A 144,179-nucleotide genomic window follows, 5' to 3' on the forward strand; every position below is an offset into this window, starting at 1 on the left:
ATGCTAGATACCATTTGTTAGAGAGTTTGATCCATTCTTCACTCCAGTGGTGCTCAACTTGCTTTACCACGGGGCTGTTATTGCAAACTGATGGGCGATCAGGTTCCAGTCAATAAACAGCCAATGACATGTATGAGAAAAACATGAAGAGACCCATAACCCTCAGATTTTCTATTTATATTCAAAGCAGCAGTAGTAAAGGAGCATTATGTGTTCTAGTGTTAGGTTTTTGATTAAAATTCATCAGATTGTGGTTATTCTTTGTGTCGTATGGCCTTTGTCGTGTGTCTTTCGTTGCTTGGCTGCCTGTCTGTCCAGATGTGTTTCGCCTCATTAAGCCGTACACACTCCACGCTTCCTTACAGACGCACACGCAGACAGCTGTGGACACCGCAGTCACGTAGTTGCTATTAGGCCCGTGTTATACTTTCCACATCTGCGAGTCCACCAGGGTGATGGGAATTTTGTCGCCTCCTTTAATCTGCGAGAAACCACACGGACCCCTGTGGATGCAGGACAGGACTCATGATAACACTACTAATGCATGTACGAGGTGTGTCAGAAAAGTTCCAGGACTGGTGTCACAAAAAATCTATTTCAAATACAAACTACAACTTTTCCCCTTCCAAGTAATCCTCCTGGAGTCTAACACACTGTCCCAGCCTTCTCTGCCACGCCGCCATGGACTCCTGGAAGGATTCTCAGCAGCTCCGTCGTCACAGCCATCTTGATGTCATCCACGTCTTCAAAACAGGTCCCCTTGATGACCCCCTTGAGCTTGGGGAAGAGGAACAAATCCCACGGAGCCAGGTGGGGTGAGTAGGGAGGTTGCTCCAGCACGGTGATGTTCTTCTCAGCCAGGAACTGTGGGATGCTCAGGACATTGTGAACCCTTCCCGCACACTGAACGAAGCAAACAGGATCTCTTTGTAGACGTGCTGGTTGATCGTCTGAAGGGAAACACTTGTAGTTTGGGTTTGAAATATATCTTTTGTGACACCAGTCCTGGAACTTCTCTGACACACCTCATATGCACGGATTTGACCATACACATGTATGAGTCCTGCCAGCAGACTCCACGGGACTAGAATGTAATATAATAGAAACTATTGTGCATCTGTGGTGTCTGCAGTAAAGTAAAGACCTGAAACTATATGCACAGACAGAATGTTAGCATTCTTGCAGACCTGGGAAGATGACAAAAGTTCTGTGCCACAAACCCTTACATAGTCATGGAAAGCACAACACTGGTCTCCTCTTCCCTTCTCGTGTATTCAACCTGTGTGTCCCCTTCTCTCATTTGTCAGTCTGTTTACCTCCATCCTTCCCTGTCTCACGTCTCTTGCGTCGTCCCCTGTGGTACTGCTTTTCCTGTTTTGGTTCCCCTTTTGGCTTTTTTTCTTGTTTTTCTCCTTAGGACTTGGTTTTATTGGGCTTTTGTTGGACTCTCCCTGCCTGGACTCTGCAGCTGTTTTGTGTTCCAGTTTGCTTCCCTGCCAGTGTTTGTTCTCCTGCAGTAATTTTTATTGCTTTTGTTTATGCACCCTGTCTGAGTTTGTGGTGTCCTGTGTTTGGGTCCTCTTCCCTGAACATTTAATATATACATGACAAACCAACAAAAACAAAAATCCCAGTGTGGATATCTTTATCTTCACTGTGAATTAGAAAATGTTGTATCGGGCCTCGTTTGACCCACGGGCCACAATTTGAGCATCAATACTTTTGCTCTAAAAAAACCCAAAATACTACTCTCCAAACTCCAACACGCAAAGAAATCCAAAACTTGACAATCAAGCCTTCCTTGTTTGCTTTGCTACGATTGGACAATATCTTGGAGGAGGCGGGACTTTAGCTAATTTCCAGTCGATACACTCTTCTAATCCTCCGCAAGCAGCAAAATTTCAACATACAGAATTGCAACGATAAACATGTAAATATTTCCTTCGCATTAACTTTCCTCACCTCATCTAGATATGTGCCGTCCCATCGTTTGAATGTTATTTCAGCTTAGAAATCTCATTAGGAGCGTGTTGCTACATGCTACACAAACAAAGTGAACCGTGAAAAAGTAACCAGGAAATCCATCTCTGCCCGTCTAAGATCACGCCGCTATCTATTTGTTTATCCGTCGGAATGCATCAGCAAACCAAATTAAAACTCATATCTTTGTGCTCCAGGCTTCCCAATATTATTGCCAATCAGCGAGAGAATTATCCAGCAATGTGCAACTAGCGATCTGTTATTTGTAATCGGTGAGGCTGCATTACTAACATGATGAGGGGACAGTCAGGACAAGATTAACTATTAATTGCGTAGTTATTTATATTGCATATTCATGTGTGTATATCACCTGCAGCCTGTGCCTGGAAAGAGCATTTATTTGAGTGTAAAAAAAAATGTCAGCAATGAGAATATTTAGCAGTCAGAACAGATGATCATTTTTAAAGTTTGTTAAAGTTTTACAGTCATCTTAAAAAGTGAACGTTAGAAGCAACAATATGTCATGATGTTGTCATTTACACGGGGTTTGAAAGAGCTGCCTGTTGCATGTGCTGATTAGTGCAGATGAAATGGGTCCAATCTCATTTCAAGTTGCCCTTTTGAATTGTTCTGTATTACCCCAGATCACAGAGAAATTATGAACTGACCTGGAGACTTAGAGCAGAGTTACAACGATGTCAGTGTGGTTACCTTGAGGTCATGTCTTTTTCGAACAATTCATGTTCTAATATGACCCACATATTACACGTGTTGTTGTTTTTTTAAGGATGCTTCTATTTATTTCAGACTACAGTTCTTAGAAATGTTTAAATTTACATGGTCGTGTAACATCATCAAATGCCAAGTCAAGTCACTTAAGAATATCACTTTGCTTTTTGTTTGTTTGTTTTTTTACATGTAATTTTACCCCATATAGTCTTGACACACACTCTCGCTGACTGTAGCCCCATAAAATACGTTTTAGAAGATCTTTAGAGATTAACACATGGATTGTGGCTGACATGGCGCGCTGTTTAAACTCCATCCCATAGCATCACATCACCATGTGGGCCAACTGTCATGAAATTTACCAAGAATATAACTTAAAAGATGGATGAACTAAAAAGAAAAGTCAAAATCAAAATCATGTCAACAAATTCTAAATCCTTATGACGACACTTAAACTATTTCACTCACTGCGGATTCATCTGCAATCAGATTAATGGAAGAATAATAGCCAATGTTATATAACAGATATATATTTTATATTTTGTTGCTTCTTTAAGCCTGCATAAAAGATTTTTTTTTTTTTTTGCCACTTGAAAAATTCAGTGAATTAGTTCCTAATAATGATGACACAGTGTTGATCTTTTAGGGGAAACAGTCACACATCATGTTTTTATGCCACTATTTAGCTCCTTTATGGTCTGATTGAACTCTTGGCTCCCAGCCTACTGAATGCTGCGAAATGGACGAGATTCTAACTACATGTTCAGTGTTTGGTGCTGGTAAAGAAGCATTAGTGATTCTGTGTGTCTATTAAATTCCTTCATTCTACCACAAGGATTTTATTATTACTTCAAACAACCTGCAATTATAGTGATATACGTAACACAGTCACTTGGTGATATATATGAAAGATGGACATAGCCAATGTGACATGGGTTTGTGAAAGCCTCAAGTTTAGAGTTTGCACATTAACGTGTGTGTGTGTGTGTGTGTGTGTGTGTGTGTGTGTGTGTGTGTTTTATACCAAATGCAACAAATGAGGATTTAAGGAGAAGAAGAAGATTTATTATCATCCTACAAGAAATACAACAAAATTTTGTTTGTCATCATCTTTGCAGCAGCTAATATGGCCACAAGAAAAAAGTTAAAAGGTGATATAAATAATAAAATAGTAATAAAATATAAAACATAAAATTAATATTAAAAGTGCAAAAGAGCATTTGTTAGAATGAGTCCGTAAACTGGGAGTTTTTAGATTTGATGGAGATCGCAAATATCAAGCACAAGGTAGCCAAGCCAAAAAGCATGCCTGCTTTATTATCTATAAATGGGATCATAATTTCCAAAAACGTACATCATGCTGCATTGAAGGAGACTTGAAACTAGTAATTAAGACCATAAACGTATTAATAAAATGTTAACGGAAGGAATAAATCAAGTTTGAAGTAGGGTGATGTTCTCATAGACTCCTATGTAATCCTTATTCTTTTCTCAGCCGGAGGAGTCGCCCCCTGCAGGTGTAGGGGCACTTCTACATTGGTTTTAATTTCCCAACCCGTAGGCTTCGTGCATTCTTTATATGCAGTCCATGTTGATGACTGATATTTAATGCACTGGTTACGTTTGGTGTTCAAACCAGAGAAGTAAAAAATCGAAAAGAATTCTCACCTGCTATTTACTGTTTAATAACCGTACACTTTAGGGGGTCAGGACTCTAATGAGACTGTTTTTAACCAATGACCAGCTACTGAGACGTTTTCCTATCAGCGGTAAGAGGTGTCAGTGTCAGTCTAAAACAGACGAGGCTGATGTGTGCTGCTTCAAATTAACTCTGACACTTTATAATTATTTCCAATTTTTTCGTCTCGCGCTCATTTTTCGGCGCCTTTCGGAGTTGGAAGGTCTCTTTTCATCTGCAAATGCCAGCGTGAAGCGTATTGTCACCAGCCGTTCTTTTTCGATGTGCTTTTCCTTTCACGTCTCTCTCCCTGCCTCTTCACCGCGCCGCTTCGACAGGCAGCCGAGCCAGAATTATACACCAGGTCAGCACTAATGAGCGCGTTTGGAACATTTTCTCATATTTATCAAGATGAACCCGCTGATCTCCTGCTTCCTCAACCTTCTCTCTTATTCAGTTTGTTGTCTCAAGTTTTTATTTTTTTTCAGAGGGACGCTTGCTCTCGCTCCAAACCGCCTCGGACCCGAAGCTCGGACTTTTAATCTCGCAGGAAATTTTAGAAGGTTATACGTAGAAGCAGGAAATACGGCTGATCAAAGACACCCAATACATCCTGAGCTCAGCCTCGACCTTTAGTGACACTTTTTTTTGTTACAATAATAATTCTTTCCTTCTGCAATATGACAAGAGTTTAGAAAGGAATACTGCCAAGTGATGAAAAAATAAATATCAATTTCAAGCTTCTCAGCCCACTTTTTCCTCTCTGCCCCACTTAGCGAAAACCTACAAACCCCCTTTTTTTTTCTCCCATCAAATGAGTCACACGATTGTCTTTTACCAGCAGTCTTGTGGAAGAGACATCATTGACTTTCAATTACTAAATATGGGGTGTAACTGGCCTAATATGGAAATCTTGTAAAACGTTTCACTGGGGCAGCGAAATGGGATTTGTGCTAGATGTGAACATTGGTTCTTGCAATTGTAAGGTAATGGAGGATATATCCTTGCACATCTCAGGCAGACAAAGGGATTTGCTTTCACTGAAAATCTTTCCGACCTTGTTCCAAACCCATTTGGAGGTGTAAATTCACCACGCTTCCCTCTCTGAAGTCAAATTTACCCCAACTCCCTTGATAATTTCTTCCGATCCATTACCCAGCATGCTGATGTGTTGTGCTGTTTGTAGCTACCGTGCAGCTGCGTCTGCTGCAAAACATACAATCAACCGGAGGCAGACCTAACAGACACAGAAGAATTTATTTGGTAAACAGGGGTTTTTATTTGATTTCCTGTTGTGCTGCAGCATACAGTACTGGGGAACGGTATTGTGTTCATTAGTTTATGTGCATTAGCGGAGGAATCTAATGGTTTATGCATACGAGGCCAACAGCGGAGGGCTCGGATGATTTAGGATGATGCTCATTTTATGGAAATCAAAGCAAAAAATAAGAATAGTTCTCGTAAGGCACAGACGCCTCCTCTGCTTCTAATTTTCTGTCTCGCAGTCGTCTCTGTCAAGACAATGCTGCGCCTTCCTCGCCCTCTTTCTCCCCCCGAACCTCCTTCACCTTCCCTCCATCCCATTCTCTTGTTGCTGTCAGAATGCATTAGGACGCTGCTAACGAGTGACTTAAATTAGGATCCCCCGCAGTCCTATCCAGGTGTGGGTAATGAGGTGGGAAGACAGGAGAATGGGGCTCCTCCTCCACTCTTTCACTCGCTTAACAACAGAAAAGAAAAAAAAAGATCTTTCGCCGTGTTCCAGCAACACACCAAAAAAATTCCCAAGCGTCCCTTCATGCACAGCAAGGTTACAAGCAGGTAATATGACAGATGAAACAAGCTTAAGTGAGTGAGAGACGCACGGTTTTGGACATAAACCTATAAACAACGCAAGCACTGACACTGTCGAATTTGTGACAACAGCTATTTGTTATGTATCGCTGCGGATTTATGGAAACCAGCACCAAAATGCTCCGACGCAGACAAGCTTAATGATATGGAAATTGAAGTCGTAAGTTCGTGAAATGCAGTCATGAGTTCTCTTCTCAAGGCCATCAGTTAGATCTGAGCTCCGGTGGCTGATGGGCTGTGATCTGTTATCGTCCCTGTGGCCTGGCCTCTCACAGACAGGCTAAATAGGTGGTCTCCCTCCACTGGAGGTGGAAATGAATATGGCCTCAGATCCCCACTCCTTTCTGCTCCCTCTAACACCCTGCTTGTCTCCCCGTCTACCTATCTAGGCCATCTCACTTTGTTTGACGTGATGGGTGCAAACAGCCGATGTGTGTGTGTTCATGTGTGAACCTGTGAGCCCGATCCACAACTTTCCAAAACTACAGAATGATCAACTGCATTTTATTGAATCCAATTACCTTCAATTCTTTCTCGGGCTGATCTGATGCTCTTGAAGCAGCAGAGTCAGCTAAACAGTCAAGGTCTTGCATTTCTCCTGCTCTTCATCACTGTCCATCAAGCCGCCGTGACTTATCAGGAACAACAGAGGCCTTGACAGAGTGACACAGTCACAAATGATGGCCATGATCTGCCTTGCATGAAAGTTTTGAGAAAAACTAATCTTATTACCATCTCTCCTCGCTGCCTCAGCATGTTTCTGGTCCAGGAGCTTTTACTTCTTCCAGTTACAATCGAAGAAGTAGAGACATGGATCTGGACTTTCCATATATACATGTAATAAGGTTCACTGGTTGCCTTGTCTGTCTGCCAGGTTGTTAAAGCTGTCACTCCAGACATATACACAGCTTCGCCTCTCAGCCTCTGCACTCTTATTAAACCTTTTGCAGGAGGATTGCTGTGTGAGGATAATAATGTTAAGTCAACTCGGTGGGCATGCCTCACAATGATGCAGATGTCAAAGCAGCGAACAAACCCAGGATCTGAAACAAGCGGGCCAAACTTAGAATTAGGCAGAGAATAGGCGGGAACTGCCAGTCAAATGCATGCATTTACATGGAGCTAGTTAACCTGCATTTATGGCTGTCTCCCTGTAATTCCAGTGAAACAGAAGAAACCCCGATTCGCTTTAGGGTTATTAAATTCTACTGTAAATATGCTGTAGCGGTTTTGATATATCGGATCATCTGTGATCAGCTAGTCGGTATAATCTGTAGCTTGAGCCAGGAGATATTATTAATCTAAATCTAACAGGACATTGCGTAACATATGAATCAATTTGTCATAAATCCAAAAGTGAAGGATTGGGCCATGTCCATACCAACATGGCCATTCTCAAAAAAACACAAGAGCCTGCCAAACCAACAGGTGTCGATATCATCCTAACCCTAAAGCCATGCTGGCTACCAACAATCATGCATTAGGAAGAAGGAAATCTCATATAACAAATAAATCTCACATATCTCGTGTAACTATACATTTATGAGTAAACACGTAAAAGACCTGTTAGCAAGGTTAGCATCAGCATTGAGGTGGCCATGTCCGCCATCGCATGAAATCACCTCATGTAAGGGAAGGAGAAAACCGTGCACACTTTGACCCTCACTAGCCTCAAAGCTCCGATTTTAGTGACCTAAAACCGTGTTAGCATGTGGACACAATGCCAACATGTAAAACGGTAACAGTGCTTGTTTGGACAAGGCCTAAGTGGCTCACACTGTTCTGTCTCAGTAGCTAAATGTTGTCTGTGAAACACTGCAAGTTAATGCAAGACAGACCCGAAGAAGGCTGTTGATGTGTCTTCTGTGTGCTCGATTTATTGAAATGTTACAGTGATCTGTACAGACTGGATGCATTTCCCACTGCTAATCTGATCATAGTCCAAGATACTGGACGTAGGCTAGTGAGCTGTTGCGCTTAAATGCATGTTGATCTTTAACAGTTCTTTGACTGTGTGATGACTGTAGCTAACCAGCTATATGACTGATCAGTATACGTAGTCATGGCAGCAGCATCACTAGTGGTGGGAGAAGTATTTAGGTCCCTTGTTTCAGTAATAGCACAACTACAGCAAGGTAAAAATACTCCATTTCAAATTAAAAGCAATAGAAAGTACAGGTACTGGTTTGATCCCTCTGACTAATACATTATCACATATGACATCATTAGATTATTAATAATGAATCATCAGTGTTACTGTAGCTGCTGCAGGTGGAGCCAGTTTGAACTATTTATATACAGTTTTCTGTACAGGAACAGCAGATAAATGTGAGGGTTCATTATAAAAAATAGTAGGCAATGAAAAAGAAAAAAGTTCTGATACACAAATGTGTTCTTCTCTTTTTCTCTTTCTCTGATGTTTGGGTGAGATTTTAGATCATTTGAACGTTTATTGAAATGAAACAATATGACACGTTTAGACGGAAAAAATAACTATGTAATGGAGCCGTTAACAAGCCAAAGAGATCTGAAATGTGTGCAGGACTACACACTGCTTTTAGCAAAATATCAGAAGCCAAAAATGTCAGAAACCACAGGTTTTTATTTTTAACAATGTGTTGCATTTTAAAAGCTTGTTATTTTATTTATTGGGTAGAATCTTCATATTCAGAATAACTAAAGTTGTCAGATAAATGTAGCAGAGTAGAAATACAATATGTTCTTATGTAATGTACTGAAGAGGAAATATAAAGCAGCATTAAGTCGAAATACTCAAATTAAGCGTAAGGGTCTTGAAAAGCGAACATAAGTGCAATACTTGAGTAAATCTACGTAGTTACTTTCCACCACTGGCCAACACTCCTTCAACATAACACAACGAAGGGTCAAGGGCGTGTTTCACCCTATTCAGGACTTTCATGTTGCCATACATAGAAGGTCTTTTGGGGTCCATTGGACCCCAAGAAAGAATATGTGCAAAATATTTGTTGGTGTTCATTATAGACTTTTATAATATGTTAAATAAACTTTATGATACGATGTAACTTGGTTCCAAATGCATGACAAATGTCCCTCTTTTTATATTTAAAAAAAAAACCTTCAAAAAACAATACCTGTCATCTAAACCAAATGGCCTGGGGTCCAAAAGACCCCCAAATAGGGTTAATTCATCAGCTACAGAGGTAACTGCTAAGGCTAAACTGCAGGAAGTTACATGATTTCTTGCAAACAGCTTGTTTTTGTTTTTTGTTTTTAATCATTTGGAAGAGCCAGGCTACCTGTTCCCTCTGCATTCAGTGTTTGTGCTAAGCTACGCTAATCGTCTCCTCGGCTCCAACCCGGTTCTTCACACGAAGACACAGGACGTGTATTAATATCTTTCACCTCCATAGAAAAGTGTGTTTCCCAAGATAATTCTCATTATTATTATGATATTAGCTGTCATTAAAACCTTAATGATAGACTTTAATGTCTCACAGGAAATGAGGCTATAAAAGATACTTGCCTCTACAAACAGAGCACCGTTAGGATTAACATTCGCTAATAAAAGACAAATTGGATTTTTGGAGCTTTGGGAACATCTAAAATATAACCGCTTTTGTCCATATATCTGTGATCTCGACAATTAAACGCAGAATTTGAAAATGTGACTAAATAAATGTGACAAACTACAACGGGACACGTCGCACATTACAGGGGGAGCTGTCTTGCCAGAGTCTCCTTGGAAGCTGATTGGACAGATTGGACGGGCTCCAGCGTGTTGTTGTGGAGCAGATTGGTCCCCGGTAGCACCTGGTGCTTTGTCTCCACTTTAAACGGCTTCCGTCTTCGTAGCTGGCTCCCTTCCTGACACAAACCTCCCCTGTGGAAAAGAGAGAAGTGAATTGGTGTCTGCCTCCCTCTCAGGTACATCCTTCATCCCCCCTACCTCCACCTCCACCACCACCGCCTCCTCCTCCTCCTCCTCCTCCTCCACTCTCCTGCAATCCGCTGCCCACTCAAGCAGCTGTCAAGGTGAGGCGGTTTTACATGGTGAGGCTCCAATGCCCTTGTCCAATTTCACTTTAGAGTGAAGCTGGGCTGAACATGCCAATCCTGATATTACCAAACAAATTAAATCACGCGGTTGGGCGCAGAGGAGAGGGGAGAGTGCTGAGGATGCTGGGATGAATGAGGTGGAGGAGAGGGGAGAGGAGAAGGGGGCAGTTGTCAACCAAGCTGGGCTGCTCTCTGCCTGGTCTGATCAGGACATCCTGGGAGAGGAATCGCTAATTGGCTCAGGATGGAGGGGAGCGCCGGTGGGAGACTGCATGGTTGCTGCCGGCCGTGTCTGTGACAAAACCTCGATGGACGACAATTAAGGGCCTTATCAGAGATGAAGCAGCTGCGGGAGGTGCAGGTGAACTAAGAACCCCACTAGTCACGCTGAAAGAAAAACATCTACCTGATTTAGATCATACAACTTTGAATTTCTTTGCATAATTTGGAATTTAATGGTTTATTCTTACTCTTCCCACGGATTAGATTGTGGGTGACTCAACACAGGGCTCCACGCTGGGACCAAAACCACTTCTGAGTTTGACGAAGTTGTCTTTTTCCTTGTGATTGCGTGGTGATCATTAGGCCGTTCTGCCCCTCTGTGTTAGACATAGTGGTGCAAAGTCCTACTTTGTCTTTTCAGTCCGTTTAGATGTTGCTTGTGCCGATATTTAAGCAGTCTACGGCTGATAATTAAGAAAAAGAAAGAAAGAAGAGAGAGTTGGTTATAAAAAAAAAAGGGAAAATGTTGAAAGGAATAATGGTAATAAAGTTATTTTCCTGGTGAAGTGTGGAGGATTAATTTAGTCATCTCACACTGAATCACATTCTTATGGTGTTTTTTTTTAGGCATATTCTTTCAGTTGCAAGCCTGAAGGGGTGAAATGGTTTTGGGAGCAAGTCAAGAACAAATTCAAAAACATTATCATTAAACCAGCAAGGAGGCTTACTGCTAAGGTTTTACTGTTTTAATTAGTTTCTGTTTTAGGATTGTATTGCTACACAAAGACATATAAAACAATGAAATGGCTTTGAAATCACTTGCAGCTCTAAAAGCTCTCAACTTCTCCTCTCACTATCTGTTCATACTATGTGGGAATGATGATAACTTTTTCCAAGAGGAGTGATTGGCCAGTAGATGGTATTTATACGTGTTGATGTGTTGAACAGAACCTAGTTCGGAGCAGGTTCAGCATAAATTACATTGATGACGCCAATAAGAAGTGAACCAATATTATAGTCCTACAAACCCAGAGTTAAACCTGAAGTGACCCCGACAATCTCAAATCCTGCTTTGTAGGGAATGTTTACCAGCCTCATCATCACAGTTTTGTGTGTTTGCAAGGTAGCATTAGCCACTTGACCTCAGCACAAAGTACATCTAAGAGTTAAGAAGTATTTGGTCACAACCAGCTAACCAACTGGAAAGTTACACCCAATGACGGTGGCGGAAAAGTGATGGAGATGAGACACTCATGCTATTCCATGAACCGGGGCTACAAAAGCAACCTAGCATCCAGCATCTTCAGCTGGACCTGAATATTTTATAATTTTATGGCAGTATATCCATAATTTGTTTACACTTTTAAGGTAAAACCAAAAAAGTTGGAATAGACAGGAAGGCGTCGGAAGACAAGTCAAAGGATCACCAGAGTTAGTTGGACTCATCCACTGGGGAGCATGAATGTTTTTAAAAAACTTAATTGGTGATCTATTCAATGGATTTTAAGATTCTTCAGTCTGGAATGGGGGGTCACCCTCCTCTGAGCCACAAGCAACGTGACAAATAAAAGGAAAACCTGAAACCTCCACAGGCTCTGTTATGTTGTGGGAACATTTTGGGAAGGAAGGAAACAATGCAAAGTAGTAGGTCTGAGTGATCACCTTTATCCGTTGATGAAATATCTCTATCATGATGGTCTCATGACTCCATCCACCGGACACGAGGGGTCACTGAATGCTTTGACGGGTATGAAATTAACTCATATGCTATGGCCTTCACAGTCACCAGATCTACACTTAATCGAACATCTACGGGAGATTTTGAAACACCGAATGAGAGATTATCTTTTGAAATAATGGTGTTCATCCCTTCAGTAGAGTTCCAGAGACTCTGAGAATCAATGCCAAGGTGCATTAACACTGTTCTAGGGCCACGTGGTGTCCTAGTATCTTATTAAGACACTTTATATTGCTTTTTTCCTTTACTTTGTCACCCATCCGTACATTAAATCCATCAATGGCACAAGACAGGTTTTAGCATCACAGCCCTATACTCACATCCACCCAGAAATCCATTAAGAAACAGAGCTGTCAATTTCCCCACCAACAGCCTCAATCGACTGGAGCAGGGCTTCCTGACTCCTGTCCTGCTGCTTTTCATTTGACATGTCTAATAAGGAACGATTTAAACCAGGGACACCAGGCGAATGCAGCAACTTGTTAGAGGGCTGAAGCTAGAAAACATGCAGTGATAGCTAAAACGGGCTGCATTTTCAATAACAAGTTCAACTTACTTTTTCTCAAGTGACAAATTTGCTCTTTTGCTCTCACTACCTGCCAGCATTTGGTATTGCTTTTGCCGTCTCACATAGGACGTATAAAACTGCTGAACGGAACAACCTCGAGTATGGTGGGGTTGTTGTTGAAAGTGATTCCGGAGAAGGTGGCAAATCTCTAACTTGAGGCAGATAAGACAGGTTGAGGGAAAAGTATATTACAACACTTCATCACGAAATAACTCCTCGAATGGATTGATCATAACAGCGAGTATCAGGGGGTGGAATTTTCTTCAAATAAAAGTGGTTGGCTGACTTATTCCTGCTGGCATATATTATATATTCGCTGTATTGCTTTTTCTACTTATCTCAAAAAGCTATGAAATTTATCTCATCACCAGGGGTACCTGACTAATTTTTAAAGTTGGTGCCAGAGAATCTGTAAAGGACTCACCGGGTAAAGTTTAAATTTTATTACAACACGGCTCATTGCCATAAAAGATAACAAGAAGCTGTAGACTCTTAGCCCTTTGCGAATAATCTAATGTTAATGTGGAATGGTATGGAGCACAAAGAGAGTTCGTAGAAGTCGGTGGATAATACAAATTGCTTTATGTTATCTTTATTTGCACAACGTGGGTATAATTGTCCTCATTTACAGCATCATGATTTCTTTGTGCAATAATAGTGAAAATCATCATGTAGTAAAACCGAATGAGCACATTGTGGTCCTAAAGTGTATACAGTCAAAGTCATTCTAATTGGAACTGGACTACTTCTAGACACTTGCAGAACCACATGTCTTCATAATGTTCTCCGGAGTCAGTTCAGTCTGATTCCGTCAATCATATTTCCGTCAGTGGAACGTGAAGGTTGGAGAACCTTCTTGCAACCTTTAAGGAGGACTGCCAGTGACCAGCACATTTCTAGCTTTGTAGCACTGAATCGATGTGTGCAGCCGGAGCAGAGCACCGAGCCCTACCTCCCGCCAATTGATTTCTGAGGCAGTGTGATGTGCCAAATAGTGTTCGACATCAGGAATCGTGTGAACACCACTCAGCCAGCCACTCGTGTGATTAGAACTGTGTTTGATATAAGCAGGAAATAGCTTTCTAATCATGGAAATTAACCCCTCAACTTCCACCCCACTGTGGGTGCAGCACCTGGTGTTTCTGCAAGTACGTGTCCCCCAGTGACACAAAAGGCAAGAAACTAAAGTTTTACTCTGTAAGCACTCTTATAACAAAGTTACCCTGATCTCCTCCTGCTGTTGTACTAAAGTGTTGTTCAAACTATCCGGCTCAACCGCTCCACCTGCTTCTTCAGCATGCTCTCCGTTACAAATCAGGCCAAATTCCCACACATAAGGAAGAATGCTGCTGCAGTAAAAGGTCTCAGCACACCTAGCTGTTCAGAGCACAACTGTAATGCAGTCACACAATAGACTGTTTGTAAAAGATGTATGTGTTCCCAGTGCAGAAATGTGCCTAAACTGAACTCTTTTCTTCTTGTAGCTCTCAAATGTGAGCTCTACCAGTTGGTCTACAATCCAACTGTCACTTAGGGTCATGACTTCTGGCAAGTGCCCAAGGAATGACTTTCCTTTTGTGGCTCAGTGCTGCCTTAGAGATAGGTTAAGGAGCTTGAACATCCGAAGGGAGCTCAGAGTAGGGTTCCTGCTTCAGCGAAAAGAGTTAGCTGTGGTGGTTAGGGTTACAGATTACGATCCCTCATAGTCACCTACATTTGGAGGTTTTCTGGGCACATGCAGCTGGGAGGAGACCCTGGGCTATTCCCACAACTTGCTGGAGAAATTCCAAATCTCATCTGGCCGAGGAACGTGGAAAATGTAAGCTGGAGACACCTTGAATGATCCATTCAGCCTGCTGCTGCCGTGACCCAACTCTGGATGAGTGGAAGAAAATGAAAGGATGACTGCAATCTTGCCAATAGCCAGCAGGAGGCGACTCCTCTGGTTGCAAAAGAAGTCTGATTGTATTGAAGTCTGTGAGAAAGTTGTCCTTCAGTAAACATTTTCCAAAGTAGTTTATGATCCTATTCGCTAGTTTCAGGCATACGTCAATATGGTATGATGTTTGTTTTGTAAATTATGGTCCCATTTAGAGTGAGATAAGGAATAAAGCAGGGTGCGTTTTAGGATGGGGCTACCTTGTGAATAACATGTTGCTACCATATCGCCACCTGTGGTGTCCTCAAGTTCTTCGCCAGATCCATCCCTCACTCGTTCAACCACTACTACTTGCATTGCACCAACCATAACAAAGGACATCACACCTCTACTTCACTTCACTGCCGTCTGGGTGAAGGTATAAGACCCTGATGTACAGAGAGGCGTACTTTGGCAAAAATCTGGCACCAGTAATCCAAGCTGCCCTAAACAGTGTAACCCACTGAGGAAATGATTCACCTAGCTTTCATGTTGTTGTGCCTGTTGTTAGTGTTGTGTGGCGCTGTATGTCTAGCTGTCCTGCATTTTTGTGCGATGATGTGCGATGATGCGATGCACAGCGCAGTGAAAAAGAATTCCCCCCGAGGAACAATAAATTTGACCTAAGTGAGAAAGTGCTGCTGCTGCTATTGCTTCGGTATTGGTATTTTAAAATGGTTTATGCTGTTTGAATCATGAGGCTTTGAGCTTTTAAACGATGACTCAGAATGGGTCGATGCCCTTTAAAATGTAACTGCAGAATTTTTTACTTGCGCTGCGTACAGATTGGTGAGTCTGTCTCTAGTGCTTTATTAAATCTCCAAAAACTCATCTCTGTTCATTGAAGTTTCATATTGAGAATCCCCATTTACCACTCGCTGCAGCTCAGCACACCAGCTCACCTACAACTCTGATCAAACACTGTAAAATCATTCTACGCTCTACGAGTAATTCAACCATAATTACTTTGAACCAGAAATTGTTGAGAGGATCAGTTCTAGGTTTGTTACATATAAAACCCTGGTTGTCAGCGGTACACTGCAGTTTCAAAGTGGAAATTCTCGGCCATGATGTTTACTCATTATCTGTCTGCCAGCATATAAAAACCCCATATGGACACATTAACAAGGTATAAAACTTGATTTTCACTAGAGGGGGTCTTTAAAAGGTTAAAGGAACGCTTGTTAAGAGGAACGGCAATTGGATAATGTTACACAAAGTACATTCAAATGATCAAGTTGTAGCTTAGCACTGTTACAAGCCAGCCAGTAAAACAGAATCGAGGTCATTCATATTTTATGTATTCTTGCTGGTGTGTTAGTTCGCTTTAATGCTGCTCTGCTCCAAAGCTGGACTTTCTCTGACCACCTGCAACCTACTTAACCATATGTTGCACTGTGAGAAAGCCAAAGCAAATCATTTGTCACAGGTCTCATATTACCTAAATAAAGAATCACAGTAGAAGCTGCATAGGAAATATTTTTTTTTACAGCTTGTACAAGTATGTGAGCAACAAAAACACACATGCAGTCAAAAAAATTGTGCTTGCAAAACCATGCACTGAGTAGGTCAGCGTGAAATACCCTTAAAATCAACCCTTCATTCACACTTAGACTAAGACCCCTTCAGTGTGGTACCGAACGCCAAGTGTACTCCATAATTAATTATGCTCTCCTGCTCTACAGTGCAGGTAATGCTGCCAACATCAGTGGCAATAAATAAAGAAGAAGGATGCTTCATCTTTAGTTTAGTTTGAGTGTGTGATGACATACTCAGCCCAAGGTGTTTTTGACTATTCCGTGCTTCAGTTTTTTTTTCTCCAGCTATATTCTAAAAGTAACCTAACACAGAATCATGAGTCCCCTGCATAACATAACAATCCCAACTCCTCATATTATGATCACATGAGTTCTGAACCGTAGAGCAGATTTGAGGTTTGCGAGGTAACTTTGGGTTTAACTCTGGGTTTTCTGGACTGAGACGGTGGTTCACTTAAGTTATGCTGCACCCCTAACCTGCTCCGGAGCAGGTTATTTTCAAGCAAACAAATCGGCATGAATAAAAAAAAAACTGCCTACTGACCACTCAGTTCTCTTGGAAAATAGCGTCACTATTCCTGGAAAGTTGCTAGATACTGAGAGGTAAAAGTAAGATTTTTTTGACCTGCGAGCCATTTCATTGTTCTATATTCCTTTGTAGAGAGATATAACCCTAAAACAGAATCTGATTAAAACACTAAAGCCTTGTAGCCTGTTTGTTCACCTTATAAGATTTGCCGTAAGCCTACCTATTGGTTTGAATTACATTTTTATATTTGTTCTTTGCTCGCTCCCCAAACCGTTGAACATCCCCAGGGTTGCAGCTGATGGGATGAAAGCTAAAATTGTCTTACATACCAAAAGAATGAGATTGAATGTGAGATTACTGGATTCATCATGATTTAACTGCTGGAACTGCTGTAGTTTTGTTTGTTTGTTTGTTTCAAAATAAATGTTATAATCAAACACATTTGTGATTTCTATGACCTATGGGTAACTTTTGGGATTTTTAATGCTGTATCAGAGACTCTGGAGTTGTTGCTGTACACTTTTCCATTCATTAAATTGCAACACCTAATATGGTGCAGGTTTGCCTGATACCACCAAAACACCTCTAAGCCATGGGGCATGGGCCGGGATGGTGCAGTGGATGTTCTGGTGGTTTGTGTATTGGGGCCTTTGTGGATTGGGCTTGTTCTGCCACATCACATGGATGCTTGATGGGACTGGGATCGTTTGAAGGCTGGGTCAACACCTTGGGCTCTTTGTCATGTTCCTCAAGCTGGTCACCTTGTCCGGCTGGGGGAGGCCACAGCCTTGGGGAGTGTACTTGGTGTGCACCAATGTGTAGATGGGTGGCCCATGTCAAAGTAGCATCCACATAAATGCCAAGGTTTCCCAGCAGAGTATTGCATTTTAACTAGATGATCAATGTTGTCATTCATGTTGTGGCTGATCTGGTCTATGGCAACGGGACAAAGTAATTGTTGTGCTTCTATATACACCATGTCGTTACTAATGTTGGCCACCAGCCTTATGAACACCCAGTACGGTAAACAATGTTTTTTCTCAAACCAGTAAAAGTTTGGGAGCCTTAATCCATTGTCACATGCAAACAAACACGAGTTTGAGCTTCAGGGGTGTTAATAGACAATTTTGGTACTTTGAGGCAGCGCCAGCCAGACTAGCTGTTTATACTAGCTAAGCCAACCAGCTGCTGCCCGAAACTACAGAATCTCTGCCAGAAAGCAGACAGGCATTTTCTTTTGTTCAGTAAAAATGGTTGTGTCACTTAAGGCCCTTCACTCTGAAGCCCTTTGCTGTCCTTCTACACAAAGTATATCAGAACAAGTTTAATTCAGCAAGTGAGTTGTTGATGGGCTGCTGCATCACTGTCACCCAAACAAAGACAGTGACTTTGATTGCATACCACGCTGCTGTGTGTACAGCTTGGGCAATTAAAATCATAATGGCAGATTTTAGACACACAACTAATGAGCTCAACTCCTCTGAGTGGAAATGCCATTAGAAGTCCTAATGGGGCTCATTCTCTGAGTAACAAAACAAATCCTCAGCTGTTAGATATGAGCTGCGCTGCTTCCCTGGCTAGAGATCAACACACAATCGTTTTTTGATTAATACTGTTTGTTTACATGAAGATACAAAGAAGTTTCTCCCCCTACTGCGCTACAAAGCCTGATACAATGTGATATATAATTGAATGCTGGCTGTGAAAAGAAGCGTCGGTGCCATCCCGATCTTGGAATGATGAATTGTGAAGAGAGCAGAGAAGTGGATTAAAGTACTTTTTCACCTCTGTCCTCTTTACACTCACAACAGCTTCGCCGAGACTCAACGTCTACTGTACATTTTCATTACGCCGTATCCAAATGCGCCTCCTGAGAAATATTATGACAGTTTAGTTGCCACGTTGTTGAAAAATTCTCCCCTCTTCCACTCCTCCCTTAAGCTCTTCCTCCTCCTCTGCCCCCTCAGCCATCCTCCACGGGGATGGGGATCATTGGAGGGGGAAGATTTCATCATCTGGTCCTGCCAGGATCTATTTCTGCTTTGGTGTGTCCTCTGAGATCTCTGCTCTGTGCCAGCGCTGATGATGATCCAGGCTCTACACCTCCACTCCCACAGGAGCACATCAATCACCTCCACTCCTCTCACACTCCCGGCACAGAGAGGGAGGTGTTGAGGTGGTGGTGGGGGGGGAAGTGGTGGTGAAGCCTTCGCCTCCTCTTCACTCATATGAGGCAGAGGGAGAAAAAAAAGGGAAATAAAGGCAGAGACGGAGGTGTGGTTGCTGCAGCCGTAACCTCTGCCCCCGTGATGTCTGTCTGCGGTCATAGGATGCCAAGAGTCGACCCCAGAAGGTGGGATGTGACACATCTGTGGGGGGGTGACATGTGTGTGGGTGGGTGTTTTTGCTCTGCTGTTGTGGATTTCATATTTCACATAATCTCTCCCAAATCGGAGCAGACACCTGAGGCGTGAAATAGATGCCTGTCCCAACAGAAGGCACCCAGGACTTCAAACACCGTTGTTCAAAAGGACTCTGAACAAAACCAACTGAATGTGAGTCTGCTTCTGCCTCTGTTCACTGAGAAACTAAACCTCTGTCAAGGTTTGGGACCCAAGACTTGAAGAGGATGTTGTTTTTTCTTTGTATTGCTTTAAGGTCATGGAGTCAGCCTTGTAACTGTGACACACTAAAATCAAGCAGTTAACGTTCATGTTGTGCCCCTTCCTAATGTTGTAAGATGTTAAAAACTAAAAATGCAGTTTGTTTTTTTCAGACCTCAAACCTCTTCAAATCTTCCATCCATTCTCTGCTGCTTATCCAGAATAGGAGTCACAACAAAAGCAGGTTAAGCAGGCTTCCACAGAGTTCAGGGTCTACCCTGGGGTCTTGCACAAACCCTGAAAACCTCCAAAAAAACGTCCAAGAGGCCTTCTTAATCAGATACCCAAAGCACCTCAGTTGGCTCCACCTTCACGGGGTTGAGGGGTGTGCGTGTCCCTGTGGGAACTATGTTGTCATGGGCAATAGCCCCTGGTAGAACAAATTGGTCCTATGGGAAGGGCCAGACCATGAGCATTTCACAAACTCCGATAATTTGGCCCAAAAGGAGCTGCAGCACCTCACCCAGAAAAGGACGGGCCCTTGGGAGGGGAGCTCGCTGGTAGCAGAGTCTTGACCCATGGGGTTTGGCGGGGTCCAGCTCTAAAATACAACATGGAGCCACTCTGTGGGCCTCCCACCCACAGGGATAGGCATTGGAGCCTTTGGCGGCAGACAAATATTTCGACGTTTGGATTCACTAACATGTTATCTCCATTCATTTCAAATAACCTGGACGTCAGATCCGCATCCTATCAATTTTAAAGCCAGCTGAGACATAAGGCAACAAAAATGGAAAGTATCTGCACACTGAATAGCAAAATATCAAAACTTGACAAGACAAGATAAAACCTTTTTCACCTTAGTACCTCAACCCCAGCAGAGTCAACCCTTCCCCCTAATTTTCATCTGTCAGTCCACCACTGTGGGCCAGACTGGCATGCCTAATGAGTGCAGTAACATTTTCAAAAAGTCACGATCCCCAGAGGATGAATCCTGTGCACACTGATCATCCTCGAACGTATCCTCTACTGCACCAGCAAGGTGGTCCTCACATATCCAGTGAACCAACATTTTGTCCAGACTGTGACGGAGCGACGCCGTCACGAGCGGAGGTTAGCGGGCCGGCGCACGCTGACGCGGCGCGCGCGCACACACACACACACACACACACACACAGGACACACATACGCACATCCACTTACAAACTGTACAACAACCTGCACTCACACCTCATTCCATTTCACTTCTGCTGTTAAGTCTCGTGACCAAGGGTGCACACTTGCAGCGATACTTTCTCTCTCTCATCCATACACGCACACACACACTCACACACACTCACCGTCCGTTGCAGTGGAAGGCAGCTGGCTGGACTGCTTGGTGGGCAAACCCGGGCCATACCATCAGCCGGCTTAAGATGGTATGGGCCCGCGCAGTTGCCGGTCACGTGATGCGCAACATTTTATTATTTTCCCTGTGAACAGTGTTCTTTGCATTGACGATGGGTTATGGTGAGAAACCCTACCCCTGTCCCCTGACTGAGAATTCTGTGGTTCCCATCACAGGGGTGAAGTGGGGGGAAACTGTGTAGAAAATGATGTTTGTATCATTTTAGTATTTTTACCTGTAAAAGGTACGCCCAGTGGGAGGGGCCTGGGCTTTAAAACCAAGGGCTCTGGGCCTTTGTGGGAGTAGTTGGAGTCTAGAGTTGGAGACGGAGACAGTGATTGTGACAGAGTTGGTCTGAGTTTTCGAAGGTGGAGTTAAAGGAGAGCTGGTGTGTAAATAGATCTGTATATAGAGTTTTTCTTTTCCTTTCCTTTCCTTTGCTTATTTTTCCGATTGGGTTTTTGCACTTTTTTTTTTGTTTTGTTGTAAATATTCTAGTCACTGTCGCACTTTGGAGAGGCCTGAAATAAATTTAAAAACCACAGCTGACGTCTACACCATCGTTTTCTCCCAGTTTGGGAAAGTTGCTGGTTGAACCCTGCGACACAGACATTCATGGTTCCCAGATGATGCGTCCTAATAAAACCTCAACAATTACATAAAGAAAATGCTGTGAAATTTGTTGTTCCCACATGATGCATCCTCCTTCATCCATCCTTCATCTGGTAACCCCCCCTGGGCCAACTTTCTCATTCTGTAATTAGCTTTTGTGGTGTGGTGAGGTGCATTGGCCTAATAGGGGGGCTGCTGTAGTTGAGGTAATCCGTTACCATGAGGGGGTGTGCTTGGTCTGCAATAGTGTTTAGGTTGGAAGTAAATGTCAAGATAACATCCACACAAATGCCAGGACCCGAGGTTTCCCAGCAGAATATTGCACAGTAACAAGATGATCAATGTTATACCAGCAAGTTCTTTTCATTTTTTGGCTGATCAGTGTTTCGCAACAGGAATCACTGCATATACAGATGTAGTCCTTTGTCATGTTGGCCATTAATTAACCTGATGAACACAGTACAGCGAATACTGTCTTTGTTTGGGAGTTCTATTCTACGGGGGACATGTTCCACATTTTTCTTTTAAGTTTTGTACATGCCTCTTAGAACCAAGCTGTCCAAACACGAAAAACAGACACAGATGTTGTAAACGATTCACTTCATCAGGAGACCAAACAACTTGAAATTAACCTTTCTGCAGACATTTCCACGAGTATTTTGAAATTCAGAGCAAAGCCAGACGGAAAAAAAAACAACAATCTGTCAGGCATTTGTACAAACTATCACAGGTACTCTCTGTATGTACACAGGTAAGCGCCTCACCAAAACACCGCAGCCTCTCGGAAACACAAGCAAAGATGCTTAGCGAAATGGTAAATAGAAAGAAGGAGGAAATTCACGGGGAACGTCGGAAAGTACCAGCTGCTGAGACTCACAGACCAAACAGTGTTTCCTTTCTTGTGTGGATCAGAGAGGAAGAGAAATGTTGGAGGCAGTGTGTAAACATGTTGAGAGGCAGACACTGTGTGTGGATTGTACGGAGGCAAACAGAGATATAACCTTTGTTTATGAGTGCAGGCGGGCTGGTTGACAGTGTGTATAAGTCAAGCGAGGCCAGCCCACTCGGAGATCTACTGGCACGCATTAATCAAGCACCGGGGGCTTCAACACCCCTCTACAGGGCTTTCTAAGCAGAGGGAGGGGATGACCACAAGGTTATTGTACCTCCACGAGGCAGAGGCGCACTTTGCTTCGACACTGCTGCGCTGAAATGCCTCTCCATAAACGTCTACTAACTGTGAACCGCAAGGATGGCGGCAATAGACTTTTTAACGTCAGAGAATGGCTCGTGCGGAGTCATTTCACAGCGTGAGTTATTACCGCAATAATATCCAAGAGTGCGTCCTTCAGGGTGATTATGGCTGTGACAGTGATGCAGTAGATGTGAGTCGCAGATGGGGATTACTGGCTATTACTGCTGTTTAACAACTGCTAAAAAAGAAAAAAAAAAAAAAACAATGCAGGAAGAAAACTAATTGTGAGTTTTGCTTTATGGTAATTGTGAACACAGTTGAATCTCATTTTTGAGATTCATTGGTTTCTTTACAGTGTAAAGAAAGACCACAGGAGATTACAAGAAAAACAGCAAACACAGCTTCTGCTTTTAAAAAAAAGGAGCATTTTATTACAACAAAATGCTTATTTACAAGGCAAGAGACAATACTTCTGTTGGAAAAGGCGTAATACCTTTACAAAAAAAAAAAAAAAAAAAAAGGGGAGTATGCAATACACAGCCAGCTTAGGAATGACATATGTGCATTACAGCTGTCACAGCTTATTACAGCGTTGGTTCGACAAGTTTGATAGAAAGACCAAACAAATGCAAAGCAAAATGGCTTTTGGAATAGAAATACTCAGACATATTATTACAGTTCAAGCAGTACACGGAACACAAATTAAACAGCATCATCTGTTATTCACAGGACAACAACATTCCTCATTTGGTTGGGAGACCCAACAAGCTACAGATTTTTCAGTTGAAGTAAAAGTACAAACATTTAGGGAGGGTGGGGGAACAGTGGAAAAGCTCTTGCTGCACATGAACGATGACAGACAGCTAAAGCAAACAACGGAGGAATTTTCCATCTCTTAAATAAAAAAAAAACTCCCATAAGCTTGAATGATTGGCTCATTGTGATAACTACAAAAAATGATTTCATATTAAAGACGGGGTGACCGGCATCACACACACGTTCGCTGTCATTCCATTAGAAAAATAAATAGAAGCTGAAGGACAAATTGAGATTTCATTAAAAAAATCTGTCCAGATGTAAATATTAAGTATACTGGCGAGCTCAGGGCCTTTGTTTTAACTCGAATCGAACGTGTCCATCAGGCTTCGGCTACAGTGAAGAACAACAAACATGTAACAACCCTTGTCTGCTTTTGTCGGATAAAAGTAAAAAATACATCATTGCTCTGCATCTCATGAGCGCCGCTGCGTCTCTTCGTCTCTCTCTCTCTCTGTCCTCTGGTGTCTCAGAGCCAGGGGTGCCAGGCAGGATCCATGCGACACAGATTGTCCAGGCTGTTTGCCGCAGCCACCAGGGTGTTCACCTTACTCTCCCCTCCCTCGAACTGAGCCAGGTTGTGCAGTCGAGTCATAATGGCTGTGACGGCCTTCTGGACCAGTGAGACCAGCTGCTGGGAGTCCATGTTCTCTGGCTGGCCGGCTGGAGACAGGGGAATGGACGTGTCCTCCTGGGTCTTCTTGTGCCAAGCAATAATCTCGTCGCGAAGGACTGCCTTCAAGATGCCGTCCACCTGTCGGAGACAAAGGACATGAAGATGTAAAGAGGAATGAAGACTGAACAGTGTAAAAACATGTACGATTAAATGTTTCCAGTTGCTGAATCAAACAAAGTGTTTTGGCATTTCATGATCATCATGTGATCAGTTTCTAGTGAGCAAATGCCAGCTCAGTGGGAAAGAAATAAACTTCCTGTCTGTCTTTTGACTCAAAACAAAGGTCAAAATCAAAAGATTTTACCGATCACCACAAAAAAAGTGCACATCAACATCCTAATGTCAAATATGTGCATTTAATTTAACTTCAATGTTCTTCATTTATTTAGTATTTACTGTCTAATTTATATTTGACTATAACAGGCATTCTTGATCCTGGAAATTCAATGTCCATTAATTGGCTTTTTCTTTTCTTAGAGCTTTCAACCACTTCTTGTAATGCCCTTTGATCCCTCAGTGGGATGGATCTTCCTCCATCCACCGATGGATCAAAGAGCATCTTTGAGCAGAGGCTTGGATTAAGACCGTGGGGTGGCCGAGGATCAGTTGGGAGAACGAGTTGTAGCTAATCAAACGGATGGTGGTTCGATCCCCAAACCCTCCAAGTGTCCTTGGGCGAGACACTGAACCCTAAGTTGATCAGGTTAGGACATAAAGCGTTGTTTAAATCTTTGGTAACAGTTAAATAGGCACTATGTAAGTTCAGGCCCTTTACGACTTGCATGGTAAATTCCATTCAGTGAGGAAGACTACAAAATATGGGTAAAATCCCAAGAAGACGCATGTAAGGAGACTTTGAGTTTGTTTTGTCTTATCTAAGTAAATGTTCACAAAAAACAAGACTTTTCTGATCACAAATTCAGCAAAACCCAGGTAGCGTAACAACCTATTTCCTTACGGTGGTATAACTATGACCATAAAGTCTCAAGTTTTCAGTTATGTGCGGTACATATATACAGAATGTGACGGTCCCCTGGGTACGCCTTCTGAGCCATGTGTTCATTTGTCCGTCATGGGAACGAGAGCAACGCAAAGTGATAAAACCTCAGTTTATATAAAGTCTTTGTCAGTTTCAAACATACACATAAAACAAAGCTGTTAACTCCAATTTAGGGCACGTCAATCATCCTCAGGGAAATCTCTCTGTGTTGTTAGCAGCTCATTATGGTGACACAGAACTGAAATACATAACCATCGAAACCGAGACGGGGCCGCAACTCCTGGCGATCGTCACCTAACTGGGCACACACTGTTCCCTGCCCTTACCTAAAGTGTTTATACGGTTTCAGGCAGCGCCGGATTGTTTATATGGTTTAAAGCTTCACTATATTTGAGTGGATGATTGTTACGTGTTTGTTGTGTTTTCGAGTTACGTCCTTTTTGCTCTGACCACTGGCCTCTGGCGCTGGGTGCAAGCAGTTCACGTCGTCGAGTGTTGTGTTTATTTGCATCTTAAGCACTGCTGCGTCCTCCACATCACTCAGACTTTAAGTACGAGCCAGACCTATACATAGACACCAGACGCCTGTCATTACCGCCCCGCTGCACATATATTACGCAACTCTGACTGCTCCTTTTATCATTGCATTGTTTTTTAGCCGTGCCTCAGTGAACTTCCTCCGGGTTCAAGTGTAGGTGCAAAACAATATCTGGAGAATGCAGCAGCAGCAGCAGCAGCAGCTTAAATTTGCTGGCAAGCCACTGCGCCCTTGTGACTGACAGAGTGAAGTGTATCCTCAGTGAAGCCGCCAGCTGACTGAACCTCTCACCTCAGGTAGCCTGCTCCTAAAACCCTACACTCGTGTCAATGAGTCATTTGGGTCAAATTGAGCGAGTACACTTGACATTTAAATGCAAAACTCAATATTTTTCGGACATAATGAGCTCATTTTACTGAATGTTTTAACAGCTTTATGAGCTGGAGCACTAAAACAATGAGTTAAAACCTTTCATAGAGTTGAGAGGAGCTGCCGTTGGGTGATATTCTTCTGTGGAGTGTCACTACAAGCACCCACTTAGTCGTACAAGCGATCATGTGATCCATTGTTGCCTTATTACAGAAATTGTAATTTTTAATTTGTGTACATGCCTAAAAAAAAAAAATCCCTTTACTTGCATCAAAAGTGAAATAATGAAACAGGTAACCACTTGATCACATTTTAAACTCTTTAGTCGGTTAATTTGTATATTACTGTAATTTCTGGACGAGAAGCCGCTACTTAACCAACGATGCGGCTAATTTATGGATTTTTACGAATTTGCCTCGAGACCAAAGCGACATTGAGAGCGACAATGAAAGAGAGACTGAGGAAGTGTGTGATGAAGTAATTCTGAGGTTGTTCAATTCTGACACTGAAGAAGACGACTTTAGTGGTTTTAGTGAGCAGGAGGAAGATGAAGATAGCGATCAGTGATTTTTCTGGTAGGCTACTGTATTTTTTATTTTTTAACCAGCTGTTTTACAGGCAGTGTTCAGAAAAAAGCATTTAAGGTACATATTTGTGCATGTTACTGGTATGTATTTACTTAAAAGTTAAAAAAATCTTTCTGTGTAAATATCTCATGTTACAATGTTGACACATGCAGCTTATAGACAAGTGCGGCCTGTATATGTACAGATTGTTTTTATTTATAAAGTTAGTGGGCGCGGCTTATATTCAGGTGTGCTCAATAGTCCGAAAAATACGGTACATTCTTGTTCTGAGCTCTAGTATCTAAGTGTTTAAAAAAAAAAATACTAAAGAGCCTGTTTACCTTAAAGTTCGGCTGTGCGAAGCATCGTGCCACAGCGATCATGGAGGCAGTGAGCGGCCCGGAGACACCGATGGTGGTCAGGAACTCCGAGATGTTCGGTGTCAGGCGGAACGGAACGGGCCGATTAGCATCCAGGTCGCCCGTGGCGTCGTTAATGTCGAAGCGGAAGTAAGACACGTTCAGCTTCCCTGTGTCCTGAAAACACAAAAGAGTGAAACTTAAATGTGAGGTGTGTTTACATGCAAGAAGGAGGACATTTAAAACAAAGCATTGTTAAGAGGTGCTGCTAATAAATAATAAACAATAATCTATAAATAGTTCATTTCTACAGTTTTCTCCACAGTCCTTTGACCACATAAGCAGCGTAAGACAACAGCTGTTCTTCAGTAAAGCTGGGGGAGTTACAAAACAAGCTCGCACCAGCAAAATGGCTGCCATTATTGATCTTTGTGTCCCAGACACAGTAACATGTCAAACTATCTGCAGCACAGCATCTATAATCCTCAATTCACTGCCACTACCCTCTCCCCTCTCCCCTGTTGCTCCCTGCTGACTTAAATATATACAGCCAAGTTTTCATCTTTTAAGCCTGCATTTATGTGCGAGAGGGCCGCTACACGAGCAGCCATTCCAGGGAAGATAAGCTCCCTTATATGAAAAAGTGAGTAGCTCTGACAGCTTTATAGCGGAGCATTTCATTCCAGCTCGTGCCTGCTCTCCTCCCTCTGTCTCGCCTCTTCCCTCCCCTCCCTTCCTCCCTCTTCTCCTTAACTCTCCTCTCTTTCTCTCTCACCTACTGTCATTTGCTCCTCCAGGCCCCAGCAGAGGGCCTAAAGGCAGTGGGCTGAGACACCAGCAACCCCCAGGAGGCTCAGATAAGCTTGCAGACAGTTGGCTGTGGAGGCAGCACTCAGAATGCTAAATCACCAGAGTAGTGGCCAGCGATGGCTTCATTTGGAGGCTGGTGTGAATGGGACGACGCCAACATTAGTGTGTCACACGGAGTGACTCGGGGCTGTGAACTTGACTGTGAGAACTGACAGATAGTGGGTAATTTTCACACAAATGTCAAAGATACGAGCGACAGAGAGATATAAGGAAATTAAACGGGCTCTGAAGAGATGATATGATGCCTTATGAAGACAGGTGTTGAGAGAATTAATTCTATGTGCCCTATTTTCTTGGCGGTGAAACGATAAGCGCGAGCGTCACTCTGAACGTTTGGCAATTTCCTGACTTTGAAGTTTGCTTTACACATCTGTGCTATTTGGGCGCTGAGGAGAGAAGAGGCACAAACAGGTAGAGGGCTCATTCAAATGAGGCGGCACAAACCAAACTGTTGGTCTATTTTGGTGGGAAATGTGTCATAGATGTTGCTAAACTAATGTTTGTTGTGTTTAAAGCAGAAAGAACTGATCTATAAATGAGTCTAAGGTTGCTTTATGCCTGCTGAAAAGCTTGTCCTCCTGCCATCTGTGGGACGCAACACACAAAAATGTGCAGCCTCTGATTTCAGAAGTGCACAGTACCATGCGCTATTTTTACCTTTATTAAGCCTCTGAACCTCTCGCTGGTTGTCTTCTGCTCCTGTCACATTTTAACCTACTGTGGGTTCACTTTTTACTGCAACATAAAGTCCTGAACCTCTAAGGAAACAACACAGCCACGGCTAGAAGGAGAGGGAACTCAAAAATCACAAATAAATGGTTCAAAGATCATTAAAAAGTTCAACGATTCTTCTTGTTTTTACAATTTCTGGTCTGACGAATGATGTCATTTGTCCGATTTTGTAAAGAAGACATGCATTGAAACCGGCCAGGTTACAGGTTCAGAGGGTTAAATCCCGTGTAAATGACACCAGACTGATACAAAGTGATCGCCACCGTTCAGTACTCTGCCGTGTACGTGGGAGACGTTGGGTAAGAATAAGCTCATCAACTTTTATTCCCATCATCATTGTACATGTTTGATAAAAACCCACACCATCTGCCACTGGCTGCAGATTTGTAGCTCTGCGTTCACGTTGTGCCGCTCTGCACCATCCAGACAATACTATCATTTACGAGAGAAGCCTCTTTGCATTTATTGAGCTGTTGATGTCACTGTGATTGGCAGCGCAGTTTCAAAGCGACAAAACCCAGTGATGTGACAGACCAAGAGTGAATCTATTTAATACGTCCGGTTCGTACCGAGCGTCAGTGGAGACGCCCCCCCAGTCTGTGAGCACTGGACTTCTGCTTGTGTGGTTAAAACTACACCTGAATTAAGGCCCCCCAACACCACAGAGCAGCGCCTTTTCTGTTGACGTCTCACAGCATCACTGAGCTCTATAAGGGAGAAGTTGAAGGAACATAAGGTCTGTATTTAGGCAGGGTGAGGCACAATGTTGTGGCTGTGATGTCCTGTCCTTGCACTCTCTCTGTTTGTGTGTGTGTGTTTGTATGTGCGTACACTCTCCGCACCGTAATCCTCCTGTGTCTAATGGGATCTGTGGAGTGGAACAGGCAGAGAGGGGGCTTAATACCAGCGCTTAGCTGCCCGGAGGAACGCCTGTCAGCAAAGGCCGATTAGGATCAGAGGGGAGGGGTGGCCGACTGACACAGTCATCTTTAATAATGACTTTGAGAAAGCTGTCTGCAGACTCCCGAGCAGCAGACAGATGTGTGTGGACTGAGAGGCCGACACACGTACACACAAACACGGCCTCTTCAAATTGAAACGTCTTTGATAGCCGAGCAGAGGGACTGAATATAACGCTCTGTCAAAACACCCTTTGCATTGACAGCGGCTGGCTGACTGATAGGACTAGCGTGAATGTCAAGGGGGAGAATGGTAATTCATAGAGGCCGATATGGAGAGGTAATGGTGATCTCTTAATGCATCTACGAGTGCGTATATCAATTGAATTAGCCCTCCGTCAAATGGATCCCAGTTGCCCTTGACAGGAAGTCCACAATTTATCTGTTTGTGTGTGTGTGTGTGTGTCTCCTACCTGTGCTATCTGCAGCATCTCAGGGTTGAGCCTGTTGAGGTGGAGCATAAACTCAGCCAGGCCGATGAGGGCCAGCTGGATGGTGAACATCTTCCTGAAGGTCCAGTAGTCGGTCGCGTTGGGGAATGTGTGGAGAGCCCACTCCTTCAGCATGCTGCGAGGAACCATGTTGCCCTGCACCTCTTTCAGGATGTCCCTCAGGACCTGGTAGCAGAGGAGGAGGGAACAGAGGTTAGGTCGCGGTCTTCTGAATACTGAATGTCACATTCAGGTTATACTTTATTCAACACACTGATGCTCCCTTTTTAACCCTCTGAACCTCAAAACCCACTGACTGGTGTGATATGGTGTGTTATGACCAAAATTACACCATTTATTTAGCCAGAAACAGAAAGAATTGTTGATGTTTTTAATGTCAGTGGTCCTTGAACTACTCATCTGTGATGTGACATTTCGTTCCCAAATCTAAAACTGTAATATTTTGTCAGCAACATGTTTTTTTGTATGTTTTTTTTTGTAAAATGAATCATCTTTATTCTTATAATAATTGTATTATTTTGCACAAAAGACATTTTTGACTTCTCTCTCTTCTTATTGTTGTGCGGGTTCCATTGAGGTGCAGGACTTTATATTGCAGTTAAAAATGAGCCCACAAAAAAAAAAGCGCCCAGAAATTGCTTGAGTTCAGAGGGATACTCGAGCACACAACTGCTGATATCAATTGTTAAATATGACTTTGTAACTATAGTTCACCGCAGGTAGATTGTCTTATTTCAAAAGCCAAAACCTGAGTGCAGTTACTTTTTTTCTATCTATCTAAAACATCAGCAAGTAAATGCAAGGCTTCAGTATTTCAGTGCAAAGGCTTTCTATTAAACAGTCTGTATCTAACTTAAACACTGACATCAATCATAGAGGAGCCATAGAGTCTTCATGGAAGTAAATGCAATGCAACTACAAAAACGTGAAACTCGAGCAACTGAACTGGCTGGCTTATTTTCTTCTTTGTGAACAGCAGTTTAAGTGATAATCAGTCTCCAGGAGCAGCCACCATAACTGTACTGTGTTCGACCTTGGAGCGAACCAAGTGTCAACCCAGTTAGCAGCGTATTCAGCCAGTACGGTGCAGGAGGGATTCATGCTGATGTTTTTTTAATGAAGAACCGAACATCTATTCTTTTGGAAATTAGCTGATGTAATAGCTTGCAAAATCAGTTTTCACTTTTCACTTCACTTCTTCACTTCTGAGAGCAAATCATCCCTCTTGAGTGAAAACAGCATCTCCAAATATGGCAGTTTTGATTTTTTTTAAATTAAGGTTTGAGGGTTTCTTTATGGATTGAGAAATATTCCTTTTTTTCTTTCACTAAGTGAACCATTTTAAATTAATTGGACTTTCTAAAAAAAAAAAGACAAAGCTCAAAACAAACCTATAGTTCTAAGCGAATACAAAATTATACATTACACTACTTTCCAAATCAGTCACCCTGGACACATGTTCATGCAGGACAGTTGTAATATATGCCATCTACTTGAAGTGTGAGCTGTGTGCAGATCTGCTTCTCCATACCTGGTGACTGGCCTGCGTGCCTCTTGCCTGCACTGTGGCCAGACGATCGTAATATCTGGAGATGGGGTTGTCATGCTCGATGCCCTTCTTGGCACAGCGTTGTTTGTAGATTTCCACCAGTGACAGAGACGAAGGGTTGTCCTCCACGAGTCGCATCTGAGGCGACACTGCCACCACTCGGGGCACTGGAGAGATGGAGCGAGGAGGGAGGGAGAGGAAGAAAGTCAGGAAAGAGAAAGAAAATAAAATGAAAGGAAGCCCAAGAGAAAAAAAATAAAATAAAAGAGGACAGAGTGGTGAGAAAACAACCACATCAGTGATACAGAAACTGTAAACACTTGGCAGCACTTGCTAGCAAACAAACTCTTGTTTTACCGCAGCGTAAACCACGGATATAAACCTACAACTAAAATACTTCACTGTTGGGGGGGAAAAAAGCTGTGGTGAAGGCGTGCCATCGATCAACACCAAGCGGGGTCAAAGAAGGTATAATGCTGTGTATGGGTTGCCAAGGGAAAGCAGTCTAAACATTTACATACACTGGCACCCCAAATCAAATCAATACCCGCCATTTTTCCCTTAAACAAACCATCAAGTGTATAAGTGAGAAAACGTCTGGCTGGAGACAAAACCACAAAGGGATGACAGGAGAGGAAATGGTGCTTGAAAGAAAAAGGAAATTGTTTTGGTGTTATCGCAGTTTGTTTCAAGCCAGATCTGTCATAGACAAACTTGTTTGAAAAGGGTTTTTTTTTGTTATTCTTGTCTTTTCTTTTTCCACAAATCTGGTACCATTTCACCCCACATATGTCTGAAACTCAGACACACAGGCCCCAGCATACCGGTAAAGAAGAGGTGCCTCTTGGTGGTCTCCTTCCTCTTCTCCAGACAGGGGTTGAGGAGGCGGAGGAGCTGCAGGACTCTCTCCTCTCGACGCGACTCGGTCAAGCAGGCGTCGTTCATCACCAGGTAGGGGTAGATTTTGCCGTTGTGGCCGCGGATATACAGACGACGCGCCGCTGTGTTGTGTTTCTGGACGATTTCCACTCTGGGCATGAACCTGGAGAGGGGTGCAGGGAAACAGAACCGAAGTAATAAACAGAGCAGGAAAAATTAGCATGACTCAATGTTATACAAGAAAGACACTGAAGTGATGACAAAAATGTATAAATGAAAGTTTTAAAGATTGCGGGAAAATCATTTAAGGGTCCAGTCTTAACAGGACGGGTAAATAAATATTTTAATTCTACATGGTATAAGCAGGAAATGGTGTTAGATTCATCAGCCCTTTGAAATAATTTAGCCCAGCCGTTCTTGAGTAAAAGAGTTTTACCTGGCAATCTTGATGTAATAGTGCGTCGGTTTGGGCATTAGGAATTCGCCGGGGATCTCCACTTCGGCCGTTTGCGCAGAGAAGTTGCTGAGGAAGCGACACTTCTCCTCAATGAGGAAGAACTTAGGCAGCTGTTTGGTCTTGGCCTCCAGGATCTTGATCCACTTCTTCAGCTTGGAGATCAGATTGTGAAGCTTCATGGAGCCGGGTACGCTGAAGTCAAAGTCTGTCAGGGGAGAAGAGACGAACTTGTTACAGCAAGAATCTCATACCACTGAGCTTTTCGTTGGCTTATTTCGGCAACTCTTAGTCTGCCATCCTTCCTGTTTTTTGTTTTTTTTTAAAGATCTGGTGGATTTCACGACTTAGTATCAATGCCAGAAATCTGCGTGTGACATTTAGAGAGAAAAAAAGGAGAAAACAAGTGTACGAAACAAGAATGTGATCCGATAAAGAACGTCTGAATGGGTGAGTCAGTGTGTTGCATTTGTTCCTCCCTAATCAAGTATCCTCAAAATGTCCTTCAGCAGGACGCTAATCCTCCAGCTGTTCCAGTAGACCTGCTCTCAGCCATAAACAGAACAAAACTGAAAGACTGAAGCTTCCAGAGGAGTTTGTGTGTGATCTTTAACCTCCCTCACATATATACAAATTAGCTTCCAAGTAACTTTGCTAAATAAAACACCTTAAGGGTACAAAACAAAGCAGCATCCACATCAATGATGATATTCAAAGCACAGTCAAGTACAACTGAGAAAACAGCATGACATAATCGGTGAGAATAAAATTTCAAAGCTTATTTGTCACATGATATTTTAGTGTTAATGTTGCAAAGCCTGAAACTATGTACTGCTACAGAGATATCTGAGTATTTACTGTTATTCATCTAATAATGTGAACTAAAAACACCTTGTTTTTCTCAGTAATGGCCTACGGGATGGCAGTGGTTACACAAATTTACATCTGGGAAATGTCCATTATAAATATTGTGTTGCACTGCTGGCCACTCCGCTCCAGCAGCGCGGAGTAGTGCCTTGCTTAAGGGAACTTCACGGATAAGTTATTCACGGCAGGCTGGCAGCACAAGGAGAAGTGTTTGCTCTATCGACTTAAAACTCCCTAGCGGAGGCTGGGAGCTGATTAAATTAGAGCTATAAAAATGAGAGTCTTAAAGTATTAAATTCCTGTTTCAAGTCACAACTCATATTGCACATAACATATTGTGATGAGCTGCGGCAATAACAACGGAAGGAGGGGAAGTGAGCCAAGCAGGTTTTCCATTTTAGAGTAAAGCCCCCAGGACATTTCTGTAACATGAATGCACACATACACACACCTAGCTCTCCTATTTCAGTACACCCTGTTGTGCCGCCTGTTATAATGAATCCATGAAACTGCAAGGCCTTGCCATTTCAAAACTGTTCAATCTCTCCCAGAGTGAGACCTCCTAATACTTTAAATAAGCCCTTTAAAACAGCCAATGTTCTTTTCGGAGTGGCCCTATTTCGCTATCCGTCCGCCTGCAATTCACCTGCCTCGATAGCAGAGGTAAAATTGAAACAGTCCTGAGAAATTGCAGGCTGACAACAATTCAGCACCATAAAAGTGTATAATGCTTACAAATAGAAAAAGCGAGACATGCTCCACTCTTCCGAATCCATGAAGCAAAACTGTAATATCATTCCATCTTTATAAGATATAAACATTTTACCTGCTTAAATCTGGAGACAGCTGCACAGGTGACTCTGGCATTTTGTTATCACTCCTCATAAAAATCCCTGAGCGTTGAAAATAATTAAACATGTTGTCAAACATGGGCAACAAAGACCTTGTAGAGAAATAATTAGCAACCAATATTTCACCTTGTTTTGAGTTGTAACGACAGTGAGATTCATGTGCTTCAGTGCAGAAGTAAGCAACAATATTTCCAGATCTTTGGCTTTTTTATTCAGGAAAAAAAAAAACACACTAATGTGTGAACAAATGATGTAGCACCAATCAAACCTTTGGCCAATTAGTGCAACAAAAAAACCTTTGTACCTTGATCCTTAAATATGTGCCAAAACTAAATCTGCAGATTGTTGTTGAGAAAAACTACAGGAGTGCTTTGTAACGAGTGCAACACAGCTACAGAGACCAAAAGACATTTATTTTCAGTTGCCCTGAACTTATGTTTGACCCTTGATTGGGAGGAAAAGGATGCTGAGAGAAAAAGTGCAGTGTGGAAAGTAGCCAGGTTGGTCTCTGACCTGTGTGTAGGTAAACCAGAGCATTCTGCCCTACCTGACAGACCACTGCAAAGGATCTGCACTGCTGCACCAAATTATGGATCCAGACTCAGGAGGTGGGCCACCTCTGTATATAGAACCACCCTCTCCCACGTGTGCTGCCCTGGTCCCGGCTCAGTGTGGGATTGTATATATATGTGTGTGGTGTGGTGGAGCCTGTTCAACTTTATTATGTCTGACTGGTGAGCTGAAGTTGTGTTCCAGAGGTCACCACAGCAGCATGAACGGAGGTAGTGGGGTTTCTGGCAGTGGAAGTTCACATTCAAAGCTTCTGACTGAAGGCTATCTGAAGGTACATAGATGCTTTGCCAAATTGCTGTACAGAATTATACAGAGTTACATTGAACTATGTTAAATGTAATTTTAGCATGACAAATGACTATTCAATAGGCAAAGAATTAAAAAGCCAGGAAACGTGTCCATTTTTTCATAAAAAGCTCTTCTGACAAAAGTCTGTGGAACAGATCCACTGCTAAAACAGTAACTCATGCAAATAGCATTCTCCGTAATTGGATTTGAATGCCTCCCTGCTGCCAAATGTTATATGTGCACACATAAACCCATATTTTCCGGCCCACAAACCCTGTGAAAGCGAGTGAGCCACTAACGTGGTGCGGGGAATGGGAGCTTGGCTGCTCTGCAGCTCTGTAAACCCTGTTTGTTCCGCTCTGGAAGGCTTGTGTGGTTTCAGTCTCTGTCGACCCTGCTCCTGCGTCGCCGTGGGGACAGCTGTGTAGTGATGGTCGGCAGGCACCCTGCGAGGCAGAAGCCCTGGTGACGCCTGGCTGCGTGAGCACAGCTGGCACTGCAACATCTGGTAAGATTCATCAGCAAGCGCTCACTCCGAGTCTCGCTCACTCTTGTTTGTGTTGTTCATTCAGTCAGTCTATGTGCAGTTCCCAAGTTTTTGCCCACTAATGCCATCACACCTGTCTTCTTGTTTCCTCTCAGGCTCTCATTCTTATTGCTTTTCCATTTGCTCATTTTCTTCCCTTCCATCTCTTCTTCTCCTCTCTGTAATTTTCTATGCTAATCAGTTCTGGCTTAGCCTTATTACCACTGCTTTCTCTTTCAGTAAGATGACAATTTTTCCATAACTGCTTTTCGTTCACTTGCTGTGCTTGTCCTCCTTTACCTCAGGGCCAAACACATTAGCTCCACCGGCCACTGTCAGGACTAGTAAAAGGGTAATAACACATGAGAGACTGGAGAGCAGAGAGGTGAGGAGACAAAAGGAAGGAGTTGTGTAAAAAAGCAACAAAAAGCAGAGACGCTGGACCATTTACTGTGAATATAATTCAGTTAACGTGTAGTCAGTCTGCTGAAGTAAAAGAGTCAGCAAAAAGGTTTATTTGAACACTGAAGGCTGGAGGGAGGTGCAGACGGTCCTTGTTGAAACCGGGTCCAGTGAACTGTGGTTCAACTCCCTTATGTAATGTAGGAAAGCAGACACGTGGCTTCCAAAAAACAGGAGAATGATTGTTTTGAGAAAAAAAATGTCTCAGAGGGGGCCTTGGCTAAACTAAAACTGCACCTGTCCTGTTGGATTCCACAGCTTGCACATGAATGTGAACATGCAGGCCAAAATGACTGGAGGCTTCATCACTGCTTTACAAGCAGACACATGAATATCACAGAATTTTTGCTTTGAAGTGTGTTAATCCAAAACTGGGGACAGATCACAGAACTGCCTCTCATTGCAGAGTTGTCTTTCAACTCCTGATCTTCGATGTCACGTCAGCATGTGACACTACAGAGGACAGATTAGGTAAGAAGAAATGGTAGAAAGAATTTTCAGAAAAAGGTCTGAACATGTGAGCTACATAAGTCACACTGTCAATCGGTGTTCTCAATAATGGCTTGATATCTGACACTAGTGTCAACTTTCTATTATGACATTAAAGGTCCATCATCATCTAAAGTATAATCCAGTGGATGTTTCTATATAACAGAACTGATAATAAAAAAATAAAAAACTCCTGGACAAATTCAGCAGGTTTTGTTTTTGGTACTGTTACATCATCCCACCTGCATGACTTTAGTCAACAAACACAGGCAAGGGTTATTTATGTTGGTAATACATTGCCAACTATTTACTCCAACAAATGAGTTCCATGTAATGAGAACAAAATAGCTACCCCATTATTGTTAAAGACTAATGTGTAGCAGGAAAAGCAAATTAAGTGTTTTATCTCCATGCCACAGTAGCTGAAGTGAAGGTAAACTACTGAATTCAGCTACCTGTTCCAATATTTTACAAGCTATATTTAATTTCGGTACAGTAAACACTGCTTGTTTTCCTGACAGAGAGGCTTACAGTAGATACGAGCTACAATAACACAGCACTTGACTGGATGACTGGTGGCACTTTTTCTAACTGGGGTTACAATATATTTCTATTTCAATAAAATGGCCCAGTTACCCCATGCCAATTTGGTGGAAATTGTTTTATTCAGCTTTTGGTTGACTAGAAGTCTATAAAACCTGCATTGAGAATCCATTTCAGCCTGATTCAAAACCTGCCAAGAAATAAAGTAATTTCATTACAGTGAGTTTCAGCAGGGGAATGGAGTGCTTTACCGACTTTTGAAAACTCTACTATGACTAAAAACTGAACTTGTAAACTAGATGTGACAGTTTTATAGATTCCACAGGGGCAGGGGCAAAATAAGACAGTCTGCTGCTTTACTTCATCAAACTTGGACAGATTGTTGGGATCATCGCTGCAGGGCTGCACCATCTCAGTTTAGAAATGCTGTTGACTTGTGCATAATCAAAACGAGCGTGGGCACACACAATGTAATACAGACACACAAGCACCTATTTCTGACCAGTCACCAGTCCCAATCCCTCCCTAAAATCCAATCATCTTGTCGGAAACCTTAATTACATTGTAGAACACCAGTGCTCCAGCTGCTCCGAGCGACAGTGCAGCATGCTGTAGCAGCACTGATATGAGTAGTGTCTGTGCAGATATTACGTATCCAGTTCAATATATTGCAGCCGGGCGCCTGGCTCATCATTTAAACCAGTATGGACATACAGTAACGCAAATGCTGCTTTTGTTTTGCTGAGAGGTGGCTGATGTCTGACAACGGGCTTTAGGGAGAAGCACTCGGAGGTGTTGCTGCTTTTGCGAACTCACCTTTTGTGGCACCTTGCCGCACACTCAGAAAACAGGTTTTTTTTGGTTGCTTGAACACATATGCTTCTCACTTTATGTCTCTTCAAATTCCAAAGTGCAACACTGAAGTTGAGAGGCATAAATCAACAAACAACTAAGTTTATACAATGCAACTCAGATCATTGAAATCCTAAGAAAATCCTTTTGTAGAAGACAACTGGACTTCTCTCTCTTTTTTTTTTAAGGCATTTTCACCTCTCATGTAAGAGGCTCCGCCAGCGCTAACTGGCTGACGGAAAGTCCCAGGTATATACTACATACAGCCCTACACCACATGGCTAATGGCCCATTAATGACCCAAGACTCACATTTAAAAAAGCACTTAAAACCTGTGGCTATTCCAACTGGGCCTCCATTAAGTCAGCGAAAAGATCCAGAAAAAAAGAGCACAACATCAAATAGAGAAGAAAAGATGATCCTCCAAACCACATCCCAGCGCTCACAGACTCAGCAACGCCGTCAGACAAAAACTGGTTCACTCAAAGCATCAACAACCCAGACACAAGCTGAGCAAGAAGTGGGGATTGCACAGACCTATATATGTATGAGGGAAATTAAACAACTGCCCCACAAGTGCAGGACTCAACACAAAACAGTCAGCTCCTGAGGACAAGACTCAGCAGTTCTCCTGCCTACATAGGATGAAGGACACTCCTTTGCAGCAAAGTTCACATTCTGGACAGAGAAGACGGATGATCTAAGAGGAGTGAAGGAAGACATCTTTGTTCAAATGGAACAGCCAACTTTAAACGGACAAGGGGGTCTACAATACCATTTACCAGGTACTTATAATGCAGTCTTGACATCTTTCCTCAGTTTTCCCATCATTGCCATGGGATTTGGAGGTGACAATACAGACAGCTGGGACTCCCAATCAGTCTGCGAGAACTACAAAAGTCTTCTACACAAGCTCTCTGGATTAGGCTTATGAAAGTAAACAAGAGAACGGAACAACCTCAAAATGAAAGGACCTTTCAATGCCTGTTTTTCTTTCCTGTATGATTCTCTGTAGTTCACAGTCAGATTTGAGTTTTTTTTAAAAGCCAACTGACCTGTTGTGAATTGTCCCTTCATCTTCTGGAACACAGGGTCCTGGGCTGTGGCCTGTGCCCGGCGGGCCAGCGACTCTGAGGCAGCACTGGAGAACATGGTGGAAACATTGGAGACGTTCTCCAAGCCAACACCAAAGGTGCTAACCAGCTTCTTGACAAAGTTGAGTGTGTGCGGTGTGATCTTGGCGTCGGACACTGCACCGCTCTTCTCAAAGGCCACTGAGTAGCATTTAGCCAGGCCCTGCTGGAGCTGCCTCAAGACCTGCAGAGAGAGGAAGGAAGAGAAAACAGAAATGCTGGGATTATATTCAAGTTACTTAGAGATGCCCAAATCTCTCTCTTTTTTTTTTTTTCTTTTTCAATCTGAGTCATTTCATTTTAGGGTATCTGTGGAATCTTATCTCTGTCAAATTGGCATACTTCCCCTCAATACTCTTGATAAACATAAATCTTACTAACAGACACACACATTTCTTAAGGATGCAGCATTGTGAAGGGAGAGAGGGAAGGTGATGACGGTGTAGCATACCTTTGCCCCTGCTTGCCCAGTGGAATGAGGCATAGAGCCTGCAGCTGCTGCTGAGTGCCCCAAATCATCACAGGTAATCACAGAGATGCACACGCACACACACACCAACAAACTTCCAGCCCTAAATCCCTTGACCCATCCTACACGCTCACCGCACCCATCCATCACTTGTCTCAGTCTTCTCTCCAACTCCTGCCTCTCACTCTCCCAGACTTCGCATAGACACAGATCAGCTACTGTGTATAGACGGTGCACTGCACGGCAAGGGCCTAACACAATTTGCAGCAGCAACAACTTCAGTTTGGACAATTGTGTCAAGCCAATCTTCTGGACAACCATCCACACTGTTAGCTAGGCGAAGAAAATGTTGCTGGCTAAATATGTGATTTAAGTCAATGTGGGCTTCAACAAAAGGGATTAGAGAACATTTTGGTGAACATATTACGAAACTAGGGGGGATCTGCCATCTGAGAATGTACACGGATCTCCCGGCGATTCCGTTGTGAATATATTCCGCTATCATGGTAGCAAGATCTGTCAGCTGTCTCTCCCCCCTTTACCAACTAAAATACCACATATGCACAAGATGTTCACTCCATCTTGCTTCCATATATCAGAACTCTCACCAGCTGTATTACTTTCTCACCATCTGATCCACTGAAAACACACATGTAGCAGCAAATTCCGACATACACAAAACCAGCACCTCTGTTCTCACCTCTTCGTGCCAGTTCTCTCTGAACCACACCATCTGGTCCACGATGCCCTCCAGGGAGGAGAGCAGGGTGGGGTGTAGCTCCCGCTGCATGTGCATGATCCGACTGCAGCGCCACATCGGGGCAGTGGCTCGGATGGGTCCCGGGTCGGAGGCCCCGGAGTGAGGCTGGGCCCCCACCGAGCTGGGCTGCTGCTGACCAGATGCATCTGGGGGAGAACAGTGGGAAAAAAAGGAGGGAAGGATGAGTGGTAGAAACGGAGACAAATTAGGGGGAAAACAAAACAACAAAAGGCAGAAAGGAAATTTGAATGTAATGTAATTGGAATTATAAAGTATGACGGAGTATTGGGGCCAAGTTAAGAAAAATATTTTTCCACAGACTTCGAGAATAAAGTCGTATTATTACGAGAATAAAGTTGAAATTTTACAAGAAAAAAAACTTGTAATACTACAAGAAAAAAGTTGGAACACTTAAACCAGTTGTTTTAGAAGAGGAAATCTATTCCCAAGAAAAAACCTTCGAAATGGATTCATTTTCTTGCAGGTTCTTTTCAAAGTCCTGATACTAATGATAATGTGGTGCTGATGAGCCAAAAGACAAAGTATCTCTTGGTTTGTGAGACCGATGCTGAAGTACAACTTCACGACTTTATTCTTGTAAAATTCTGACTTTTCTCTCATAATATTACGACTTTATTCTCGAAGTGTGTGGAAAAATATTTCTCTGAATGTGGCCCTAATGCTCCATCGTAATAAAACAAACACGAGGGGAAAAACAAAAGCAGCTGCAAATTTCACAGTGTCTCAAACATGTGCGACCCAGAATAACACTGGAACAAGCTGTATGTCACAGAGCATATTTCATACTTAACATTATCTTCACTTGTACTTTTAAATGTAATAAGTCAGCATGATGGCAGTAAGAAAAAGCTTTTACCGTTCAAAGTGTGATAAAGCGGCAACACACTACAGCCAGCCATGTTTACTTACCACTTTTGTAGCGCTCCCTCTGCTCGATCTTGAGAGTCAGGTAAAGGGTGCGGATTGGGAAGTAGACAGCCTGGGGGTACACTCGTCCCACCTAGCAGATAAAAGAGGGTCACAGATTACATTTCAAAGACTCCCCCTCAGGACCGCAAAGGAGAGAGAGAGAGAGAGAGAGAGAGAGAGAGAGAGAGAGAGAGAGAGGGGAGGCAGACAGAGGTGGAGAAGGAGGGAGGGAGAGAGAGAGATACTGTGTACATGTGTGTGCCAGAGTGAGAGAGAGATCATACTGATACAGCCAAAGACCTCTGCTGTAACAGAGGGAGTGTTTGAAGCTTTGAGTCAGGGGAGTTAGGGAAGTTAAAAACACGTCATGGCTGAATTACAAAACTGAATGTGACTGATGATGAAATTGCCTTCAAGACTTCAAGAAAAGTCACTGACAACACTGGAAGGCTTAATGGTTGAAGTCGGGACATAAGAGGTTTCAAGTTTTAAACACACAGCAAATTCACCTCAAACTTGGTGGAGTAGGATTCCTTTGATAAGTAATGCACCAGGTGAATGCAGCGTCTACCACTGGGTGGATATTTTATTTATGTCTCAGGTCACAGTTCAATGTGAAGGTATGATAACTTAGCTACATTTTCTGAAATCTAAAGTCTGAGTTCACTTAAGAAAAAAAATAAAAAATCTGCTACTAAACCATGACCCATGAAGTGAAAATCAAAGTTGGCACCGAACCACACTAGCAGACATTTCTCTTACCGTTTTAATTTTCTTCTGCTAATAATGGTATTATCTAAAGGGCTGTTTGTACAGATATCTTTAAAATGTCCCTACCAACACACTCCATTAGTGAACGCAAATTCACCGACTGTAGGTTCCTTTGATTCAACATTCATTAATTTCCCCTCGAAAACTCAAACAGCAATATGGAAAGTGTTTGTCCAGACACACACTGTTTAACGGCTTAAAGTGTTGAATGTGCAGTTAAATCTCTGACCAAATATCCAAACACTCCCCTCCCCGATTTCTGTGGCTACGATTCCAATTCCACACTTGTCATCACATGGCATTGGAATACATAAGAGGGCGACGCGGCAACAAGTCGCACACAGACGCTGTAACGGAATCACACTCCACACTGATGTATTTGTGCGTGTCACACATCACTGTGACTGCACAAAGAGAGCGCCTCAAGGTAGAACACGAGCTGTGACAAAGCTGCCTAAAATCTCACAGAGGCAAGAATAGAGACATGCCATTATTTAAAAACTATAAGGTAAAACAAGCCTGGTCAAAGCTTTTGTTTTTTAAAAGCTGAAAAATATGGGTGACCTAGAGGTTTGTTTATAGTATGTGTGATGGACTGGCCACTTGTGCTCCGTGGTATAGCCTGCTGAAATACACTACATTTAAACAAATAATAACCAGGTTATGGAAAAAAGAAAACAACGGATTTTTCCCGGAAATTGTTAAGGGGTCTGGGCAGGGGGGGAAGTGGAGTTTTGAGCCTGGCTTGAGGCCTACCGGACCAAACCACGAGGTGCTTTTAGGTCTCAGAGCACAATTTTATAAGCTGCAATTACATAGCTACTTGATCCCTTCAAGACCCGCTATGTGCCTGCAGGGCAGAGAAGGGATACCTGCACATCTCAACACCAAAACTGAGCTCAATGTGATTAAAGGTGGGATGGGATGGATGGTGTTGGAGAGGGATACAGGAGGGAGACAGAGGAAGAAAGGGAAGAAGCTTTTTTTTCTCCACACTTTAGCCTGAAGCTAAATGGATTTTGGAAACTGTAAGCTTTCTCTGGTTTGATCCACATTCCTTAGACATCTAGCTCAAGAATTCAGAGGGGTTCTCAAAATTGGCCACATCAAGATTACACAAAACCTAGCGCAGGTTTAGAATGGATTGGCCCATGGCTAACTCCAGCATACTGTAGTTCTCCTTAGACTATGCAGACAACTAAAAGAGCTGTTCCAGATCTGGGCAGGTCTCAAATTCTTCAAGAGACTCAGCCCCCTAAAGGCATGTAACTCACAACTCTACATCATCAGTCAGGCAGCAGTGGTGTGCTATAAAGACAGCACTAAGGCAGGGGAGAGACAGGATTAACTAACTGCTGAAAGACTGCTTCTGTTCTAGGTCTAAGCCCATGCAGCCTGGATGAAATACAAAAGGGAGGAATGACAACGATTACTAAACTGAACTACATCTGGGAAGACACTTTCCATTTTCTTCAATGGTGATCTAAGCACATTCAGTCGCCATCAATGGCTTTAACTGCTCTTTTGTGACCAAGTACATCCATCCAAATGATGCCTTCAGTATAAAAAGACACAAGAAAAAAATCTAAATGAGTAACTGTCAAGTAGACACATGCATTGTGTACACATCTGGACTCTGTAAATATTCAGCAACCAGTAACTGTTGTATAGATTTCTAAAATTCCCAAATTTTATGCATTCTATATTCAGTAAATGTGCAATTTTAATGATTCTCTTTTTCTCGATGCTTAAAACAGAGAAAAGAGAGACTTAAAATGAAAAATACACTATGAAGACGAGAAGTGAGGAGAAGTCAGGAGTAAGTGGAAGAGGGAGTTCTAAGTGGCAGCTAACAGCTGCATTAAAGATGAAAGAGGAAGGAAGGCAGAGAGGAAGAGGAGGAACCAGAGATCACCACGCTAATGGGAAGATAAGAAATGTCATATTTTGGCGAAGCTGAGGTGGGCTGAGGGGAAGAGGGTGCACGGCAGACAAGGCAGATGCAATGAGGGAGGGTGGGAGTGTGTGTGGGAAGGGGTGCTGAGATTCTCTGCTAACTTCTGATTCATCTTCCCGCCTGCCCCCAGGCGCTCTTCTCCTCACCTTCATCAATATTTCAACATACGTTTTTTTAAACATCCCGCCGCCGCAGAGAAACTCTAAATAATTCAGGCCAGAGAGAAAGATAAAGAATGCCATGCATTAAAATGTGTTTTTTTTCTTTACATAAAAAAGGCAGTGAAGAAAAGGGTGTCAACCTTTTACCCTTCAGTCATTTACAGGACGACACGGCAGACCAAAGGAAAGGTCTGGATCTTCATAGAATGAAAATCTATGCGGTCACCCACTGACAGCCAGTCTAAAGCATCCAAAGGGCAAGGACTTGTTTAAATGACTCAACTGTAACTAGAGCTAACAACTTTGAACCTTATAAGAGCTACGTGTCGCCTTCTAATGTTCTCCAGAAAGATAAAAAAAAAAAAACATCAAAAAATAACTGCAAATGATACCGCATGAGTCTCCTGCTGCGCTCATTTTTAACAGCTAACTTGCATTTAGACGTCCTCTTAATGGGCCAACCAGCCAACCATCAGTGAGATGTTTCCTCTTTATCAGCATGCTAACAAGTAGAAAGATTTCACTTCTTTTGGTTTCTCTTTTCCAGATACTACTACCTCTATCTTATACACTACCAACTTATATTTTAAGACCTTGCTTCTTCACTTTCTTCTCTTTATCCTCTTCCACACTTCCTCTCATATCCTCTATACAATACTCCTGCTCTGCTGAGAGAATGGCTGTTTGTTATAGCAGACTACTCTTTGAAGATCACCCTCTTCAAATTGTGCGGAAATAATACTCCATTAAGCAAAGCAAATTAGTCCTCGGTTTAATTACTAGCTCCGTTCCCGCAGTGCGGATGCGTGCAATATTAACTTTATAATCATTTCTTGAACAAATAATTTAAAAACCAATTCACAAGAGACTGGTGAAAGCCAATAAATTGCTGTAAAAAGGGACAGTGAAAAAATCGGAATGCTTAATTTGGTAAATAGAAAGCAGGGGAGAGACCACTTTGGCGTGAATGCAGTTAATTTATCTTGATTAGAAAGATGTGCGTAAGGACTGACGCTAACACAGCAGCCAGATGTGCTGCCCCAGATGGATGAAGGAAGCCAAGGAAAAAATATGATTGATGGGTGCAGCAGACATCCAGGCATGACACTGAAGATGATGTTAAAGGTGGAGTATGCATTTCTAATCCAACACACTTGTTGTCAAATTCAGCAAAGATCTCCTTACAGTCTGTGTGCACGCCAAGAAAAAATAAATAAAAAATCCAGTTTTCTGACACATCCTTGGCATGTGCATGCTGGTGCACAGAACAGGGAGAAAGGGAGGGGAGACGGGGGCAAAGGAGGCAGTAGAGGGATGGTAAAACAAGCTAGATAAAAATCTTTCTCCAGAATCACAGCCTCCGCTTTGAGATTATCTGACAAAGCTGTTTGGCAGATGTTTTCATTCGTATGAAGTTAATAGCAAACCACAGAGATTCCCCTTAGGTAGGTATTGTAAAGTCCTCACCTGGCTGATTAGGTTAAGTAGAGGTTTGCCTTCTGACCCAACCAGGCAGGTCAAGAGCTGGGGTATCCATGCCAACCACTGGATGGGCGGGACTCCAATACAGTACTTGTCCACAGCATCCGCCAGAGTGTTCTTGTCATCAAAGCTGAGCAGCCACAGCACCTGCGGATGAAAAACAACAAACGTATGAAGAGAGGGAAGAGGTTGAAGAAAGGTGAAGAGGCGAATAAGATCAGAACAACAAATTTAAAGGATCGTTTATGTTTTTCTGCCAAGGCAGTCATATTAAGACACTCCATATATTTTACCATAATGTAGCTACTGTAAGACACCAAGTAGCAAGGGGTAAGGTCTCTATCATTAATCAGACCGTTGCTGCCTCCCTGGCTCTGTTCACAGCAGGAGGCGGGTTGCAGAGCAAAATACGAGTACATCTTGGCAATGCTTGCTATGATCAAAGCCGAGCCAATGCGGAGGTGATCTCTCCTCCCCTGGTGTGTCTGTGTGTGCATCTACATTATGATGAAGACATTAACCCCACTCAACCCCCCAGGCTCTCTTTAGCAAGCCAACCCGAGTACACAGATTGTGTATAATTACTGATAATGACTGGTCATCTCACTTCATCCATCAGGACTAAGCACTGCCAACCCAGTTTGGCAGCACAATACTTGGGGGTGGGTCACCAGAAAAACATCTAATATGGATGTGAAGCTGGTAAAAGCCTTTATTAAAACTGATGATAGTAATGCCCGATGCTAACACCAGACAAGCCGAGACCATATATTATTTATGCAGTCTGACACACAGAGGCATCAGGTTTCTGAGCTAACCTCGAGAGGGGCCACACTGAATGAGTTGTGTATGTACAAAAATGGGATGGTTGTTAGTAAGGAATCCATCTCTTTATCTCTCACACAGGGCGTACTAAGCTGGTAAGTGTGGTAGGGTTGGTATGGCTGTTACAGAAAGGTCGGCCCATGTAGAGGGTCGTGAGATTGGAGTGTCTTGGGAGGCCATTAGCCTGTTAACCCCCAGTGCCAAAGGATGGCCTTCACTCCACCATCGATCTACTGTGGGAACCCATCCACACTGTCTACCGCTAGACTGTAATCGATCAAATTACTACTCTCTGCTTGTAACCGTAGCAGAGTCTGAGAGGGGGAAAAAAGGATGCCTTTCCTCTCATCAGGACCAGTAATGTATGGGCTGGATGAGGTCAGGAAACCAGGGAATTAGAAGTGACCCTCTCTGCAAAAACGCCCGATTGAGGCTATTGGTCTTCTAGAAATGTGCGATACGGTCAAGAAGGTTGCTGGTTTTAAAACAAACAAAACATTTTCACTCGTGACTAACAATGGAGAACAAAAAAAGACAGCTTTTCACAAGGAATCTTCACATTTTCCCCATCGCACTTGAACCTGCATGTTCGCACAAATCATCCAGTTCTGTTATCTCACCTTTGCTAGGTACTTGCGGGACTTGCTCTCATTTTGGTGGCGGCAGGCGTGCAGGTAGCAAGTAATGGCAGAGACTCCCAGGTGGAGCTGGCGGTCTTTGACAAAGATGTTCTCCAGGTAGTCGCCCCACATGGCCCAAGCTTTCACCAGGACGTCATGCATCTGTACCGCTGCTGAAAAGGCCTTGTTGGCCTCCTCTGACCTAGAACAGAAAAAATGAGTCAAAAGTGTTACACAGTAAGGCAAGACTACGTGTAAAACATGTGTCAAGGGCAGGTTAGCTCAGGAAAGTAGCTGGGGGAGAGAAAAGGAAATAGGATTAACTGAAAGGGAAATCAGGAGGGGGGAAAAAAAGAAGAGATACAAAACGGAAAAACACTGAAAACAGGAGGGAGGGCTACAAAGAGATGGATGCAACACCTGTTTGTAGACAGGATGAAGGGCAACGGAACAAAAGAAAAGAAGAAAGACGGAGCGTGCAAGAAACAGATTATGATGATCATATCGTAAATTATGTACTACACATCAATAAGCACCATTGTAATGTTCAAGGCCTTTCCCCTCGGCGTTATTGAGTAAGCGTTTAAACCAGCATGAATTAAAGTCACCAAGGTTTCACTTAGTTATAATGCAATAGGAGTTGAACCCCCACCCTGCCAGAGTGAGCAGATAAGTTCATTTAATACTGGATGACATATGAGTCATTTTATACTAACTCATCTAGATTTCCCATTTCACATCAATAACAAATAAGCAAGTTTCGTTTTTCGTATTTTTACTGGCTGTTATGTTAGATCGAGCAGCTCCTTTTTATAAGTCGATATTTGTACAATATTGACTTTAAGGTATTCTACCTGTGAAACCATTTGAGCTGGTTTTTCAAGGGGTTCAGAAAATGTGCATGTTGCAGCTTGTAATGACTTAATTTACTGTGTCATCATCTTGTTTTATGTGTCTGGACAACATATACATCTTAGCTCATTAGCTAAATGCACATTATTGTGCAGCTTCAAGCTTCACTGAACTAGTTTAGTTAAGACTTTGTACATTCTTTTCATTTGCACATTGTCATGTATATTCTTGTAAACTTTGTTGGCTTATTCTTTCTACACCATATTTTCTATTTTTCTAAATCTTATTTTGTTTGACTTTATTTTTACCTTATGTTTTATACCCTACCCTAATATTCTGTGTTGTCTTTTTGCTTTTGTTTACCTCTTTGTTGAATATTCATGCTGCTGTAACAACTGAATTTCCCTCTGGGGATTAATAAAGTCAGTCTAATTTCTGAAATCATCAACATGTAGCATTAAAAAAAAAGGCAACAACACAGCAAGTGCTTTAATTATTTTAAGTGTCAAACTATATGTGGGATTTTCTTGGGTGCTCAGTACAAACATCAGCATAATCCAGTTAACCCTTTTGACACTATAGCCCGCTACACCGGGCTGGCATTACGACTCCCGTTCAACACTGCAGACCGCTATATCGTTCTCAGGCTGTCACCCTGTCAACACTGCAGCCCGGTGACTTTCTGTTACATTCATTTTGTTTGTCTATCAGTGGAAATCCCCATATGTGAACAAGCGATTCAGTCATGAAATAAATCATCAGAAAACTACCTTGTTCCCCAAATGTTTATAAGCAATTAAAACTAAGACTAATTACAAGACTTTGGCTGATGTCTTAGTATATAACAACTGATAATTAATTGCATATATCCCCGGTAATTATGACGTTTACCTTTACCTTTTCTTTTTCACACCTGTATTTCACCTGCATGTATACGACAAGAGTAAACTTGCATATATATTTAACCGTCAACTTGCCTACTTTTGACTGATACCTGATATGTAATGATATGAAGTCCACTTAAGAATATATGAGTGGTTAATCAAAACCACATTTGATCATGAATTTCAAGCCAAAGATACTTAGTGTTGAAGTGTATAAGGAATACTAATTTACTTAGTGTTGAAAGGGTTAAAAATAAGAAATCGAAGTGGCGTAGAACACACATAAAAATAAAATCCCCCAAACGATGAAACTTCAAAAATTCATAGCGAAGAAAGTACTTGGAGTAGCACTTTAGGTGTTTGCAAGGTCTCAGGAACATCATAGAAGCAGTAATGTTTTTCAAAAAAAATCAATGACATGAACTGGGAGGTCCAGATGAGATGGTATGGAATGACTAATATAAGCTCTTTTAATTTTATCAGAAATATCAGTCCAGAACTGCAGCACGATAAAAACCTGGCTATATTTATGGATAAACAAACACAAAGAGCATTAAAAGCATTGCTACAGTTTAAATGAATGTGTGCTAATAAACGTGAGAATCCGTCAGAGCTTTAACCCCCCAGCAACCCCCAGCAAACCTGGCAGTCACACTCACGCACACACACACGTATTCGATTTAGAAACTGTTAAATAGCAGGCGAAGAAATAGACAGGTGAAATCTGGCAGGAGACCCAAGTTTTGACTGCACCATTTATGCTGACAGGGAAATATATTCTGAATCATCAGCTATTTTCACCACGCCAAGCGGCTTCTAACCACTCGTTGGCACGCAGTCTGAATAATTTTTACACACCTTTCAGCCTCTGATTAATAAATAAGATGCAAGAGGCACCCTAAGACGCACTACCCTGCAGTCAAAACAAGGAGACAGGCCTGTCAATGAAAAACTCTTACTGAGCTGCAGTTGGTAAATGGACCACCATTTTAGGACTGCTTCCAAACTACTCTCCCACTTACTTACAGTGAAATGTCTCCCAAGCCAATCAATTAAAATGTGTTATTATAAAAGGCATTTTGGCATGTGATTAAAAAATGGGAGCTTGATTGCTATGGGAGTCAGAGCCAAAGACCCTCCAGTAATACTTAATGGGGTTTCCTCAGTCACTTTGCGAGTGTTAAAGTACATTAACAGTTTCTACTACCCGGCTCAACAGGAGCACAGGCACCCAACAGGCTGTCAAATTTCTGACACCCGTTTAATTGAATGATCCCAAAAATCCTTAGCACATGTGGCTGCACATGCACACACACACACCAATCTCTGAACCCCAAACCCCCACTCCACTGTTAATTCTCCCCGGTGTAGGGGAAACTTAATGATTGTAATAAACCCTGCTGAGGTGGAGGCAAGTTCTGCTGATCCCAGAGATTCCTGCAAATTGCCTTGAGTTAATTATTGAGCTGCATATACATTTAATAAGCCTTCCTCAATTTGTCTTTCACCCCTCAGGACGCCATGTCACGTCATAGATGATGGGCGGAGAGGGGGAGCTTGAAGGGGAAGAGGTGTTTAAGAGCGTGGCTCAGGGTATGCAAGGCTTGGCAAAGCGTGGAAACAGCAGGCATACGCTCCACAGGCAAACCCTGCAGCTCAAAACAAATTACTGACACTGTCACAACCTGAAGACACACATCACATGGAAGCCGCGTCACATGGTTTAGCAAGTAACACAACCTTAGAGGTGCGTTAACTCGAGGCGAGAGGTAAACATGACTGCTGTGTATTGGCAGAATGGAACACCCACACAGAGCTAAGGGACCACTGACAGGTTTCAGAACAATGTGATGATGAATAAAGGGAAGGCAGTGATGGAAAGATATATTTAGATGCTGAAGCGATGCAGAAAGGTGCAAAAGGTGAAAATAGCAAATGCAAAGCTGGATACAAAGGGACAATGCAAGTGCAAAGCTGGAAAGATTGTCGAAGACAGAACAGTCGCTGAACATACTTGTTGATTTGAGCCAAGAACATTCCCTTCAGAGCGTAGAACTCAGCCGTCATCTCCTTGGTGAAGTACTTCAGGTTGGTCGACTCTATCACCTCCAAGCCCTAACAAATAGAGATGAGGACGACAGAAGTTTATCTTAAAAACAAAAGTGCAGGAGGGGTGAATCGAGAGGAACATGCCACGGTATTTTGTTTAAGACAGGACCGTAATCACAGGTGAAAAACAAACAAACTGCTCACTGTTCATTACGAAGTAAGAAAAGAGGTGTTAAGGGAACTAAACTTCCATTATGGTGAGCCTCTGATTAGGTGTCCCCTATGTACTGCTGTGACAAACGATGTGTAGCAGGAGAAAGAGACAGAGAGAACCAGAGATGAGATAGAAGAGAGAAAGAGAGCGAGAGAAGAGTGTCTACTGGCACTTTTAATGACTTGTGGTGTGTTGAACTGCTTCTATTAATCAGAGCACTCCATGGGCTTCAGAGCAAGCTCCTGAGTTACACTCTCTTATAAGTCTCACCGCTATAACTTGTCACCTAGAGCCACCCCAAACACTTCTTGCTCTTACTACTTTTCCCCACACAAAGTACCCTTAACTATGCCTGCAGCCACAGCTGACAGAAATCAACCCAAGTACCTGAATCACACGAAGCGCATATAATGTGTTTATATAAAAAGGTAGACCAAGAGACATGTGCACATAAAAGAACAAATATAGTCGTGACTTGATAATCTGACACTAAATGTAAAACCTTATTTTATGTAGGACAGCAGGGCTGTTGGATTGTCAAGACGGAGGTCGAGATACAAGGAGGGCTTGATGCTTGAGGGGTCATTTGTGAATATTTATTGTTTTTTTTTATAGTTGTTATAATAAACTATCTCTGTATATGATATTGTTATGATTTATATGAAACAAAATAAAAGACTTGTCATGAACTACATGTACTGTATTGTTTCATATAAACAAATACTGTATATATAGAGTCATAGAATTGTTCAGGTCTCAAAACATGTCACATTGTTTAATACTTCAAACAACTTCAAAGCACCAAACCTATCCTTCCTGTGTTCTACACATGTACAGTTGTTTATTAACAAACTGAAGCAAACCAACTTAATTATTTGGGCAAACTCACTTAATGAGTAGGACTAATGTATTGTTAGAACACTACGCATCGCTGGATTTCACGCCTAACTGACCGGTGCGCTTGTGGATGGGCCCGTCGGTTGAGGTAAGTAAATCTGTTGGATTGTTCAGTCAGATAATACGCTGTTATCCTTATTTGTGACATAAAATGTCACGTTGGAGTCAGAATCCAAGGCTGTCGGTATGTTAGGCTATTTTCTAGCTTTTCCTAAAAACCTGTCAGATAGCAATGTTTTCAGATTGTTAAGGGTCGGACTGTCAAGCCACGACTGTACATTAAAAGATGCTACAGCTTGACATGTAGAATAACAGAGCTGGACATTTGGATCTTCCATCTCACCTGCATGCATTCGTTCTTGCCCATGACACCAGCTAGCTGGAGGTAACACTTGACCTGCTGTCTGATCTTCTGGAAGCAGTCAACAATGGGCACCGTGGGGATGGTGTGGATACGGCTCAGAATGTCCAGAGCCACATTCACTAAGCCCTGAGGAAACAGCAGCACAAGATTGTTACAGAAACTTAGATATTTCAAGAAACTTGAGAACGACATGTGCTAAACTTGATGCTGTTCCATTTATTCACACTTCTATAGATTTTTTTTGTTAATAAAAACCGGCTTAGAGCCTAAACCAGTACCTGTTTGCGAGCTATCTTTCCATACTGGATGATAGCAGACGCTGAGGCATGAACTCCCAGCATGGCATTGTTATTATTTGGGTCATGCTGCGTGTTCGTCTCGTACGCCGTCACTATGGCTGTGGACAGAGATAAAACAGTCATGAACATGGCATTACTCCTTATATAAGAGTTGACGAAGTAAGCAAAAAATAGGGGGAGCTTAGAGCAGTGTGAAAACTGGGGATCTTCTAGCACTCTGAAAGCTCTGCTGTCATAACGCAGGAGGGCACTGGGGACACTAAACGTATTGAACAGTAAATGAGCCATGGCGATGAATTTCATCAAGAAAATTCCATTTCACTTTAAGTTTGAAGGCTGTCATGTATAAATGAAGTGGATTTTATTGGCATGGTGCTGCAGAACCAGCGCTATCATTATTTCAGCGCCTCACAGTGAAAGTTAGAGCTCAAGTTGCTTGAGACATCACATTTTGCAGTGGCTGCCTCTCTGAATGGTTTCAAAGTCACCGCGGGAGAGAGCTGAGCACTGAGCAAGGTAAACATGTGTGTGTGTTTCAGAGTGTGTGTGTTATGTCCTGCAGTGAGAGAGAGAGTGCTTTGGTGAGCTGACATTTGGAAATGTACAGAGACCCTCAGGGGGTTCTGCACATCGTGGCCTTTTAAAGAAGACCCGTTCCTGGAACTAGTGGATACCAAAGCAGCAATCTGAGAGTGTGTCGGCATGAGTGTGGGATCCTGTAACACAACGGCTAAAAATATAGCGCGTTTCAATATAACTGGTGTCAAATTTAGAGGCAGTTCTGTCAAGAGTGTATGTCATACCTTGGTAGTGGTGTTGGCGCCACATGAATATGCTGCTCCAGTGGGACAGGTCATCAGAAACAATGGGCAGTCGATTCCTCCAGGTTTTCACGACAGTCTTCATGTCATGGAGGCTGGTGTTGCGGCCCAGGTTGGCTGGCTGAAGCCCTGCATTAATTTGGGCCGCTTCTTGCAGCTCAATGATCTGCTGGGCCGCCTGGGAATATATATGATAATTAAAAATCTGCTCTCATCTTTTCAAATATTTCATGATTATGCTGGCCATACTAACTTCACTCTCTGGTTCTAAGCTTAAAAATAAAACACTTTTTTTAAAATTTAAAATGCAACTTAGCCAATCCGAGGCAGCACACAAATGCAAAATGCTGCTTGCGGTGACTGTTTTGTATAGCAAAGCTCGCTCCACAGTCGGCATCAGTGATTTAGTCCAGACAGTACACCAGCTGAACTTAATCTTGTTAATATTTTGTCTACATATCTAAACAAATGTAAGCTGCGATCCAGATTTCCTGCATAGTTTGCTTTGCATTACACACATGGTGTCCATCTGCCGTCCACCACTGTTTGATGACTTTTTCTAAAGTTTAAGAAAGCTCATGTAAATTGTTTATTTTGTTTTCGTGTTCTGTTGATGCTCCAGAACCAAGCACATTTTTAAGCCTTGCTTGCTTTAGGGTGTTTTGACATGCAATTTGAAGTTTTCTGTTTTTTTTTTCAGTGCGCAGTGAGCCATTAATAAAGGTTTTGTGCATTTCTGCCTCATTGCTCTTCTGTCTTTGTTTTTTTTCTTCTGTTTGGTGTACAGCACAATGAAGCAGAACATATCTAAATGTTTAACTGAAAGTAATGAAATGAAAGATAAATGAGGAGGATCAGAAAAACAGTAAGAAGAATACATGGTTAAATGGCTAAAAAGTAAACGTGGATTGTTTGGAGATTTGGGGTTTAGATATTTATTAGAAAGATGGCACGGGAGATGAGTATCAGGACATAATGACAGGCAGCAAATCAAAGGAGAAAACAACAAAAACCGTCTTGGCACGGTGTTGGCCCGCAGATGCTGCCAGACCAACTTCAGTGCACCTTGGCACCGAGTCTCTGGAACTCTGCTGGTTGGATGAAGCCATCCTCTCAAAAGATATCCCCTCATTTGATGTTTCAATGACAGAGGTGGAGGAGAGCAACGTCTGACATTTTGGTCCCATAGGATTAAAACTAGCTTGATATCTGTGGCTGTGAAAGCCACAGCACATGATTCACATTGTTTTTATACTCATCAAACTATTCAGTGAGCCCTCCCGCCCTATGGGTTGGGTCATTGTCATCCTGGAAGAGACTGCCAACATCAGGAAATGTTTCATCAGTGGATAAAGGTGATTAATCAGAGTAACTTTGTATTGATCTGCAGTGATCCGTCCCTCTGAGGGGAACAAGTGGGCCCAAACCCTACCAGCTAAAATTGCCTCCCACAGCATTACAGAGCGACCGTATCCCCTCACTGTAGGGGTCAGAGGGTCGGGTATTACCCTTTAATCTGTCACCCGTCTGAAGATGGAAGGAATGAGAAGAAAGGTGGTGGCAAGAAAGTGACAGAATGTGAGGCATTAATGGAAAAAAGACCCTGTGAGACTACAAGATAAAAGCACGAAGAGCAAAAAGACATAAAGACAATGTAAAACGCAGCGACTGAAATAGCAAGAAAAAGAGGACTGCTACTTTTTGTGATAGATAAGAAGGGAAAAGACAATGCAGAAGCTCCCCTTCTCTGAACTGCTTGCTCAAGACTCATACTCTACAATCCCAGGTGCTGAAAGTCGCCACAAATGAGACAGATCAAAGTGACCAAATACATTCAGCTCAGTGTGCAGCTACACCTCACGCTTTCTAATACAGCTCGGAAGAAAAGCAATGATTTCTCAAAAACATGAATACACATCATGTTGTAAAACATTCTTATGTTATCAACCTTAACACAATTCCATTCACTAATTTCTCCTTTTCAAGCTAATTTTATTAAATAATTACAGGAAGAAACCTGTGAGTCATATAGCAAACATGCTACAGGAACCACGACACATAGGAGTTTTTGTGTTGGACACGTATCAGTGTTTTTTTTATGCCACCATAACAATTTTGCAGGGAAAATCATTGTCTTCCTACATTACTTCAATAGCTAATCTGCTCTGATGCAGCACGAGAAAAAAAAAGAAAAAAAAAAGACGACAAGTAGATGGGAAAATGTGAGAATGATAAGCGAGGGCTTCTATCTCATTCCGTGAAAAGAAGCCTCATTGATTGGCCCAAAGCAGCTTTGTGAACATATAATCAATCATTCCATTATAACTACTCATCAATCAATATTAATGCCAAGCCTCATAATCGATAGTGCGGGTGATAATCCATTGATCGTCAGTCACTGCTGAGAGCTGGGATTTGATGATAACTTGATTCAAATGGTATTTGAACCTCCTACTGTATTTGCAGAGTCTGGGCTTCTCGGTCTCCAAGGCTCATGGAGTCGTGAATTTGAGATATAGAGTTTGGAATGGAGATTTACAACAGGCCGCTTGGCTGGGTAGAGGAATAAATAGCTTGTTTTCCCTCAGCTAGGGTAAATAATTGGACTGCACATATGCGAACACACACACACACACACGCGCGCACACACATTCACACAATAACAAAGAACATGGCTGCACAATTAAAATACCCATTTTGAAAAGATAAATGTAGTGAATCAGAGCTGAGCTGAAGACTTAACCCCCCCACTTGGAAATGAAATCTCCCAAAACAAAATAAATTAGGCAGTACAATATTTTTCACAATTATCTGTTAATATCAGCTGATGGCCCATTTCTAACCTTCATTCAGACCATCCCATTCATCATGTAAATGTAATTCTACTGCAGGTATTTAATCAAATAGTATCTGATGGCAGGGAAGTAATTACAGCCATTCTAAACTAACTCTCTTTCTTCGCCCTTCTTCTCTCTCTCTCTCTTTTTCTCCCTGTGTCTCTTCCTCCCCCCTCATTCAGTTCACCCTCCACCTTTTTCAATTTTTATCGCCGAAGTCCGCCGTCTTTTTTCATTCTCCTTTTTCATCTTTGCCCCGTCTATTGTAATCTCTTGTGGTGGAATCAAAGAGGCTTAAAGGGTTTTTGATTTTTTTTAATCATCTGTCTCAATTTTATAAAATGGAGCGAGAGAGGGAGATAGAAGGCGTTATCAGCGTTACTCAACAGCACAATGACTCTGGGCTACTGATGATCTCTTGACATGCATCTCTTCAAGTGCTTATCACAATAAACTGACTTCCTTTCACGACTCTTCCTGGCTTCCCGGCGTCAGTCTAAAAAGCAGCCTTTCAACAGAAAGAAAAATAAATAATAATTCTTCATGCATTTTGTACACTGACCTGCAGCAGTGGCGTGTGCACGTGGGAAACGATGTGAGGCAGCCTCCTCCACTCGCGGATGGCCAAGCTGGACGCCATCTCCACCAGCCGCTCTATGAAGTTGAGCTGCTGCTCCTCTGGGTTGCAGATGGCCAGGTAGCCACGATGCATGTTCACCTTCCAGGCCATCTCCTTGGGACAGCTCAGCTCCACCTGGAAACGTACATCGTAAATCCATTTTTATAGTTAAACACATGTTTATAGTAGCAACAGAACATTGGCTATAAAATTTTGTTATCAGCAACTTTAATAAGTGACTTACTTTGTAGTTAACCCTTGTATTTGAAAGAATACTTATTAGGCAATTATTAACTTTTTTTTTCTTTCAAATTAATTGGCATGCTGTGGTACACCTATAATCAAAAGATGTGATAATTGTTTAGTCTCACACCAGCAGCAGACTTAATGCTTGTGTACTATTCCCACATACAAATTAAAATGAGTCACAAGAACCCTCCCAAAGGGGAGTTCTGCAACATTTTCCTTGTTGTTCAGCTGAGGAGTGTAAAAGCAATCTCTGCTGTCTTCTGAAAACTCAAACTTTACTTATGTTTACACCACAAACTCATCTTCAGCTTTATTTTTTTAAGTTGTGAGGCCAATCAACCAGTTTTCCTGCAAAATCCATATCAGCAGCACCACATAATTTAATGCAGGAAATGCTAAAATGCAAAATAAGAAGAAAATTCTTCCAGTCTCCTCAACTTGTTTCATATAAGGTGACTATTTCCTAGAACGTCCCTATAGAGAAAACAGAAGACTAATCAGTGTTAAGCCTGACTGCCTTTTCATGCACTGCATGCACTGTTGCATGCAAAATAACTCTTACACAAATAATTCATAGGCTATCATAAATAACTAGCTTAGTAGACTTAAAGCTGCAGTCGGCAGAAATTAGAAAAGGGAAAAGAAAACATGTAATAAATACAAGATAAAATGCCAGAACTTGAAGGAAAAACAGAAGATGAATTTGTCTTTCTACAGGATTAAGACCTAAGTCTAACTCACTGCCCCACCATGTACCATTTTCACCATAAACTGCTGGTAATACCACCTCTGATCAGTAAAAAGCCCTCTGATTGGCTGAAATCTCCCATCACTGGCTAGATTTTCTAAACCTTTAAAATAGAGAAAAGATGAGGCCCTTAAATCTACTTTCCTCTCTGACCACTTGGAATATAATATGCAGACAGGTCAGTTTAGAATTTTACCCCAGCAATGAAAAAACCAACTCTGCTGCCTACTTGAGCTTTAATGATGATGTTGATCTTTTTGTATCAAGTTTTATATCTATCTTTTGCACGTGAAGCAGCGAAACATAACACTTCAGTAAGTTTGGAAGTGGTGGCAGACTCTCCTGAAACTGACACTGCTGGTGTATGTAGTGTGTTGTTTCTCAGTGTGTGTTTGTCCCCATGGTGTCAAGCAGAATAACGCACACTCTTCACAGCGCTGTGAGTGTGGCAGTTTTAATTAAATGAAAACATCCGAGGGGAAAGGGCCTATGACATTTTCCTTGCATAATTTAGTACTTAGACAAACACACAACAATCCTGTTTCTGATTCCTTTTCTGAATGGTTTCAGCAGGACTTTTGTACTAATGACTAATAAACCTGACGAGTCTGACATGGAGGTAGAGGAGCGGAAAAGGCCCTGCTATTGATTAAAACGCTGAGTGCATTAACGCTAAACAAATAACAGCCGTGGGGGGTCGCGTACGTCACACCTGTGGTTTGCTGTCGTGCGTTCGAAAGTAAGTGAGAACGAGTGGCGCGGAAAGAGAAAGGGCCACGAGGAAGAGGAGTGAAAAGAGCAAGAGAGTGAGAAAGCCTAGGTGTGTATTTGTGTAGGCTCTTCCAATGCTGGAGAAAATTACAGTGATCGGTCAAAGCGCACTTATCAGAGGTGACGCTTGATGAATATCCCGGAGACAGGGCCGCCCTTATCAAGAGCCGGCTTTAATTGAAAGCAGGGACATTTGGACTTTGCCTCTGAGCTGGTGAGCAGTGGGCAGGCAGGCAACTGAAAGCCCCGTTCCTCTCTTCCACCATAAAACAAATCACCCTGCAGCAGATGCTGGGGTAATTATTCACGCACGCAGCTGTCGTAAATATTAGCTGCTACAGCCAGAGCTATGGAGCGAGGGACGAAGAGATGGAGGTGGAAGTGAAAGTAGAGGTGGTAGTAATACCCGAAAGAAGACCAAGTAAAGAAGAGAAGCTGGGAAAGTATAAGACAAAAGAAAGAGAAATGAGTGCACAGAGGAAGAAAGGAATGAAACAAGGAGGAAGGGATATAGTGGAGTTGGTGTTGCCATCCAGACAATTTAATTAGATGTCACCTTAGGACAGAGCGGCTCAATGGATTGGTTCCAAGTCTCCTTGAAAGAGCAAAGCAGGAGTATTTGTTATATGTCAGGTGCTATCACACGCTCGCCACCCATCTACACTTTGTTTTAGGAAACATGAGGCCAATAAATTCACGGACCAAACAGCTGAAATGCATTTCTACAGCTTTACGGCCGACTCTCTCATTCTCCTGGAAGGTGCGGGGGTTATGGAGGGGACGGACAGCACCAATATCAAGTTACTAGACTTCACACTAACACAAGGCCTGGGTTTAATATACAGCACTGTACCGGAAACCAGGAATAAAATGAAGAAAGTTTAGTCGAGTCTCTCTGGTTCATTGGGTACAAGCCTTAAGGCTCCACTGTGCCTGTGATTGTGTTAGTGAGAACTTGTGGTTCTAATTTCTATTTTCTGTCAAGCTGTTGGGGGTTGCAGGAACTTTGGTGGAAAAATAAAGTGAGTGTGTGAGAATGTGTGCAGATATATGTAAATGCATGCATTTTTTTACATGGTGATTATGCACGTCTCACCTGTACCAAAGCCTCTTTCATGGCAGCCCAGTTGGAAACCCTCCAAGCACACTCGAGCACTAGGTAAGGATTTGAGTGGCCTTTAGATTGGCCATATTCGGTCAATGGTTCCCACTGGTTCAATTCCTTGGAACAGCTGGGGACAGAAGGAGATGAGAAGCTTAGGAACGCTTGAATAGTTTCTGCTTTTAAAAGGTGCTACAGCTGTTCTAGTCAAGATTTTAGCAATAAATGTAACTTTCCATTAGCTGATAATGTATTGTTTTGGGAAGTACCACTGTGAGTACACAAAGTTTTACTTTGTCAAACATTTGGTTTATCATTTTGACCATTAAAAAAAACACACCAGATTTAATAAACAGTTCCATACATGTCTTAGTGGTTTTTAGTCTTGTCCATGTGGCTTGTGTGCCGCTACACTAAATATTGGAGGCAAAATACATTTTATATTGACCTGTATGTAACATAACTAATATGTTTTTGAAACAGGCACATATAAAAACAGATGAGAGTCATTTGGCTCGACAGGAGAGCATGATGATTATCCCACACTGCTTAACTTGGACATATCACAAAGAAAGCAGGCTTTGCTGTTCACACTCTACACAGTACAAACTTTAAATAGACAGATTTATAGAAGTAAAGTGTAATTCTGCAGCATGTACAGAAATCCATTTGCTTGACTCCTGAATGCGCTGCTGTATAATTGGCGTGATAAATGAAAGTAAATATTATCTAGTTTGCAAAACCAATGGTGTACAATGAAAGAATATATATATACGCTTCTCTTCCACAAATCTTACCGAATCCAGTGGTCCTCCCAGAGCTGGTACTCAGGGAAAATGGCTGGGGAGACGTTGCTCCTCTCGTGCTCTTTCCTTGCCTTCTCCATCGCTTTCTCATAGCTTTCCTGAGCCTAAACAGACACAGTGTTAGACTTCTTAAACGAGCGCTTTGGGACAACAAAATTTTAGTGTGTTCAAATATTAGAAACACCTTCCTATAAAAAGCAATACATTATAACACCACCACAAACCACAGCCTCCAAATTGACCGTATAGTTGTCTAAACGCCTTTGTGTAAGCGGGGTGTATTTACAGGACTGCTGCATTACACTGCATTAGCTTTAACAGGGGGACCCTAGTAAATTGGTAATTGGATATATACTAACATACATAAATTTTAAAGCGTCCAGTGGGTCTGCTTGAAGCTTTCTCTCACCTGTTCAAAGAAGCCATGCTGCTCGTAGGCAATGGCTGTGGCGGTCTCTGGAAACTTACACCTCTTCTGCCACAAGCCAGCCCACATGTCCTCCTCTTGAAGAAGAGAGTAGAGCTCTGCGAGGGAGTCCAAAATCTCCTATATTGAAGTATAACAAATGTGGATGGTAGCAAAACAGCTTGGAAAATATGCAGCAATTAAACTGTAAATTTAATGAGCGCAGATTTGCTAATGAGTCTGGTTCAAACTGGATAAGAGATACATTTTCTAACTTTAAACACGAGGCTGCAGCACATGACAAATATATATCTCTACGCTCTCCACCATGGGGATAAATGATAAATAAAAGGAAGAGTAGCAATCGCAGATAACTATGAAAGATCTTCAGTCTGCTAGCCTTGGCAGTCACACAGTGATCTATTTTGTTTTTGTTTCCTGACGAATTCCGAGGTTGTATGAAAACAGGCAATTGTCGAGTTAATAAATGTTAGTGGAAGCCATCCAGAAACAAATGCTGCCAACTCCAATGTTAAATCAAAATACACTACCTGTTGAGGTGGTGTGATGCTCTCCTGTTCGTAGAACTCGGTGCTCTGCTTGGGTTTACTGTGCAGGCTGAGACCTTTTTCAAAGGCCTGCTGCTCCAGCATGAGAGTGGAGCGTAGCCAGAGGTTATGCGTCTTTCCCAAGTACTTCAGCACGCAGGGGCGGATGGGAATAGGAGGCACACACTGGGACATGGCTTCCACAAAACAGTTAAGGGCACTGGGCTGACAGTCCCTCTGGGCCTGGTGACTGCCGCTGCACAGAAAAGGACTCATTTCTCCAGACAAAGCCTGGAGGGGGAGAGAAAGGGAGATCTTCAACTACACAGTTTTGCCCCAGCAGCAGCGGACTGATATGGCATATTGATAAAGGCATACTGTTGCATGTACGGGATGCAACATGATGCCATTTTCCAGTAAGAGAGAGCTGTTAAGAAACAGGAAAAGAGCGGTAGAAATAACAGGTAAGAGGAATGAGAGGGGACAAATGGCGAATTGTATACAGACTTCCCGGGTAGTCCGACCACAAGAAATATGATTAACAAGTTATTTGCGGTCCTTCAAATTTCCTGCAAAATGTAGGAACAAGTGCTGTGTTGCGATTTCATATACACTGCAAATACTCAACACAGGAAAATATTAATATTGCAATAATAATTTGAACTATTTGACCCTGTTCTAAGTTTGGTCTTTCTGTTATATTTGAAATTCATGCTTTTTTTTTTTTTTAGCATATTTACTTTCATTAAAGGCAATGAAAAATCAGTGAAAATGTATTATATGTCAGTTTAAACTGCAAACGGTTACTCAGAACACTCACATTTGCAGAGAACAGACTTTGAGCATGATCGGGGGGTTAGTGCTCTGAAAATCATGACTGACACACTGATGTTTTGGTAATGAATATAATTTTCACTGCTCGTTGACAGCATGAAGTAATTTATGCCTTGATGGTCACTTTAATTAGACTGGTGGTGGAGAAAGCCAATATGTAATCAAATTCCTTCTAAAGGAGAATATGCTTTTCTGTCACTCCCATGTTACAGTCAACCCATAGCTATACATAAAGCTTGAGCTGCAGTAATCACTCTATTTTCATCACAAATTGATGTAATGGTGGCATGAAATGCTGCGCTAAGACAGGCATCGGAATAAGCGCATGTGACATATTTGTGACTTTAGGCCTGTCACAGGAAGAAAATTTTAGTTGGAATTTTACAGTGACTGCATCTTTCACATGTTTAAGGGTTCAATCACATTAAATCAGGACCTTTGAACGAGTCTCAAAGTACTCCATATGCATTTGGTTCGTTAAACTCATTACAGCTTTCCTCCCTCAGCTTTCTTATTTCCATATTTAGCATAAATGAATCAGTCCTCATTAAGCAGAACTGTATGTTTTGAGACAGAAATGATGATGACCAGATATATAGCCTGCCTGCTATCGCTATTCGACAGGATACAGAAAATGATATGACAAAAAGGCAACGTGCAAAATAAAATACACTGTGTACAGGGAGCAGAAACAAGTGCATAAGTGTCGTTTCGGATTTTCAAAATAAGGGATATGATTTTCAGAAGTAGTGAGAAGAACCGTACAGTATGCGAGCTCTGTCATGCAAAGAGGTAATAATTTGGAAAAGTACAAAATCACATCACATATTTCCCCCAAAAGGTGGATGAACTTGCTGTTGCTTGAAAAATCCCCCGGCAAGTGACAAAGGAGCATGCTTTCTTTCTCTTATTGAATAGTCACTACATTTGAAAATATGATGACTTGGTCACACAGATAACCTCAGCTATCACTGTGCTCCTCGATGCTGGGAGCACCAAAGATAAACGCCAGGAATTATACTTACATGCTGCTGCCTGTCGGAAAGGATCTTCCAGAGGCGAGGGAAGAGCTGAACCCAGGTCCTTTCAGCCAGCGGTGTGGAGATGTGACAGAGCTGGACCAGGGCGTTCAGTAGTGCCCCCGTCTAACACAGGGTAGAGGAAATTTCAGTCACTGGCTGCTGACTCAGCGAGGCGGTGGCTCTTAATTCTTGCCTTCAGGACTCAAGAGTGCCGCTGATTTACAATCCTACTGGGTGGTTAATTGTAATCGAATTATGCCGATGCCAAAATCAGTTCTTAATTTTATAACTAGAATAAAAACGAACAGTGCACTGGGTTCTGAAAATGTTTTAAAGATATAATGAATTCACTGCATAAAATATTGCTTTTGTACTGCCAGTAGTTACTCCTGGGTCAGAGTAATTTCCCCCAAGCTTTGTCAAAATCTAATCAGTTTCACCAGCCCCTCAACATTAAGAACAAAGTACATGCTGGTTCCAGAGGGAACAACCTTACCTTGACCTCCCGTAATGAGTCGAGGAACTTGTCGTGGCGGTTGGTAAGCATGTGCAGCTGGTTGCCTGTGTCTCTCTCAGCTTGCTCCTTGGTTTTGGGAATGGCTGTCTGGTCACCTGGTGCCAATTCTATGTCAATCTCCACATCCTGTCGGGGAAGAAGACAAGAATTAGAATTAGAATAAAACTTTATTGATCCCTTCGGTACAAGATCTCAGGGAAATTGCTACACCAGAAAACAACAACACAACACCAACACAAAATCAGCAACAACAGCATTCAAAATTCAAAATCAAAATCATTCAAAATCAGCAACAACAACAGCAACAATAATAACAATAATGACAACAACAACATATTACAGTGATCTTATATATCATCAGAATGATCTTTTGGTAGAGCTTTGACATTTAGTCTTCACAATGGATGAAAAGCTGCTTTAAGAGGGCATTTTATGACATTAGAAAAAAAACTTTTTCTCAGTAATGACTGAGAGAAAAGATCTGACAAATTCTACAGACAAAGAGCATAAGCCAAGAAGCAGGGCTATAACCTTTCTTAGATCCAAAGTATGTAACCCACTCTTAATGGGATAAAGTGCTCAGTCATGTGTGACACATTGTAAGGTGTACGTCTGTGTCCCACCTCCTCCTTAGTCTCACTGTTCTCCCTCTCACGCGGTTCCTGCTTGACGTGCGTTGCCATGGCAAAGGCGGCGCGGTCATGGCTGTCAGCCAGGTTGATGACGTTAGTGATAGATGGTAGCATGGATCCCTGGCAGCTGGTGCCGATGATGGTGTTTCGTTCGCAAACCGCCAGCAACAGCTATCAAACACACCACCAGGTGCAAAATGCAAAACAGGAGATTGTTAAGGGTAAATGACAAGTAACATTCATGACTAGACAATACTACTGATAGATCAGAGGCAGCACTGTTTACCTCAATGCACTGTTTGATCCAGAAGTGGCTGCCCATGGCCTCCCAGTTCTGGGAACAGCAGATGTACAGTAGCCTCTCATAGACACGCCGCTTCATGGAGGCATCAAACACCTCAAAAAACTTGGCTCTGATCAGTGGTTGAGTGCAGCGAAGCCCAGAAAGGAAGGCTGGCTCCAACTTAGACGTGATGTCACTTCCCGAAAGGCTCTCATCCCTGAATATGTGATTAACATGAATTAGACAGAGCTTACATGTCCTTTTTAGTTCCACAACTAACGTCAGAAGAAAGCATATTAATAAAGCATATTACATCAGTGAGTAAAGCGTCCATGCAAGTTTTTTCCACCAAAACAATTCCCCCGTCACTGTTTTGCAGCAACATTGCCACGGCATTCTTCGCTCAGCTACACATAATATGACTGTAATCAGTTTAAACAAACATAAACAAACCAGAGTGTTTTCCCCCCCGTAGCAGAATGATGGAGATGGAATCAGACCATTCAGTTCTGCAGAATGCTCTCACTGTGCAAGACTATTTGTAAATTAGTAACAAAAAACTAAACATTTTAATTTTGAAGAGCAAGAATAAGACATTTTTTTCTTTAAATATCTGAAGGGACCATTTGATTATTAGATTAACTGTTAAGAAATACTACAAAAAAATAGTATGACAGTAATCAGTACTGACAGCTCAATTGCTTCTGGTATTTCTGTGTAACTGTAGACAAAAAATGTACTTACAATGAATTAGCAAAATACAATTTAACCAATATCGCTCGAGGTTAGGGGATTATTTGCAAAAATAACGAAGACAGCTAATATTCCAGGTTTATAACAAGCACAAAAAGTAATCGCAAGCATGTTTAAAGAGTTGCTTCACTGCTTGTGGAGAGAGCAGTTTACACTGAATACTGGGAAAAATTCTGTATCTCTGGTGCAGTAACGGCTGCAGTAGTTAACGCTCTAACATAACAACAACATAATATTGTAATAACAAATACCATTATTTCTACGTCACCCCACTGCACCAAATGGGCTTTGTGGGAATGAGCTACCAAACAGAAGGCGAGCGGGAAGGTGGAATAAAAGGGACAACAAAGGCAGGGCTACCACAGCTGCACATTGTCTGTATTTGCGCCATCCCCCTAATCACGCTTTGTGCTGGCACAGCTGCTTTATCACTCCATTATCATTACTTGCTGTCCATCATGGCTTTACTGCCTCGTTTTAAATCTTCTGACATGAAGAGCCGATGGGGTGGGCCGGGGATACAGGGTGCATTTGGCTGATTAAATGTGTATGTGCGGAAGATGGAAAAACAATGAGCGCCAGGGTTTGATGAATAGTCGGCAGGAAGACGGTCTCTCCCCTCTGACCCCCACCTGCTGGGTGTCCTGTCATGAGCTGACTGAATCCTGATAATACTGTAGCCCTGTGAAAGGTCCTGGCACATTATCTATCTCCATCACTACCTGCTGTCTCCCTGACCCCTTCTTTGTGTTGCCACCCTCCTCGTCTCTACCATTTTTCGATCTACCCATACAATAACTATTAATTAGTTCCTCAGCTCCCATGTACCACCGACTGATTCTAATCAGCTCCACCTTTAATGATCTATCTTCCCATACCTTTACTTCCATCTTTTAAAAAAAGAGATGAATGATATACCGCTGATGCTTCAAATCCCCTCCTCTTCATCTTTATTTTCCTTTGCTCTCTGACCCAACCTCCCGTGTCTTTCCCCCGCCTCAACCTCCCGACCTTCATCCCTCCCTGCTAAGATGGATGCAAGGGCGGCATGGCGTCAGCGGCATGGTCATTTGGCCATGTGATGAATAGCGGTAATTACCTGTAGACGTAATTAACGAGGTCCAGGAACTGGGCGTTTAACTCAAGTTCATCGGGGAAACGCTTTTCTATGTAGGTCATCATCTTCACCAGCAAGATGGACTTCTCACGCAGGTTTGGCATCTGAGAGGAAAAAAGAAGGAGATACAGCAAAAGGTATTGTGAAACATTAACAGTGACAGTGAGAAAGAAGGTAGAAGATAAATAACAATCAGTGTTTTCCTTGTAACTGCACCTCTCTGTCCACCTCAGCTTTGTACTGCTTGCTCTCTTTCTATAGCTTAACAGAAAATGAAGACCGAAGACACTTTTGTGGGTATTATGCTAATGTTAACCTTGCTGGATTTTTAAAAAAAAAAGTGCTTTGCTTGTTGTTTGTCCAAAGGTTTCACACTTTCTAAAAACTTTGCTGATTCAGTTCTCAATTCACACCTGCTGCTGTCAAAGGAATAACGCTTTAATCTGCTGAATCGCGCATTTCAATTTCTTGGTACACAAAATTTTTGTATTGCTTAATACAGTTTTAGGGATTCACAGAGAAAAGCCTCCATCTTACCTGGTTGGCAGCCATGGGGGAGTTGTTCTTCACCCACTCCTCCACGATCTTGACAACAGCGCGGAGGATTTTGGGGTCAGGCGACTTCTCAATCAGGGAAGTAAGGATGACCTGGATGAAGTTCTTCCTCATTTCCATGCTCATGACGGACAGTCGAGTCTTCACCAGGTCCAGACTGAGCATCACCAGCTCACTGGTCACTGTGAGTACACACACGGAGATAAATTACTGACCATAAACATTGCACACAATAGCAGTAATTTTATGGATCACTGTGACTTTGTTGTTAAATTACTGCTAAGCTTTCTGAATAAATAAAGCCGCCATCTGAGCTGAGGAACACTATATTCTAAAATCTAATAGCTGTATCCATTTTTCCTAATAGTGGCAGCAGCCAAAACACAACTTAACAGTTTCAATACAATCAGGATGGAACTACTTGAGTTAAGCTGATTGGATTACTGAAACATGAATAATCTTTAGAGGCGCAGGCCTCACTGGTCAGATAGCCTTTGGTCTTAGTGACTATAACTGCTCATGGTGGAGGGTTAATGTCTGTACTTCCCGATATAGTCATTAGGGGCCCATTTAAAGCACTGATAGCATCTTACAGCCATTACCTCCCGTCTGAGGAGTAGCAACAGGAATTATGTACTGCCTGACTTCTACAAACCTGGTGAAGTCAAGCTCAGAGAAAAAGAAAACGAACAGGAAACCGTGATCAATTTTAGAATAATTATGGCAAAGATTAAAGTACCTAAACAACAACACTAAACTTGTTGTACTCTTCTCCTTGCTTTTACTAATGAACACGTTATCAAAAGGTTCTGTGTCAAACAGTGACTATGCTTTCAAACCCACAGCAAAACAGCACAAGGTGACTATCTGTTTACTTTATACAGAGAAAGAGAACAGGAGACAATACAGACTGGGAACCAGAGCTGAGGAACATTCCCTGTGAAACCAGACTATCTGCAAAGTGGATCTCCCCTGACCACAACAGCTATTGAGAACACAGCTGGGGCCATTGATATCGAACTTTTGATACAGTCTTTGTATGGAGCCAGGTACTGCTGAGATACATGGGATATCTGAGCTCGAACTGAGTCTGAGGAAGGTCACCATGTGAGAGTGAGAGAGTGTGTGTGTGTGTGTGTGTGTGTGTGTGTGTGTGTGTGTGTGTGTGTTGAGTCCAGCTCAAACACAGTCAACCCCTTGTTGAGGTAAGGGCCAGGGGAATTATGGACACTAACCCTTCTGATAATGTCAGCCAGACCTAACTGTCGCCCGGCAGCATAAGTTCAACTGAAACAGTAGTTGATGTCTGGTGCACAGTCGTCTGGTCTCTGATCTCTAATGGCAACTCAGGTGTTGTGAACTCGAGATCTAGGTTAAATTCTGAGTCATGCATTGAGAGATACCGGGAAAGGGGGGAGGATTGTGGACTGGGTTTGGTTATAGAGTCAGGAAACTGCTGAGAGTGGCACTAGGTTTGTTGTGTAGAGATCCAGCCAATATTTTCTCCTCTAATTGTCAAACACATTGTGTAAAGAGCCTACTTATTCACATTTATCGGTTTATAATTTCCTTTTGGGGTCTACAAGAATATGTGTGCTTTAATGTTGCTTTAATGTTGAGTAAATGATATTTTTCTCAACATTGGTTAGATACTGTAACTCCAGATGTATGAGGATAAGGATGTAGCTGTAATAGAAGAGGCTCTAGTGAGGCAATAATGGTTTACTGCGAGGCAGCTGGTCATTTTTTTGTTTGAAGGCGTGCCAAAGTAGCTGCTCGGCAGGCGTTATGCAAATGTCTTATATGCTGACGTGAATAAGTAATGGTAGAAAAGCCTGGACTTCAAACGAGGTGCTTTCCTTACCTGCGTTCAGGCAGGGGAGAGAATAACTCTTTTACATTAACAAAAAAGTAGCTTTTTAACACACTAAAGGAAAGTAAAACCCCAGAAAGCACACTGTGGCTGCTTAAGCTGAAGCATTCTTAGCTATCTAAGCATAACTTCAATCAAAGTTTTTCCGTGTCTCAACTGGATATTTCAATGTTAAATTAATGCTATTTTAATGTTAACCTGTTTTTAATTTGGGAACGTGTTGAAATAATGTTGTTCTTCAGTACACAATCTGACTTGCAAACTGTGTGGATTAATGGAGACTTTATGAGACTGTTACATTTAAGTAGCTCTGAATTACACCACAGCCTTTGTTGAACAACTAATAAGAAGAAGGCAAATTTACAATGAAATTACTGTAAGTTTGTTGTTTTGTTTTTTCTTGCATAGTTGTGGTTTATAATATATTTTGCATTTGCAGTGGACCACATACAGTTGTTGCTCCTTTAAAAGCTACTGAATATAAACAGTACACTACACATCCTTTCCTAATAGCATGTTTCTATGTGTGTTTACATGTGATCACTCTTTATATTATCATTAAAGGTAAAATCTGCTTATGGTTGTGACTGGCTCCCACTGTATTCATGTCCACGTACGTACCTGTGTTGGTTTCAGTGACCCCCGGGTTAGCCTGCTGGGGGCTCAGGTGTTCCCGCACCATCTTCTGCAGCGAGCGCATGAACACCGAGATGAGGCGGTCAATGTAGCTGGCGTTGTAACTGCAGGCTGACTTCAGGATCATCAGTGTTCCTGTAAGACAAATGAAGGGGAGAGCAGGGGGATAAAGGGAGGAAAAAATGGGAAACACAATAATCTGACAAGAACCCCCCACCTCTCCGGGGGTTAGGGTAACAGAAACACACACCTGCAGTCTGCTTGTGTTCATTCACGTAGCGTGAAAAAGTATTTTTTGAGCGTCACAGAGGCAGGAATAAGAATGAGTAATGTCCCTCTCTGTTGCAGCTCTCCGGAGGGGAGACAAATGTTAAAATGTCACCCCCCTGGCCAGACGGATGCATCACATCAGCACTACCTCACTGCAGCAGCATGATACCGAAAGCTTTTTATTGACCACAAGTGTAATTTCGGAAAACTGTATCAAGTCACGTTACCTTTAGACCCCTCTCCAATAGCCATTTGTCACCTTAGGCGCCCTACATTTGAGTGTGTATCAAGTGTATATCTCAAATAAAAGAAAGAAAAAAAAATCTAATGGCAGTCTCCTTGAAATAAGCCTTAATCTAAGCATTTGCCATAAATACTCTCTGACATCTGGGTGGATAACAGTAATGTTTGTACAGGGAGAGTGGCCGAAAGCAGCAATCCTTCCCAAGACAATCTTTCCCAAACCGCTGGACTGTGGCCTCCGTTTAAACAGACCAGATGTTAGCCTGAGCAGCAGGGCCCATCGGCTTGCATTTTAACGACCCACTCACTGGCTTAATTGCTAGAAGTGACTGAGAGGCCGCTTGGTTTTGTAGGGAAAAGGGAAGGAGTGTGACTTCTTTTTGTAATGGCAGAGTTTGTAAGCAACAAAGTAAGAGGAACAGAAAACAGCGGGTTCAAAATAGATAAAGAGGAGTTGTTCTTACCGAAGAGCTGTGTGGGGTTAGTGTTGCTGGTGGCTTTTTCATAGTTGGTAAGTCCCTCATAGATGACCTTGCCCACAGCAGCATACAAACACTCCAGCTCCTCGTACTTTGATGCCACAGTTGATGTGCCTGGAGAAATAAAGTAATGTTTGCTTCAAACAATGAACAGCCACAAATCTAAACCAATGCTTTACTTTGGCATAGAAAAGTAAGCCTAAAAAATTAAGCATCAATAAACAGAGCAACAGTGCATATATTGTGGCATTTTTTTAATGAACACAGCAGGGAGTGGACAGTTTCTCAGAGAACACTCTTGTTTATCTGAGTTTAAGTTCCAGTTTGAATTTAGGCATTTAGCATAGCCAACTTACTAGGCTCAGTGGGGAAGTTGCTCATGAGGCGAGAAAGGAGGGAGTGGACAGCCCGCAGGACTTTGGTATTGCCGCAGGTCATGCATGCAGCTATGCCCCGCTGGAGAGGCTTGAAGTGAGCCAGGATGGCTGGGGCCTGCAGCACTGTCAACAGGAAGCAGAGAATCTCCAGTCCAGTGCAGATGTTGGAGATGTTGGCTTGTGCTGGTTGCTCCTGAGAGGTCAAAGAGGAGAGCAGGTGGAAAAAAAATAAATTAGTTGAGTAAAAGAGGTGTCCACATGGATCATAGATGCTGTTGTGACACAAAAATATTTAGCACCTTTTAAAGTCTTTAGTGAATGTGATCTTCCTATCTAGCAAAATATCAAGGTTTGTGTTTATGTCACAAGGGTACAATCGTAAAACAAAGCAAGACAAACCATAGTGCAAAGTTATCTGTGGATCCATTTACCAATCCAGTTTTCATTCCATAAAAATTCTGAACAACTTAGAAATCAATATTCAGCACACAGAGGCATTTCTCACACAAAAAACAAGAGATTGTGATGGCTGTTAAACCAAAGATCAATGGCCAACGTCGGATCCTAATTTTGTCTAAATTGCAATCAAGGTTTACAATGGCAGGGCCAAGAGGATAATCTAGGACAGATCCACAGTACTAATCTCGGCTAATGAACAAGGTGACTCTTGTGATAAGGCTCCTGGTAGATATTAGGGTAGTATTGATTTGGCACTGTATTAACAGAATGGAAACTTGTCTCTGGAGCTATGTAGATAGTGCATATGCATGCATGTGCGTGAGCGTCACGCCACGTGCATGTTTTGTGTGTCTGCCTCCCCTAAAACTCCTTATTTGCCCTCTCATGCCACTCCCCCTGACTCTTAATCACTGCCATGCCAGTACAATGAGATGATAAAACGTAATCCGATTTAGAGCATTGTTCATTAGCCTGAGTAAGACGGCTGGGCAGGTAGAGCATGCTCCCGAGGGAGGAGGGTCTGTGTATGTGCATCTGCATAAGACCTATAGAAAGGCTTGTTTGTCAGACCATCCCCAATGGGATCTGGAAGGGCTGATTGGGTGTGTGTGTGCGCGCATGTGTGTGTGTTTGTTGGCTGAGGAAAAAGGCGCGGCCGACGCAGTGATCCCCAAAAGAGAACAAGGGAAGTACGTGACAATTGCCTGCGTTTGGTGATAACCTTGTCTGAACAGTGACGCCAAAATCAGACTGGAGAGATGAGTAGAGAAGGAGAGGAGAAATGGATAAAAAGAGAGAGAGAGAGAGAGAAGAAAGCCTGCGATAAGAGGCTGGATAGAAAAGAAGAGATGAGAGGAGGAAGTGGTTAGAGGCAGAGGGAAAGGCGTGGAGAGATGCAGAGAGGCACAGTGGGGCGATACAGAAAGCAAGGATGAGGAGTTTAGGATGAAGAGGGGTTGGGGGTTGAATGAGAAGGCAGAGGCCAACCCGGATAGACTCCTGTTATCTCACCACTGTCATTATTTTGTCATTATGGCGGTTGGCGCCTCACTTCATGTATTACTGATAACACACAAAGGACTTGGAGGTGTTAGAGCAAACACTAAGACAGAGCTTAAGCGGGGACAGGGAAACTTCTCTGGGAAGGCATTAGTTATCCTTTACTGTCTGCTGCTTATTGCTCGGAGCTGTAACAACAACAGCAAGCCTGAATATTTTGAATTTTATTCAAACTTGTTTGCCTGGAATACTGTTGATGACATACCCTTGTACTAGTAGCTTCAAATAATCCGTGACGAGCTCGCATAAAAACATTCTGGGTTTTTTGGACTTACCTAAAAACAGACAATAGTCCCCCTCGACAAAATAGTGAAGATAAGCCAGACTGTTTCGGAAAGTTAATATTGATGCAGGTAAAATCCAAGGAATAGCCACAGCAGGTGTAAACACAGTGACTGACAGGTGGTCACGAGGGAAGTGCGGCGCAAAAAACACAGCGGTAATGACAGGCTTTGCACCAAATAAGGTACAAACATGAATGTGGCTACATAAAACATGAAAAGCAGACAAAATGAGAATCATTGTGAAGGCAAATGTCATCTTACCACTGTCATTAGCAGCTTGTCAAACCACTGTAGCTTGAGCTCAGCACGATGCCACATGTCAGGCCGGAGGGCAGTCTTCATCAGGCTAACGCAGCGGCGGGACAGCAGCTCCCCTGGAGACCCGGCCACATTGGTGCTGTCGTTCACCTAGATGGGACAGTAGGAAGGCTGGTATCATTATCATTATCAATGACAAAGGGTCTTCATCTTCAATATCACAATAGTGTCCTGAAGAGGTAAGAAATCACACAGGGCAAGAAGGACTGTCACCACATATTGGAATTTCATTCATGCAGCTAGAGTTCAAAAGTGGCACAGCCAGGACGGAGATCATCCTTCAATCAGAAGCCCCTGTACCACGCTTCACAGTGACGAGCATCCAGCCTGCAGAAGCATCCTTGACCAACACAATGAATCCTTATCAGCTCTAGGTGTGGTGTCCTTTGGCTGATGGTAATCCCCTTGGGCCAGTAAAAACATAATTTTTCTCCAGGGATCAATGTAGTATCACAATACACCGTTATCAAGTGGAATACAAAGAAGAGATTATGTTTCTATAGACTGTTCAGTGAGCAGTGAGTGATCCCCAGCGGTTATACAGAAGGTTATATTCAAAAGAAATGGTTGGATGAACAGTGAAAATGAAGCTTGGCCCAAAAAAGAAAGCAGGAAAAGTCAAGGTGAGTGAAATCTCAGCGGTCTATTTCAGGCTTGTAACCAAGGTCATTACTGCCACTAGACCAAGGGACAGCTGTATGAGGAGACAAATAAAGGACTGTGTGTGGAGATGCGTTCACTGTGTCCTATCCTCACCCAACTGAGTGTTTAGAAAAGTTGTGTCCTACCTGGCAGGCGCTATGGATGGCAGAATTTGTTTACGTAGGATGTGTGTGTGAGAGAGGTGGAGTTAACTGTGTGTGTCTATGTGTGCTCAGTAATGGCGTTGCTCTTACCTGGCACGCAATCCTGATGAGGAAGTTGACGACGGTGTCCGTATGCTGTTTCTCGACGGGCTTTGTTAGCATGGTCTCTGTACCTGGCATGGACTGGGTGCGGCCAAACACCTGAAAACATACACGCCAACATTAGTCATATGTAAGATCTTCTTTGTTTGAGAAAAGACTCTACGAAGAGGTCAGGAAACAAACAGAATTGATCATAAACCTTTGTGACAGCAGTGCAAACGCTGCATAGAGTCCTTAGTTAAGAGAGAATATCAAAGACCCTGCAACAAAGTCAGGTTTTTGCATGCTCTGCTTATAGCGGGACGCAGGCTGCAACTATGATTTTCTGATAATTATCCTGGCAACTTTCTGAGCAATTAACATTTGCTCGGCTCAGGCAGAAACAAATGCTGCAATAGCGTTTTTCTTCTGACATTAGGTAAAAGAAGCTGAAATTCACACCATCATTAAGACTGCAATGATAAGTAATTTTTTTTTTCAATATAATAATAACCATCCATCTTAATATGCACAATCTGTCATTTGAGATACTTTGAGGACGTCTGTATGCAGATAAATAGAGTAAAAAAATGACACTAGGTAAGGCTGTTTGTGCTTAAATGAAAACAAATAGTATGTTTTGGTGCAGAAGTACTAATTGATTAGCTCTGGTGATTAGTATATTAGCATTAAACAAATAGAACTTCTAGGGGAAAAAAACAACAATTATTTCTCCAAAATTGTAGCAGCTTTTAATACTCTAAATGAGGGTGTTAACATTTTGGAATGAATTATGAACACCAAATTCATGAAGAGAAATATCTCTGTAGAAATACGTGGGGAAGGGGGATAAACAAACTTCATCAAACTGTGTTGTCGCTGCCCAATCATGGTCTCTAATTTCTGACACACAGGCACCATTTGATCAGACTCCACACGCAGTCAGGCAAAATTTGAAGGCTGTGATGGAGAACTAATAGAGCTAACAAACAATTTCCAAGCCTCTATTCTGAATAAAAAAATGCCTTTTGAAAGCTAAGTTTCTGCATGTACCGGAGTTCGATCGTGGTGTCATTTAACAACTATAGATTTTGCACATGTGCTTCTTGGAACACGGGAATCTCACACAGGCTTTGAGAGCTCTAAGACCGCAAAAGAGGTGTGAGATGAAGTAGGTGCGGGGCTGCAAAACTGATGTAAGGCAAACTGGATTAAAGCAACAACAATAACCCTGCTGCCATCTCCTGTTGGCATATATTTTATGAGAGAAAATAAATAATTGACTAGCAGGAAAATGGTGGAAATAGTTGTTTGATCAGTATTTTTTAAACTGCCCTCCAATCATTCAGAGAGGCATATAAGACAAAGACACCCAGGATGAATATTAAAGATGCGATGATACAACTGTCTCAGCACTGAAGTCAGTCAAATTTGTCTATCATCTGACCGACTCACCGTGGAGGCAGCACCGGCCGCCGTACGGAACCTCTTGACGTCCTGTCCGGCACCGGCGGCATCCAAGGACAGTCCTCTTTTCACAGCTCCCCCACTGGTTCCTTCGCCACCAGGCCCTACTTCAGCCTCGGTCTCCGGCTGGCGCACCAAAGAGAGGGACAGGCAGGCGAGAAGCAGGAGGAGGAGATGTGTTCGTCAGTTATAATTACAATGTCATTATATCTTGTTGAGGTTTCTTACTAGTTCCTGAGGGATTATGAGTCATGGTTATTTATAGAATATGGCTAAGAAAATGTTGTAACCACTACAATAAAGAGCTTTATCTTGTAAAATAATAAGCATCTTAAGCTTGCGTTGAAACAAAATGTTGGGACAACATAATTTTATAACAGTGTGTAAAGTGCATGTCCGCAGGGCACATGAGTACGACATCAGTTTAAATCAATGCAAACTGTATGTTCACCTGCTGGTCTTTGATCCTCTGTAACTCCCACTTGATGACCACCTCAGCGAGATCCACAGCCAGTTTCCTTTGCTCTATGGTCACACTGGGGGTGAAGCCCAGACGCTGCATTGCACTGATCATGTGCTGCACCAGGTGGTGGCGAACGGGGTAGTACACCTACAAAAAAAAAAAGGCATCAAATAAAACTTAAAAATCAAATACTAAAACAAAAAATAAGCAACACTTCCAAGTAAATTCAACATCCACCAATTAAGTATCTACCTCAGTTTTTTCTTAACCTATTCCGTATTTTAAACACAGTTAGGTAGGACTTTGCTGCATGTCATTTTTCTGAAGCCATCACGGCACATTGTTCTCAAATCCAATGGGAGAGTTTAGAATAACCAGAAGTAGTGCAACGGAGTAAATATAGCCAGCAAGGCTAAACAGATGACAGAGCAGCAGGAACAGAATAGAAAATCAATCTAAAATGTCACTGTGGCTTGAGGCATGCCTTTTACTCGCTTTACTTTATGTGCATATCTCACTATTGCAACCTCTACTGCGGGCAAAAAAACTGTTGCAGAATCTAAGTATGGAAGAATAGAAAGTAAGGATTGCAGGATATAAGCTTGAAAAACAAGCTTGTTTTGCATTAATGGGAAACACTTGCATTATGTGAGGGCACCAAACAATGTAAAAAAACAAAACAAAAACACACAAAAATCCTCATTTATCCTGCCTGTATGCCTGCAACCTAAACACGACTCAAGACACTTCATAAAACTTCTATGAGACCCCAGAGTATGAGCTTAGAAGTGAAATGTGTATGTCTGGTGGGCTGTAAACATTGGTTCTGACATTTGAGACTATTACTGACTTGGTTAACTTGTTCTTAGATGATCCTCGTCAGAAGAGGAAAATCTCTCCCTTCCCTCGACTTCATTTTAAATGGAGTGTCTTCTCTATTATTCCACATATATGAGACGGACTCGCATCGCCTTAGCAACCATCGAAAGCAATTGTCTACGTAGCTCAATAGCCGCTGCATCTTCACAACTGTGATTCTCCTAGAAACCACTCTTGGACAACACTAATAATTTTCTTTTTTATGATGGCCTTTTAAAGAAAAACAATCTATTTCCAGAGGAGCTTTTAGCATCATTTCAGAAACAATTTCGACCACAACAGCATGCGTATTACAAGGCCATTCATGCACGCTGGGCACGTGTATGCCACAAAGAGCAGAGGGTTGGTGGCTCAGTTGTCAAACACTGTGCAAAGAAAGAGCAGAGATTTCATAGCTTGGAACAACTACAAGGTGAAACTGTTAGTGAAAGTTGGTTTAAAGACCTAATAATGACAAAAACGTGGGTGTCTGCGCCAGTGTTTTCAAAAGTCTCTGTTTCTGCCTGAGACTGAAATGCAACACCACAGCTTTCACACTAAAACAGGGTCAGCAGCATTTCACGCAAGTCTCCTGTCTCCATTTTATGGGTCCTAAAACACAGGGGGGTAGTAGGACACTAGGTGTAACCATAGCACAAGTTATGAGTTTCAAAATAAAAGGGTGGATGTCGCCTGAACAATTCCCAAGGAGAGCCTAAAACTCAAATGTTTCCAGTCAACTGATAGCCCCATCAACTCATCACAATCTGGCTGCAAGAAATCCGGTCGGCCTGCCCGCAGAGCATCAATATGTTGAAGGCTGCCAAAAATAAAAACTGGAAAGGCAAGTGCTATTATTTACAGGAATTATCGTTTCGCTTAAAGTGCTGATGTTTTACTCTCGATTTTTTGGGGTGATCACACAGGCAAAGTTAAAATGAGGTGCTCAATCACTCTGAGTCAGAATAGGCAAACTCTGATACCGTATTCTTACTTAGTCTCAAGGACATGATGACACACACTTAGCCCCGAGCATTCACACACTCAAGTGTCACGCTCAAGAGTCGCTTAGCTTCCGAAAAAACCGAACTGGGACTCTCAAACACACATGCAGACAAAGGAGCGAGAGATGAGATGTCTATCTGAGGGCTTTTGTCAGTGTCAAAGAATATTAAAGCTTCTCACTTTGAGGGTAATTATAGTCAATAGAGCAGGACTTCACAGGCCCGGAATAACGGAGTGGCTAAGCCCTGTCCATCACATGTGCACACAGACAAACACGCACACAATCTCTCCGTTTCTTTATCAAACACACACACGCACAAAGTCTCTCATCTGTCTGTCATTATCTCCTCCCCAGTGTAATTATGCTGATGTGATTACATTAGATTAGTCATCTGGCCCAGTGAGAGGAGCCTGTCAGTGAGATAGAGAGGGGAGTTGAGGAAAATGTCAGTCTTCTGCTAAAAGACTGTCGCTCTCTGACTGGTAAGGCGGCGAACATCAGCTCAAGAAGCGAGAGAGGGCAAAAGTGTCTCTCAAGTTTAAGGAGGAAGGCGAACATAAAGGCCAGCGATCCTTTGCTGTTGTTCGCTTGTCCACAGTTGAGATGCTCTTTGACTCTGCTGATCACCACTGCGACGGCTGTGTCTGAAAATGTAGCTGCACTAACGCTGGATGCCTGCCGCCCGCATTTGCATCAGCTTCTTTGCCCCGTTAAGTTAGGAATCCAGCATTTGACTAGGAGACAGCAAAGCACAGCACAAACATCGCAGCAAGTAAAATTAACTAACATAAATACTAGTAACGGGGCTACGTAAGACAATACAACTTTTTGTGAGGGTACTCCTTTCCCATTAGGACCTGTTAAGAGGTGTCATGCAATTTGAGGTACTCAGATAATCAGTAAAATTGGCTCCTTAACTGTTTTTTTCCCCGCAGTGAGCAGGCAGCATCAAACACCTGTGAGCAACAGTTGTACTCTCACTACTTGTGGTGGCAGCTTACCATAAAGCGTTCAGTATAAAACGCTGATAGTCAGTAGAAGTATTAGTCATCCTGAGAAACATATTACTTGGAATGATGTAAACTGGAAAGAACACCACACAGTGTAAACTTGGCCCAAGTGTTTAGAGGAGTCTGTCATGATTACTGTAAGGAGCAGCGATTGAAATCAGATATGTTTGACTCTTCTGTCTGCTCCACCCAGCCCAGATGGATATCCTGGAACCTCATGCTTTCATCAGAAACGGTCTGACTGGTGGAAGTGTGTTCACTGACCGAGTTTGACGTCCGTATGATTCTGTATGTGTGTGTTACGTCTTCTCACCCTGAAGTGCTGCACAATGAGATGCAGTATGTGAACCAGCTGCGGCACAGTGTGTCCCTCCTCCACAATGATTTTGCGAGTCCAGTGTGTCAACATCTGGTGGCCGTCCTCCATGCGGGCGGGCACAGCTGGGGTCAGGATGGCCATGGCCTGGCGAACAATGGCTCGGGCCTCCATTGTGTGGGCCTTCAACAGACTGTGGAAAACCTGGACAAAACACAAACGCCATGTTTAATTTGGTGAAGTACTGAGTTGTTTTTTGGTTGTTTTTTTCCCCTCCATTCTTGTAATTACACCTTTAAGTGCAATTTCCGTCCCTACATATTCACAATACATTGAATGTGGGATTTCAGAGAGCATAGACAAGAATATACACTCTGACAAAAGCACACAAACACCCACAATACATTCTCAATCCTCCTATAAAGTAGTAAACTGGGTGGGGCACCTCACGCTGAAAACGTTTTTTGTCTTACTGCCCATTTCAGGTTTTTTTTTTTTTAAAAGCTATATCTAATTTTACTGAAAATAAAAACAGAACTTTCAGGATGATAATTGATGTTGTTGCCACCGTTTTATTTGTATTACAATTATGATTCCATAGGCATCGCTATGTGAAAAAAAAGTCAGGCATCAGGCATGAATCAAAATTATAGGGAAATCATTTTGCATCATTGCTGCAGTTACTAACCAAATGTGGCATTATATCTGCTAATCAAAGCGGACACAAAATTAAAAACTGAACTGACTCCAGGAGTGGATTGTGTTTTTAGTTTTTTTCCTCTCTCGCTACTAGGAGCTCACATTACAGATTTGAAGCTCAGAGATTGTGTTTTTCTTAGAAAAGTACACCACAGGAGTTGTAGTTACCTTTCCCCCCCAGAAAATGTCATGTACACAAGCTTGTATCACTGACTTCTTATCAAAGAGCTGTATTTGTGACACAGTTACAAATGAAAGGATGATTTAACAGTTATTTAACCATGAGTCATCGCCATTCAAGTGTAAAAGTGAGTTACCTAAAAATGACTTTAGGGAAAAATACACTGGATTTTTAGTTTTGGAGCCAGGGGTGCCTAAAAATCATTCTTCCCACTTCATAACTCCATGGCATCACTTTCTTCATAAGCACTACTCACACAGTAAGGGTCCTTGCTGTAAGTACCCCGTTTTCTATGGAGAATTCATCTGTTGTCATTTTATTTCACGTTCATTTCAGATTCCTGTCATTTCGAGGTTTTGTCTGTTTTTGTATGCAGTCATTTTCTAAGCTCAGTGTGTGTTTTTTTTGTCTCTGCTGCTCAGATTTCTCCATGTTTTATCTCTGTTTTTAGCTCCGTGGTACATCAAACCCCCGCTCCTCTGACTTTCTCTTCCCTCTTTTCATCATCTCCTCACCTGCAGGACAATCTTCTTGTGGATTGCAAACTTTGCGATGATGTGGGCCAGAAGTAAGTGACCGCTGTATTTGCAGGCGGGGTCCACGCAGGCTTTGGGTAGCAGGCACGGCCACGCGAAGGTCATGAGACGACGCAGTTTGCTGTTGCGTGACTTGTTGTTGTCGTGAATGTGGTGGGGTGCGTGCTCCACTAGCAGGGTGGAGAACTGCAGCAGGCAGATTCGCAGAGAGTCCAACAGGTCAGCCTGCTTCTCTGGGTCCAGAACCTTGGGAAAGGAATGGGAAGGATGAGGCGTTAAAAATTGTTGAGTGAAGCAGAAATGGATACAGCTTTTGCTGCACACGGCACAGCGTGAACGCAGTATATCTGCAGGGATTTGACTGAGTTGTTAATCATTAACAATGAATCAGTTGTTTTTCCAGGTGGTGAGATGTTTTATGTATGCAACAAATGCTTTTTTTTGTGTCAAACAAAAATGCCAGAGACTGGTTGGTGCTATTGTAATTCTTACCAATTGCAGACAGTCAATAAAAGTCTTAAATTATTTAATGCACTTAAGTAAACAAATAAGAAAGAGAAAGGCATTCTATTGAATATACTGTCTGTCAGAAGTACCAAAGTATAGCACAGTTATGACCACTGTGCGTTGCATCTAAATGACAGTGCACCACAACACAATCTACTTTTTACACATAATGAAAATCTCTTACATCTCCGCAACCAAATACCAATCACCATCTAAATTCCTTTTAGAGGCGGTACAGAAGAGGGGGGACAGCACGACGAGAGAGTAGGGGTAAGGGAGGAAATGAGTTTTAACCAGACCGTAGAGGAGCCATTAGCAGCCATTAGGACTGGTGTTAGTCAGTGATGAGCTCTGCCACAGCACAAACAAACACGCTGACCTTTAGCACGGTCACACTGTGACATTTACACCAAGAATTATAGTCTGGTCTGATGAATGGAACGTGATGGAAGGAGGCACCAGTGGGGTGGTGGGAGGAAAAGAGAAAAACAAAGACAGATGGAAGAGACTAAAAAGGAAGACAAGTAAGATAAAATGACGACAGTTAAAGCCAATGCGAGTGGATTTCTAAGATTTGCTTTGAAACACATCATAGAGCTCAGAAAATAATTTCAGAAAACATGAAAAGATTGTCAGCTATGTCGACTGTTAGAATGTTTTTCATCATTTTTCTGTTGAGAATTTTTTGGTTTCATGGTTAGATAAGGATGTCATACCGAGCACAACTCTGAACAAAGTCAGACCTTATGGGCTTCACATACTCAGCTCACTTTGTCCAGATTTTGTAAAAAGTGTCCCTTTGAATTCTGAGAGTAAATGAGAGTTTTTCCATAATGTAAATGTCTTAAGGTCTGCACTGTTTTTATTGATCTTTTTGTTTTTAAATTACTTCAACTTTCCTTTGCTGTGTTTACCTCTTATGTGTTTTGATTAATCTTCCCTGTAAAGCACTTTGAATAACCTCTATGTCTATGGTACTACATTATTAAACTTGCTTGCTATAATTTAAATAAGGATGAGATAAAGGAGAATGTTGAATGGGGCCAAACTGATTAGCCGACCTTTATCCTCCCGTCCCATCAACGTCCATCGCTATCACCAGCTGTGCATGCCCACCAATTAGTGAAAGTGGCATCGCGTGTTTAGTTTGCGATAGCAGGTAATAGTAGGCGCTGCTGCAAAGTTATGAAAGTATTCTGCATCTTCAGTGCACATTTGTGATTTCACATCGAAGCTACTTGGGTTCAGTTAAAACAAACTCTGATCAGTTTGTTATTTGGGCTGCTGTAAAAGCTGTTAATCAGAGGCTTTAGGAGACACACCCAGAGCGTTTTAGAGCAGAGCATGTTGCTTATTTGTTCACGATTTTGAATTTGATTTTATAATCTTGCAATTTTTTATTCATTCCAATTCAGCTCAGTGGTTGATAACACATTTTCTGAACTCAGAGCAGATTTTTTGTTACTGTTTTCCAAAGACTTTAATACGTGGAGGTCATTTGAGAAGAAGAATGTAGTTGATGATGACTGAGTATGGAGAGATGAAGTGCAGCAGGTAATGAAATGAGAGAGACCAAGCTGTAATAAGCTTTGGAATAAAGGACAGTGCACTGATGAGAAGGAAGAGTGCCTGCAAACATAAGTGTTCATGTGTACCTTGGTGATGAAGACACTGGTAATGCTTTCAGGATTGTCTCCTTCAGGGTTGGGCGGTCCAAGCAGCTGTTCGCCTTCCCCTTTCTCAAAGCTGTGTAGGAAGGCTGGATTCAAGATGTGCTGCAGTACCTATAAAACAAGAAAAAAAAGAAAAAAGAAAGCATGTTTAAATGATTTCACTGATAAGAAACTCAAGGCCATTTTTACATTTACATTTTTTCCATAGGTGAATTTACAGCCTTCACCCCACTTTGCCAAGACTATAATGGATAATTTCACTGATAGCACACCTTCCAGAAAGGAGAAAGTAATCAGTGAAATCACCTGGTGTGGTCTTTCAAAAGCTCGATAAAAGAAAAACCTGCAAACTCTCAGCTCTCCATCGCGCATAATTAAGTGATGAAAGAGTAATCTGCTCCTAAAATCTATTCTAAAATCAACGGGACACAAGTCTTTTTCAGACTGATAATAACGAGGTGAAAAAAAAACTTTGATTGGCGAAACAGCAACAAAGACATCAGTGCATAAAGACGGACGCGAGGCATGGCAATGTCAGATGTGACCCACAATAACGGTAATAAATGATGTGACATTTAAGAATAGAAAGAAAACAATGTCCATTCTGAGACGACGCTGAAGAACAATAACACATTCTCTTAATTAATCCATAAGCATTTAAAGCAAAAAACAAAAATCCATATTATCCAATGAGGAGAGAATTAAAATGCCATTTACTAACATGTTGAAACCTGCAGGGATTGTGAATGAAGGCTTGATTAGCCAGTAAAATGCAAAATAACCCAAGCACAATAGGGCTAACGACTGCATTTATTAAAGAAGCTGCTATCTATTAATGAACACCCCCATTCAATCCATCACTGAGGAGGACAGGGCATCGCTCAGCGGAGAATGAGCTGTGGTAGCATATGTTCCAACTCCTCCGTTAGCACATTATTCACGCACGCCCTGCACAACGTACATGCATGTTGATGGACTCACGCGCGCGTGCAGAAACACGACCACGCGTTCCCGAATATAGATACAAAGAAATTAGTAACTTCAGTCTCATCTGCTCCTATTAATTCTAAGCCTCTCTGACATCAATCAGTGTAAAATAACAGAAGATTTCCTGTAATGCTGCTCACGATGGGCTCTTGCATGAACGCTACATCTGTGCGTTAGTTCATGTGTGTAATAGAATACTTCTGAGCCTCTCATTCTGCAGGTGTCTTAGTTTTGTAAATCCTGTTTTCATTCACAAATAACGAGTGTGTGCGCGTATTGCAGTGCTGCTAGAGTTCCTCTCTGACCTCAGTGGGAGGTATATAGTAATGAGGAGGGAGATTATGCATTATGCCTCCATATAGATCAGCAATGCACCAAAAAATGTACGATTCTAATGTTGAAGAACAATTGCAAGAACAATATAATTGGCTTTACATATTACTAGGCGCAGAGCTGCCAGATTTCTGCCTTCCCACATACTCAAAGAAAGCTGAAACTCTGCTTCAATAATGTCATTACATTAGAATGATGTGACGGTATAAAAATGTAAAAACAAAACTGATATTTTTGCATTTCAACCTCACACAGCTGCTAGGTTTCATGCCTCTGCTTATTAATTCAAATTGCTCCTATAATATTAATCTACTCTGCTCAGATGCCAGAAGGGGTGCACAAAAGGTACAGGTACAAAACCATGTATTTGTTGATTCCCCTTAATAGTTCGGTTTGATTTCAATCTCTGCTGATTAGGTGGTAGTAGCGCAGCATGCACACGCATTCTGATGTTGTAGAAAAGTCTGTTGCATCGTTTGTCACGATGGGGACAAAAAAAGAGGAGCAGCAGAATGTGAAGCAGATGCACTGTGCTTCATAAATTCATACATTTGTTTGTTTGCTTGTCTGCGTGAGATCTACGCCGCGACTCGTCAAACGCTTTGGAACACAAGAGCAGCACAAAAGCGGTTTTCTGTAAGAAGTGTTGGGATGAAGCGAAAGAAGGAACACAGCAGCAGCATGAGGTCAGTCTGCGCTACCGTAGATGATTCATTGCTCCTGTCTCTCCTTCTCTTTCTTACACACTCCTCTCTGTGCTCGCTCAAAGTACTCTCCCAGACTCTTGTGCTGTAGTACGGGAATCGGATTTTCTATCTAACTCCCAGGCATGACTAAGAATGTGCGCACACTTTCCTCTGATATTGTGCTTCCGGGAAAATGCTACAGGCAATTATTTAAATGTCAGTGGAGGTAACACCCACACTCAATCGCTTGCTCACGACTCGCACACCAATCAACACAAACACATTCACACAAAAACACGTCCCCCTGTCTGTCGGCCTGTGTCTCTGCCTCATACGCGCAGCTAGCATCTGCTGCACACCAGAGGAGGACAATTAAGGGAAAAACAACAATAGGAGCACAACTCTGAAGGGGGGGTGGGCAGTGGGTGTGCTGCAGCTCTGGTAGCTCAAAGACTAAACTCTACTCTGCTAAACATTCAAATGCAGCAATTCCACCAAGAAAGATACAGAACAACGAGTTGCCTGAACTCTCTCTCCTGTGCCTTTACTTTGCCTGTTATTTTCAGTCCATGCGACACTGAAACAACGCGAGGAAAAAAAAGGGGAAGGTGGAGAGAGCAGCATCAAAAACACAACTGTACGTCCTTGGATTTTGGAGGTCTGTGTGCACTTGTCAGGCTCTTCTGCATGCGTGCAGTTGTGTGTTCTTGCCACACAGTCATTTGGTTATGTGCTATTGTGTGCCAAGGCAGGTCTTCCCCACTGACCCGTTTGTACTTAACAGCAGTGCTGTTGCTCCTCTGTGCCAGGTTATGTGCCTGGTACAGCTGTGCAAAATGTGTGTGTGCGCGTCCGTCCGTGTGTTTGCGTGAGTGCCTGCATGCGGGAGAGTGAGCTTAATTAAAAAGCAGCCCGAATGACTGTAATGCTTGCAGCAGCAGGTCAGGTGGAGAGGACAGAAGCATTCATCTGTGAGCCTCTGAGGGTCTAGAACCAGACAAAATGACCTTCCTGACTCTATCAAAGAACTTCTGGTACAAAACACACCAACCATAAAAGTCACTCAGATCAGGTCCCTAAAGGTTGCATTTCCTCACGCTGCAAAGTAAGTAAGGTGAGGAGGCGCTGAATAATAAATAATGCATCGTTCAGTTTAGGGCTGGGTAAGCTTATGGATTATCTAAGATTTAAAATCTATCTTTCCACAATGCAACAAGTTCAGAATATAAATCAAAAGCGTTATTGCCAATTAAAGTCAACGCGCCTTACAGTTTCGTATTAGCATATTTATCTAAATGTGTTTTTTTTTATAGAGCAGGCTTTATAATTTATTTATTTATTTGAAAATGCACAGCCTTGTATTGCAGCCACACTGACAAAAAAATGTCCTTAGACTCTCATTTTAACAAGAAACCTCTTGTTTTTACAGGATACATTTCTTGTTAATGTGACACATTTCCTCATTAGTAGGAGACACCACTTTATTCCGTTTCAAGAAAAATTTCCTTGCATCACTTTGTCTTGTTACAGTACAAAATGCTCTCGTTATTTCACACAGCCAAGGTAGCTGGAAACACTAACTTTTCTCATTATAACCCGAGTTGGTATACTGTGATAACACCCTGTTGTGGCGACATACCAAGCGGGGAACTCCCATATGGTGTTTAAAACTAAATTAAGTCCATCGTTGCCCGTGGAGACACTGTAGCATGGAGCAATTATAACACAACATGGCTGATTAACATTTAACATGTTGCAGGATGTTTCTATTACAGGCTGTGGATTGCTTTCATTTCATTTGCACACCTATGCGCATTCACGGTGTGTGGTTCTGTACTGGCCGGCGTAGCGTTGGCAAACTAAGCCGCAGATATTACTGTATTCAACAAGAATGACACCACGTATCCACCATCACAATCATCTCTCCGCAGACACAGTCGATCAAAGCACAGTATAGCCATCATTTTACCGCTTATTCTGTGCAGGGTCGAAGCGTAGGTGGAGCCTGTCCCACTGCAACATGGCTGGGTGCACCTGAACAGGCCACCAGTCTGTCACAATGTCGCAATGACTGAGAGACAATTTCAAATCTAAAGGCAACTTTCAACAGGGTTGCAATTTAGAAACTTTGTGTAAAATGTTCGGGAAAATATGATCAAATCCAAGCAGGGGTCTGTCTCTGGTCAGAGGTGGAGGGGGGATTGTTGTCTTTAAAATTACTGTTTTAGTGTTCTCATTATAGCAACCTTAATGTTTATTCTATTCTCTTTATTATTTCAGTTGTAAGGCACACCGGATATCACTAACCTGTACAATGCAAGTGAACTTGAACTAACTGATGGTAGTGGTGGATGGCTGCAAACAGCCATGTATATTTAAAGTTATTCATGTTGCTTCATACATGTAAACATAGATATATAGTCTCAAAGGGCACAGCATTTGGTGTGTGCTTGTAGTGAGGTATTAAACAGGTTGAGACTGCGCATCAATACTGATTACAGAGACAGAAGCGCTGACCTAAATGCATATTCAGAGGCACCATCAGCCCAAATGTCAGTTCCTGTATCTGGCCTTGTGAATACTCCTGATGGCTTGTTGAGGTGGCAGCAGGAGGGTAGATGTCCATTCCTGTTATATATTTTAACATCTGCAGTCTGGTATACTAACACTGCGCTGGCTGGAACACTTACATATAGGCGCACAAACAAAAGCAACCCACCGACACGTGGTCATGCTATATATTTATCAATCAGATGAGTGCTTAAGGCCACACCGTGTCTTCAGCATCACTTCAATGTCAGTTCCAAAAGATGGTTGGTCAAACTGTAAAAGTTACAGATAAATTTCAAGTACTTGTGGCAGGAAATCATGAACCGGCTTTCCTGCTCTGTCTGTGTGCGTACCTTTGCTTTAAGCTCATCGTTGAAGTGGGGGTCATTGAACTCAACGAAGCGGAAGAACAGGGCGCGTTTCTGGGCGATGGAGTAGTTCCTAGGAATATCCTCCTCCATATACTCCTTCAGGAAGGTCATGTTGCACAGGAAGCGACCTGTAAATGCCCGCAGCAGCTGGAACAGCAGCTCGATCTCTGAGTAGTTACGCCTATTGAGAAGACAGGGGGTCGATAAGTTCAGCGCGCAGATAGAAATAGATATGTCAACAGCAGTGACAGTGTGCAACAGAACTTTCGAATATTCTACCAACGGAACTCTGGTAATTAGCCAATTTTATACTTTTTTTGAAACAGAACTTTGTTTATCAAAAGAAGGTTGACTGAACACATACACTCTAAAATTACTGGCTGAAGTGGTTGGGGGTTAATTGCAAGGTCTGAAATAAACATCTGCTGAGTGCGTAGTGCACCAAGTGTGCTAGCACGTTCTCAGAGCTCAGACAGAGAGGTGGGGTGAGAAGGTCAGTCATGATTGGAATGTCATTTAGTTAAACTTAGAAACTGCACAAACTTTAAAAATTTGCATTATTAGCTTGTAGTGCTTACAGTACTGAATAACTCAAAACGATACTCAAAGGGTCACTTAAGTTATCAAGTTTTACACTCTCATGGTAGCACTGCTAATTGTAGAGTAATGACTGGCCCAAAAGCTCATAAAGCAGTTGTTCTGGATGAGTATATGGTTTCTTAACAGTTCTTAAAACACAACTTCATATCAAATGTATATTTTCAGCTACAGCTCATGAAATGTAGAATATTTTGCACTTGTAAGAAAATCTACATACTTGCAGTAGCTTAGCAAACAGTAAGCCAGCAGTTTGGGCTCCTTCCAGTTGGTGGCAGCCATGTTGTCTTTGCGATGTCTCTCCTGAAAGGCCTCACTGACCCAGACTCGCCTCAGCTGACTGACCAGGGAGTGCTGTCCCGCCAGCCAGCCCTCATCATTCTTCACTATGATGCTAATAATCTGAACAGATGGGAAGAAGAAAAAAGATTAAGCTAGGTTAGGACAAATCATGGAATTCATAAGAGTAAAGCAGTTCTAAGATCTGCATGAAGTACTACATTACACATGTTCACATCTGACCGGCAAAGACATACCTATGTGTATTAAACGTGTGTGTAGATGTATACATCATGGAATGTAAATGAAAATGTGCAAACCTTGATAGCCTGAAACTGCAGATCCAGCCTGGCTGTGGTCGTGGAAGGAGATCCAGGTCGAACAGTTGCTGCAGTACCAGCAGGAACAAGCAGGGGGACGAAGCGGTTGGGATTGGAGGCCAGTACGTCTCTCAGTGGCTTGGCGTCTTTGTGTTTCAAAAAACTCTGCATATGAACACATACACAACATTAAATAAAGTAAAACCAGAGAAATTTGTGTTCACTGCACTGTATCAACTACTGTACACAACACATTTTAAGGAATATGATGTGGAATGATAAAGAAAATTAGAAAATTTTACTGGGAGCGATCCATCTCAATTTGGTGCTAACAGGACCACTGAGCCTCGAAACACCCAATATATCCCTGATTATAGCCCATTACAGAGGCAGCAAAAAAGCAAAATGCCTTTTTAATGGCAAATATGTCCATGAAAAGACTGAAGGGGTTGCTACTTAAAGCTGCGATTGTCTGACCATGAACATGCGGCTCCACTGGGGGTCGTTGAGCGTAGCCTCCATCATAAACAGCTCCACTGTCTGAGATGGGTGGCGTGTCAGGAACTTGATCAAAGGCTCCCTGAACGGACTGCCGGCCTGGTGTGAGACAAAAAAGAAAAAAGAGTGGAGGAGAAGGGAAAGCAAAGGACAAACAGACAGAAAAATCAAAGCTGGGAATTACTTTCTTGTTTAAAACAAAAACAACCTTTAAATATCAGAGTTTGAGAGTCATTAACATTAAAATTTAGATCTTACAGCATTAGTAAACTTTTCCAAGATTCAAATAAATAATATCTTGACATTATGAAGTGTTTAAGCATTTAAGGTAAACTTGTGCATTGTTTAAATGTCAATGACTGTTTTCCAAGCATTGTTTAAAGCCCAGCTATGGCCATTTCCTCATCTCTTCCATTGTACCAAATTAATTCAAACCAGCATCTTCTTTTCTTGCCTCAATCTCTCAACTACACACTACTTACAACTAACACAACACTAAGTAACCAGGAAAAGCACACGTTTAATTTCTGGCACGTCTAAATCGTTATGTTAATAAAATAAAAACAACGAAAGCCTGCTTTTTCTTGAATCTCTGTTTGGGCAGTGCTTTAGGATTTCCTTGCTAATCCTCCTGCAGCTTTAATTGTCTGCATGACGGTGATGGATTTTTAACACTACTTCTAATGCAAGACAGTCCATCTAAAAAGAGGAGCTGGTTGTCTTACCTCTATGAGCATGGCTCTCTCCGTCTTCATGACCACCTCCAGCAGAGGTTTGACTAGAGTCTGAGGCGCGGCCGGGATCAGGTGGAAAAGGTTAATGATGGCGGAACAGATCTTCATCTCCTGCGGAAAGATTCAGAGAAAGACAACAGAGGGAACAAGGGAGTGGATGAAATTCTTGAACGGATGAGAGAGACACAAGACATCGTTTCTGACAGACAGTCTTGATGGACAGCCAACTGTGGAAAGACGAGGATGAATCTGCAATTATTAGGTAGTTAGGTGCAGATAACAACACTCACATGAACTCTTGGGTAACATTTGCACGGGTTACAAACAAATAAAGGACAGAATGCGTGGTCGTTTTTGTACACCTTTGGGTTTGTCAACATCTCGGGAGAGCAAAAGTCAGAGGAAAAGCAGGAGAGCTGGACATTTCTAAACAGTCAAAATGCGAGGTTAGAGCAAAGCTGAGATGACCACAGACACATGGAGACAGAAATACAGGGCAACTCCACCACTACCACGACATTGGTTCAGTTCACCAGCACGACATTGGTTCAAGCTAAGTTTCAATCACTGACAGAGTCACCAACAGAGGGCGCAACACCAGGTCACATCTCACCTCAACGCCCTCCAACGCAGGCTGTACCAGAACGGGAGACAATGATCAGAGTCAGCAGAACAGTATGTGTGCATTTTTGTGTGGCTGTGTGTTGTCTGTCTTTGTTCCATATGGAAGGTGAGCAGATAAGACAGGGTGATAATGGACGGGCAGACAGCAGCAACCTTTACGAGTGACCTCGGGAGCAACTTTTCTCGGGACTCGATGAATCGAAAGGCTGGTGCTGAATTGGAATGTAAACTGAGCAGCACGGAAAACACCGATACCAAGTTAAAAAGCGCCATTTTGGGCATTGTGGTTGAACCCTTTTGGTCAGATTACTTTTCTTTCATACAAACTCCTTCTTCCTCATCCTCACTCCTCAGTATTCCACTCCACGTTCTCCTCCTCTCTGCCAAAGCCCTCTCATGTCAACATGTCTTCAGAGCATCTTCCTCGGCCCTGCCTCATCCCTCCTTCCCCAGTTTTTGTCTTTATCAGGCTTAGCTAATTGACTCCCTGACCCTGGCTCTACTGTCACTGCCAGCCTTGCTGTCAACAGGCACAAAGACCACAATTTGGAGGGCGGGAAAGACAAAGGCCCAATTTGCATCTAATTAAACACACCATTTTGAGATGGGTCAGGATGAACTCACATGAAGAGAGGGGAGCAAAAAAAAAAACTAGCTTTATTTCTATGAGGGAGAGGCAGCTGCTTTTTCCCCTCTCTCACCTTTTCTCTGCCTTTACAAGGTTATCTGTCGGGGAGATAATGAGGAGACGCAGTGCTGGGCCCACCACCGCCTGCCTGGCGCCTAATTAATCATTGATTGTAATATGGGCACTCACAACTCATCTGGGAGGAGGCCACACAGAGAAGGTGTTGACTACATGTGACTATGGCTTTGTGAGTATAAGGAGCAATTTTTCTCCCCCTTCAGTGAATGTTATTTGGTTCAGGTACCACACATCTCTGCTGAACAAAAACGGTGAGAGCAGACAGCCATATTGACCTGGCCGTGAACGCTTTCTACATTGCATTCAAAGCAGCATTTCAAGTAAAGCAGACAAAAGAAAGAGGACACGTCTACAGGCTGTAAGTGATAAAAGACTCACATTTGTATTAAATGTGTCAGTGCTGTAAGGTGCTGTGTATGAAATGTGTCTACTTACACTGCCATCACTGCGCTGGCCACCTTTGTGTGTTATTACAACTACCTCCATCCACTTCCTCAGGTGTTGCTGCGAAAGAAAGGAGACGGAGAAATGAGACCGTAAGTGTAGCACACGTGTGAGGCTGTTTAGCTCAACAGGTAGAACACAACACCACCGAAGGACACTCAAGAGATACAAGCAATAAATACGCGCATTTTAACCAAATATTTAAAATCTCTGCTGTAAAGCTTTACTTAATTATCAAACTATCATAACAAGCGCACGGACACGATCGCCGTAACACCACGTCCCCTTGCTATACATTTAATTGCATGAGCCCTGCTGGCTTTGTGAGCACTAAAGTGTCGGCTATGACACAGCTGCCAACCAGTAGCACAAAGTTTATCGTTACAGGCCAGCAGTCCCCAACCACCGGGCCGCAGACCGGTACTGGGCCATGAGTCATTTGATATCGGGCCGCACAGAAAGAATAAAAATGTTTTATTGGTTTATTTTTATTTCCAGCGGAGTCTGCGGGGTGTTTTATTTTGAAAAATGACAAGCTCGTCTTCCCGTCACTTCCATCTGTGCTTGTTTTCCGCACTTGACTGTCAGCTTTCATGCTCGGCTGTTAAACGAAGCCGTCAGTCTAAACGCCGCCGAAATGAATAAAAAAAACAAACATCTCAGTAGAGCATCTTTGAAAAGTGAACACATATTTAGCAATAAAAAGTAATTGTATTTGTTTATGACACTTCTTAATAGTTAAAACGATTATTTTTTGTCATGTGTTTGATGACCGGTCCGTAGAAAATGTTCTTGCTTAAATCCGGTCCGTGTAGCAAAAAAGGTTGAAGACCGCTGTTATAGGCAACAGAAACAACCTCTACATCCATGTCACCTGTTGTAAAGTGAGTCTTGGTATTAGTTAATTTTACTAATTTTTTTAAAAAGCACAAAAAAAAAAATCTTAAAACTTAAGACAAACCAACTACAGCAGAAAATAAATGATTTTAGAAGAGCATAATGGAAGGGAAAAAAGCAATCCCACAGAGAGTAAAAAAAAAAAAAAAAAAAGTAAACAGAGGAAAGTGTTTGTTTGTTCCAGTTGTGTTTTGCATTAGCAGATTTGTAAGTCAAATAAACCAACCATCAAAAAATCACTAACTGACCGTTTTAAGCAAATCTGGTTAGAGTGCAAACAGAATACTTAAATATAAGTATTCCTAGTCATATTAATCCACAGAATTAAAAGTAGAATTGGTAAAAGTTTGAAAATATCCAAAAACTCAGCTAACAAAAAGTTCTGTTACGCTAAACTGCCGGGTCGAAGCTCTGGTTGCCGTGCTGATGCCTTAATAAATGCTGAATAAAAGATTTAGAGTTTCAAGCTTCTCACCATCATCTGGTCACAGAACTTGTCGTTGAAGGAGTTGGGGAAAAGTCGCGTGACAGAGGTCAGGCGGTTCACCACGTTGAGCGTCAGACTGCGGTAGTCACCCAGCATCATCAGCAAGGGCCGCATGTGGGTGTGGATCTGGTCCACCTCAATAGTGGCGCCTTCCAGGAACTACGACAGGGAAATATCAGCACAGTAAATACAAACAAGCAAACAAAAAACAACACAAACAAAATAGAATTTCAATATTGGGAGAGCAAAATCTGAGGTTAAAATGGTTTACACTGGTGTAATCAAGAATTTTTTTCCCCCAACATGTGAAACAAACACCAGTTTAATTTCTCCTCCACATTTTATTTTCCTCAACACAAGACCCGGCCTTGTCTGGTTTTCTTGCCCCGGTAACTGCTCACTACCCCTTGTGTCTCCATTAAAGAACTAAGGCCACTCAAATGAGGGCATGGTGAGCTATAAACAAGCACACATGCCATCCAAGCACTGATGACGCACACCCACAGCCTCACACAGACAGGAGGGGGGGGGAATGATGCATGGCAGCCACATTCATTTTCCTCTCAGCGCTGAGAACAAACACTCCATCCTGTATCGATCTGGCCATGGCAACGCTCATTAGTGCTAGCAGGGCAGAGATGAAAGAATGGAGAGAACAGAAAATGGCAAGCCAAAAAAAAAGAGGGAAAAAAAAAATCACAGGATAGTGAAAAGGAGTGACGGTGGTGAAGAAAGGAAAGAAAATTAAGGACACAGAAATGGAAAGGAAAATAGACAAAGAGCTTTGAGTAGATTGATAGAGGCTAAGATGGTATGGATACTTTGATGAATAGAGGCAGAGCTGGTTCAGGGTGAGTGTGATAAAGCAGAGGGAGGTCCATATGAAGATAAGTGGGAGGGGAAATGGTATGAGGGGAGGATTAACAAAGAACTTCTAAGATGGCAAATGACATGAGTGATATAGATATAACGCTAAGGGAGCAGCAGAGGAAGGAACAATGGAAAACAAGATAATGAAAAACTATACTTAAACAAATAGAAAAATCAAGAGGTGCTGTAAGGGCGACAGAAGGCCATTTCAAAGGTGTAGAAAATGTGATTTTGGAAAAGATTTAAAAGGGAGCAACCAAATTTACTTGTCTGATTATGTGTGGATCGTTTCCTAGCTTAAGGGAACAGACGAATCCAGATTTAGAAAGGTTATGTCTGCAGGTCCCAGGCTTAGAGATTAAGCTCCAGGGAAATTGAAGCGAGTGATATAACACATGTATAAGCTTTCTAAGTAATTGATAAAGTCTTGATATTATTTCCAAATCAATTAAAAAAACAAAGCTGCTGCCAATGTAAAGATGCTAATAGAAAAGCAGGTGGTGGAGATTTAGCGCTGTGAAAATGCAGCTTCCCTGAACGCATCCACAGCATTGCTGAACACACAAAAAAAGAAGCCGTTACATAAAATGGCATCCTGATACTGCATATTAGCCAAATCTAGTTAGTCCGTCTCAATTTGTTCACTTCTTAGAAATGTCTGTTCAAGAACAAACACAGACTGATTACTGATGAGGTGATTGTTTAAGGGGCAGAAACTACTTCAAGTGTTGCATTTCCTTAAAGTTAAGATTTAATGTGCTAAAAAGAAAACAGAAAAAAAATGGATGAGAGATTTGCCACTGACCTTCCTCATGCATGCCTCGCCCGCTTCCTGCAGTTCATTGTTGGTGGAGTTGAGGGCTTTGAACAGAGCAGCAATGATCTTCTCTCTGGACTGTGGCAAGTAGTTACAGGCTGCAAGGGCATCTAATTAGGATAAGGAATATTAACAACATTCATCACTTTCTTTCTGACAGAAGAAATAAAAAAAAAACAAGAAGTCAGATCTTCCCCAGAGATGAGGTTGAGGACTATACTTTGAGGTATTTAGCTAACGACTTCATCCAGGGCACTTAGTAATGAACTCAAAGGAAAAGTGAGCATCGCAAGCCAATTTCTTACATTACAAGGAGGAAATAATGATGCGCTGTTGGGGCCAACTTACTGAGTGCAGCAATACGGAGGGGAACCAGGGAGGGGAGGCTCTTGTAGCAGGGCAGCTTCATCAGAGCAGCATCCTCTGCCTCACACAGGTTCAACAGCTACACAGGAGAAAAACAATTTAAAGGGCATTTACATTAAAAAGGTCAATTAAAAAAAAAAAAACAGCCAGAGGTCAATAAAACGATAATCCATTGAGCCAGATCGAAGTCTTACAATACGATGTCTCTTAAATGCATGTTTAATACAAAGATGCTGAATAGCTTCATATGTGCTTATACACAAAAACAGAAGGAAAAAAAATCTTTTTTTTTTCTTTTAAAGATAAAATAAGTCTTTCTTAATCGTACAATGGGGACATTTGTAGTGTTACAGGAGCAAAAGATAGAGCAAAAATTTAGGGTATGCAGCATAAAAAACAGACCAAAATAAACATGAGTGCTAGATTATAGAATTAACAGTCCTGCACATAAAGGTGGTTTTGCACAGATTCTTTCATGAATAGAAACACTAAGAAGGACTAATATTAATATTGCTCAGATTATTATCTGTATTGCATAGATTGTATTTAAGTAGAAAAAAGAAAAAGCATCAAAAAGTCAGTCTTCTCAGAGTTAATCAGTTCCACATCTTGTATACCTCTGTGTAGAAGACTTTGTGCTCCATGACATTGAGGTCCATTGTGAAGAGGCGCGGCTGCAGGGTGGTGCAGAAGGTGTTGCCCTCCATCAGGCCGATTTGGGCGTTGGCAGGTTGGTGACGAAGCAGGTGTTTCTTAGGAGGAACCATATCTTGCAAAACCTGAAAAGAAAGAAAACCCAGTAAACACAGGGGCCTCATAGGGTCACATTACATTTATATGTTTCGCATTTAGCTGGCACTCTTCGCCTAAGAGCGCAAAGATGAAATTATTATTCACCAACTGTGTCCACCCTCTTCTGGATGAAGAAATCACTTACTGATAAAAAGAAATATTGCAGCTTTGAATTTAAAACTGAGATACTGACAAGGTTTCAAACTGGGGTAATGAGACAATTTTCTGTATTCGCAATTTAATATGCGTTATTGGAATGACTATCATATTAATAATATTGCTCAGGCATCAAGGATGGTGTAATATAAAAAAATTAAAAAGAAAAATCTAGACACTTCTTAATAGAATTAAAAAATAATTGTGTTTAAGTCATTAAAACTAGTGCATTTTGCATCAGCACACTATTAGAGCTTGATATACAATTACAGACAAGTTCTCAGTCTTTGGCTTCACCTCTTTATGCGGCTCCATGATGACAGTAACACTCTTGCCAGTGACCTGAGCAAGCACCTGCAAGGAGTGCATGGCCTGCTTTCTAACAGTGGAATTGGGGGAAGTGACCTCTCGAACCAGGTCATGGGTAACCATGTGGAAAGACTTGTCCTGGGCAGCCAGCAGCTCTTCAGTCTTTTCTTCATCTTTCAGTGGAGTGGCACAGCGCACCAGCAACTGCTCCAGAGTGGTCTTCGCCATGGCCACTGCTCCATTTGACACCTGTGTGAAAATCAATAAGTTAATGAGTGCAATGCCTTTGCAGGACCGAAGCAGTGCTGTGACAGGACAGGAAAGCTGTTACACCACACCTGCAGTAGAAATGGGAGAACTAAAGTCAACAAAAGACGGAAGCAAGAAAAACTTTGCGCAAACAGTTATTTAATAAACCTAAATGTTTCAGTATTACTTCTTTTGAAATGATTTGCCAAATAATAGATTGTGCACACTTTTGCTCTCACCTCTCCTGTGAGGTCCATCATGACAAAGAGCAGGGCTTTGAGAAAGGTGAGCTGGTTCTGTAGCACCCAGATCAGAGGCAGCCTCTCCATCAAGAACTTGATGGACACGACACCACCGAGCTTGGCGTACCAGGCCTGCTCATAGCAACAGGCACAAAGGCGCTCCACGATGTAAGAGAACAAGGGCAGCTGGCATGCCTGGGGATGTAGACGACAGGGTGATTAAGGGTGATTCCCATTTAAAAACCATACACATATGAAACCATAAATTAAACACAGGATAATAATTATAAAACGACAAAAATAAACCGAATTGGATCACATGTGTGGCAGATGTTCAGTTTGAATTTCAATATGTAAATAGGAGTCATCAATTTGTCAGAATATGTGTTTCCAGAAGGTTGATCTCACACAAAACAGAGGGTGAAAAACTCTCAACGGCCTTAATGGCACAGTTTACAACACATTTGCTCAAGTCTCAGTGCTAATGTCAGACTGACAAATAAGTGAACCCTTCAACACCCTACTCCCACTCACTTACCCTCTCCTTGGAGCCAAGGATGATGCTGGCCACATCAAAGATGACGGCCAGGGCCACTTCTCCGATCTTACACAGCTCCTTCTCCTCGTAGGCCATGCAGATAGCTATGGCATCAATCAGAACCAGCGGATCCATGCCCTTTGAGCCGTTCTCCTCGCTGTGGAACATGGCTGTGCTTGGCTGACTGCCCAGCTGGTAGCACGGCAGCAGGAAAGGACCTGGGTTGAAGGAAAAGCAAAAGTGGAAAGGAATTATGCATAAAGTCAAACACAAATATTAGTATAGCTACAGAGATTTCACTACAGTTTTCTGCTACAGCAAATGTAACTTATAAATTCCTATTATATGTTGTGTCAAATAGAGAATTAAAAAGCCAGACTTATAATAAAATCAGTGAAAGAAAGAAATTGGAAAGAGACTAATTTTCTTGAGCAGCTGGGAATAAATGCCAGAGCAAAACAGCTAATATTAGATGTAGCGAGTACGAGGAGCACCAGTCCCTTACCACACTGCTGGGCCACAGCGACCATGGTGTAATGGCGAATCAGGCTGGCTACGAAGGGCAGCGCGCTGGGCCTCAGGTCCTTTATCACAGCAGACATGAATGCCCCAGTCAGGGCCTGTTCAAATGTTCTGCGGGCAGGCGTGTCTTGCGCCTTGTATCGATGAGAAATGATGACATTGGGGATCCACTTCTCAGCAAAGCTAACAGGGGAGAAAACCACACAATGAATGAGGCGATTACATTTTAACTGGGACAACATATTAGCATGTGGTAATGGCACTGGCAGTGAAATTTTCATGAAGATGAAAGCCCAAAAATCCTTTAATGGTTTGTGTTCAGCCCATTCACACAGTATTTGAAAACAGGGATCCATGACTATTGCCTGTCTGTAGTCCCCACACTTCTAATTCTCTTTGTCCTTAAATGTTCTGTTTCATCTTTGTTCATTCTGCCTTTCTATTCCTCTGCCTTCATTTTTGTCCCCTGTTGGTATTTTTGTTATTTACTGCCGCTGAAGGCAACTGGGCCGTGGTGTGATTGAGCAGCTGTTTCCTCCATGCTTGAGCTTGTGTTTTATAATGCCACACGCCAGGGGCGGACCTGATGGATCGCTTCATTTTATTATTGCCATTTAAAAAACTGCTCTTTGGAGGGGGAGGGGGAGGCGGCGAGGAAGGGGTGGGGAGGTGCGGCAGGGGGGCCGTGCCGGGTGGAGAAAGTGGTGGGTGGCATGGTCGACAGAATGTCAGATCAATTGCCCTTCACTCATTCAGGAGCACGCCACTCCAAGCTGCTCCATTCTGCCAATTTGGCATTTCATGAATTGCTCTGTGTCTTTTTTCCTTTTTTTTCTATTTTTACAGTGACGAAGTACTGAGGCAAAGAGAGATATGGTTGGAAGATGATGAAGGAAGGCATGGAGGGAGGAAAAAAGCAGACAAACCCTTTCAAGAGAGAAAGAACACTGCGAATCGAGACGTCTGAAGAGTCGGCAGGCACAGCCCCCTTGATCATAACTGACACACTTCATTATCCCCATGTGCACGACGAGACGTATTTGTGTGCATGTGTGTGTTAGCGCATAATGACAGGAGAGTGTAAGGGGCACGGTGTAGTATAAACAGACGGGGGGAAAGTCAATTAGCCCCTGCCCAGGGATCAATGATGGTAATGTGACTAACCCACCCGACAACCACCCTCAATTCCTGTTCGTCTGTTCATGTATGTCTTCCTGCCTTTTAGCGAAGCCTGCCAGGAGTGGGTGGCCTGCAAACATGTAATTAGCAATACTCGCTCTTGAGAGGGAATTGATGAAGCAGTGTGCAGCGAAGACGTGATGCAGAAAAGAGAAAGCAGGACGTGTAAGCAGGTAGCGAGGCGGAAGGAGGTGACGAGAACGGAGGATGATGTGGAACTGGTGTGGTTGGTAGATTAGGAGAGGGCAGACAGGAGAGGTGGAAGAAGCAGTGGGCAAGGGTCCCGATGAGTCAGGTAAAAACAGAACAAGGGGAATGATTGATTAGGGACCTGGCTGCGTTTGGACTTGAATGCAAACACATTAGACACAGCTTTATCTACTCCTGCCATTTTGAAAGTTTGACATATGGCCAATTCATGCTTTCCATGTGTGCAGGCCAATAAGCAGACTTTAAAGAACATGATGTCACTCAACACAATGGCTAAGAAAACCCACGACTAATCATCAATTTGGCATTGTAACTGCAGAGAGGCACAGACACATCAGCGCACTTTGGCTGTAATTAAAGATTATTTTCATTGCTGATTAATGTCATTTTTTTAAAACAATTGCTTAGTTAGTTTGATCTATAAAATGCTAGAAAATCATGAAAAATGCCACTGTTGTTCGAAGCCTAACATGACATCCTCAATTGTCTTGTTTTGTCCACAAGCTAAAGATCGTCAGGTTACGGTCATAGAGGACCACAGAGAACAGAAAGTATTCAAATTGAGGACATTTTAAAGTTTTTTTTCCTTACAAAAAATTATTTAAATTAAACTCAAACCAATTAATCGATTCCTAAGACGGTTGGCAATAATTTGATGTTTCACAATGGATCAGTTACTCATTACAGTTCCATGAGGCACATGTATAAATGCTCACAACAACACAGGCGTCTTACATGCTCTACAGCAAAATTTTTGTGTCGATTCGGTGAAGGAGTATAAATCGAGTGTTAAGAGGTGATCCACAGCAGCAAATGCCACAAAACAAAACATCAAAATCTGTCATAGTATCTACTATAGATTAACCTATCCACTGAATGAAGACACGTATTACCTAAACGTACATCTGACGGTTTTTCAGTGGTAAAAAGTCGAACAAATAACACATAAAACTCAAACCCAGAGTTTTTACTCACTTAGGATGAGACAGAAGCTGGTAGAGAGCGTGCTTGTTGTCATCCAGACTGGTCATGGCCACCAGGAAACACTTAATGACCTCCCAGGCCTGTCGTCTGTAGTATGGCTCTGTGTTGGCACTCTTGAGGCAGTCCAGGGCCGTCTCTATCGCCTGCAGAGGAAACACAGCATGGACTTCAAAATCTTCACCTTTTGTCTTTTTGAAATATGACATTTCAATAAAGCAAAGATGCCAATATTCTTAGATTATTAATATGGGAATTAAATTGCATATGCTCTATATGTGATTAATTGCCAGACGTAACGCAAAGTGCCATCTGGTTGAGCAAAGGTCATTATCGTCTCTACATTATGGGCTGACAAGCCACAGCAGCCAGGCGCTTAAAAGGGAGAAAATGAACTAATTAATGCCACTCAGAACAGAGAGGGGAAGATGAGGGGGAATGCAACAATTCAGAGAGGATGAGAGGGAGATGAGGGCACCGCATAATTGAATTGTAGACCTGTCAGTTTATTAGAATATCAGAATACTTCAAGACTGTCCTCTAATACTTGTAGTTATACAATTAAAGGGTTAAAAATACTTGGGATGAAAACTTTAAAGAAAGAACTTTCTCCATAGCCCATTAAAGAGTATGGACTTAGAGGGGAACATTTCTGAAAAGGTCAGTAAAATAAGATACAGGAGGTAAAAGGGAACTGGAACGGCTTCAAAGGCGAAAGAATAGAACAAAAAAGATATGCAGTTCAAATCCCATGTGAGTGTTTTTACACGATGTACTATCTTCAAGTTATTCACATCACTGTTATTTGATCTCTTCTTCTACCTTACAGCACTTCAAGCTGTCTTTCCCTAATGTGGCAACTAACCGTATGGCTGTATCACAAGCCTGCTGCTACAGATTCATGCCTTTAGCCTGTGCATGTGGGTGTGCAGCATGTGAAAACGTGTGTGGGTTTGTCTGTGCGTTGCCCGCGCCCATGATGGTGGCAAACACACAGACTGATAGCCAAGAAGAAGCAGCAGCCATTAGTGAGAGTAAATAATGCCGTCAAGGTGGCCCACACTAGATTGATGATTACTGACTGGGGATGAGGAGGAGAAACAAGAGATGAATTTAATTACCTGGAGGACACACACATCTCCTCACTCACTTTCTCTCTCACACACACAAACCTGTGACAAAGATATATTGCTCTCAGTGGAGAACAATAATGAGGAATATCAAGCTCTCTTATGTTTAATTCTCTCTTTCGAAAGTAAAATACAAAAGGTAAAAAGGAGGGGGGAAAAAGATCCATTAAACTGGTTTCGGGCAGTGTTGCCGAGTGAAATCATTCCAAAAGTTTTCTCTTCAGCAAACAGCCGCTCAAAACAGAGGTCATTTTGTCCTCACATCATCATAACCTACCTTCTCCATCGGTAGCTGTATGGACGCTTTGCAGTCAGTGAATTCGGCCTTGATGCTGGGCCCCTGGACCTCCGTCACCACATAATGTAGTCTCTGAGACTCCTTCAGCATCTTCCTGTTGCTGCCTCCGAACTTCCCCAACACCCGGTAAGCTACATGGGAGATGCTTTCGGCTGGATTACGGAGGGTGCGCCACAAGGCCTGGGGCACAGCATGAGAAGGAGATAAATAAGTTTTAGTCTTGAAAAGGAAAGGCCGTTACATCGATCAGTGTAAATCCCTACAAGAACAGCTCATCACAGTCAAAACTGTGATGTCTAAAGTCACTACCAGACAGATATCAGCAAAAAGCTAGCTGGCAAAATCACTTTAAGAAGCAAGACAGTTATAGAACCTGCAGGTGTGAATGGTCAGACAGTGTTGTCATACACAGGCTGGTGAGTCATCCTGCTCCTGTGTTGTCTGTAAATCCTGCTATGCCTTTTATTACCACTAGAGGGCAGAGATGCTAACTGATTCAGAAGGATTAATCTAATTTTACTTTCAGGGCCTATTACATACTTTCTGTCTAAAAAAAAAAAAACTTACATAATAGCATTTTAGATTTTTGTCAGCACATTAAAAACTCCAATGGGCTGCATATTAATTGATCACTGTTACATAAACAGCCCCATACCTGCATGAGTTCAGCCCTGACAGGCTGGATGTGGTCGTAGAGGAAGTCAGGCTGCAGGTTGTCCACACACAGCTCCAGGGTACGAAGGCCCTGACTGACCAGAGTCTGAGAGCCGTTGAGAGCAGACACCAGAGGATCCATCAGCATGGGCAAGTAGGGCAGCAAGGAGCTCAGACGCACTGGCACAGTCAAGCACAACTCCACAAATAGGTCCTTCATGTGCTGTTTGTGAAGACCACTCTGTAGCATGTTCAGACCTGGTGGGAAGAGGAGATTGGAAATTTGGTGAGAATGAAAGAACCACCAGGGGGTGTAATTATCCCTACTTGACTTGTGTTCATTTGAGAGTAATGGTGTGGGAGGTTTTACCTTGTAGTAAGTTAGGTAGAAGGGGTAGGAACTCCTGGTAGAGAAGGTCATGGCTGCCTCCACCGATGGAGCGGAAAAGAGCCCTGAGAAGCAGGAAGTAGTTGTAGGGTTCCTTAGCTGACTGGGCCAGCTCCATGGAGCTGTTCACTATCTTGTGGAGGTGCGGCTGAGGAAAAAGGGATCGTCAAAACAGTAAAGAGAAGAAAAGGCACAAAAAAAGACGTGACCTTAGAAAACACGAACAAAGAAAAACATTTACCTTGAGCATCTGCTCATTCTCAGCAGCAAACAGTGACACTGAGCCAAAGACGAGCTTAAAGAGCTTGAGGTAGAGGTTTGAGAGCTCAACATTGGAGCCCATCTCTGGCAGTCTTTCAAGAAGATACTCTACTAGGATGGTGGCAAATAGAGCAGATGTTGACAGGTTGGCCAGGAAAGAATTGGCCACAATCTAGAAAACAACACAAGAAAGGAAGTTCAAGCACAAGTAATGAAATGACACAAAATCACCTTTGACACAAAACTAATATTGACACAGTCCTCGTTTAAAAGTGAGTCAGCATGTACCTGAAGCGCGTAGTTCTTGGAGATCCTCTCCACCATGTATGGCACAGTGGTCTGGAAAATCTCCTTGAACGTGAGGGGGTTCATCATGGTGAAGACCCCAGCAAAGTGCTCCAGAACCTCCTTCTCCTCCTTCATGCGTACAGTCTGGCAGTTGGCCACTCTGATGTAAGTCTGCTGGTTGTTGGCAACCTGCACCTGGTCAGCAGAAACATGAGAGCTGTTAGTGTCCTGTTGATGGATTCGATTCTTCAGAGCCACTTCTTACTTATCTTACATAGAGATGCACAAAGCACTTTTTTTTTGCTTTAACATTGTGCTTTCTAAAGTCAGTGCTTACAACAGTATATATAAAAATAGACTCTTTAAAATAGTAACTTCTACAGTGAGCCTCTGCAGAAACTCCAGCGGTACAGTTTCTTTGTTCTTGGGTTGTACCTGGTAGATGTCCAAGGCCTGCATAGCATATTTGACCAGCTTAATGTAGATTTGGGTCTCCTTTGGCTGGAGCTGCTTGTTAGGAATAAATTGAGCCTCTGAAAAGAGAAAAACACAAAAATGAAACATTGCATGCAGGCAAACCACAAGTCTTGACTTACCTCACAAAATGGCTGATAGAGATGCATTTGTACCCCGGTCACTTTTCTAGATGTTTTAATTGCCTGTAGTACAGCAGGATTGAGCATGGGTGACCACAGCTGAGTTTTTTTTTTTTAGAACCAATACAAGTCACTTATGCACCCATCAAAGAACAAAAATCTCTGCTAATCTCATTGTTTCCCTTCATGTCTTTTATTAGTTCTTGACTTATCCTGCCTTTTATTTATGATAGCATTTCCTCATTGCCTGTTTTTATCAAGTGCTTCATATATACCGTTATATTTATGTTCATATATTCATTTAAGTGTTCTGTCAAGCACATTCCATTTTTATGAAAACTGCTATACAAATAAATTCTGACTGATATATACATTGTCTGTGTTCTTGTGTCCTCTCACCTCCAGGAGCTTTACAAGAGGTGATGCCCCAGGTAATGGTCTTCACTCCGCACACTAACGTCTTGACTAAGCTGCGGCAGTCTGACACCTGGAACGTCTGCTTGTCTTCCTTCTCACCAGGTCGGTCAAAGGGTGTTGCCGGTGGTGCGGGTGTTGCAGCGACAGGCGTGGGAGGAGCGGGTGGTGGAAGTGCAGGGGTGGTGGATGGAGTGGGTGTGGCTGGTACCCCGGGTAACGCCCCCGGGTCGACCACGCCCATCTCTGACTGAGGTTTGCACTTCTTAAATATGGAGACAAGCTGGTAGCGCGCAATGGTGTGAAACTTCAGCACAAACACCTGTTTTTAAAGACAGATACCAGGGGGTAAAAAAAGTCAGCGCTTTTCACCTGCATCTGTAAAAATACATAAATATCTCATCTATCGATCCCGGGTTTGTGCTGCCCACCTCCAGCATCCTCATCAGAATGTCCCGTCCATTGCCGTTCTCCTGCTCCGACTTTGAGCGGATACAGTCGACCAGGTTGAGTAGCAGCTTACAGGACATGGTCTGAATGTTGCTGGGAAGCGACTCGTCATCTATGTTCTTGGCAAAGAGCTGCACAGCTAGGGATAAATCTGTCAGGGGCAAGTTCTGACGAACATGGTGTACCAAGTCTGCTAGTGTGCTGTAAGCCAAGGGTCTGGGGAAAAAAAAAAAAAAAAGACAGACATGTAGCTGTGACATTTGGAGCAGAATTCTAATCATACATCATTACTGAATGCTAGTGAGAACTGAAAAGGCCGTGCTTCTGTGGACTAAAATTTTCTAAAAAAAAAAGGCAGAAATCAGGGAATGTGAAGACAGGAAAAGCTTCACAGAGATGGAAAGTAGCTTTGGGATAACGGATAAAAAGAGAGAGAGAGAGATGGTGAGCTAATGAGTGACACTGATAGTCCTGCCAGATTTCATCCAACTGCCCTGTTTCCTATGTAGTACTAATGTGAAATGACAGCTATTTTGTTGATGAGGTGAGCTAGTTTGGCAACTGAGGAGGGTCAAGGATGTTTTAAAATCGAACGAAGGGAGGATGAGCAGGCAGCATGCCCTCTGGAGATGCGGGTGTACATGACAACTTGACAGTGCGATCTGTGCTGCAGCGTTGCAGTCAGCTTCCCTGAGAATTTCTGCAGCGCTGAGAGCTGCCTGATTAATATGCTAGGACACTTAACCTGCACCTGGCTGAGAAATCATCCATGAGAGAAAGAGACAGCACTGACACCGAGGATTCCAAATGATCGTGAGTACACTTACAAAGAACTTACCTAAGAGTCTCCCGAGCGGTGTAGCCAGAACCAATCAGGATGGATTCGTCAAAAAGTTTGTCCATACACGGGATAAACTCTAAAACACAATAAGAGACGTATACGTTAATGTAAACATCCAAAGGTGTTAGGCGTGCAGTGTCGTTGATGGATGAAAAAAAAGTCTGAAATTTCAAACTGTATTACTTATAACATCTAATGCAATATACGATCTAAATTATACATCACTACAAGACAAAATCCACATCAAATGAGCTGATTGGTTTGCGTATTACAACTATAGCACTGTGCCTTTCTTCACAGTGGCAGCCAGAGAATATAAAAAAAAAAGAACACCTAATTGTGGTTGGATAGTTTCCTCAGTTTTCTGCGACTATACGGTGTCAAATCTCTTTCAGAAAATAAGTTTAATCACTGAAAACGGTCTGAGCCAAAGAAGCAGAAGTAACTCGCGGTATAACTGAGAAAATCGCCCAAAAAATGTGCGTCGTTGTCTCAAGATTTCATTGATGGATGGTTGGGCTTTTATTCCATTTCATTCAGTCTCACTTTTCACCTCTCAGTCGCCAAATCAAAATGAGGTTCTGGAGCCGCAGTTTGACAGCTAATAAAAATGTTATTTCAGAAGTGTGAAGTGTCAAAAGTGAAGTGTGACTTGGAAAGGATCCAGACTGCTAATGTTTCAACCAGGAAAAAAAAAACACATTAAACTTCAATTAGCCTCAAAGTTTCTTCGGCTTCTATGGCAGGGAAAAAAAAAAAAAAAAAAGTGGTGTTGATTAACTTAAATGCATCAGTGTGCGAGTTAGTGTTGGTGCATGTACATACGGCTGCGGAGGTCAGTCGTGAGGATGTGCTTGGCTGCAATGAGCAGTTCCTTGCGGAGGTGAGCGGTCTCAGAGGGGCAGTTGGACAGCAGCTGCAGCATGCCCTTTACCATCTGTTGAGAGTACTTCCCTACCAGGTCCTAACAGGGTGGAAAAACACAAAATATGATAAATGATTAGGATTTTTTTATTTTTTAAAATTACTGTACTCCGAGGCAAGTTGTGTACCTCAGAATTAAATTAATTTGAGCGAGCGGTCTTTATCTTTTAGTCCAATTGAATCAGACAGTGTGTATGTACCAGCAAAAACAACAGAGCACTAAATGTTCAACTAATAGAATTTTTCTCGGTGGGTTAAAAGTTCTGTGGTTTTATCAATGTTTCTTCATGTCTGCGCCAATTGCCAAACTTTTTTTTTTTGTTATTGTCTTTTACACTGTTCCTGATAATGTTCATTTACAGTCAGTATAGCAGGAGACTGCTTCAGAAGAAGCTATTTGCGCCATTAAGTCTTGTTCAGTGCGAAAAACTTCAAGTCTTAATTTAATTTTCAAAGTCTGCTTTATCTGTATTCTTCCGAGTTTTAGTGTCTTCGTATTCAAATTATATTACGCTGCTTCCTGCCAATCACCTGACACCCACAAACACAAATGATATCCAGGAAAAAAATACAAAAAAAATCTTCAAAATATGTCTGCTTGATTCTCATCATGACCACACAAAGATGCTAATGAAATGCTGTCAGTTACAAATGACAACTGTGGTTTTTTTTTAAGGCAGGATGACTCATTGGAGCTATTCACTGGTAGGGGCTGATGCAACACTCCTCTATCAATGTACCTGGTAGATTCGGATGATGTAGGCCAGAAATGAAAGCGTCTTGATCTGGGCAGCGATGAAATCTGCATACAACTCCTTGTTATACAGCTTGTGTTGCCTGCAAAGGAAACAATGAACACACAAAAACCGTTTAGTCCCATCAAATACAATAATGATGTCGCATACCTGCAGCAGTGGCAGTTACAGAGGTGGAAACTGTGGGTGCACATGTTGGAGTCAATTCTGCATGGGTGACTTGTTTGTTTGCGTCACAGCTGTTACTGAATGTAGAAGAAACTCTCTCTATACCTGCCAGAGACTACTGAGGTGTTTTTTCTAAATTAACTCTGCTCCATTTCCCCGCTGTTCGGAATGCTTAACACAACCCTCTTCCCACCCCGAGAGGTTTCGTCTCCTGCTAAGCCAATTTCTACAATTTTAACTTTCCCCCCCAAATGGATTTTAACCCTGGCTTTAGCAGGCAAAGTGCTGAGCAACACCGTCAACAAACTTAGAGCAAGACAAGAAGAGGGGGGCGAGGGAAAAACATTAATTCTCTTAAACATGCCCAAACCCATTTAAAAGGCTGTAAAGTAAAAAGGAAATTTGTTTAAGGCACACTCAAACTCCTATCTAAGAGAAACTCGCACTGCTCACGTGCATGAAAGCGTGCAATGACACACAGGTGTATTTTACCTTGCCTGCGGAGACACCTGCAGCATGATGGTGTTCATGATGAGGGGCACAAACTCTGACACCACATTGTGAATGTTCAGCTTATAAAGCTGCAGGGAAAGAGCAAACACAAACCTTCAGTTATTAAGAATCTCATTTTAATACACATAAATACATTTTTAAAAAATGCCAGACCGTTACTCCAATTCCCCAGAACTGCAAAATGAGTAATGTGTTAATAAATGGAAAGTTAGCTTTCACCTCCAAGGAGGAACTGTATGTTAAACCAAACCTTGTAAATCAGTTATTTATATATTTCCTTTGAATTTGCATCACAAGTTTTCACACACTTTATCTTTTAAGACAAAAAGCAGACGCCACATTCAGCAGCAACTCTTTTCTTCTTACTGAACCATGTGAGCAGATGCTAGTGAGTAAAAAAAAAAAAGAAAAAAACAGGAGTATTTTACTCACTTGATACATCAGCACCACTATGATCGGCAGCTCTGCCAGCACCTTCAGAGATAAGGACCCTCGTGGGATGATGGTGTGCTTGAGGGAGAAGGAAAAGGAGAAACGAAATGAGAAGACTGTAAGGCCTGAGAGGCGTAACTGCTGGATACAAAACGGATTCCAGAAAATACAGAATTGCCATGTAAAGAACAGGAGAACAACTCCTGTTTAAAAAGCAGACTTGCCAACAAGCTTGCCCTATTTACAGTTCTTGCACTTTTTCATGATTTTTTTTCCCCACAGCAGCACACTTTCAGGACTGTTTCTCCTTTTAAGTAAAAGTCTAATCATACTAGGAGAAAGAATCTTTAAGGAACTTGCCTTCAACGCAGCAGGACCAAGTTTGTCAGTGAGACAGACATTAAATGCATTCAAATGGCAAAATGGCATGGTTTAGAAAGGTTTACCCAGAGCAGTGGGCTGTTTATTATCAATATTATTATTATAACACTATTATTTACAGACCTTCTACAGCAGTTACGCGTCTACAAATGTGAAACAGGTCACTGATGAAAAAGGGCATAATGTGTTTTTTTCTTTACCGTTTCTATTTGAGCACAACTGCAGTTTCACACTCTCTCCTGTTATTGTGTCAACAGAGCACCACTACCATCCACTGGTTACACACAGTACTGTAAAACGGATGTGGTAATAACTACAAACAACAGAGCGGAGATATAAAGAAAAAAAACGTTATCTTACTGTTCGTGTCTCGCTGTCTTCCCTTTCAGGTGCAGTCTTAACCAACACCGATGTGATCATTCCCACCATTTCTGGTGAGGGAACTGTGTTCTCTGCTATCACCTGCGGATTCTCAAAGTACCTGGCCTGGAGGGAGCAAACACAAATACACAAAGAGAAGGAAATTGGAAATTTCAGAGAGGTAAGAAGAAAGAAAGACACAGGCGGAAAGTAAATGAAGAGAAGACAATGGCAAGTTATTAAGTGCTTCCAGTGAAAAAAAATCCAATCAAACTAGAACAAACACTTCTTCACTGTAAACAAAGCCATCTGCCGTGGAGGCTGTACTTACGACAACTTTAGGAAGGTCTTTGTATATTTGCTTAACAAAGTCCAGAAAGTGGTGGATCTGAGAAAAGAGGATTACAGAAAACATGTTGATCCAAAAATGTTCAAATGTTCCTATTTTCATAAAGAATCAGAGGAGACCAACTGTTTCTTTAGATAGAGCATATGTGCTTCTGATCCTATTGTTTGTTATTTAGCATGTTTTTAAATGGTCACTGTTTACACTAGGGGATTAGATGGTTATCATGAGTTAAAACTGTGTGAATATTTACAAAAATGTTAGAAGAACTACACCACAAAATGATCCCACTGCATTAGTCAGTATGTGCAAAGTGACTAAGTACTAACTAAGAATGTATGTTGAAGACAATCATTTTAATATCACTTTGTAAGATTCTTTCATAGCTCCAGCAAAATTTTGAATAAATGCTCACCTCCTGAGAGATTGGGGGGCGGAACTGTTTGTGAAGTTCAATAATGATGCGAAGGCATATCAGCACATTTTCCTCACTTTCAATCTGAAAAACAACATTAGGCAAAAACATGAATGTGGCATGGGAATGTAATAGCTTCTATCTAAATGAGACAAACACGTATAAAACATTTAAATATCAATAATAATTCAAATACATTTGTGCCACAGCAATGGAACTCGTCTGTTTTATTATTTTCTTTACAAAACATCCAAAAACAAAACAAATTCTACAGCATGAGGTCGGTGCTTAATATTAAGTTTCTATCACATTATGTGTATTTACATCGTTTTGGAAACAGATTTGCGATTAAAAAATAAGGCTCTGACAACTACTAACAGTAAAAGTGTTCACAATGTAGTTTTAAAGTAACTGAATAAACCTGAAACTACTTAAAACATGAAACGTACAATGTTGTGCGAAAATAGAACTCATACCTCCAGAAAGCGGAACATCACAGACAGGATGTTTTTGGTGTGTGGGCGAAGGTGTTCATTTGTTGGAATGCGGTGGATGATTTCCAGCACTAGCTTCCTTAATTGCTGAACAAATAAATAACATTTTAGAATGAATAATCCAGCCCTGTATACACTCAAATGATTTGATGCAATCCAGTCCCATTCATTCAATTCAGGGGATGTGTTTTAATGAATTTCAGTCACTGTCACAACTTTGATTGAAAAAACAATAAATTGCAATTCTAATTCAAAGGCGGCGACACAGGATAAAGCCATAACAATCTAGTTTTTTACTGGCATGTCTTATACTTGCAACAACAGAGACTCCTGTCACTAAAGGGTCGAGTATTACCTATTCTAAACAGACTTGCCCTCCCTCAGGATAGTTGTTGAACATTTCTAAATAGAATAACACTGGCGAGTGCAGGAAGAAGACTGTGCACTTGTCTTTGGCCACATACCTGTGTAGGTTTTTCTTGCAGAAATTGCACCTCTCCATCCTGAAGAAACGTGAGGAAGCGAGGAATGATGTGTTCCAAGAAGGTAGAGTATTGAGGTGAAGATGTCACATTCTGAAATTGACAAGTCCAAGATATTTTATGCAATAAGGCACATCAGTACATCCAACCAACATGTGTCACTGCTGTGCAACTTTTTATTTGTTTCTGTGTGCTTACTTCAATAAATCAGAAACATAAAGTATTTTTCTAAAGTTCCAGCTACCATTCAATAAAAATCTTACAAAATTACACCTTAATGGGATCCATAAAACCCTTTAAAAATCCATCATAATCCATCTCCAGAGACAAAGAAAATGAATCTACTCCATCAAACACTAAAAACATTCATCAAACTTACCTCAAAGTTCTCGCTGACCTCCTGCATCATCTTCAGCTTAGTTTCATCAGCTGGAAGTTGAAGGACAGAGTGCTGCCATTAATCAAGCTTGCTAATGACACAGTTTCCCTTTTAACGGCTGTCTCCTTGTGCTCAGCAGGGACTCTCAGATCTTATCAGTTTTACTTTCAGCGTCCAGATGAATCAAAAGGTACATGAAGAATCACACTCAAGCACACTCACACAATCAAGCACTCTCCCACACACTCGTACCTTTGACTGGACTAAAGAGTATCGCTCTCATCACATCGCCCATGCTGAGCGCAGGTACCTCAACTGAACAGTCATTTATTTTGTTGACACCAAGTATAAAAAATTAAATGCAATACCAAGTGTGTCTAGTAAGTGCTGTTTGTACCATACAATTTCATCTAATAAATATTACAAGGCCCTTTCTTCACTTCTTCATTTTTATATGTTTTTCTTAAATTTGTCCTTAGTTCATTCGACTTTATTACTTCTTATTGCACATACAACTTCTTAGCACTCTAGATAATTGTCAAATATAAATTTTTTAAATGACTTTAAGTACCTGACACCCTATTTGGATAATCTGCATCAACATTAACCAGCTAGTCTCCACTTGAGGGTGTAATGAAAAGGAAAAAGCCTGCATTAAAATAAAGTTACCTACACAATATGGTAAAATGGAAAAACTCTGGCACTAAATCACTGCAATAATTGATATCATCTGTGTTTGTTGGATAAAGCTTTTATAACACCAATCTCATAAAAAGTGTATCTGCCTACTGTCTTACAAATCCAATAACAAACAATTTAAGTAAAAAATCTGCATTTTATACTATAAATTTGACTACACACAAATAGATATTTTCTAGATCAGCACAGTTTTAGGGCAGTCTTGTGCCAGTTTCAGACATCTGACATTACACATGAATAGACAGATATACACTGAGGTCTATTGACTTACGTGTGTTCGTGTCCGTGAGTGCTGCCACAAACTGCAGGTACTTCTTCATAAGTGTGGTCTGGTCCACCACAGTGGGACTGGGCGCAGGTACAAAGGCCATGGTGGCAGCAGGGACAGACTGGGCTGCAGTCTGTTTGATCACCTTAATGTCATGTACACTGTTTAAATCAGAGGAGATGGAACACTCACTACACAGATAAAGAAAGCAATGCGTAGTAGAGCATCTAAATGAAGAAAAACTGACATAAGTTACAGCGCAATTAGGCAAATATTTGAGTTGTAAAGGGAAAACTACAGTGTTTCAAAACAAACCGGTAACCCACTCCGAAAAGACATGCCGATGCTTTGGCGCACAGTGATGACATCACTACAAGCGTCAGTTAGCACAATGTTTGTGCTCTCCGATAGTATTTAAGAATTAAAAATAGGGTTTTCCGCGTGAAATATGAACAGTGCTGGTTTTTAAACGCTTTACATACATATTTATCCGCTCAATAAGTTAACAAAAGTTACAATAAATTGGTTTTGCAGCACACATTGGCAACCGTTAGCTAACCGTAAGCTAGCTTCCTCAAAGAAAGAAAGCGCTCGCGCATCACCAAACATTAAACTCTGCTGAAGAGAAAATAAGCACAGGCTAAAGAGAGGAAGCAGCTTAGCTCCAATGAAAACAGTTTAAATGCCACTTATTTGCAAGAAGCTACAAAAACACCTTCAATTTCTGCAAAGTTTAAAAGACAAAGCGTAGCCGCTGCACTCACCTAGCGGCACCGACAGGAAACCGTCGCTCCTCTGTATCCGCCGCGCTTCAGCTACCGTCTGCTCACAACCTAAAGACGTGGGATATCACTCCGCGTATTGAGGACCACATCTCAATATTAAAGACCAATGCAGTGCAATAATGTGTGGTTGACGTTAATCTACTAATCTCTCATCTAAAAAGTGACTTGGTCGACGTTTAGCTCTGTAAAAGCAGACTTTATTGGTCAGAAGATAATATCCTAGAACCAGCGGAAGAACACTCCGTTAAAACAGTGGCTATAAGACCATCATTTTCGATGGTCTTGGGCCTCTCAGTGGAGGGAGAGAGGAGTGCTCGATGGCGGTAAGTTGACATGATGCACTGGATCCTGATAGTCGAGGCATTCAAGCTCTCCTGCACGTATTTTAATGCAGAAAACATATGTATAGTGCTTCACTATATTCGTTAAATAATTAAGATTAGGCAAAGACTTTTCACAGGAAGCTTTCAACCTGTTTTATTTGTTCTATGAATGAAATGAAATGAAAAATACTTTATTTATCCCAGAAGGGAAATTCAATGCAGACTAATTATTTAGGTTTGGCCCGACGTTGTTGGTTTTGGAGTAGAAACTCTACCTGATGACTTTACTGATGGTAATTTAGATTTTAAATTATATAGATTAGTTATAAGTGATAGAACAAATTATACAATAAAGTAGAACCGTAATAACTCCAAAGGGAACTCATGTGTCAGATATTGCACAGAGATAAATACAAAATACAAAAATAGAAGAAAAAACATCATAGAAAAACAATAAGATGTAAGTATGACACATCACTAAAACTAAGTATCAAGAAGGTAAAGTTTAAGAAAAAGTAACTGGTATTAATACTGAACTGGTAAAATAATATTGCACATGATAATGAAAAGTTGCACATGAAAATGAAACTGATTTTCACATAATGGGGACGATTTTGCAGATACAATGAAAAATAAAATGAATACAGTCATTGATGGGTATGTGGTTTGCTCTTTCTAGAAGGTCTGGACATACACATGTTAGTAAGTGAAGTACGGGGTTTTACTAGAAGCAATCCAACAAATCTGTAATTGTTTATAAGTTGTTAAATTAATTTTGCCACAGTTGCAGGGCTGCTGGAGGTAAATAAACATTATTTCATCAACATGGGATGCTCAAAGTGTTTTGGAAACTGCAAAAAGTAAATTCACAAAGAGCAATTGAAGAGAAGAGAAAGGACAATGAAACATACGTGTGCATACAGGACGCTTGGCTTCGTAAGACAAGAGGTTTAGTTTTACATTCCATCAAAGTTTGTTTCTCTTGCCCTTTCCAGCAGAGGCATGGTTTTGTCTATCTGCTTTACTAATGACGCACTCAAAGCCTCCATAGATTTATTTGTGTGGCCCTTTATGATATAAGGCCTCCTGTGCATGTCAAAATGTCCGTGTCAAGCAGGCCTCCTGATACAAACAAGAGTGAGAGACAAACCTTCACATGAGAGAGCACACAGGCAACATATCCAACATGCACAGAAATAACATACCAAGTGTCAGCGGTGACATAGAGCAAAATCAGTAAACAGAATTTCCAAAGATTCTAATATTAGTTGCTAATGAAGAATTAAAATACTTGGACCGTTAGATGGAGTGATATTCATGTAAAAGTCAGTTTCTTCACTATTTTTTTTTAAATTGATGTCTTCATACTGTTGTGTTCTGTGCTGTGGCCGGTTTAAACCACAAGATGGCAGCCCGCTGAAGCTGATTTTAAGTCTGGAAACTCTTTATGTTCCAAAGTTAATAGTTTTCCGAGTAAAGTGAACATGATGCCAACCTTTTATAAATGATAAAACATAAAGGAATGCACTTTATTTGTTGAACTGTGCCAGTTTGTGTCATGCAGTCCATTGGAATCAAACAGATACAAACTTTGCATGAAGTGTTGCAGAGGTGGAACTTTGACCTCATTCTCTTACCTGATGCCTGATATAAAATGTTGTGCTTTTGTGGACAGTAAATTACAACAGATCTTGATCTTCAGGGCTATTTTTATTTTTTATTTTTTTTAATTGCTAAGATTTTCACAAGGGCTGCAAGGTGGAGCAGTGATTATCACCGTTGCCTCGCAGCAAGAAGGCTCGCCGGTTCGCATCCCGGTGAGGACACCCGGGATCTTTCTCCTTGTGCAGCGTGAGTTCTCTCCAGGTTCTCCGGCTTCCTCCCACAGGTTAAGTGGGGATTCTAAATTGTCCGTAGGTGTGAATGTGAGTGTGCTTGGTTGTCTGTCTCTAAGTGTAGCCCTGTGATAGACTGGTGACTTGTCCAGGGTGTCCCCTGCCTTCGCCCTAAGTCAGCTGGGATAGACTCCAGCCCCCCGCGACCCTAATGAGGATTAAGCGGTGTATCGATAATTATGGATGGACTTTCACTAGACGGAGACAGTGTTAAAGGAAAGATGTGCAACATTTATGAAGTAAGCAGGAGTCTGTAATATGAATTATTGTTTGTGTATGTGTTTTGTTTTTTCAATAAATTATTCATTTCTATTAAAATGGTAGATTTTTTTTCTTTTTAAAGATGATTTTTTTTTTTACTAATTTCTTTTTGCAGTAGCAAAATATTCAACTTACCTCAAGAGTCAATTCTGGTCCCTCAAAATCCATTCTTTGTTTGTTTTTGTTACTTTTTTTTGTATTTTTATTGTATTATTAGTAATATTTTAAAGGATCAATCCCAAAAGTAGTTTTTGCAGTAGATACATCATTAGTCACTTTGATTTTTTTTTTTCCCTCCTTCTGCATTGAGCTGGTCACTCACATAAGCCACACGGTTGTTATCTAACATCAGAATCCATTACCTGTCATGGTTATTTTTAAGATTGTCCCAGAGCTTCATTAGGACCTTATTAAGTCGCTGTCATTGCATGCTGCTGTGATTCGCAAATGAAAGTATATGGCAACAAGGCTTGAGATTATTATTTTTTTCATAATGCTTGTTTTAATAGCTTTGGAAATAATGAAGTCTGCTTGAAAGATGGTCATTATTTATCTCGCCTAATCTATCAAGCCTGTCTCTTACCCACAAGCTTAGCTAATGGGCTTTAATTCATAATTCTCTCCTTCGCAGACTCCCCTTTCCATAGACTTCCATTTGCCAGTGGCGAGCAAAAAAAAAAAGAAGAAAAAAAAAAAACGGCGGCAGAATGAGATATTCCTTTCATTGAATGTCACATATGATGTAAGAGTTAATTTGACATATAATGTGACTTTCTCATTCTCCTTTGCACTCTCTGTTCCCTAAGTAATAATGATCTGCTAAAAGATGTTTGTCTCAGCCTTATTGCACTGTCCTGTTTGTTTCATTAGTGTTTTTTTTCTCTGACGGGGGCTTTATCCTGAGAGGGGAGAGTGGATGACACACTGCGGCTTTCCAAAACCACTCATCTGTCCATTAGATTTGTGTTTTCTCAGCACACTGCTGCGGCTGCTGATGCCCTCATGATGAAGCCGGATCACCGCTGCATTATTCTGTTCTATAGAAAGGAGTGCACTTTCCTTGAGGCTGAGTCTGAATCATCAACAATGCCCCCCAAAATCTGTTCATGCATTTAAAGCTCCCATGGACATTCACTCTTCTTACTCACTCCTCAAAGTCTGCGTGATATGTTCAGTGTGACCCAGTGGGACAACATGGGGAAGACTCACAGCAGACACTCCTGCAAATCATCACTTTTACACTGTTGCACCCTACTCTAATCAGCATTGAGTTTTCCATTTCCAGGAGCAGTTGCTGGCAGGTAGCTTTTGTCTCTGTCCTGGTAACCAGAGAATAGGTGTGATGTCAGTGTCTAAAATATTCTGTGTTTAATCAGGGGAGGAGGAGGCTGTCACCGGTGATAGTAAATGGTTTGCACAGGCTTTTTTTTGCAAAGCTACCAAACCCTGTGTGGCACAAACTGAAGGAAGGTTGATGGTCAAATACTGCTGCTAGGTTCATGCTTCTGTCTCTTTCTTCTCATCATCCAGCAACTTTGTCATAGTGTTCTCAGAAAGTGACATCCACTGAAACTAAGAGAGGTGCAAAGTAAATATGTATTTACTTGAGTGCTGTACTCACTGTACATACAGTTATGAAGCACTTCTAGTTAAATATTTACATTTTATTCTATATTCTACCATTCGAGACAAAAATATCATACAGCTTAATATATTTATTGAATATACACTGAAAAAACAACAAAAAATAATACTAATTTTGCAGTTTGTGTACCACGGAAATGCCGTAAAGTAACAGAAAACAACCACCTCATAAAATACCAATAATTTTTTATAGTTAAAATACATTTTCAACCTTAATTTTACATTAGATCATGTGTATTTTTGGCTTTTTAATGTTTAATGAAGGATATTTACATGTGTAAAAAAAAAAAAAAAAAAAAAAAGAAATGAAATGAACCATGGCATATAATAATGACAGGTAAATAGACAAGACATGAATCATTTAACAAACACGTCATGTAAAACTGCAGAACCAAAACAGAACCAACTTGTTTTCTATTGATTTTCACTAACTGTATCTAATTTTACAGAATATATTTAGAGTTTTAAATTTGACTTTAACCATTTTATCTACGAAATAAAGGAGGAATATTTATAAAACCATCCTAAAATTGTTAATTTTCTGAAACAGAAATCTGAATCTTATTTTACACGAGAAACATAACTTCACAGCATTTTTGTAATTGTATTGATATTTTTGTGTATTTCAAAAATATGAAAAAAAACAGTTTTTTTTAGAAAAAGTAAAAAGTACAGGTTTTCTATACAAAAATGCAGTTTATACATCACACATTTTGAGAATTATCGTTTTAATAACACTTTTTTAAAGACCCCTTCAGTAAAGACCTTTTTTCTTTCTTTATTTCTTCTACCTTGTTAACTTGTTGAGCAAAATCATAGGCGAGCTGGTGTGCTCGAACTGCAGTGGGATGGAGAAAGAGGCAAAGACTATAGCTCTTTACATTCTAGAGGAAGGAGCAGTGTAGCGTTACGTACATCTACGCTGTTGAAAGACAGAAAGGGATTCATTTCATTTAAAAAAACAAAAACTTGGATACAAAGACATGAGTTTCTGGAGGTTTAATCATTGACTGTAGAGCTAAATGAGTTCCTCAGTGTTGTATTTCTAAGCAGTATGCAAACATTTGATAAATGTTTCATAAAACACCGTGTCCTATTACAGTTTCTCTCAGTCGCTTTGGTACATTTCTCGAATCATCCTCGACATTTGCGAAACAGTCAGTGCATTTCTCAGAACAATTTGCCCGAATAGCAAAACACCATGGATTACCTGCAAGAGGCAGATACTTGCTCAAAATCCTTGGTTCATCTCTCAAAACTAAGTATCTGTGCCAATGAACATGTCAGTGGCACCAGAATGACAAGTCCTTGTGTCACTGTGTACGGATTAGACAGTCAAACTGCTTAGTCATGTTGCCAATATAACAGTGGAGGGATGATCTGATGTAAACTATGGCCAAAGTTTTGATGACATTTATTGTAAACTGTGAGTTACACCTCAGTGTATGTGGGAGATTGACTGCAAGAGACTGGACAAAACGCTTTTACTGTTTGTACTACAGACCATGTCATTGTGATACAGAAAGGAAAAGACAGCACTGCACAGCAAAAAGAAAACAAAAGTAGAAATGTGAACATAGGACAGTCTCCTTAGGGAAAACTATACATGCAGTGCTGTAGGAATTACAGTGCAGTCTTCCTCTATACCTGCCAGTTGATGGTTCATGAGATGCACCTTTGAGCTATTTCAGAAAACTGGTTGATCTATGTGATGCTACACACATTTCCCATCATTAGAGAAAGTCACCTGGAAGCAACTTAGCAATTCAGGACAGATTTAGGAAAAAAGTCTAATGNTCATTAGAGAAAGTCACCTGGAAGCAACTTAGCAATTCAGGACAGATTTAGGAAAAAAGTCTAATGAAAGTGTAAAGAAATATGCTTGACATATTTCTATTGCATGTATAGACTTATGCGATGAACTAATGCTGAATGTTGTGGGGACTGAGACTATTCAACAGATCCCCATTATAATACATTTTGATCAATATGACAAAAGCATTTGATAATGTAGGAAACAGCAGAGAATTGTACGTAATCATGTGCATGGATGTACCAAAGCATTTAGAACTTGTTCAAAGAAACGAGAAAGTGCTTTTTTGATGTGCACAAGTGAAACAATGATGTGAAGATTGAACAAGTACTTCTGAGAATTTCAATTCTGATCTGAAAAATGTACCAAAGCAACTGAGAAAAACTGTACGATATAATTTCATATTACATATGTGTTTACTATTATGTCATTCATTCATTATTAGTGGTGCAAGATTTGACCTTTAAAAGATGACATGATTGTAGAATGTAACACATCGTTAAATGTTAAACCTGTTTTCTACCATTTCTGGCCTTATTCATGAAGAAGTTGTGTCTAGATCTAGTTGAGGCCCTGTGTCACAGGTCAGCCGTCTACGAGTTGTTAACAGTTTCACTAAAACGTTCTAAAAAACTGACATTTTCCCGCTAAAATTGTTACAGCCTTCAAAATGTGTTCAAGGTCCAAAGGAAGCCGGAGAACCCAGAGAGAACCCACACTGCACGGGGAGAACATGCAAACTCCACACAGAAAGATCCCAGGTGTCCTCACCGGGACTCAAACCGGTGACCGTCTTGCTGTGAGGCAACGGTGCTAACCACCGCTCCACCTTGCAGCCCCAGAAAAAAATCATTTTTTGGTAAATTTTACTGTTATCCACAGTTACAGGGTTTTTGTGTGTTTTTTGCATAAACATGTAAATTCACTGTATTTTTGTGATTATGATTTATTGTATTGTATTTCAAAACATATAGAAAAATAAAATGGATAAAAATAATTACAGATTTTTTTTAGATTGAGGATTTTACTCATATTTAATCGACATGAATCAGTGAAAATGTGGCGCGTTGACTTTCATCAGTCTTAAACTAAAAGGTGGGTAACTTGGTGAAAAAAGAACGACTTTTGTATGTGTTCACTCAAACAACAGTGTTTTTTATTGATCGTTTCTTGAGAGCAAATCAGGATTCCGACAACTGAGTTCTTGGCTGTTTTAAATCTCAGCGTTCAACAGTGTGTACTCGCTGCTCAAACGCTTCTGTCATTTAAAGGAAACAAAAACCCTGATTGACTTGTGATTTGGAGCGTGGTTCAAAGCTCAGTGGTATGTCTTCCAGTCTGCACACCAGGCTTTATTGACCTTTTCCAGCTAAGCGGGCAACTGTGCTAATTGTTTACCACCACATCCTGTTCCTTCACTGCTGGCTTTACTGAGGAGACCTCACCTCACCATGCATTTGTAATTATTTCTTCCACGTAATTGACAGTCGCGATTCTGACCCTAAATAGCCCTGAAGCCTCCCTATCCTGGTGTTTCATGCGCACCCTAATCTAGTATTTAAACGCAGCATGCAAATTGTCACCTTTCCTGACTTAGAGAAAAAGGTAAAAATCTACTTTCCATTGTAAAGGTTTTAAATTTAATGTGCATAAAAAGATTTTGAGTTCTTCATCTGGTGACAAATTCCCAACCATTGCATTAAATTACACTCTAGTCAGATGTGGCTTTAAAGGGGAAATGATCAGATAGTGACCAGCTTACAGATGGTCCTTCATTCAGCAACTATAAAAGGCCGACTTTAAATGCAGCTTTATTCAAATGACAGATACAAGAGGGAGATGAGAATGAGCTGTTGGCATGTAGTTAGAGCTGCTGCCAGGCACGTGAATGTCCACAACTCCACCATTTATTGTCTAAGAAATTGATTCTGACTGTATGGTATGAAAGATAATTTGACCCATTAGTATCTGAACATCATAACATCCATCCATCCATTATCTATACACCGCTTAATCCTCACTAGGGTCATGGGGGGGCTGGAGTCTATCCCAGCTGACTCAGGGTGAAGGCAGGGGACACCCTACACTCCACGCAGAAAGATCCTGGGTGTCCTCACCAAGATGCGAACCGGTGACCTTCTTGCTGCGAGGTAACAGTGCTAACCACTGCTCCACCTTGCAGCCCAGCATCATAACATCCGTCTGCGAAATCACTTGTGATCCCGATTGCCAACAACACTAACAAACTCCTTTCACCTGTGTTTAAACCGTTCTCGTACCTCATCGTCTCACCAGAATCAGCCCTGCCTCTCTACTGTAGCAGCTTAAAAATTTCCAGTCCTACCAGAGCCTGCAGACTCTCCAGACATCTGAACCCTCCAACATCTGTGAGGCGCTCTAGATGGTGTCTGTCAACTTGATTTTGTCCCAAAAAGTGTCTGCCAACTTCGCAACAGCATTGGTTGTTTCATGGTGTCCAATCTGTTGTGGTGATGCCACGTATTGGAACAACAAATGCTCATTCCCCTTCGTTAAGAACAATAAATACATAAGACTTTGATAAAACACTACATGCTGCGCTTATGTTTCTGTTCAGTATATTGCACAGCGATGGTACTTGCTTGCTTGCACTCTGTACTCTTGTAAATCCTACTTAACTTTATATATGGAATAAATATCTGTATTGATTGTTAAACTATTGTGTGATCAGGATACATTTCAGCACCTACGTTTGACAGTATTATGACTAGGGATGTCCGACAATATTGGTGGATCGATATTATTGGCCCGATATTGGCATAAAAATGTAATATCTGTCAATGTCATTATTGGTTTTTTTTGGGGGGGGGGGTTTGCCTTTAATGAAAACTAATAAAATAATGCCTGGATTTTATTTACTGATGACGACATCAAACTGCCTCATGAAGCATGAAAACAAGTGTGGCTGCAGTAACAAACATGTATCGGTATCCGTTGAGATCAGAATTGGAAATTGAGAGTTGGACAATATCGACATATCAGATAATGACAAAAAAGCCAATATTGGACATCCCTAATTATGCCTGAAGTCACTTTCTTGTCTCCAACTAGTTCAGAACTCAACCGCTTGGTTTCTTACTCATCTCCCCAATCTTGACTTTCTTCCACTGGCTCTCTGTTCATCGATTCAATCGATTTTTAAAAGATTTTATTGATCCATATGAGCCAGGTTGCAGTCTTCGATCCACAGGTGGGATCTTTCTTCTGTCTGTTCAAAAGTTAAATCTAAGAGTGACCCCATCAGGGCCCCTCTGCTTTAAAATGACCCACCGGAGGCTGCAGAATCAATGTCGTCTTTGAAATCATCTCTTAAAACACATTTTTATAGACAAGTTTTTATGGTATTTTGGGGGAATTTTATTATTTTATATTTATCAGTTAGTGTTTGGTCTGTTGTTTCATTCATATTTATTATCTTTTACTGTGTTTTTCCACTTTTTTATTTCTGTTTGGCCTGACTGGCTTAATATTGTCTTCCTTGTCCTTTTTTTAAATTTATTTTTTAGTTTGTCTCTTGAAACACTTTGCAAACTCTGTTTTTAAAAGCTCCAGGATAAATGGGGTGATTACTGTTGTATTTATTAACACATCAGCACTTAGGTAGGAGAGATGTGTTAATTTTGGAATATAAAAAGAACATAAGTGTGCAATTATAATGAAGTAAACTAATATTTTATCTTGCTGGTTGGTGACGTCAGCCCACTACAACCACAGATCTCACCCAGCAGCTTTCACAGACACCTTTTTTGGTAATCCTCTTTCCTGACAGGAGCTGTCTGATCAGCGCCACACTGCGCGCTCTGCTTGCGCCAGGAATAGTCCCGCTAACACAAGCCACATTAACGGGCTTACAGTGACAGACTCACACTTGATCGGATTTTCCTCTCAGAATTTTCTTGATTTTGCTGCTTGGTCATGGCACCACTTTGTAGATTTAGTTATACGTGATGCTTTTTTGGGGGGTGGACCTGTTTGGATCGCACGTTTACGCACGAAACTTAAGAAGTGGAGTTCATCTGAGAGTGTAGAGGATTGTCACCTTTTTCCTTCACTTTCTTTTAAGGATAAACGCTGCCGGTATGTTTTTATTCTTGTACGGATTGTTATGTTTCTGCGCTCTGGGTTGTGGTCAACTAACGAGCGGCCAACCGGACGATGGAAAGCGGTACATCTGCCGGGCGGTCCCCCTCAGCGGCGATGCCAGCTGCCCTGTGACATTGTTACCCGAGCTAAACACCGGGGGACAGGAAGAGGAGCTAAGAAACACAGTCATGCAGCTCCGAGAGACGATATTACAACAGAAAGAAACGATTTCTAAACAGATCGGCACCATCAACGAGCTGACAACCAAGCTGTCCCTCTGCGCCTCAGCCAGCGACGACAGGGAGTACGGCAAAGGAGGATCGTGGGGTAAAGAAAAGCAAAACACAATGGGAGATGTTCCCAGAGATCCAAACGACACAATCGACAGTCTTGGAAAAACCATGCAGGGGCTCAAGGACCGGCTGGAGAACTTGGAGGTGAGGCGCCACCAACTGCGTAAAAGCAGATGCACCGTGCCACAGGCCGTGCGTAAAACCATAGTTTAATTCTCGGGAAGGGTTGATTAAGAGGATTAGAGGGAAAAACTGTCGATTCACTGCCCAGCGGTACACTGGCACTTCTGAGAATCATTACAGGATGCGTGGTGGAGATCAAACAGAGGAAAGAGATTAATTGGCCGACCTGAAACTACCTCTCACTTAGGGCTGATTAGACAATGTGGCGTGTGTTTTTATTTTGCTTGTGCTTTTATAAAAGAATTAATAGTGTTTTCTTCCCAGTCTTATGAGCTTCTGGTTAAAGCTCCAATTTGTGTCTGTGAGGTATTACCATAGCATGTAACATAAAAGGACTAAATGGGGATGGTTTATTCCCTCATATGAATTTGCATAATTGTCAGAAAAAATATAAAAATAACAGGATGATCCATTCAGGATTTTTTAAAAAGTGACCTCAAACTTTATTTAACTATTTCTATAGATGTATTTTTAGGCCACAACTAGTTTAACAGGTGGTCTAAGGCGTCACTTTCAGCTCTCCTGGGGGCTCAGTGTCATTGTTAATATTTGTGCACTTCCTGTTCATCATCTTCTGTCCGCTCTTCCCTAGCAACAGCAAATGAGGGCCAACATATCAGGCGCCTCATTCCCCAGTGAGCTCCGTGACCTGCTGCAGCGTCGCCTCGGGGAGCTGGAGAAACAGCTACTGAAGAAAGTCAGCAACTTGGAGCAGGAGAAGAGCATGCTGTCCAACGCAACGGCTGCCTACAGGTTGAAAACAGAGAGCACCCTGAACGCCCTGGTGGAGAGGATCAGTGAGCTGGAGAAAGGTACAGAAATAATCGGCCGTTCATCCGGCAACTCAGTCAGATGTGCACCATTAGAGCTGTGGAGATGAAATATTGTCTTGTGATGATTAGGTAACTCACTGTGGGTTGGGGAAATGTACAGGATGTAGCAAGTGGAGAGGATGAGTGAACAGAGGATAGTGCAGCACAAGAGGAAATGCAGATAAGAGGACATAAAGCGTGCTACACACTGTACTCCAGTGAACTGCACTCAGATGCTTTGGTGAATCAGAGAAGGTGAAATAACCCTGACCGACATGCGCATTTACTACACAGAGGGGACTTTTTGTTGGGACTGTCTTAAGACTCAGTGCACTAAACACAAAAAGAGGTGATGCTGTTGTTTACTAGCTTTGATTCCCAGACACAAGTTAATGAAACCTCATGGTTTACCTCTCCCACCTTGCCCCTATCTCCTCTCTGTCTTCAACAGGGGGAGGAGACTTTAAATCCCCGGAACAATTTAAGCTATCACTCCCCCAGCGGACCAACTACTTATACGGCCGCATCACCAAGAGCCTCCCAGAGATGTACGCCTTCACACTCTGCATGTGGATCAAGTCCAGTGCCAGTCCTGGCATTGGGACGCCTTTCTCCTACGGCGTACCAGGGCAGGCAAATGAGATTGTGCTGATAGAATGGGGAAACAACCCAATTGAGCTGCTCATCAATGACAAGGCAAGTCATTCGACTGTTATGGTTCTTTGGTAAAAGGATATTTGCCCAAAATGTACAATTAAACAGTTAATTTGCAAAAACAGATAACTCCATCTTCACAGACCTTCAGAAAACCCACTTTCCCATCGTCTACCTGAGACAATATCAATCAAACTTCAGTTATTTCTATTTTTGTCATGTCATTTCTACTGAGTCACATCCACTCAGCTTCAGTTTGATTGATATTATCTCAAGCAAACAACAAAAAAATAAGTTTTCTGAATATCTACAAAAATAGAGTTATCTGTTTTTGCAAATGAACTCTTCAACTATAAAAGAACATTGTCTTTTCACTGTAGGTTGCCCAGCTGCCCCTGGAGGTACGTGACGGCAGGTGGCACCACATCTGCATCTCCTGGACCACACGGGACGGCCAGTGGGACGCTTACCAAGACGGGGAGAAGCTGGGAACCGGCGACAACCTGGCGGCCTGGCATCCCATCAAACCTGGAGGAGTCATCATCCTGGGGCAGGAGCAGGTAAGGACATGCAGTGGAAAAGTGGATGAATGTCTGTATTTTTAGAGTCAGTTTGCCTCTTTTGTGATGACTTAAGAAAGCAGCTGCTTTACAAAGAATTACTTTGCCAGTGACTTCTGTGCTATATAAAGTGACAGCGCACTAACAATGTTTCTGGCGCAACATGTTCACATAACAGGAGCCAAACGCTTCAAGGTCTAATGTTGAATAGTTCTCCTAATAAGCAGTGCTATTTATGAGGCACCTTTGCAAAGTGCAGATGGGAACAAGAAAAATCTAGCAGCAGAAATGAGAAAACAGTCATTCGGAACAAGAGTGAACTCGTCACTGCCCATAGATGCTACCGACTGTGACTGTCAGGGCATTGTTTCAAATGTCACAATAGAGGAATAACATTTATCAGTCTGTTTAGTTTTCTGTGAATCCAATCAAGTGAGTCAACATTTGACTGGAAACAAAGTGCACACAGCAACATATGGCAAGTTTGTCTGCTTTGCATGACACAATGTGTTTCTGGCTTCACTAGCATCCTGGCTCGCATGATGCCTATGTCATTCTGTTGGCGTGTTGGTCGGTCAGTCGCTCCAAACTAAAATACCTCAGCAACTATTGGTTGGATTGCAATAGATTTTGGAACATTCAGGCTCCTCTAAGAATGAACTGTCCCTTAACTGTCATCAACAGGCCAGCATGTTTATTTGTCCAATCCTTGACGTACGACCACATATCTGCTTAACAACTTTCACTGACATCAGCTTCGTCAGGCTGCACTGTTTGGTTGTAATTTGTGAGTTGCAAACATCATTTTTATTAAACATCAGCATGTCCCTGAAAGCATGATGGCAGACTAATGTTTAGCTCAAAGCACCACTGTCAAACTAGCATGGAAACATATTCTTGTTTGTATAGCAGAAGAGCTAATTTGGAGTTTCTTCAGAGGATTCATTTCCACTTGACAATCCGGCTGTAAATGATGTGCAGTGCATTCTATGTAGTGGTAGTGAGCCTTAGCATTGAATTTAATGCAGACTACATGTAATGTGACCACAGTTCAGATAATAGTCTGTACATGAATCATGGATGCAGCCTTCAGGTCTGAAAAGTGAGGCCAAAGTGGAAGTGGCTTTAACCTGCATTCCTTCTAACAGCCAGCAGGGGGCGACTCCTCTGGCTGCAAAAAGAAATTGAGTGTATGAGGAATCAACCCCTACCTCTCAGTTAATTTATTACCTCAGTAAACATTTTTCTAATTAATTTATGGTCTCAATCTGTAGTTTCAAATTTCCTTCAACACAGCTTGATGTTCATTTTGTCAGTTATCGTCCCATTTTGAGAAAAATGGACGATAAAGCAGAACTATTCAAGGCTCGGGTTACTTGCAATCGACAAGTTGCGATCATATCAGTGTGCATAGTGTCCTTGAGCTCTTCGTCAGCTCCACACCTCACTGACTTTATTTTTTTTGTTTTACAATTAACATTTGAAATGATGAAAGTACTTGCAAATGATGGCATGAAGGTCATAGATATTGTAAACCTCCTTACATAATTTTTTCTTCAGTTTAAAAAAAAATTATACAAATTATTATTTTTGTTTTACTAAAAAAACAAACCACTGCCCACTGGTAGATTAAAACCCTAAAAACTGTTAAATATAGACATGGTACAAATTAAAGAAAAGACAAAAAATATAAATTTGAGATGAAGGATTTGAAACAAGAAGAAAAAAAATAGAATTTTCACAGTGAAGAAAGTGGTTGGATGTGAAAAATCAAGTTGAATGTGCAGAGTCCCTCTAAAGTCCACTTCAATGAGAATATAAATGGATCAAAATGTAACTTATATTCCAAACCTCTTTAAAAGGAAATCACATTTCATTTTGAATCACATACTATTACAAGGCATGTTTTCCAGATTTGTTTTTGTCAATGTTGATTTATAGAAGAAACCATAAAGAGCATCTTTGGGTGGATGGAAAAACAACGATAAATGGAAATCAAATTACATCAAGTTTCAAAAAACCAAGATATAGATATTGAAGGCCAAATGCCAAACTCAAGGTAACAGTTGTCCAAAAACCAGTTGTTTGCATCATGCAGGCTACATCCATCTGTTATTTACGGTCTATAGTTCAGACAAACAACAGTGTGGTAGAACCTGTTCCTTCTCAATGTAGTTTTGATGACCCTGCACTCCAAACAGCCACAGAAAAATAACGTTGTTTTGATTATTTATCTTATTTTCATATGTTATTCAAATGAGTTAGCTATTTGATGATATTTGCTTTAAGTTTTGTCTTCCAGCAAAATAGTCAAAGTGGTATCAAATGGTTCTTCTCACTGCCAGCAATCAAATTCTGGTGGAGAATTTCTGAATCTTTTTTTAAAAAATTGGTTGTTTGTTGGCCTCAAAGCTGCCTAGAATCAACTTCACCACGTGTTAGGTCGTTCAAACACTGAAGACAAACTCCGAGCAAGACAAACTTTTCAGAAAGAACCACCAAGGACTTGACTTCAGTGTCCTCGTTGATGCTCACGTACAACCGGGACTACAGCAAGGCAATAACACTTTAAAGGAAAGTTCGAAAGTTTAATGAGTAGTCCTGCCATATTCCTGACTGCCTCCTCCGTGCTTCGGAGAGATAATTACCTCTGATAATGTTGTTGTTGATGCCATTTAAATTTACATCCTGCTCTTTATGGCCCTTGCAGGACGTGGTTGGTGGGCGCTTTGACGCCGGACAGGCTTTCGTGGGCGAGCTGAGTCAGGTGAACATTTGGGACCGCGTTCTGAAGCCGGTCGAGATCCAGTCTATGGCCAACTGCACTTCTTACATCCCCGGGAACATCATCTCCTGGCTAGCGAGCAATGTTGAAGTCTTCGGGAGGGGAGCGTTCAAACGGCCGTTGGAGATGTGTCAGGAGCGGCTGCCCAACGCTTAGATATCAATGTTTCCATCCATTCACCATTAAAAAAAAACAAAGTCTGCTCTCACTGTAAGGCAGATTATGGACTTTATTTTACAGATGGATGTGTAATAATGTTGTTTCATCTGCTTTGCACAAGAGGTGGGATTTCTAAAAACAAAAAAAGCTCCAAAGCTTACTCTGACGTTGCAGCTGTAACAGTTTGACGGTTAGACATGTAGCATTGAATGTGGAAACACACCGAAGTGCAAATGTGGGTCTATATGAGCACAATCGGATTTCCAGCGGCGATCTGAGAGCTCTTTACTGACGTGTACCATGATTAAGGTACTTTACTCCATAATAATATCCCCCACAGGTATTAGAGCTAAGACCCCCTTCTCACAGTCTCCCACACACTCCTCCCTCCGCATTTTAAAACCCTGAGGTGAAGAAAATCCCCACTTCAGCCCTGCGCAGACACACGCTACTACCCCGAAGACCGACTCCGCCGCTGACATGTGAGGCGGTGCTGCGTGAGAGTCAGTAACAGGATAGATTAAAGGTCTGGCTAATGTTATGTCTCTTCCTTAACCAGGCAATGGGCTTAGAGCCAACATCAATCAAACCTCCGATCCTGACACGTTCAGTCGTCGAAGGCGGGGGGGAAATAACCCCGGTCCCCTGTCTGTTATGCGGCTGATAGATGAAGCATGCGTGCAGTAGATCTGATTCTCCGTTTAGAAACGCTGGTGATTTGGTTTTGCGGCTTGCATAGTGAAAACCTTGTTAGGAAGCGACATTTGCATGCACATCTGACACCAGTGAGTCTATCACAGTGCTTTCTCCCCGGGCCTTTTCCATTTGAAGAAAACGGTGAATCATGCTGAAAATATATTCATAGCATCAATGTTGTGAAATATTTTTACTCGTGATTTGTGTTGTTGTTAGTGGATCGTCGATTGTACCAGACATTCAGAAAAAAATCGTCAAGCATGTATTTTGAATGCACTTGTACGTTTATAGAGTATTTTTCCATCATATAGTGTCTCCGTCCGGGAAAAAAAAAGTAGTTTTTTATGTTGCCAGTCCGTATAGCACATGTAAAAGGTGTTGTCAGCGCTGTCCTGTTGCCTTCTTCTAAATGCTTAAGTGCCATTAAATGTTTTCTAAGTGTTAAAAAAATTATTTGCTTTGCCAAAAAAAATGGAAATGTGAAAAATAAATAAAACAACTGCTGCAAAATTAATAAGGAAATGTCTTTGTTTGATGTGTTCCTGGTGAAACTTGTGCATGTGCCGGCACGTGTGGAATGCTTTAGATGTTAACGTAGTTTCTTACTATGTTTATTTGGCATTTAGGAATCCTGAGGATTAAATCCAGTTCATCTGAGAACGTTTAGTTAATCTGTGGTCAGCTTGGTATAAGCATATGGCTGCTCTCCACCAGGTTAAAATCACTTTGTCCGTTGTAAATGTATTCTGTCAACCTCGTTAAGGTAGCGTAGGAGTGACATGAGTAGTTAGCACAGGCTGAGGAGGATATTTACACTCAGATGGGTCAAGACAACAACAGGTGTCCTGGATGGTATTAGCAACACTTAGCAGATGAGAGAGGCCGAAAGGTCGGCCGTGACGTCACAGACATCCTCCTTGAGACAAAGCAGCTCCTTTCAGCCACTTACTGATATGAAAACATCTCAGGTGGGACGAAAACTACATGTTTTTCCTGAAGGCCATTATGAAAGGACGATTTTCTGAATGTAGTAATCGATAATTGGAGCTTCAGTATAACAGTGGATGGAAGCTGTGCCAGGTTGATTAGAAACAAAAAGTTTTTCCAACCCCTTCAGTCTTTAATGTGATATTTCAGGAAATGGTGACTATGGTTTGATTCATGAAAACAACTGCTTTGAGGGTCTTTGTAGATGAGACGCTTTATTGTTGCAACCTTCCTTCTGTGCTCTCAGCTGAAGATTGATTTGTATGTTTCACACAGGCTGTTTTTCAGGTGGATTGTATGCAGCTTTAACACCCAGGCCACAGTGTAAGGCACATATTTTGTCACGTCATTTTCACATTACACAGGATGTCCTGTGTGTTTTGTGTCTTTTATCTAGACCAAAAGAAGAAAGAAAAAAAGCAATAACATAAAAGTCCCATCTAGCTACTCAGAGCTGAATAGCCAGACGGAGGCAATCAATAATGGTCATGGAAATGGACACGAACATGTCCAAGGCCAGTCTGTATCCGTTCATTATTTTGTTAGGCCGTGTTTCATGTCTGATGGGTAAATGGATAAAAGCAAGGTTGGTTGGTAAACTGTTTGGTTTATTTGTGCAGTGGCAAAAAAACTCAAAGTGATGAACTATCAAAACAATATAAAAGACACAAAAAGACGATGAGCTCTAAGTGTTTTTTCTTTTTTTTCCCCCAAATAATATACAGTAGTTCTTGAATAACGATATCAGCATCACAGACGGATGTATTGAATCTTGTGTTTCCTCCCGTTGGGCTACATGTTCCAAGGTTAGTTTTGAGAGATCTGAGCGTTACTGAGATGAATGATTTTCTATGAAGCAGCTTCACTGTCGAAATTTGGTCGGCTATGAGGCAGAAAAGCTTTTCATGAACACAAAATCGATGACAATTTTTGTGAGGTTAGATCTAAAGATCATTACTCCAATTATATTGAAGATTTGAAATAATCGGTAGCCTGTGAATTTTATTTATTTTTTTACTTTTTAATAAAATTCCATTTGACATCACAGAATGTTTTTGACCTCAGCTTCCAGGGAATCCATCCATCCATTATCTACACACCGCTTAATCCTCACTGGGGTCGCACTGGAGCTTATCCCAGCTTACTTAGGGCGAAGGCAGGGGACACCCTGGACAGGTCACCAGTCTATCACAGGGCTACACAGACAGACAACCAAGCACACTCACATTCACACCTATGGACAATTTAGAATCACCAATTAACCGCAAAATGTTTTTGGACTGTGTGGGAGGAAGCCGGAGAACCCGGAGAGAACCCACGCTGCACGGGGAGAACATGCAAACTCCATGCAGAAAGATCCCGGGTGTCCTCACCAGGACGCGAATGTTCTAGGTGCGAGGCAACTGTGCTAACCACCGAGCCACCTTGCAGCCCTCAGGGACTCCAACGCTGCCTAATTTGGGAAAATCAGACATATGGTTCAAAAGGTTTTGCTGCATAAATGCACTTCCAACTTCAACCAGGTGCTCCAGTGCTCGTTGCACAGAAACCAACTTTCTATTGGTTCTTCCTTTTACCATGCTTCACTTCTCCACCAAGTTTCATGAAAATTTGTGGGGTAGTTTTAACATAATCCAGTTTACAGACATTCACACAGATGCACAATGTACAACAAAATTAGCGAGTGTAACTATGTTTTCATTAATATGTAATCACCTGCAAGTACAAAATGTTGTATTTGTGTTGTCCTTAAATGATCAAGTGTGATGTTACATACTGACGAATCACAATCTCTATATATTAGATGGTCACCCATTGGTTAGCAGACCACTGTTTTAAAGCCTCAGGTTTAGCATTGTGATTGTGTCATTTTGCTTGTATTAAATCAGACGTAACAAGTGAGTGATGGATGTGACTGAAAATTTGAGGACAGAAAGCATACAGATACAGAAGCAATCTAATAATCATAAGGTAGCCCCATCCTAAAACATACCCTGCTTTATCATCTGTTTCACTAACTTACAAAATCTAAGTCATGCTGTCATGAAGGCTACTTGAAACTAGTGATCGAGACTATTAACGTAACAGGAAAATGTTTAATAAGGTAGAAAATCAAGTGAGAAGTAGTGCCATTTTCCCATTGATTTCTATAGAGCATGAGTTCTTTTTGCAATCAGAGGAGTCGCCCCCTGCTGGCTGTTCGAAACTGTGCAGGTTTAACCACTTCTGCATTGGCTCTACTTTTTCTCTATATTTTTTATATACAGTCTATGTGACAAACCCAGAGAGAGTCATCATCCACCTCTGCACTTCTAGTCAGCTTCATGGAGCATTTTTATGACCGAACTTAATGTTTAGATCCACTGTCACTGTTCTCATCATGTGTCAACAGCAAACAACAGACACGAAACGTTATAGGCAAGCTGGTGAAAGCACCTGAAACAGCAAAAGAACAGCAAGAAGATAGTGGAGCTACAAGGAGAGCAAATACTGGACTTACTTGGAATTAATGAGGTGACCTGAAACAGCTTCAGATAAAGGCACATGTTGCTCTGCATCTGCTGGGTGTTTAAATAGGGAAGTGTTTGTTGGTCACACATTCACCTTATCAGCTTCGTAAGGTAATAATATCAGAGATGTTCACAGATCTTTGTTCAAGAAAAGAGAAAGTGTTATTCCATCCATCCATTATCTATACACCGCTTAATCCTCACTAGGGTCATGGGGGGGCTGGAGTCTATCCCAGCTGACTTAGGGCGAAGGCAGGGGACACCCTGGACAGGTCACCAGTCTATCGCAGGGCCACAGTTAGAAGGAAAATGTTTAATAAGGTAAAATATCAAGTGAGAAGTAGTGCCATTTTCCCATTGATTTCTATAGAGCATGAGTTCTTTTTGCAACCAGAGGAGTCGCCCCCTGCTGGCTGTTCGAAACAATGCAGGTTTAAGCCACTTCTGCATTGGCTCCACTTTTTCTCTATATTTTTTGTATACAGTCTATGTGACAACTCCAGAGAGATTCAGCATCCACCTCTGCACGTCTAGTCAGCTTCATGGAGCATTTTAGCATCTTCCAACTCATTATTTTGTGAACGAACTTAATGTTTAGATCCACTGTCACTGTTCTCACCGTGTGTCAGCAGCAAACAACAGGCACGAAACGTTACAGGCAAGCTGGTGAAAGCACTTGTAGCAGCAAAAGAACAGCAAGAAGATACAAAGAGAGCGAATACTGGACTTACTTGGAATCAATGAGGTGACCTGAAACAGCTTCAGATAAAGGCACATGTTGCTCTGCATCTGCTGGATGTATAAATAGGGAAGTGTTTGTTGGTCACACATTCACCTTATCAGCTTCGTATCGTATTTATAGATGGGATTGCTTTTTCCACTTACACACCAAAGACCATCTTTTTAGTCAAATAGAAACCGTGAAAAATACAAATGAACATATCAGCAGCACGTCAAAGACCCCACATGTCATATTTGGTTTTTTTTTCCATCTAAGTGTTTGATTTTTATTTTAACATCTGCCTACTACGATGTGATATGATTCATTTATTTTCATTTTCCTTCACAAAGAATAGAGAGAGTCCCCAACCGCTAATGCACCCCTCAAAAGTTCACAGAGTTTCAGTGGATATGAGTGAAGTTAAAAGCCAAACTTCATGAGCTGTTTTTTTTTTTTTTTGCTAAAAACTGTGAACAGCTGCACACTTTAAACACAGCAATGTTTCAGCTCAAGGTCGGTCCTCTGATGGAAGTGACATTCCTCTTTGCACCTGCAGCCTCCAACAGTGTCTTTGGCAGCTGGTATTCATCAAGAGACTCACAATTAATAACTGCTGCGACGTCTCTAACAGAGGACAAGCTGGCATTAAACGCCATCGAGGTACTAAATAGCATAAAAATAATCGGATTGACGTCAGTTGGAAGAGATTCAAGGATATTATTTTATGTTGTGTAATCGTAAGTCATCCCTATTGTTCAGCTGTGTTTTACTCGATCCTTTCTTTCATGACACTGTGACGTTTTCCTTTATAATGATCAGCACCTTTTGCTTTGTTCCAAATGAGAATTCGTCTATTGTAATTTGCAACTTTTGTTGTTTATCGGCTTCATTTATTGAATTTTTGTAAAGTTTGTTTTGGCTTTGCTACATTTTTCACCACAACGATGGCACAGCTCAATGAATGACAATCCCAGGGAATCAGCCACACCGTTAGTTACGCTAGGATGTGCAGATCTATCACACCGCTCCCCACTAGCTGCAGTACGAGCACACCAGCTCACCCAGGACTCTGTAAAACTACTCTGCGCTACACAACATCAAGTTTTAATATTGGTGTCACACAGTAATATATGGTAGAACTAGAAACCCCTTCTTAAAAAAATCTTATCAAATCACAAGTTCCACTCATGATATGTCGATATAAAACCCCATATGGACATGTTAACTAGGGGGAAAAGGGATTTTCAATGGAGGGGTCTGACTGTTGGATAGAGTCCTATAAAATGATGCTGATTCAATCTCCAAGTTGGGTTGGCAAAAACTTTTGCACAGACATTCACTGTGAATCATAATAACTGTAGTGAACCAATCGTCTCTTCTCATTCACATTTGTGATTTTAAATGAAAATTGTCGACTTTAATGGATTGCTTGAATAAAATTCAATTCAATTTAATTCAAAGCTCACTGAGTATCTAGTATAAAGACATCAAAAAAAAGAAACACAATAGAAAATAAAACACAAAATGAACAGATAGATTTATAAAATCGCCAAGGACGAATTTTGGAGAGTCGGGGACATGAGTTCCAATCTGTTAAGCACAGTCGTGATGTGATCAGAAGCTGCAGCTGCCTTTGCTTTAGGGTTGATGTAGACTTCCTGGAATTCCCTGTTAGCTGACTGTCCCGGTCGAGCCTTATCGGTGTCCCAAAGCCGTCACTGTGCAGAGAACTGCCGCTGTCATTGCTGCAGTCCTGTATTCATACATATACACCAAGTTAGCTCGAAGTTTGTCTTCTTGTTGCAAAATGAACATACATTGGCTAGGATGACTGAAGGATGGGTGCGTATAATATGTGGTACAGAGATATATTTTAGCCACAGGATGAATTGTTAGCTTTCTGTGACGCCATGACATTTAACTCGCACCACCATCAGGTCAGAATTGTAGTTTCTCCAGTGCTTTAGTTCAAGAACAAATGGCTTGGCCTCGGGTGTTTTAATTAGAATGTGGTAGCATGTTAATATGCTGGCTACAACTGTAAACATGAGGAACATCATCATCATGTTGGCAACTTATTATCTCTAAAAGATGTCAAACATCTCAAAGTCCTCCTGGATAATGCTCTTCATAAATGTTCACAATTTTTTGTGATCTAGACTTCCCATCCTGCAAATTTGATCATACTATGATGTGTTTTGACTTGTTTTAAAGCTGGAGTATGCAGAATCACGGAAACCAGTTTCGGTATTTATATACTGATAGGTAAGTGGAAAGAGAAAGACAGGAAAATAAGGAGCAGAGTGGGAGAAGGCCCTGCAGCAAATGGCTGTAGGCTGGATTCGAACCCATGACCACTGCTTCAGGGACTTCTCGCCCTTGTTTATGGGTCACCCATTCAGCCTGTTGAGCTGCCGTGGTGGTAAACTGATTTTTGAAAGCATATCACATCACCTACTTATCAGATCTTTTTCTAGAGCAAATCATCCACACATAAGAGCATACCGCTTTAGTGCAGCTGGAGGAATGCAGGCTAATTCATGACTTTTGCGTCCATGTGTGCAGACTGATGCAGACTTTGAAAGCCACTTACAGTAGTTACACTTTTATCTACTATAGCAGACACACTGACACAGACATTCAAATAGACAGTTAGATGCAATCAGCTGCCATGTTTAGCAATGCAAGATGTAATCTTAATATAATGTTGTCGTTTCAGGTGTAACTGTAAAATGTGTCTGCTCTTTGCCTGCAATTCTGGTGCTATCAAGCCGGTGAGTTATGGCAACGTGTTCACCTAGAGCCTTGTGGAAGACAATCGATTTGCGTCGGCATGTGCAGGTACGTAGTTAAAAAGGTAAACCAACCAATTATCTGACGGGACTGAATACACTTATTGAACAGCTTTTACAGGCCTGTGATTTGTTACAAATAAGTTTTTCTTTCTGTTTATCATCATAGCACTTATGATTTAGTGATGACTGTTGAAATGTAAAAACACTTTTTAAGAAATACAACAAAAGCTGCATCTTGTATGCATCACGTACTCCAACCTTAAGTTTACTAATGACATTAGCAATGGCTTCGTTCCATTGCGGTATCTCATTAAGCCTTGTTATTGAGCCACACCACAGAACACCAGGACCCCAGACACAACCTGCTACAAGTCACAGTGTCTCCTGTGGAAAAAGATCCGTTCACTTTACAGAAGAGCTATTGCATATCTGTCCTGGAGGAGGGATCCTTCCTCTGGTTTTCCCGAGGTCTTCACCTGATAAAGAGGTGAGTTTGTCACATTTATCTAAAAGGTTAGAAAAGGGGTAGATGGTGTTGAAAAACAGTGAGACTTATCACTGCAATAGGGTGCTAAACTGAATTGAATGACAATGAGATTTCTTTTGTTTGTTTATAGTAAATGCTCAGTAATGCACCTCGGCTGCTAATTTGAAAAGGAAAAAAAAAAAGTTCAGTTATTGATCCTTTAGTGTTTACTCATTTTGTCTGATCAATTTTGTGGTTTGTTTTTTTAGATTGCCCCTGGCCTATTATCATTTGGCAAAAGTGGCCCCCGGGCAAAACAGAGTATGTCTGCTGTAAAGATCGTAAACCCCCCTGAGCTAAATTTGTAATTGGTGATGTTGGGCTTTGAATAAATAAATCTGACATGACTCAAGCATGGTAGCACGCTAACATTAGCATTTAGCTGTGAGTACAGCTGTGCCACAAGAATAGATAACAACTAAATGAAAAGACAACAAATAATTCCATTTTAAGAATTTTTTCGGGTTTATATAATTCATAGTAGATTTAAATTTCAGATGTTAGCTCTGATCAGTGTCTGAACATCTCATCTGTCCCTGTTCTTTTAGGCTGAAACTCGACCATCCAGTTTCTCTTCGTTCCTTATTTTAACTGCTGTGCTCAACAGGCTGATCATCATCGACCTCCTCCTGCAAACAACCGTCTTTCCTCCCGACATTCCAGCTGTCCAACCTCTCCTTAATGCTCGGTGTCGTCATAGTAAAAGTGATAGCAATAGTTGTGGTGTGTTTGTGCGCGTGTTGCAGCAGCCGTTCATCAACCATTCAAGACTTCCAGCGTGTCGAATCTGGAGTTTAAATCTGTGCTTGCTGCAAAATAACAGATTATTACGGTTAATAAATTCTTATATATTTAGCACCACAAGATAAGGATTTAAAAAGGAGACGTGTTTTATTCTCAAAAGCGAGGCCTAAATTCACAACATCAATATGCGGAACAAAAACACAAATAAATGAGTGGTCCGGTCCATTCACAGCATGCTTAAATTAACACTCATTGTTTAAACATGACCCGCACTTGACTTATTAATTTATTATGAGTTCATTTGAATGTCAATCGAAGCTCTGCCGCTCATTAATTGATCACCATCATTATTTTATGGTAACTATGGTGTTTGACCTATTAGCGTGCTGAACAATAGGGATGAAACCATCAATCAACCCAACAGAGAACATACCACCAAATACATACAGGTTATATAATGTGCACGGATCATGCACACAGCAGCTATATACATCTATGAGAAGATATGAAAGATATGCAAGGGGACAACTGCTACATACATGCATGTACATGAGGCCACAGTATGACGATGTGGTGGCTAAGAGCAGTATTGGGTTCCATACTGCAAGAGGAGCGGCTCTTTCTCTCCTCGTCCCGCGGTGGAAAAGTTAAAATGAATGGCGCTGTGACTGTCAGAGTCCTGATTCTTCAGAAATACAGCGTTACTGGAAGCAGCAATCTGTAAAATGACAATGTCAGCTCGTCAGTAAAACTGGTTTCAAAGTAGCTTTTTTTTTTTTAGACAACAGACAGTGAAAATCAATCCTATATCTGGATTATATAAACATTTCTTGGAGTTTCTGTGCCACACGATTTTGCTGCTGATGTGTAATTTATTTCCTGGGGCAGGCAGCCTCCTTGTGGTCATACACTGTATTTAACTGCAGCCTTTCATGAGAGCTACTGAAAACAAAACCAAAGGAATTCTAATTATGAAATCCTAACCAACAGGATGTACAACACTGATGAAGCTCTGTAGATCTTGTAGATTCTGAAGAATCTACAAGTTTATCACTCAAGTGTTGAACTCAGTTTATATTTACTATGTACTGTAACGCCTTATTAAACCCAGGATAAAGGAACGTGATTTAAAAGTTTAAAAGAATATTTGTGAGTTCAGCATGTGGTTCTGAACACATTGAGTCCTTTATGTACCTGTGATCTGCTGTGATGTCGAGGACGGCAGGCGATGACGGTGATGAAGGAGAAAGTGGCCACAAGAACGGCAGCACACGACAGGATGAAGAACTTGTGGGGGTTACCTGCAGTTTACATGGAAACAAACAAGAGAGAATGTGGTTCTGCTGTTAAAGGCGCAATAAAAACCTGAACCAAGATTTTTTAAAAGTCAGGCATGTTGTTATCTATACCAAATGTATCATGTAATAACACCTGTTAAAGTCATACTGTGTGTGGTTGACATGCAAACACAGCTTGTGCATATATGGAAGGTGAAAGTGTGCCACCCTACACTTTTCTTTATTGACTGTTTAGTGTGTAATCACACCCGGCAGCCAGGCGGCCTGCTGAGCCGACACAAAACAAGTTCTTGAAGTCAAAGCCCACAGTTTTAAATTATCACCAAATTCTTAGCGAGCAACAAAACAAATACCAAGAGTTGGTTATTTTTGAGTTTCAGTTCAACTCCAGACGCAGTAAATCACAACGACAGCGAATCAATTAAGATCAGCAGTTCAGCACCGACCACTCGGATTACTCTCCTCTGACATGCCTGGATTCCTCCGTTTCCACTCGCTGTCTGTGGAACTAACGCAGCTAATTAGCACATGGTCAGTTTTTATCCGAAACACCTCATGACACAGCACAGCTCGCCATTGTTTCAAAACTCTTTGATTTTCTCTTTGATTGGATGCAGAATGGGCTGGCTCAGAGAGACGACTCTGATTGTGGAAAATTAAAGATAATCAGCCGCATGCACTGATTCTCGAGTGTCAACAATTTGGTTTCATTTTGATTCATTCCAACTGGATTCCATCAAAGCCAGATCTGCACACAGAATGCTATGGAGTCACTATGGAGAGCGAAGAGAGGATTGCAAATGGCCATAAAGTTGTGAATTCATTTGTTCTGATGGTGATAATGGGATTAATCAAAGTGTTTACAAACCAATAAATCCATTCATTTATATTAAAAAAAAAACTTATTTGGTAAAGGCTCAGTGGATGATAACAAGATAATGGGATTCCTCAAAAATTCATCAACAAACCGCTCAGCTGAAAAGAGATAAATTAAAAGTTTGAATCAATGCAATATAACTGCTCAGTTGATGGATCTTGCATGTTTTTCTGGGTCTACGGGCTGCAGCAAAGAGCAAAAATGTGTTACACTACAGCCATGTTAAATTCTTGTGCTATAAAAAAACATGGAGCAAATTCCATGTAGAGTGTATCGACTGCTTGTACGTGTCAAGGAGGTGGTTGAGGAATCAGAGGAGGGAAATAAAGGAAGAGAAACCCTACAACTGAAGAGTTCATTTGCAAAAACAGATAACTCCATTTTTGTAGATTTTCAGAAAACCTTTTGTTGTTTGCTTGAGATAATCAAACTGAAGTTGAGTGGATTTGACTCAGTAGAAATGACAACAATAGAGATAACCTAGGTTTGATTGATATTGTCTCAGGTAGATGATGGGAAAGTGGGTTTTCTGAAGGTTTGTGAAGATGGAGTTATCTGTTTTTGCAAATGAACTCTTCAGCTATTCTCATCTATTGATTCAAGGTGCCATAAATGCCCTGGAGGCCACCCTTCTCCAGGGAGCCTCCACGGCAGGCGTTCAGGTCGTCCTACAGCAGTCAGGTGGTTTTAAGAATCCCTTTGTCTGCTAACCGAAAGCTTCTCCACTTTGTTGTTGGTTTAGTTTTTTACAACTCATTAAACCCTTCTGTCTGAGCGGATTTATACACTGCTGAAACCTGAACTCCTCTGTGCTGTTTACCGGTAGCTTGTTCGGTTTTGCCATTTTAAAAGTTTAAGACAAAGTCATGGGAGTCCACGCTGCTCAGTAGAACTAATGAAGCTCTTTCCGCTCCGGGCCAGTGGTAATGTGGATGGATGGGGTGAATCCACACGAGTGCAGGGCTAAGCTTTGTTTTGTAATGAAAAAGCATTTTTCCACATCATCCAGGAGGTTTAGAACGGTTTCATAACACTTAAAAGTATTCCCCACATTTTCTAGAAACCACCAAAGGTTGTCATAGTAACAGGAACCAATCAGCACCCTTTTAACTCTCTCTCTTCCTGCCCACTTTAGTTTCTCTCATCCTGTCCTTCCCCATCTCCTTTCTTGTTCTGGAAAGCCACCTGCTTGCCTGCATGTATTTATTTGTGTGGATTATGTGAAGGAAAAATTACTTCCCTGCTCTTGACCTGATGTAGATCTATTGTAGGAGGACAGGCAAGCACTCCCTGTACCTCTCAAGGCCAGATTACACCAAGGCGGTGAACTATCTTTGTTTCCCTTTCACCCTTTCATCTGGATGTGGCCTCCACTGAAGGAGGGTACAAGACCAAAGGTGTGAGAGAAATCCTGAGAACTGATGCTGGCATTATGTACATGAACTGCTGTTCTGTCACTTCTCCTCAATTCAGTAAACTTTTTTTCAACTTAAGTCATCCGGCGTGTCTCTCTGTGTCGGGTTCCTCATCCTACATCAAGCTATTCCAGAATTTCCACAACAGATCACTCACTGCTTCTCCTGACGTAGAGGCTGAAGGAGGACTGCAGCTTGCTGATGTCGTTGCGGACGCTGATGTCCAGACAGTGGACGCCGGTGGAGGTGAAGGTGTGGTTCAGTCTCAGGGTGTTCTCGTAGAGCATCGTCAGCGTGCAGCCGCCCGTCGTGTCCGGCACGCAGTTGGGGAGGAAACGCCAGCACACCCACATGGGAGGACTGAAGACAGGAGACAAGTGTTCAGGATTAATGTTCTTTGTCCAATCTCAGTGGTGCCATCAGAAACCAGCAGAACCCTGTGGTCAGACACTTCAATCAAATGAGCCAGACTGTGGTTTCTCTCAGCTCTGATGGAGGGATGCAGAAGACACAAACGCTCTACTATGAAAACAAAAGTACTCTGAATATAAGCTTTAGAGACTATGTCACCTGTGGCCAGAAAGGGGAAATGGACACCTTCATGTCCCCTAAATTCACTATTTAAAAAAACCAACAACAACAAATAAACAAATGTAAAAAATGGTGAAAACCTAGCAGCAAGAGAGCCAGAAAAGATGAGTAATAAAACAGTGGAATGCTGCAACATTTATAACTGACAGAACCTGTAAAATAATGATAGTGTTTGCTGACTCAGATTCAGCAAAGCTCTGCAGTCTCATAGTGACATATTGGAGAAAAAAAGCACTCACTATTGTAAACAAACAAAACAGATTCTTTTTTTTTTTTAGTCAACATGTACATTTATACTGTTTTCTATGATTTTACTCAATCTATCTGTAATTTAACAAAACAGGAAGAATGTGCAAGATTCATACAAGCTCATTGTTTTCATATTTATGTGTTATTTTTTAATCCTCAATAAACTTCCAGAAAAGCAAATATTTAATCTGTAAGATGTTTTTTTTCTGATATAAATGGGTTATTTTAAGTGTCTTTTTACAGTCAAAGGATGTAAAAGAACAGTTTTGGCCTGTTAAAATCCATCAATACTTGTTTCTGTGATTTTACTAGTTATTAGTGCAATGTAGTGACGCCATACAGGCCATACAAGCCTGATGGTTGTCTGAAAGCTCTAAAATGCATTTTCTGATAAACATGCGTTCTGTAAAGACTGTTTCGCATACGTTGATACAATAGATCTTTTAGACATAGATGAAGAGTTGTTTATGGAGAAACCCTTTGGTTGTCACCTCATAGTTTTTAAACTCTGTACTTCATTGATGCAGAGCAGAGTACACTGTCTTATACTAGCATGTGGTACAGTAAATGGTCCACACTTAGATAGCACCTTTCGACCTTAGGTAGATTTTGCAAAGTGCTTTACAGCGTTTCTCATTTACTCATTGACACACACACACTTACACACCAGTGGTGGCTGCCGTGCAAGGTGCAGGAACAACTTGGAGTTCAGTGTCTTGCCCAGGGATACATTTGCACATAGCATCGAACTGCCAACCCTGTGTTTGGTGGCCAACCTGCTTTATAATCTGAGCCTCATGAACTCATTTGTATGTTTTTTGTGTCAATGCAGATTTTTATGTACCAGTGATTCTTGACATCTCCTCAGAGACTCGTGACTAGTGTCATGGAGTTTGCCTGTTCTCCCCGTGCAGCGTGGGTTCTCTCCGGGTTCTCCAGCTTCCTGATTCTAAATAGTCCGTAGGTGTGAATGTGCTTGGTTGTCTGTCTCTAAGTGTAGCCCTGTGATAGACTGGTGACCTGTCCAGGGTGTCCTCTGCCTTCACCCGAAGTCAGCTGGGATAGACTCCAGCCTCCCCGTGACCCTAGTGAGGATTAAGTGGTGTATAGATGATGGATGGATGGATGCTTCACCCCCATACACCACCGACCCCAGTGAGGATTAATGGATGGATGGATGTTTTTGGATTGTGGGAGGAACCTGGAGAGAACCCACAATGCACAGGGAGAACATGCAAACTCCACGTAGAAAGATCCCAGGAAGGATCCTCACCAGGACACGAATTGGGATTTTCTAACTGCGAAGTAATGGTGCTAACCATCACCTCGCTAACCACCTAATCACCCTGATGCAGAGCAGTGGGGTTCAAAAGGTCACATTTTCAGTGCAATAAACAGATGAATATTGGATGCCCATATTGTTTGTACTGAGCTGTTTGTTTCTTCTTCTCATTGTTGCTAATTTTCAGTCCTGCATTTGCCCTTTTATTTGGTTTGGATGAAGTTTGGAGTTTGTTTCAAATTTTAAAAAAACAACTGTTACATAGAAAAAAGAAAGAGAGAAAGTTTGTTTTCATGTTTAAAATTTTTAACTCGTATTGATCAAATATATCGAATTTCCTAGTAAATCTCTGCCTCCTGGCAGACAGGATAT

The 144,179-nt window shown here is 41.8% G+C and overlaps 3 protein-coding genes across 3 annotated transcripts in view; 1 reads left to right on the forward strand and 2 right to left on the reverse strand.

The window, feature by feature from the left end:
• Positions 1-22,994: 22,994 nt before the first annotated feature.
• trrap (transformation/transcription domain-associated protein) lies at positions 22,995-113,634 on the reverse strand. The gene is made up of 72 exons (XM_008292417.1): positions 113,592-113,634; positions 112,831-112,988; positions 111,861-111,910; positions 111,464-111,574; positions 110,982-111,086; positions 110,506-110,589; positions 110,076-110,132; positions 109,745-109,870; positions 109,004-109,081; positions 108,551-108,639; positions 107,876-107,972; positions 107,037-107,175; positions 106,209-106,287; positions 105,352-105,586; positions 104,906-105,242; positions 104,346-104,443; positions 103,911-104,105; positions 103,603-103,794; positions 103,344-103,509; positions 102,975-103,231; positions 102,299-102,499; positions 100,886-101,037; positions 98,505-98,704; positions 98,000-98,217; positions 97,459-97,656; positions 96,959-97,219; positions 96,331-96,492; positions 95,696-95,792; positions 95,336-95,457; positions 93,649-93,819; positions 92,268-92,336; positions 90,494-90,613; positions 89,748-89,867; positions 89,271-89,435; positions 88,892-89,073; positions 88,057-88,255; positions 83,130-83,258; positions 80,947-81,213; positions 79,549-79,755; positions 76,350-76,508; positions 75,887-76,024; positions 74,441-74,551; positions 73,488-73,634; positions 71,404-71,617; positions 71,033-71,161; positions 70,041-70,190; positions 67,529-67,728; positions 66,974-67,095; positions 65,125-65,338; positions 64,830-65,009; positions 64,186-64,332; positions 63,693-63,812; positions 61,837-62,124; positions 61,289-61,426; positions 60,871-60,983; positions 60,068-60,203; positions 57,147-57,338; positions 53,730-53,925; positions 52,906-53,024; positions 52,607-52,753; positions 51,118-51,218; positions 47,368-47,569; positions 45,908-46,069; positions 41,552-41,642; positions 40,562-40,767; positions 39,315-39,576; positions 32,791-33,016; positions 32,300-32,517; positions 31,458-31,642; positions 29,888-30,091; positions 26,896-27,090; positions 22,995-24,159 (listed from the first exon to the last, which is right to left on the reverse strand). Exons 2-72 carry the CDS (start codon positions 112,928-112,930, stop codon positions 23,875-23,877), a joined length of 11,532 nt encoding a protein of 3,843 aa, XP_008290639.1. The 5' UTR covers positions 112,931-112,988; positions 113,592-113,634; the 3' UTR covers positions 22,995-23,874.
• A 9,893-nt stretch (positions 113,635-123,527) lies between these two features.
• On the forward strand, positions 123,528-130,311 carry nptx2b (neuronal pentraxin IIb). Its single transcript, XM_008292418.1, has 5 exons — positions 123,528-124,107; positions 124,739-124,958; positions 125,410-125,654; positions 125,993-126,172; positions 128,883-130,311. The coding sequence occupies exons 1-5, from the start codon at positions 123,667-123,669 to the stop codon at positions 129,111-129,113; spliced, it is 1,317 nt and encodes a 438-aa protein (XP_008290640.1). The 5' UTR covers positions 123,528-123,666; the 3' UTR covers positions 129,114-130,311.
• Positions 130,312-139,250: 8,939 nt separating this feature from the next.
• Positions 139,251-144,179, reverse strand: part of tmem130 (transmembrane protein 130) — a 6,213-nt gene continuing 1,284 nt past the window's right edge. Inside the window, 2 exon segments of the mRNA XM_008292420.1 lie at positions 139,251-139,382; positions 141,829-142,045. Of these exon segments, the coding sequence (XP_008290642.1) occupies positions 139,251-139,382; positions 141,829-142,045 (349 nt within the window).

Source organism: Stegastes partitus, unplaced genomic scaffold, assembly GCF_000690725.1.
Source record: "Stegastes partitus isolate 25-593 unplaced genomic scaffold, Stegastes_partitus-1.0.2 Scaffold809, whole genome shotgun sequence".
Taxonomy (NCBI): domain Eukaryota; kingdom Metazoa; phylum Chordata; class Actinopteri; family Pomacentridae; genus Stegastes; species Stegastes partitus.

Bases quoted from the DNA above. Each gene is read 5' to 3' on its own strand.
- trrap (XM_008292417.1), bottom strand. From the start codon at position 112,930: ATGGCCTTTGTACCTGCGCCCAGTCCCACTGTGGTGGACCAGACCACA. The intron at 111,575-111,860 runs GTAAGTTTGATG...TGTCAATTTCAG, and splicing joins AGGTCAGCGAGAACTTTGAG to AATGTGACATCTTCACCTCA. The intron at 95,458-95,695 runs GTAAGTTGGCCC...TATCCTAATTAG, and splicing joins CCTCCGTATTGCTGCACTCA to ATGCCCTTGCAGCCTGTAAC.
- nptx2b (XM_008292418.1), top strand. From the start codon at position 123,667: ATGTTTTTATTCTTGTACGGATTGTTATGTTTCTGCGCTCTGGGTTGT. The intron at 124,108-124,738 runs GTGAGGCGCCAC...GCTCTTCCCTAG, and splicing joins ACCGGCTGGAGAACTTGGAG to CAACAGCAAATGAGGGCCAA. The intron at 125,655-125,992 runs GCAAGTCATTCG...TTTTCACTGTAG, and splicing joins AGCTGCTCATCAATGACAAG to GTTGCCCAGCTGCCCCTGGA.